The sequence below is a fragment of the Panulirus ornatus genome, chromosome 51 (genome assembly GCF_036320965.1).
Source record: "Panulirus ornatus isolate Po-2019 chromosome 51, ASM3632096v1, whole genome shotgun sequence".
Lineage (NCBI taxonomy): Eukaryota > Metazoa > Arthropoda > Malacostraca > Decapoda > Palinuridae > Panulirus > Panulirus ornatus.
Window position 1 is genome coordinate 10,930,978 of NC_092274.1, and position 144,179 is coordinate 11,075,156.

The following is a 144,179-nucleotide window of genomic DNA, read 5'->3' on the forward strand; positions in this document are numbered from 1 at the left end:
AGTTTCATGATGGTAGTCAAGTGGGTCATAGAATCTATGCAACTCCTATTGACAGGTGACACTGTTCTGAAGTGGTGCTAAAGAGTTCTGTGATTACTTTATTGCCATCCATTAAAGTTTGCAAATTAAGAAAAAATAGAAAAAGAGATAAGGATGTGTGTAAGCTATTTAAAGCATGGTGTTTGTTAAAAAAGTGTTTGAGATTGGGGCTGATTCCAGCAACCTACAGGTGGTTGAGGCAAGGGGAAAAGACAGAAATCTGGGCCTGGAAGAGGGAATATAATTAGTGCTGCAGTGCTAGCTCACTTTGCTGCAGCCACTAGATACTAGATTGCCTGAAAGAAGGAATATAATTAGTGCTGCAGTGCTAGCTCACTGCACTGCAGCCACTAGATACTAGATTGCCTGGAAGAAGGAATATAATTAGTGCTGCAGTGCTAGCTCACTGCACTGCAGCCACTAGATACTAGATTGCCTGGAAGAAGGAATATAATTAGTGCTGCAGTGCTAGCTCACTGCGCTGCAGCCACTGTCCCTCCTGAAACCCAGATGGTAGTACTTCTCGGGTCACTGGTTGCCCACCACTCACTACTACTGCAGAATAGCAGCAACACTGAGTGTCAGCTTCTACACACTACATGATTTCTTCTTTCATTAGGTTTATCATATATAATGTTCTCAATATTTATGTGAGTATATGTGTGAAGATAAGATCCAGCAATGATATAGTATCAATCCTGCTTACCATGATGTGCTCCTTGACATGCTGGTATAGGAAATTTTCCAGTATACATTCTAAAAACCTTTGTCTCCATGACTCTGCACCATGAGAATCGAAATTCTGCTAGTCTGTATCTTTGTGATAGAAATCCTTAATTATCAGTAATTTACTATCTCCAAGAAGTGAATGTTTCACTGGTTTATATACCGTCCTATTTGTTCCTTCATTGTTTTTGTTGTGTTTGTGTTCTAGATCATTGCAGTTGTTTAGAAGATAATATCATTTTGCCACTATGCTTTTCTTCCATACATTTACTCTTCTCATAATGTATTGTATGAATGGGCCCTCTCTACCATTTCATGAAACTTTAGTCTAGCTTTTATTTAGAAGGCTCATTCTCTCCCTCCTTTCCATTTTCTCTCCTTACTTGCTGTCATGTACCCCAGTGGGCAGAACAAGTGAGAATATATCTTTTTGTTAAGTTTAGTCTCAACAACATGAACAACATCAGGTTCTTCTTTCACTTACACGATCCTTTAATTCCTGCTTTCTTTTTTTCTTTTTTTTTACATTGGAAGCTCCACTGATGGGTAAAAGTCCACATTAAGGCCAAGCCTTAATTGAATTATAGAGAGGATAATGAAATGGAAAAAAAGGGGCAGGAAAGTATCTACAAATTTTGGAGGAAGTGAAAAACCTGTCTTTTAAGATGTGCCAGGTCATAGTTATTGGGAAAGAAATGAGAAGGTAGAGAGTTTCCAAAGCTTCAAGGTACAGGGAAAGAAACATTTATCAAAATGGCCCACCTTTGAGTTGCCAACAGCCACTCAGTAATAGCATTGCATGTTCTACCACTAACTAATAATCACTTAAAATTTTGGACACATTACTTCCAGTCTGACACCACTGTCTCCTAACTCCCCTGCCCTCTTTCCAGTTCTAGTGGGGCTACTCCATCCCCTTGCCACATGTAATGTCTTGAGTTTTATGTCTTTTGACATAAAACTTTACTTTTCCCCCTTTCTTCCTTTGGTTTATTATGTTTGATGAATATCCCACTGAATTCCACCTTGCCTTTAAGATTCTTAGCTTTTCTAAGTACTTCCTGGCTTGATGGTTTCAAGTCAAAGATAGCCATAACTGGCCTTCCCATTACATCTTGGTCATGCCCACTAATTCTTCTTCTTTCTTTAGTCATGGAAATCACATCTAGCATTCTCAGCTTCCAATAACCTTTTGATATGCATTTCCTCCCTCCTTCCCCTTTCTTCACTCTCTGGTGTATGATTTCCCAAGCAAAATATACTTGGTAATTTACATCTATCAACCTGCTCCTGTACCAATCTTTCTAATTTTGGTGCTGCCCTCTTTTTAGCTAGTTCCCTTAGTGTGAAAGTGTCAACCTTTCTCTGTAATTATTCTTTGAGCAAGCAAGTTCTGATTGTGTATACTCTTTATTTTTTTTAAACCATTCATGAACTATTCCATAAAATTCCTTGATTGCTTCATCTCTACCTGTGCTTATTATTCTTTCAACCACTTCACTTAATTTCCTGTATACCTCTGTTTGTGCCACCCTGGGTCTGCATTCCTCTCCATCACTCTTCATGATCTGTGTCTGTTGATCTGTTACCAAAATTGCTCTTTCTAAATTTCCCTGCCCTCTACTGTTGACACTCTTTGTGTGTGTTTATGTGTTGGTCCTTTTCTCTAACTGAACAGCTTTCAATACTGATTCAATAGACTTTGTATATGCTTTTGTCCTTTCCTCAATCTGAATGGCTGTTGACATTGTTTCTGCAGTTTCCTGCCAAATATATTGTTCGTTAAAGATTTTTATTGCATTTTATCCTTTCTTCTGACTGAACAGCTTCTAGTACATACAGAGAAGACCCACCAGACTTTGCTTTTTGATATCTTCACCTTCTTTCCTGGTTTAATATCTCCTGAATCTCCTCCACTAAGCTGTATTTTTTATCAAGCTCATAGATAGATTATGTTTCTTAGATTTCTTGATTCCTCTCTAGTCTCATGACTCTTCATGATTTATGAAATTCTTCATCAGTTTTTCAACCCTTGATCAAGTTTGTTAATCTCTGACCATTCTCTTTAACATGTTCTTTCGTTTTCTTGTGTTTTCATTTCTATTGCCCGTTTTGCTTTCATGTGTAGTTTCCTTTTAGCAGATCTGGTTTTAACTGATTGTTGTATGTGACAGTAAGTGAATGGCTTGTTTATGAGCTTGCTACCCAGAGTATAGAATGAGAAGCAACTTAGAAGAGTCATATTGAATCAAACATCTGTGAGTCAGTTAGAGATGATTATTGCTTGAAAAATGCAATTGATGAATAAGAATTTTAAGTAGTACTGTCTATGATGCAGTTGGCTCCTTTCCCTTAACTCACATGGATCCCTTGGATCCCTTTGTAAAATACTTGAAGCATTGCTGTCATTTTTTTAATATTGGGTTTATAAAGTTAGTGGAGTGTGTTAGGAGAAGACTGTACTTGCATGCAGCTTAATGGACTCCAACTGCTTGGGGTTACACCATGAGTAAAAAGTCACCTTCAGCAAGATTGTATTATTGTCATTGGATGAAAAAGAGTACAGTCTCAGCAAGGAACTTTTCACTCCAAAGGAGTCCATCATTTCCTTGCTACTGAGTGTTGTGTAGTCTTGAAGCTGCAGGGGCCCCATAAAGGGGTCCTGGGGTTTTATGATAATAATGAACACAGGAGATATCAAACATGACACATAATAGTAAACTGTTCATTAAAAAACTTAATAGATGTGTGAAAATTTTGGCTCAGCTACAGACATGCATTGTGCAAGAGTGCCCCTGGCTTCATTAAAGAAAAAAGAAAAATACACCTTTAAATTCATTTTCTAGGGAGGTTACCCAGACAGTCAAGTGAATGGGTTGAATAATCCACGGTGTAATGGATTTATCAGGAGCCGAGAGCAACTGCAGCCTGGTTATCATGGTGAAGCTCAGGTATGAAGCATTTCTGGGTAAATATAAAATATTCCAGAAGCTAAAATTACACCATAATGTAGAAGAAAAAATGATGGTACAAAATATTCATGAAAATTCATGTTACATTCATAATAATTTATTGTTTTGTTTCTCACAGGGTGGATCAGAGGAAGAAAATGAACAGCTAGTATTTGGTGCTAGCAGCAGTAATGGTGCCACGAGCAGGAACCAGTCCCATCAAAACCACCGACAAGAACTTGGGGAGACAGTTGGAAGGAGAGACCAGCCTAGCAATTTTCTAGATGGCGCTCAGCCCCCATCACCAGAACACCAACACCCATCACCAGCACACCAACACAACCACAGTGGAGCCTCACATGAAGGGCTCACCAACCTTACGAGCCTCACAACTTTGAGTGCTACTGACAGTGAAGTAGGAATGGAGCTGGACAAAGCAGTGGTGGGAGGTACAGGGCAGCAGCATGTAAACAGTCCACACCAATCCAACCACCATCATTACAACTCTGGTGCAACAAGAGCGTCATCCCCACAACCTCCACTGACAACAGTGCAGTAGCTGCAATGGTTCCTGGGTTTCAGTCCCAGCTACCCTCCCTCGCAGGCCCCAGTCACCAAGAGTTTCCTCTGGTCTGATGCGGGTATTCATACGTATACAAGGCCTGGCCCAGCTGCTGCGGTGGTATGTGGCAGCTGTGCCCATCCAACCCACAGTGGACTTGATGCGTGTGCCTTGACCCAAGTGTACAAATGTTGTCAGTGTGGGTACTTGAGATCATCAAATGAGCGGGGCTGGGTCAGGCACCCCACTGTAGCCACTAACAGCTAGTTGTTGTTTGGTGTTTACACTGTAAGCATTGTGGATATGGCTCTCAGTCACACAGTTTGGGCTTGATGTTCCCTGACAGAAAAGTCATGGTAGTTTTCTCACCAATGCTGAATGAAAGGAGTACAAAATGATGATTTTCCTTGTCTTTTTATCTGTAAAATGTGACTCAAGAGCTGTGTCCAGGGTGCTCCCTCATTTCTCTGACAACAAGGTATCAGGGATTATCCTGGCAAATAACGGCATGCCTGCCCCCCCTTAACCACCACCACCACAACAGCCCCAAAGATCCCTCTCATGTCTTCATAACCTCAGCGTTTCGCCATATTTGTATCAGGGATGGTAATCTCTACTCACCTCTTTTGATAAGACTGTAATACAACTTTGATTCTGACACATATGATTTGTCTGCTGTTTCATATAACATACAGTAGTACAAGAGTAATGGGTTATTAATATTTATGTATAAAACAGTTTTTAGGCAGCAGTCACGTTATTTAACATTTCTGTGTTTTTTTACTGTTAAATAATTGCAGTCTGAAATCAGGGAGATTCATACCAAGAGCATCTAAATAGAGTACAGGATGTACTTTCTATACAGAAAGATCACATGCAGTGCTTACTTCATTGCAGAAGCTACCTGAACATTTTACAGGTTATCAGCCCCTCTCATAGTGGGTGAAGGATCTAGCTTTCTTTGATCAGGAAAAATAGCTCTGGAAACCATTTGTAACCTACCACATATTCAGCTGTAAATGGTTTATCTAAGGATATAATAATTCTGAGTGTCTTTTATTTGATTAATGAATTACTGTGATATATAATGAATATGCAGAAGCTAATTCAAGATTATTGAAAGAATGTAATGAATAGGTGTCTTGCGCAAACTGAAATGTATACAGTGCTAACTTTGAATAACATCTTTTGAGGCCCACATTCTAGAGATATACTTAAGTGATACATTTATGATATTACTACCAAAATTCAAAATGCCATTTTCTTTTACAGTATGTCAGCACTCACTATTTATGAGCAGGCACTTTCTAAAATTGCAAATGTCTATATATATATATATATATATATATATATATATATATATATATATATATATATATATATATATATATATATATATATATTATAATATATATATATATATGTGTATATATATATATATATATATATATATATATATATATATATATATATATATATATATATATATATATATATATATATATTATGATATATATATTATATATATTATAATATATATAATATATATATATATATATATATATATATATATATATATATATATATATATATATATATATATATATATATATATATATATTTAGTGATTGTGAATAGAATGAGGGTGAAACTTGGAAAATTATCAAGAACATCAGTTACAGTATTAAATCACATGTCCCTTTTAACTCAAATGCATATACTGCATATGGTCTCCTGTAGTGTGATGTGGTTTAACCCACCATTCTAAGTTTTGTGATGAGTTGTCAAGTGAATCATTCTGATCCTTCACCCACATTTCACATTGCATTCCATACAGACTTCTGATAAGTGGTGCTGTGGTACTTATCAAAATTGCTACCAATTAGTTCTTAAAATGTATTACGAAAAGTTGGTAATAGACAGTAGCAGATGATAAATGACTTGCTTATTCCTGAATGTGAAGTGGCTGTTGCTACAGGATAATGTATGGTCACTGTGGATGTGCAAGATAATTGGCAGCATCATCTGTATGTTGTTTTTGTTAGCAAATTTGCTATTGCTGACTGTCACTTAAGTTTTTGACTGACTGGCAGCAATTTTGAATAGTACATGTGTCATCTGCCTCACAGTGAAGAGCCCAGGCTAACCTCTCTTCCCAGTGTGTTGCCACTTGTCCACTCAAGGCCAGGTATATAAGCCCTGATTATCTGTTGTAATTTTAGTACCAGAAAAGTGTGGATAATGTAACTTTAGAACAACTTGTAACTTGCTAGTTCTGCATACTGGTAACTGTTCCCAGATACTGATTATCCCATCTACTATTTTGCCTTATTGTGAAATTGTTCAAACATTCAGGGCAAAAGGTATTTGTTTACAAAGATAGGTCCTGGCATTGATGTGGCACCATTGGTGAAATACTGGAGCCTTCCTGTAGAGTCAAGGCAGGGGTTCAGCCTGGTCACTCTCCTGCGTGCGTGACGTAGCTGACTGTCTGAGATGGGAGTTTCATACATAAGACTTATTTTAATATTTAGTACAAATCATATTCCATTTACTAACTATATACACTGGTTAACTCAACCCCTAGTAGGACTATTGAAACAATCTCAGTGCTTTTCTCAATCTGCAGTTGTACAGATTGTAATAAGTCAACCATGCAACACTCTGTGCAGTCAGACCACTGCTCTCAGCTGTACTAAAAATCCCCATGGCTTTGTATCAAAGCCTTGGACTAGGAGTGGGATGTGGCAAAACAGTGGCTTTGATGAGCAGAAGATTGGCTGTGCAGAGTGATGCGAACCCCCTTCCTCCCAAGTAAGAAACATAGCTCAGGCTTTTACCTCAGTTACTGTGTGGAGCTCCAGTTAATGACAGCGTGCGGAGATACCCAATATACGTATTTGTTGCCCACTGATGAATATTGTCTTTATTATTATGAACTTATGTTTATCTCGCTGCTAAGTTAGTTTTGTTAGCAGAAAGGGTGCCAACATTAGCGGCTCAGGTGAGGGATACTTTGCACTTTTCTTCCAGCCACCCAGGAATAATGGCCCACAACTGCTCACAGTACACAACTATGCTAAAAAGTATGATTCAGAAGTTTTATTATACATGTATATATACCTCACCTTATCAAAATGTCTGATGTACATATGACCTTTTGCCAGAAATTTATATGTATGAGTTTTTATGATTGTTCAGTATAGAATTATAATAGTAATTGAGTGGACCAGGGTGCAGCTGGATGGACTGTGCAGAGGAAGAGCCCTGCTTCATGCACATGTTTTCTACCTCATAGAAGGCGCAGGTCAGGCGGGGCAGGGACCTGCTGTTTACTCTCCATTGTTGAGGGGACAGGTGGGCAGGCTCTTTGGGTTTGTTTCTCAGGGAGCTCAATGTACAAACACTACACACCATAGTGTCTGCCTACTTGGCCCCTTATCCCATCCTACCCTTTACCATTCCATCATCCTTCAGCCCTCCCAAACCCTGATCCTTCCCCATAATCAGTCACCATACATGATAAACCCTACGTACCATAGTGTCAAAGCAGTTCCTGTCACTACCTCCAGACAGCGCACATACATCCCACCCAGCCACTATAAATGAAAAAGCTTCTGTTATATCTCTCTGTCTTTGCTCTTTGTATTTTTGTATGCAGCCCCCATAGATTTCCTTTGTAAGTGATAGATATGAATTATGTTATTGTTTCCATACTCTTTGTGTATCCATGAATTTTTATTTTCCTAATATCATGCTACCTCGTTCTTTTATATGATGAGTGAACATTTAGCATCGCATCTCCCCGTGCTGCATGTGTATGATAGCTCAAGAAATAGATAAAACCGCTCCTCTGCCACTCCCTCGTCCTCAGCCAAGAGCGCATTAACACAGCTACTTCATGATAACCAGTCATTATTTTGTCAATAGGATGTATCTTGTATATCATGTTTTTATTATGATCCGATTACAAACTGGTAGGCATTGCAGGCTGCCCTTAGCTGCCTCTGCATTTTCCTCCATAAAAGTATGCCATTGGTTACTCTGAAGAGCAGTAGTTTGTTCATGGCTAGGGCAGCCTCCCATGCCTTGAGTAGGGTAATGTAACAGAATTGGGGATTTTCAATAAGACTCATATTCTATTACAATATAGGATATGAGCCTTTTTAGAAATTCAGAATATTGTGAATTACTCCAGCCAGTTGGTGTGGGATCCCTTATCCTACAATGCCCCTTCATTTATTGTAGTTTTAAGGTATCGTACAAGTTAACATGTACACAGGGTTGGAATACATTTTGTACAATAATTTAATGTATTGAGAAATGTCTTGTGCTCATTTCTATTTGTAAATATTGTAGTGACACTACTTAACATGTACAAGGTAGTGGAAGTTATTGGCTTAGGTAGAAGTGAGCTAAAGTTATGCCTGTTATTTGCATACTACTGGTTGCTTATGGTATGGCTAAAGCACAAGGTGATAGTTTCCAGCACCGTCTTGGTAATGGAGATGCCCGCAACAAGTATGTAATGCTCATCTTTTCACAGTGCCAGTAATACTTCAGTATCATTCCTCATCATCAGTCATGATGCTTATAAAATGGAGCATACTGAAATCTTATTGGTATGATGAAAGTTGGTTGAGTAAGCTACAGATGTTGGGTAAAAAAGCAGAAACCTCTGCCACTCATCTCAAGATGGAATCAGCCTCTGAGCCAGCAGACCCGGCAACTAAACATAGATGAAAGACAAACCTGGAACAATACTCCTTTACCTGGAGTATCTCTCACATGAGATACTTTCTGCCAATGTCAATTTAATTATCACAATGTACAAATTTATTCGGAGGTGCTACAGTCAAGTGCTCAGTAGGTAGGCCTATTTCAGGTAGCCTAGTCTGTCCTCCACCTGGTCCACCTCCATTGGTTCTTTGGTCCACCTTTTATTGACTTGGTTTTTCTGTAGTTATTTAAAGACTGGTAAATCATTTGGCCCAGTGTTGGATATATGGTCTGCTATTAGTCAGATGGTCCTCCCTGTCATCTTTTGGGTCTCCATTTGATTATATGGTTCTTCATGTAATCACTTGGGTCCCATGTGGTCATTTAACTTCTCATGTGGACATATGGTTGAAGTAATTTTTAGGTCCACTCATGTGGTTACTTGGCTCTCCATGTGACTATTTTGCTTGATACCTGATTTCCTGGACCTACATGTGACCATTTGGTCTTTTGTGAGGTCACTTTTTTGAAACCCGATCATTTGGACCTTCACCTGGCCTTTGGGTCCAACACCTGATCACAGGTCCTACCACCCTTTTCATTACCAAGCCACTTGCAAGATTCAATGTAACTTCTATAAATTCATATGATCCTCAATCTTGTTTTATTATCAGGGCATATATGGGTCAGTGCATAACATGCTGAGCCAAGATTGCCATTGCCATAAAGTAAAATGTGGTATAAGGTGATTATTTAGTGATCATATCTTTTTTGTTATACAGTAAAAACCACCGTGTCCCCAGTGTTCACCCACTTCTTTAGCTATGAAAGGCTGATACAGTATTTTAAAAAGCAAAAATCCTGCAATACCCAACACAACTTGGCCATTCTGTCCATCAACGCATGAAATGAGCACACTGGGAAAAAATAAGCTATTGTAACTTTTGTGTGGTATAGTAGCTTATGTATTTAAGCTAGCCTGTGGTGTAAGAATCTATGGACTGTGTATGCAAGCTCTTTAACATGTTATAGTAGACAAAGATGGGCTTGAATTCCAGGAATGGTCTTCTGTATCATAGTTAATATTGAGCATAAGGAAGATAGTTCAGCTATTGCAGAAAGTTTAGTAGTTTTCTCCGTATTTAACCTGGAAAGACTGACCTCCTTTAACTTACCTAAGATAGCTGAATGTCAAGACTTGTATGTACCAGGTCCACTCCTGAAGCTTAAGATTCAAACACTAAAGGTAAATATTTTAAGAGATCTGATGTTATGTGTTTGGCACTTAGATGTTTGTGACAAGATCAACGGTGACAGGCTAATTAGAAGACTTGTTTAGGCAATTAGGCCTGTATTTTGATAGGATTATTACATAATTGGACTGAGATGCTGAAAATCTGTGATCTTGTGATAAACTAGTGTCAGTCTAAAACTAATGTATAATATTTAACCGCATAGCTCAGGTTGTCAGTGTTGTGGTTTTCATCAACAAGTTTTGCTGAATGGTACCAACAATCACTACTAAGAATAAGGAATATGAGAGGTTTCATCAAGAACAACAACTGACTAGGATTTTGATTGCTCATGTAGACAAGCTCGTCAGTAGTGACTAGGGTAATGAAAGATGGGTGGGGCAGGACAACGTGCTAGTCACCAAATTCATGGAAGTTGAGTCTCCAGATGTCAAGGCAAGTGGTGTTAACCCAATTAGTTTGTCTGTTGGCACATCCTGTCCCTACATCATGTCCAGTTCATTTTTTTTTTTGTGGGGGGGAGGGGAAAAGAGGGAGGGATGGGATTTTATCATCAGGTTTATATCTCAGTTGCTGACCTACATGATGAGCCTAATTTGACTTCCACTGAACTGTTGAATAACTATAGATATAACAAATCAGTTTTCCATAAAAAGCAGGGGACAAATTGCAGCAGCTAATTTTAATTGTATACCTTACCCTACCTCGTAGGTGATGTCTTGACTTGCGACCTCAGTAAACATTTTTTTTTCACATTATTATTTGTGTGAGTGTTGGTATAAAAATGACCCTATATAGTAATGGCAATAATGAAAGGTTAATGTTGAATGGAACAGCAGTTGTAGCTGTGGATATTTTATTAACGTATCCCATGTGCATGCAAGCATGATTAAAGGTTTGAAGCTGATCACCACCTGTATGATTGTTACTGACCTTGCTGGTAAGGACATCACAGTATTTGATATTTTTTTCATAGCTATACAAGTCAAATAAATTAGTCTTTTAGTAAGAATTGGAGTATGCTAGATACAAGGCGGTGTCGGAGCAACAAAGTTTTTATTAGCACCAACCAACACCTCCTGAGCATCTAACTTCATTATAGAATACATATATCAGGTTATTTTTGTACCAGAAAACTATAGCCTCCTCACTCATTCTATTCTGATTTGTTTTTTCTTTTTACATTATTATCAAGGCTTTCAAATTTTTTAGTAGTACACTTTCAATAGTTCCTGCCCCTCTTTTGAATGTATAATGAGGCGCAGCAAAGCAGTACCTGCAACCAAATAGGTATATATATATATATATACATACATACATGCATACATACATATATATTTATTTATATATATATACTCCTAAACCAGTGAAACTCCATTCCGGTGATACTTTATTTGTTCCTAATGATGGTCGTCCCAGTAATGCTCATTCTTGGAAAGTGTGAGGAGGCTGAGGCATCTTGCACATGGAGATACAGCCTAGCTACGTTATTCCCATACTGAACACTGGTCACTTGTGTTATAACCAACAAATTCTCTTAACGTAAAGGCAGTCAAATATTAGAATTAACAAGGATTAAAAAGTTTAATGTCACTGGGATTAACGAGTATAGTCTGTAAAGAAAATAGGTATAAAACAAGTCCTTGGTTATGATGCAGACCTTGGCTAAGGCTTCCAGGCAACAACAGCAATGGTGACTCCTTAGTACGTGGCCTCAGTATAGCATCGTTTCCATCAGAACACAAATTATTTGTAATGTGTTATATAATGAATCATTAAATAGACTCTTTCAGACTGTTCCCAAAAAAGATGATGAAAATAAAATACAGTTAAATATGTAGCAAATGGTTATTATCCTTAATATTCTTGGAAATGTTTGGACTCTAACTGATGAAAATGAAATCACATGCTTTAGAATTTGTACACATAGTGGTCTTTTTCTTAGCCAGAAATTGGTGTTGCAGTCACTTCAGTTTTATTATTCATGTTATTCCTGTTTGGTCTTGAGTACATGGGTTACTCAACTAAAGTTCTGGTTTCTCTTTTTTCTGAGCCCGACAGTAAGGCAAGGATATGCTTTTTAAAGACTGTCATTCAGGCATTTTTTAAACATCATTTTATACAAAAAAGCATAGTATAATGGCTCCATTCACTTTATGGGTAAATATTATTGGTTGTTAGGGATAAACAGACAACATAAACAATTCCATGTTGATTAGGCCACCATTAGATGGCCCTTCTTGTTCAGGAGGAAACAGATTACTTTTGCTCAGGCTGCAATAAACATAAATGCAGAGCATATTCATTCAGACATTCAAAAGGTGAAAGTGCCTTGTTGACGTGCTATTTCTCTCCCCTGCAGTTTCTCTCTTCAGTATAACCCTTCCAACCTTCATAATTCAGGAGAAGAGGCACTAGCCTTTACTTAAATGATCCTAGGATCATTACAGCTGCTCACATGTTATTTGGGACAACCCTTGGCCAATCAGCGACCTCCTCTAGACTCATGTTATCGTCCCACTTCCAGTTGATAAGAACTCAGTTTCCCAGGGATCACTTGTTCATGAATCAATTTCTTTTATTTATGCAGCTTACACTAGTGCAAGAGATGAAAAAGAGGGCAAATGAGAGTTGGGGTGAGAGAGTATCATTAAATCTTAGAGAGAATAAAAAGATGTTTTGAAAGGAGGTAAATAAAGTGTGTAAGACAAGAGAACAAATGGGAACATCGGTGAAGGGGGCTAATGGGGAGGTAATAACAAGTAGTGGTGATGTGAGAAGGAGATGGAGTGAGTATTTTGAAGGTTTGTTGAATGTGTTAGATGATAAGAGTGGCATATATAGGGTGTTTTGGTCGAGGTGGTGTGTGAAGTGAGAGGGTTAGGGAGAATGATTTGGTAAAGAGGAGAGGTAGTAAAAGCTTTGAGAAAGATGAAAGCCGGCAAGGCAGCAGGTTTGGATGGTATTGCAGTGGAATTTATTAAAAAAGGGGGTGACTGTGTTGTTGACTGGTTGGTAAGGTTATTTAATGTACGTATGACTCATGGTGAGATGCCTGAGGATTGGCAGAATGCATGCATAGTGCCATTGTACAATGGCAAAGGGGATAACAGTGAGTGCTCAAATTACAGATGTATAAGTTTGTTGAGTATTCCTGGTAAATTATATGGGAGGGTATTGATTGAGATGGTGAAGGCATGTACAGAGCATCAGATTAGGGAAGAGCAGTGTGGTTTCAGAAGTGGTAGAGGATGTGTGGATCAGGTGTTTGCTTTGAAGAATTTTTTTTTTTTTTTTTTTTATACTTTGTCGCTGTCTCCCGCGTTTGCGAGGTAGCGCAAGGAAACAGACGAAAGAAATGGCCCAACCCCCCCCCCCATACACATGTATATACATACGTCCACACACGCAAATATACATACCTACACAGCTTTCCATGGTTTACCCCAGACGCTTCACATGCCTTGATTCAATATACTGACAGCACGTCAACCCCGGTATACCACATCGCTCCAATTCACTCTATTCCTTGCCCTCCTTTCACCCTCCTGCATGTTCAGGCCCCGATCACACAAAATCTTTTTCACTCCATCTTTCCACCTCCAATTTGGTCTCCCTCTTCTCCTCGTTCCCTCCACCTCCGACACATATATCCTCTTGGTCAATCTTTCCTCACTCATTCTCTCCATGTGCCCAAACCACTTCAAAACACCCTCTTCTGCTCTCTCAACCATGCTCTTTTTATTTCCACACATCTCTCTTACCCTTACGTTACTCACTCGATCAAACCACCTCACACCACACATTGTCCTCAAACATCTCATTCTTTGAAGAATATATGTGAGAAATACTTAGAAAAGCAAATGGATTTGTATGTAGCATTTATGGATCTGGAGAAGGCATATGATAGACTTGATAAAGATGCTCTGTGGAAGGTATTAAGAATATATGGTGTGGGGATTGGTTCTCAGTGAATGTAAGTTTGTGACAGGGGTGCATTATGTCTCCATGGTTGTTAGGGAGGTGAATGCTCGAGTTTTGGAGAGAGAGGCAAGTATGCAGACTGTTGTGGATGAGAGGGCTTGGGAAGTGAGTCAGTTATTGTTCGCTGATGATACACTGCTGGTAGCTGATTTGGATGAGATACTGCAGAAGCTGGTGACTGAGTTTGGTAAAGTGTGTGAAAGAAGAAAGCTGAGAGTAAATGTGAATAAGAGCAAGGTTATTAGGTAAGGTAGGGTTGAAGGACAAGTCAACTGGGAGGTAAGTTTGAATGGAGAAAAACTGGAGGAAGTGAAATGTTTTAGATATCTGGGAGTGGATTTGGCGCAGTGGATGGAACCATGGAAGCGGAAGTGAGTCACAGGGTGGGGGAGGGGGCGAAAGTTCTGGGAGCATTGAAGAATGTGTGGAAGGCGAGAACATTATTTCGGAAAGCAGAAATGGGTATGTTTGAAGGAATAGTGGTTCCAACAATGTTATATGGTTGTGAGGCATGGGCTATAGATAGAGTTGTGTGGAGGAAGGTGGATGTGTTGGAAATGATCAAGTAAGTAATGAAAGGGTGAGAGAGATGTGTGGTAATAAAAAGAGTGTGATTGAGAGAGCAGAAGAGGGTGTTTTGAAATGGCTTGATCACTTGGAGAGAATGAGTAAGGAAAGATTGACAAAGAGGATATATGTGTCAGAGGTGGAGAGAATGAGAAGTGGAAGACCAAATTGGAGTGCAAGGATGGAGTGAAAAAGATTTTGAGCGATTGGGGCCTGAACATGCAGGAGGGTGAAAGGCATGCAAGGAATAGAGTGAATTGGAATGATGTGGTATACCGGGGTCGACGTGTTGTCAGTGGTTTGAACCAGGGCATGGGAAGCGTCTGGGGTAAACCATGGAAAGTTTTGTGGGGCCTGGATGTCGAAAGGGAGGTGTGGTTTCAGTGCATTATACATTACAGCTAGAGACTGAATGTGAACGAATGTGGCCTTTGTTGTCTTTTCCTAGCGCTACCTCGCACACATGGGGGGGGATAGTGTTGTCATTTCGTGTGGCAGGGTAGAGACGGGAATGAATAAAGGCAACAAGTATGAATTATGTACATATGTATATATGTATATGTCAGTGTATGAATATATATGTATACATTGAAATGGATAGGTATGTATATGTGTGTATGTGGACCAGACCTGACTGCTGGGTGTGTCCTTATTATGGACCAGACTTGACTACTGGATCTTTCCTTATTGTGGACCAGACCTGACTGCTGGGTGTGTCCTTATTGTGGACCAGACCTTGCTGCTGGGTGTATCTGTGCATGGACCAGACGTGACTGCTAAGTGTATCATTATTGTGGACCAGACCTGACATGGATGTGTCCTTATTGTGGACCAGACCAGACTGATGGGTATATTCTTACTGTGGACCAAACTTGACTGCTGGATGTATCCTTATTGTGGACCAGACCTGACTGCTGGGTGTGTACTTATTGTGGACTAGACCTGACTGCTGGGTGCGTCCTTAGTGTGGACCAGACCTGACTGCTGGGTGTGTCCTTATTGTAGACCAGACCTTACTGCTGGGTGTGTCCTTATTGTGGGCCAGACCTGACTGCTGGGTGTATCCTTATTATGGACCAAACCTGACTGCGGGGTGTGTCCTTATTGTGAACCAGACCTGACTGAAGTGTGTGTTCTTATTGTGGAACATACTTTACTGCTGCGTGTATCCTTATTGTGGACCAGACCTGACTGCTGGGTATGTCCTTAATATGGACCAGACCTGACTGCTGGGTGTGTCCTTACTGTGACCAGACCTAACTGTTGTGTGTGTCCTTATTGTTCACCAGACCTGAGTGCTGGGTGTGTCCTTATTGTGGCTCAGACGTGACTGCTGGGTGTGTCCTTATTGTGGACCAGACCTGACTGTTGGGTGTGTCCCTATTGTGGAGCAGACCTGACTGCTGGGTGTACCTTATTGTGGAGCAGACCTGACTGCTGGGTGTGTCCTTATTGTGGACCAGACCTGACTGTTGGATGTGTTCTTATAGTGGACCAGACCTGACTTCTGGGTGTGTCATTGTGGACGAGACCTGACTGCTGGGTGTGTCCTTATTGTTGACCAGACCTGACTGCTGGGTGTGTTCTTATTGTAGACCAGACCTGACTGCTGGGATGGTCCTTATTGTAGACTAGACCTGACTACTGGATGTATCCTTATTTTGGACCAGACCTGACTGCTGGATGTGTCCTTATTGTTGGACCAGACCTGACTGCTGGTGTATCCTTATTGTGGACCAAACTGACTGTGGGTGTGTCCTTATTGAGACAGACCTTACTTGCTGTGTATACCTTATTGTGGACAGACCTGACTTGGGTGTGTCCTTATTGTGACCAGACACTGACTAGCTGTGATCCTTATTGTGGACCAATCTGATGCTGGTGTATCCTTATTGTGGACCAGACTGACTGCTGGTGTGTCTTATTGTGGACCAGACCTGACTTCTGGTGTGCCTTATTGTGGACTGACTAACTGTGTGTTCTTATTGGACCAGACCTGACTGCTGGGTGTATCCTTATTGTATACCAGACCTGACTGCTGGGTGTCCTTATTGTAGACCAGACTTGACTGCTGGGTGTATCCTTATTGTGGACCAGACTTGACTGCTGCGTGTATCCTTGTTGTGGACTAGACTTGGTTGCTAGGTGTGTCATTATTGTGGACGAGACTTGACTGCTGGGTGTATCCTTATTGTGGACCAGGCCTGACTGCTGTGTGTATCCGTACTGTGGACCAGTCCTGACTGCTGTGTGAATCTTTATTGTGGACCAGATCTGACTTCTATGTGTGTCCTTATTGTGGAACAGACATGACTGCTAGCTGTATCCTTATTGTGGACCAGACCTGTCTACTGGGTGTATCCTTATTGTGGACCAGATCTGGCCGCTGGGTGTGTCTATTGTGGACCAGAACTGACTGCTGGGTTTATCCTTATTGTGGACCAGACCTGACCTCTAGGTGTGTATTGTGGACCAGACCTGACTGCTGGGTGTTTCCTCATTGTGGACCAGAACTGACTGCTGTGTGTGTTCTTATTGTGGACCAGAACTGACTGCTGGGTGTGTCCTTATTGTGGAACGGACCTGACTGCTGGGTGTATTCTTATTGTGGACCAGACCTGACTGCTGGGATGTGTCCTTATTGTGACTGAACCTGACCTGATGGTGTGTCCTTATTGTGGACGAGACCTGACTGCTGGGTCTGTCCTTATTGTGACCAGACTGACTGCTGGGTGTATCCTTATTGTGGATAGACCTGACTGATGGGTGTGTCCTTATTGTGGACCAGACCTTGACTTCTGGGTGTATCCTTAATGTGGACCAGACCTGTCTGCTGGGTTTATCCTTACTGTGGACCAGACCTGACTGCAGGGTGTATAGTTATTGTGGAGCAGACCTGACTTCTGGATGTGTCCTTATTGTGGAACAGACCTGACTGCTGTGTATCCTTATTGTGGACCAGACCTGACTGCTGGGTGTATCCTTATTGTGGACCAGATATGACTGCTGGGTGTGGCTTTATTTTGGACCAGACCTGAATGCTGAGTGTATCCTTATTGTGGACCAGCCTGATTGCTGGATGTATCGTTATTGTGGACAAGACCTGACTGCTTGGTGTGTCCTTATTGTGGACCAGACCTGACTACTGGGTATGTCCTTATTGTGGAACAGATCTACCTGCTAAGCGAGTCCTTTTTTTAGACTAGACCTGATTGCTAGGTGGGTCTCTATTTTGGACTAGACCTGACTGCTGGGTGTGTCATTATTTTGGACCAGACTTGACTGATGGGTGTATCCTTATTGTGGACCAGACCTGACCGCTTGGTTTATTCTTACTGTGGACCAGACCTGACTGCTGGGTGTATCCTTATTGTGGACCAGACTTGACTTCTGGGTGTGTCCTTATTGTTGAACAGACTTGACTGCTAGCTGTATCCTTATTGTGGACCAGACCTGACTGCTGGGTGTACCCTTATTGTGGACCAGATATGACTGCTGGGTGAATCCTTATTGTGGACCAGACCTGATTGCTGGTTGTATTCCTATTGTGGAACTAGACCTGACTGCTGGGTGTGTCCTTATTGTGGACCAGACCTAACTGCTAGGAGTATCCCTATTGTAGACGAGACCTGCCAGCTGGGTGTGTCCTTATTGTTGACCAGATCTGATTGCTGAGTGTGTCCTTATTGTTAACCAGACCCGACTTCAGAGTGTATCCTCATTGTGGACTAGATCTGACTGCTAGGTGTATTCTTATTGTGGACCAGACCTGGCAGCTGGGTGTGTCCTTATTGTGGACCAGACCTGATTGCTGGGTGTGTCCTTATTGTGGACCAGAACCTGACTGCTGGTTGTATCCATATGGTGGACCAGACCTGACTGCTGGGTGTGTCCTTATTGTGGACCAGACCTGACTGCTGGGTATGTCCTTACTGTGACGAGACCTGACTACTGGGTGTGTCCTTATTGTGGACTAGACCTGACATCTGGGTGTATCCTTATTGTGAACCAGACCTAATTGCTGGGTGGGGCCTTATTTTGGACTAGACCTGACTGCTGGCTGTATCCTATCCCTATGTTGGACCAAAACTGACTGCTGGGTTTGTCCTTATTGTGGACCAGATCTGACTGCTGGGTGGAACCTTATTGTGGATCAGACCTGACTACTGAGTGTGTCCTTATTGTGGACCAGACCCGACTGCTAGGTGTGTCCTTATTGTGGACCAGACCTGACTGCTGGATTTGTCCTTATTGTAGACCAGACCTGACTGCTGGTTGTTTCCTTATTGTGGACAAGACCTGACTGCTAGGTGTGTTCTTTTCGTGGACCAGAACTAACTGCTGGGTGTGTTGTTACTGTGGACCATACCTGACTGTTGGGTGTGTCCTCATTGTGGCCCAGACCTGACTGCTGGGTATATCCTTATTGTGGACCAGACCTAACTGCTGGGTGTGTCCTTACTGTGACCAGACGTGACTGCTGGGTGTGTTCTTATTGTGTACGAGACCTGACTGCCTGGTGTGTCCTTATTGTGGACCAGACCTAACTGCTGGGTGTGTCCTTACTGTGACCAGACGTGACTGCTGGGTGTGTTCTTATTGTGTACGAGACCTGACTGCCTGGTGTGTCCTTATTGTGGACCAGACCTGACTGCTGGGTTTGTCCTTATTCTGGACCAGACCTGACTGCCGGGGGTGTCCTTATTGTGGACCAGACCTGACTGCTCGGTGAGTCCTTCTTGTGGACTAGACCTGACTACTGGATGGGTTTGTATTTTGGACTACACCTGACTGCTGGGTGTGCCCATATTGTGGACTAGACCTGACTGCTAGGTTTGTCCTTATTGTGGACCAGACCTAACTACTGGGTGTGTCCTTATTGTGAACCAAACCTGACTGCTGGGTGTTTCCTTATTGTTGACCAGTCCTGACTGCTGGGCGTGTCCTCATTATGGACCAGACTTTACTGCTGGGTGTATCCATATTGTGGACCAGACTTGACTGCTGGGTGTATCTTTACATGGACCAGACGTGACTGCTCGGTGTATCATTATTGTGCACCAGACCTGACTGCTGGGTGTATTCTTATTGTGGACCAGACTTGACTGCTGGATGTATCCATATTGTGGACCAGACCTGACTGCTGGGTGTGTCCTTATTTACAGCTGGAACATAGCCACACCAGGAGTCTCTTTTGGCTTGTCGTATTGTTCTTCTTGCCTGATTGCTCGCTTGTTTATAGCAATAAAGTTGTTGTCTGAGGCCCATTGTCAACCATCCTATATCTCCTATTGCGCTCAAGCACTGCATTTCGGTAATCTTTTGTCCACCAAGAAACTCTAAACTTTGTGTATATTGTAAGGATCTTAGGAATAGAGGCCTCAGCAGCCCTGAGGATGGTATTGTTTACATTATTTGCCTTTGTGTCAGTGTCATCGGATATGTCTAGGATGGTTTGTTTTGAGAATGATCCTCAATCTGCTTTCTTATAATTCAATCTAAACGGAGACGGTCTGATAATATTGTCGCATGTATAAGAAAGACAGATTGGGAAGTGGTCACTTCCCAAGGAGTGGTCATAAGTATCCCAGGTGATGTTATTTAGTATATCCGGGATAACAAAGATAGCTCGATGGTTGAGATGTTGTTTCCTGTTCGATCATCTATACGATTGCCCCTTACCATCGTTCAGAAGAACGAAATTAGAATTGATAATGCAATTTACCATTTGTTTCCCACGAGAGTCTGCCCGTATACCTCCCCACTAATGATGATGATGAGCGTTGAAGTCTTCAAGAATTAGTTTTGTGAATTAATTGACTAAAAAGCAAAGTGAACTCATCATCATTAAGTACATTGGAACCGGGACAGTAAATTGAACAAATGGCCAGGTACGTGTTATTAAATTTGACTCTACATGCGATAGCTTCTAGAGTAGAATTTAAAGTAACTCCTGTATGGGGTAAGGTTTGGTGTACATGAATGGCTACTCCATTATCTTCATCTCTTCTATATGGATGATAGCTATAGCCTAAACTTCTGTTTAGATTGGTCCCTTGCAGTCCAATTTTGGATGGCCAAAATAATGCAAGCAATAGTGATAGTTGTGCTTGAACCTACGACCTCTGGAATTCCACTGATCGATATTGAACGCGTTGGTTTAAGATTTCTTTAGCCGACCAGCTTTGTCAGCCCTCTTTTGGACTTGGGCGAGTCCAAGGGGGAACGGGAACGGCTCCTGATTCATTGATTCCACCGACAAAGTTTATCATCATCGAGGAAGACCTCCTCACTGGAGCCACAGGAACGACCAACTACCACACAGTTTCCTTTGAGTTTTACCCAATTTGTCTTGTTCTCTTTCACATTTTTGGGTCTAACAGAGCAGGTGACTTTTGAGTACAAGTCTTTGTGGGTATTATCGTCAGAGTCAGTGTCGGTTTGATTCATCATGGGTTCGTCTGGAGTGGTGGGTCGTGGTTCAGTAGTTCACATTGTCTACGTGGCAATTGTGACCATGACCACCTTACATGCCAATGCCATAGCATAAGACTCATTGCGTTTAGGAGTCTGGTGAGTCTCCTTCAACCTCTTCCTTGCTTCACCATATGAAATGTTCTCCTTTGCCTTAACTGCGCAGACTTCCTTCTCGATCTTGTATCAAGGACATTCTCGGTACGATCTTGGCTGCTTGCTTCCCCCCACAACATGGCACACTCTCCACATTGAGATGAAAGAGTACAAGAATTTTCACTGTGGCCAAACCTTTGGTGTTTACAACATAGTAATGGGTTTGGTATGTAAGGTTTCACAGCTACCTTAACCTAACCTACGGCAAAATCGTTTAGCAATTTGGACTTACCGAATGTTAGAATGATCAGGGGGTTGTACGTCGCTCGCCCTCAATAATTTTCGTAATAGATCGAGCAGCGATCACTTCCTCGTGTGTAAGTTCCTTCACTGTGTCATCCTCACATCAGGTCATAAGATGACTCCTCTGGTCTCCGGAATGGAAGCCACAGCTTCATATGGACGGAACTTTCTCAGCTTAAGTAAGTCTACAACTTGGTTTGATAATCAACTTTAACAAGAAGGTCACCACCACTAGTTGTACCATTTCCACATCACCAACCCGGCTGGTGAGGAAGGGTTGAACCGGTCGCATGTATCATGATTACGTAGTGAGTGCTGGTCCCACTATGTATCATGATTACGTAGTGAGTGCTGGTCCCACTATGTATCATGATTACCTAGTGAGTGCTGGTCCCACTATGTATCATGATTACCTAGTGAGTGCTGGTCCCACTATGTATCATGATTACCTAGTGAGTGCTGGTCCCACTATGTATCATGATTACCTAGTGAGTGCTGGTCCCACTATGTATCATGATTACGTAGTGAGTGCTGGTCCCACTATGTATCATGATTACGTAGTGAGTGCTGGTCCCACTATGTATCATGATTACGTAGTGAGTGCTGGTCCCACTATGTATCATGATTACGTAGTGAGTGCTGGTCCCACTATGTATCATGATTACGTAGTGAGTGCTGGTCCCACTATGTATCATGATTACGTAGTGAGTGTTGGTCCCACTATGTATCATGATTACGTAGTGAGTGCTGGTCCCACTACGTATCATGATTACGTAGTGAGTGCTGGTCCCACTATGTATCATGATTACGTAGTGAGTGCTGGTCCCAGTATGTATCATGATTACGTAGTGAGTGCTGGTCCCACTATGTATCATGATTACGTAGTGAGTGCTGGTCCCACTATGTATCATGATTACGTAGTGAGTGCTGGTCCCACTATGTATCATGATTACGTAGTGAGTGCTGGTCCCACTATGTATCATGATTACCTAGTGAGTGCTGGTCCCACTATGTATCATGATTACCTAGTGAGTGCTGGTCCCACTATGTATCATGATTACGTAGTGAGTGCTGGTCCCAGTATGTATCATGATTACGTAGTGAGTGCTGGTCCTACTATGTATCATGATTACGTAGTGAGTGCTGGTCCCACTATGTATCATGATTACGTAGTGAGTGCTGGTCCCACTATGTATCATGATTACCTAGTGAGTGCTGGTCCCACTATGTATCATGATTACCTAGTGAGTGCTGGTCCCACTATGTATCATGATTACCTAGTGAGTGCTGGTCCCACTATGTATCATGATTACGTAGTGAGTGCTGGTCCCACTATGTATCATGATTATGTAGTGAGTTCTGGTCCCACTATGTATCATGATTACGTAGTGAGTGCTGGTCCCACTATGTATCATGATTACGTAGTGAGTGCTGGTCCCACTATGTATCATGATTACGTAGTGAGTGCTGGTCCCACTACGTATCATGATTACGTAGTGAGTGCTGGTCCCACTATGTATCATGATTACGTAGTGAGTGCTGGTCCCACTATGTATCATGATTACGTAGTGAGTGCTGGTCCCACTACGTATCATGATTACGTAGTGAGTGCTGGTCCCACTATGTATCATGATTACGTAGTGAGTGCTGGTCCCACTATGTATCATGATTACGTAGTGAGTGCTGGTCCCACTACGTATCATGATTACGTAGTGAGTGCTGGTCCCACTATGTATCATGATTACGTAGTGAGTGCTGGTCCCACTATGTATCATGATTACGTAGTGAGTGCTGGTCCCACTATGTATCATGATTACGTAGTGAGTGCTGGTCCCACTATGTATCATGATTACGTAGTGAGTGCTGGTCCCACTACGTATCATGATTACGTAGTGAGTGCTGGTCCCACTATGTATCATGATTACGTAGTGAGTGCTGGTCCCACTATGTATCATGATTACGTAGTGAGTGCTGGTCCCACTATGTATCATGATTACGTAGTGAGTGCTGGTCCCACTATGTATCATGATTACGTAGTGAGTGCTGGTCCCACTATGTATCATGATTACGTAGTGAGTGCTGGTCCCACTATGTATCATGATTACGTAGTGAGTGCTGGTCCCACTATGTATCATGATTACGTAGTGAGTGCTGGTCCCACTATGTATCATGATTACGTAGTGAGTGCTGGTCCCACTATGTATCATGATTACGTAGTGAGTGCTGGTCCCACTATGTATCATGATTACCTAGTGAGTGCTGGTCCCACTATGTATCATGATTACGTAGTGAGTGCTGGTCCCACTATGTATCATGATTACGTAGTGAGTGCTGGTCCCACTATGTATCATGATTACGTAGTGAGTGCTGGTCCCACTATGTATCATGATTACGTAGTGAGTTCTGGTCCCACTATGTATCATGATTACGTAGTGAGTGCTGGTCCCACTATGTATCATGATTACGTAGTGAGTGCTGGTCCCACTATGTATCATGATTACGTAGTGAGTGCTGGTCCCACTATGTATCATGATTACGTAGTGAGTGCTGGTCCCACTATGTATCATGATTACGTAGTGAGTGCTGGTCCCACTATGTATCATGATTACGTAGTGAGTGCTGGTCCCACTATGTATCATGATTACGTAGTGAGTGCTGGTCCCACTATGTATCATGATTACGTAGTGAGTGCTGGTCCCACTATGTATCATGATTACGTAGCGAGTGCTGGTCCCACTATGTATCATGATTACGTAGTGAGTGCTGGTCCCACTATGTATCATGATTACGTAGTGAGTGCTGGTCCCACTATGTATCATGATTACGTAGTGAGTGCTGGTCCCAGTATTTTAATACATTTCATTTGACTTGTTTGGAACCTTTGGTATTTGATCCGTGTAATGTATGTGTAGTGAGCTACATCACACATGTAGGAGGAGGTTTGTGTGTATTAAAGATTATCTTCATACCACACACTCTGGCGGTCGCTGTAAGTAACTTGGTTATAAGTCGTCAGAAGCTCCTGCTCGTAGTGAAGCTTTAATAAGATCAGTTGAGCCAGCCATTGTAGTTGTAGTTAGGGATTCTAAATTAGATTTTGAAGAAGTACAAAATGTATTATTTGAATTAGCGAATCTGATCAATTGTTATGAAACTAAGTGATGATGTTGAGATGATCTCTTGATAGATAAGGCTAATAACAGTGCCGATAGCTTCAGTAAAGGTGCAGTGGAATAATTGCAAAGATTGACTCAAGTTTATGGATCGAATTGTCAATAGTTTTTGGAAGAAATGGCAGCGAGATTATCTTCATATCTTAACTGTAAGACAAAAATGGCGGGTTGGTAGAAGGAATGTCTGTGTTGGTGACAATTTTTCTGCAGAACAAGGATGTAGTTAGATTACAATGGAAACTTGCTCAAGTGATGTCCGTAGAGACGAGTACAAAGTGAAGAGAGAGAGACGTCCCTATACGTTATCAAGTTCAACGGTCAAGAAGTCCTTTGCGTAGTAAGATGTGTGAAGAACTTGATTGTGCTGCTGCCATCACAAGATAGTGTTCAAGTTAGGCTTGGGAGTTGTATCGTCAGAGACGACAATGTGCAATTTCAAATTTGGCGGGAGTTTGATTGGTGCAGTATACTGCGGGAGGTTCTTTTTTCATTTGGTAATACTATATGTGTTCATCAAAATTGTATATCATAAACCCTGTGTTAATCTGTATTTGATTCAAACTTGTATTACTGATGGACATGTTGTAATATTAACAAATTATATCTGGGGAACTGGCGGGTATGTTGTTATTGTTATGGTTGGTGATGACTCTTACCTCACTGGTGTAGCAACCGTTACTGCTACCTGACCACCTGCACCTTGTACACTGAACACAGGTACGTAGCAACCGTTACTGCTACCTGACCACCTGCACCTTGTACACTGAACACAGGTACGTAGCAACCGTTACTGCTACCTGACCACCTGCACCTTGTACACTGAACACAGGTACGTAGCAACCGTTACTGCTACCTGACCACCTGCACCTTGTACACTGAACACAGGTACGTAGCAACCGTTACTGCTACCTGACCACCTGCACCTTGTACACTGAACACAGGTACGTAGCAACCGTTACTGCTACCTGACCACCTGCACCTTGTACACTGAACACAGGTACGTAGCAACCGTTACTGCTACCTGACCACCTGCACCTTGTACACTGAACACAGGTACGTAGCAACCGTTACTGCTACCTGACCACCTGCACCTTGTACACTGAACACAGGTACGTAGCAACCGTTACTGCTACCTGACCACCTGCACCTTGTACACTGAACACAGGTACGTAGCAACCGTTACTGCTACCTGACCACCTGCACCTTGTACACTGAACACAGGTACGTAGCAACCGTTACTGCTACCTGACCACCTGCACCTTCTACACTGAACACAGGTACGTAGCAACCGTTACTGCTACCTGACCACCTGCACCTTGTACACTGAACACAGGTACGTAGCAACCGTTACTGCTACCTGACCACCTGCACCTTCTACACTGAACACAGGTACGTAGCAACCGTTACTGCTACCTGACCACCTGCACCTTGTACACTGAACACAGGTACGTAGCAACCGTTACTGCTACCTGACCACCTGCACCTTGTACACTGAACACAGGTACGTAGCAACCGTTACTGCTACCTGACCACCTGCACCTTGTACACTGAACACAGGTACGTAGCAACCGTTACTGCTACCTGACCACCTGCACCTTGTACACTGAACACAGGTACGTAGCAACCGTTACTGCTACCTGACCACCTGCACCTTGTACACTGAACACAGGTACGTAGCAACCGTTACTGCTACCTGACCACCTGCACCTTCTACACTGAACACAGGTACGTAGCAACCGTTACTGCTACCTGACCACCTGCACCTTGTACACTGAACACAGGTATGTTGAATTATAATGTTTTGATCCTATAGTAATTACTGCTGTCAATATTACGAGTATAAGCTGAGTTAAGTGTGCCGGTCACCTGGTCATCATCGTGGTACCAGGTCTGGTCACCTGGTCATCATCGTGGTATCAGGTCTGGTCACCAGGTCATCGTCGTGGTACCAGGTCTGGTCACCTGATCATCATCGTGGTACAAGATCTGGTCACCTGGTCATCATCATTTTATCGTCATCGTGGCACTAGACCAGGTCAACTGATCATCATCGTGGTACCAGGTTTGGTCACCTGGTCGTCGTCGTGGTACCAGGCCTGGTCACCTAGTCAGCATCGTGGTACCAGGCCTGGTCACCTAGTCATCATCGTGGTACCAGTCTTGGTCACCTGGTCATCATCGTGGTACCAGGTCTGGTCACCTGGTCGTCATCGTGGTACCAGGTTTGGTCACCTGGTCGTCATCGAGATACTAAGTCTGGTCACCTGGTCATCATCATGGTACCAGGCCTGGTCACCTGATCGTCATCGTGGTACTAGGCTTGATCATCATCATGGTACAAGGTCTGTTCACCTAAGCGTAATCATGGTACCAGGTCTGGTCACCTGGTCGTCATCGTGGTACCAGGTCTGGTCACCTGGTCGTCATCGTGGAACCAGGTCTGGTCACCTGGTCGTCATCGTGGGACCAGGTCTGGTCACCTGGTCGTCATCGTGGAACCAGGTCTGGTCACCTGGTCGTCATCGTGGGACCAGGTCTGGTTATCTGATCATCATCGTGGTACTAGGTCTGGTCATCAGGTCGTCATCGTGGTACCAGGTCTGGTCACCTGGTCGTCATCGTGGAACCAGGTCTGGTCACCTGGTCGTCATCGTGGGACCAGGTCTGGTCACCTGGTCGTCATCGTGGAACCAGGTCTGGTCACCTGGTCGTCATCGTGGGACCAGGTCTGGTTATCTGATCATCATCGTGGTACTAGGTCTGGTCATCAGGTCGTCATCGTGGTACCAGGTCTGGATAGCATTTGCACTGTGATCATTTGTCTATGTGTGATGTGCTACATGACTACATGTTATGTACTGTGATGTGCTACATGACTACATGTTATGTACTGTGATGTGCTACATGACTACATGTTATGTACTGTGATGTGCTGTATGATTACATGTTATGTACTGTGATGTGCTACATGACTACATGTTATGTACTGTGATGTGCTACATGACTACATGTTATGTACTGTGATGTGCTGTATGATTACATGTTATGTACTGTGATGTGCTACATGACTACATGTTATGTACTGTGATGTGCTACATGACTACATGTTATGTACTGTGATGTGCTACATGACTACATGTTATGTACTGTGATGTGCTACATGACTACATGTTATGTACTGTGATGTGCTGTATGATTACATGTTATGTACTGTGATGTGCTACATGACTACATGTTATGTACTGTGATGTGCTACATGATTACATGTTATGTACTGTGATGTGCTACATGACTACATGTTATGTACTGTGATGTGCTACATGACTACATGTTATGTACTGTGATGTGCTGTATGATTACATGTTATGTACTGTGATGTGCTACATGACTACATGTTATGTACTGTGATGTGCTACATGATTACATGTTATGTACTGTGATGTGCTACATGACTACATGTTATGTACTAGTGATGTGCTGTATGATTACATGTTATGTACTGTGATGTGCTACATGACTACATGTTATGTACTGTGATGTGCTACATGACTAATGTTATGTACTGTGATGTGCTACATGACTACATGTTATGTACTGTGATGTGCTACATGACTACATGTTATGTACTGTGATGTGCTACATGACTACATGTTATGTACTGTGATGTGCTGTAAGATTACATGTTATGTACTGTGATGTGCTACATGACTACATGTTATGTACTGTGATGTCTGTATGATTACATGTTATGTACTGTGATGTTCTACATGACTACATGTTATGTACTGTGATGTGCTACATGACTACATGTTATGTACTGTGATGTGCTGTATGATTACATGTTATGTACTGTGATGTGCTACATGATTACATGTTATGTACTGTGATGTGCTACATGACTACATGTTATGTACTGTGATGTGCTGTATGATTACATGTTATGTACTGTGATGTGCTACATGACTACATGTTATGTACTGTGATGTGCTACATGATTACATGTTATGTACTGTGATGTGCTACATGACTACATGTTATGTACTGTGATGTGCTACATGATTACATGTTATGTACTGTGATGTGCTACATGACTACATGTTATGTACTGTGATGTGCTGTATGATTACATGTTATGTACTGTGATGTGCTACATGACTACATGTTATGTACTGTGATGTGCTGTATGATTACATGTTATGTACTGTGATGTGCTACATGACTACATGTTATGTACTGTGATGTGCTGTATGATTACATGTTATGTACTGTGATGTGCTACATGACTACATGTTATGTACTGTGATGTGCTGTATGATTACATGTTATGTACTGTGATGTGCTACATGACTACATGTTATGTACTGTGATGTGCTACATGATTACATGTTATGTACTGTGATGTGCTACATGACTACATGTTATGTACTGTGATGTGCTACATGATTACATGTTATGTACTGTGATGTGCTACATGACTACATGTTATGTACTGTGATGTGCTGTATGATTACATGTTATGTACTGTGATGTGCTACATGACTACATGTTATGTACTGTGATGTGCTACATGACTACATGTTATGTACTGTGATGTGCTACATGACTACATGTTATGTACTGTGATGTGCTGTATGATTACATGTTATGTACTGTGATGTGCTACATGATTACATGTTATGTACTGTGATGTGCTACATGACTACATGTTATGTACTGTGATGTGCTACATGATTACATGTTATGTACTGTGATGTGCTACATGACTACATGTTATGTACTGTGATGTGCTACATGATTACATGTTATGTACTGTGATGTGCTACATGACTACATGTTATGTACTGTGATGTGCTACATGACTACATGTTATGTACTGTGATGTGCTGTATGATTACATGTTATGTACTGTGATGTGCTACATGATTACATGTTATGTACTGTGATGTGCTACATGACTACATGATTCGTACTGTGATGTGCTACATGATTACATGTATGTACTGTGATGTGCTACATGACTACATGTTATGTACTGTGATGTGCTACATGATTACATGTTATGTACTGTGATGTGCTACATGACTACATGTTATGTACTGTGATGTGCTACATGATTACATGTTATGTACTGTGATGTGCTACATGACTACATGTTATGTACTGTGATGTGCTACATGACTACATGTTATGTACTGTGATGTGCTACATGACTACGTATTATGTATTGTGATGTGATCCATCCCATCTTGTCATCTGGCACATCTTACCCTCTCTTTCTGGCTTATCCTACCCTTGCCGTCAGGCCCAGCCCACCCTCGTCTTCAGGCCCAGCCCACTCTTGCCATATCGCCCAGCTCACCCTCGCCTTCACTCCCAGCCCACCCTCGATTTCAATTCCATCCCAACCTCGCTTTCTGGCCCATCCCACCCTCGCCCTCAGGCCAAACACCCTTGACTTCTGGCCCATTCCACTTTTGCTTTCAGACCCATCCCACCATCGCCTGGCTCATCCCACCCTCGCCTTCAGGCCCATCCCACCTTCTAATTTTGACCCATCCCAGCCTCGCTTTCAATCCCAGCATACCCTCGCCTTCACATCCATTCCACACACCTTCAGGAGCATTCCACCTTCTCCTTCAGGCCCATTCCACCCTCGGCTTCAGGCCCAGCTCACCCTCGCCTTCAGGCTCATCCCATGCTCGCTTTCAGGTCCAGCTCACCATAGCCTTGTGGCCCATCCCGCCATCACCTTCAGGCCCATCCTACCATCGTCTTCTGAGCCATTCCACCCTCAGCTTCATACCCAGCCCAACTTCGCGGTCGAGCCCACCCACCCTCGCCTTCAAGCCCATCCCACCATAATTTTCTGCTCCATCCCACCCTCACCTTCACGCCCAACCCACCTTGACCTTAAGGCCCTTCCTACTCTCGCCTTCCAGTCCAGCCCACCATCGTCTTTAGGCCAACCCATCCTCACCTTTTGGCCCATCTCACTCTCCCCTTCAGGCCTATTATACCCTCGCCTTCAAGCCCAGCTCACCCTCGCCTTCAGGCCCAGCCTAGCCTCAGCATTTGGATGAGCCCACCCTCGCCTTCAGGTCCCTCCCACCTTCGATTTCAAGCCCAACTCAACCTCGCCTTCTGGTCCATCCCATCCTCGCCTTCAAACCTAGCTCACCCTTCCATTCTGGCCTATCCCACTTTCGCCTTCAGACGCATCCCTACATTACCTTTTTGCCCATCCCACCCTTGCCTTCAGACACATCCTCTTTTCTAATTCTGGCTGTCTCAGCCATTCTTTCTGGCCCAGCTCACCTTCGACTTCAGGACCATCCCATCCTCTACTTCTGGCCCATCCCACGCTCGATATCAAGCCCAACTCACACTTGCCTTCTGGCCCATACCACCCTCGCCTTCAAGCCCATCCCACCATAATTTTCTGCTCCATCCCACCCTCACCTTCACGCCCAACCCACCTTGACCTTAAGGCCCTTCCTACTCTCGCCTTCCAGTCCAGCCCACCATCGTCTTTAGGCCAACCCATCCTCACCTTTTGGCCCATCTCACTCTCCCCTTCAGGCCTATTATACCCTCGCCTTCAAGCCCAGCTCACCCTCGCCTTCAGGCCCAGCCTAGCCTCAGCATTTGGATGAGCCCACCCTCGCCTTCAGGTCCCTCCCACCTTCGATTTCAAGCCCAACTCAACCTCGCCTTCTGGTCCATCCCATCCTCGCCTTCAAACCTAGCTCACCCTTCCATTCTGGCCTATCCCACTTTCGCCTTCAGACGCATCCCTACATTACCTTTTTGCCCATCCCACCCTTGCCTTCAGACACATCCTCTTTTCTAATTCTGGCTGTCTCAGCCATTCTTTCTGGCCCAGCTCACCTTCGACTTCAGGACCATCCCATCCTCTACTTCTGGCCCATCCCACGCTCGATATCAAGCCCAACTCACACTTGCCTTCTGGCCCATACCACCCTCGCCTTCACGCCCTTCCCGTCATCGCCTTCAAGCCCATCATACCCTTGCTTTATGGCCCATCATACCTTCGCCTTCAGGCCCATCTCATGTTCGATTTTAGGCCCAGGTCACCCTTGCCTTCCGTCCCATCCTACCCTCACCTTCAGACCCATCCTACCATCGCCTTCAGGCCCAGCCCGCCCTCGCCGTCAAGCCCATCCCACCTTCTTCAGGCCTCTCCCATCATCATCACCTGCCCCATACCACCCTCTCCTTCAAACCTATCCCATCTTTAACTTTAGGCCAATTCCACTCACATTTTGGCCCATCTTGCCCTCGCCTTCAGGCCCATCCCACCCTCACCTTCAGGCCCATCCCACCCCCGCCTTCAGGCCCATCCCACCCTCACCTTCAGGCTCATTCCACCCTCGCCTTCAGGCGCGTTCCACCCTTGTTTTCAGGCCCAGCATAACCTCGACTTCTGAGCCATCCCACCCTTGCCTTCGGACTCAGGTCATCCTAACCTTTTGGCCCATGCAACCCTGGCCTTTAGGCCCATCCTAACCTTGCCTTCTGGCCCAACCCACCTTAGCCTTCAGGCCAAGCTCACACTCGCCTTCTAGCCCAGCCCACTTTCGCCTTCAAACCAATCTTTCCATCACCTTCTGGCACATACCACCCCCGCCTTCAGGCCCATCTCACTTTTTACTTCTAGCCCATCCCAGCCTCGCCTTTAGGCCAATTCCACCGCTCGATTACAGGCCCAAATCAACCTCGCATTCTGGCCTGTACCACTCTCGCCTTCACGCCCTTCTCACCATTACCTTCTGGCCCATCCTACCCTTGCCTTATGGCCCAGCATACCGACGCTTTCAGGCCCAGACCACCCATGCCTTCACGCCCATTACCCCAGCAGTCTTTTGATCTACTCCACACTCAGGTCCAGCTCACTCTCTCCTTCAGGCCCGTTACACCTTCGCCTTCAAGCCCAGCTCACCCTCACCTTCAGCCCCATTCCATGCTTATTTTCAGGCCCATTCTGCCCTTACCGCCAAGCCCAATCCATCATCGCCTTTTGGCACATCCCACCATCGCCTTCAAGCCCAGCCCACCCTCACCTTGAGGCCCATTCCACCCTCGTCTTCAAGCCCATCCCACCCTTGCCTTCAGGTCAAGCTCACCCTTGCCCTGTGGCCCATCCCACTATCGCCTTCTGGCCCAGTCCAATTTCGCCTTCAGATCCATCCCAACATCGCCTTCTTGCCCATCTTACCCTCGCCCCCCCCAGGCCCATCCCAGCCTCGCCTTCAATCCCAGCTCACTTTCGCCTTCAGGCCCATTCCACCCTCTCCTTCAGGCCCATTCCATCCTCTCCTTTAGGCCCATTCAACCTTCGCCTTCAGCCCCATTCCACCCTCGCCTTCAGGCCCAGCTCACCCTCTCCTTCAGGCCCAGCTCACCCTCGCCTTCATGTCCAATGCATCCTCACCTTCAGGCCTAGCTGACCCTCGCCCTCAGGCCCATCCCACACTCGATTTCAGGCCCAACTCACCCTCGCCTTCTGGCCCATCCCTCCTGCCATCGCCTTCTGGCCGACCCCACCCTTGTCATATAGCCCATCATACCCACGCTTTCAAGCTCAGATCACTCCCCTCTTCACTGCCATTCCAACAAGCGACTTCTGGCCCATCCCATCCTCACAACCCCATCCTACCATCGCTTTCTGACCAATCCCACCCTCGCCTTCAAGCTCTTTCCACTATAACCTTCTGCCCCGTATCACCCTCACCTTTACGGCCAGCCTACCCTCACAATTAGGCCCATCTCACCCTCGCCCTCAAGTCCATCTCACCATCATCTTCAGGCCAATCCCGCCCAGACCTTTTGGCCCATCCCACCCTTGCCTTCAGGCCCAGAACTCCCTTGCCTTCAAGCCCACCTCACCCTCGCTCTCAAGCCTAGCCCACCCTCGCCGTCTGGCACAGCCCACCTTCGCTTCAGGCCCAGCCCACCATCGATTTCAAGCCCATCCCAACCTCGCCTTTTGGGCCATCCCCCCTTCGCCTTCAGACACAGTTTACCCTCCCATTCTGGCCCATTCCAGCTTCGCCTTCAGACACATCACATCATCTCCTCCTGGCCCATCCCACCCGTGCCTTCAGGACCATCCCTCTCTCTACTTTTTTCCCATCCCACGCATTATTTCAGGCCAAGTTCACCCTCGCCTTCTGGCCCATATCTCCCTCGCCTTTCCCGCCATCGCCTTCTGGCCCATTTATCCCTTGCCGTATGGCCCATGATACCTTCGCTTTCAGGCCCAGCCCACCCTCACCTTCACACCCATTCCACCAGCGCCTTCTGGCCCGTTCCGCTCTTGCCCTCAGGTTCAGCTCACTCTCGCTTTCAGGCCCAGCTCACCATCGCTTTTAGGCTCAGCTCACCCTCGCTTTCAGGCCCAGCTCACCCTCGCCTTCAGTCCCATCCTACCATCGCAGTCTGGCCCACCCCACCCAGGCCTTCAGACCCAGCCCACTTTCGCCTTCAGACCCAGGCCACTTTCGCCTTTGAGCCCATCCGAACTACTCCTTTAAGCCCATTCCACCATCACCATCTGGCCCAACCCACTCTTGCCTTCACGCCCATTCCACCTTCACCTTCAGGCCCATTCCCTCCCCCCCCCTGCATCCAAGCCTAGCCCAACCTCTTCTTCAGGCTTATCCCACCCTCACATTTGGCACATCCTAACTTCGCCTTCAGGCCCATTCCAACCTCGCCCTTGTCTTCAGGCACAGCACACCCTTGCCTTCTTGGCCCATCCCACCCTCGCATTCAGACCTAGCTTATCCTCGTTTTTTGACCCATCCAACCCCGGCCTTCAGGCCCTTCTCACACTCGCCTTCTGGCCCATCCCACCTTCATTTTTCAGGCCAAGCTCACTCTCGCCTTCTAATCCAGCCCACCGTCGCCTTCATACCCATCCCTCCATCACCTGTCCCATCCCACCCAAACCTTCAGGCCTATCCCACCCTCTGCTTCTGGCCCATCCCAGCTTCGCAATTAGACCCAGAACACCTTCGAATTCAGGCCCATTCAACATTCAGCTTCAGGTCCATTCCACCTTATACTTCTGGCCGATCCCATGCTCGATTTCAGGCCCATCTCAACCTCGCACTCTGGCTCATACTATCCTCGCCTTCACGCTCTTCCCACCATCACCTTTTCGCCCATCCGCTCTTGCCTTATGGCTCATCATACTCTCGCTTTCAGGCCAGGCCACCCATGCTTTCATGCTCATTCCACCAGCTTCTTCTAGCGTATTCCACCCTCGTCTTCAAGTCCTGCTCACCCTCGCCTTCAGGCCTAGCTCACCCTCGCCTTTTGCCCCATCCCACCTTCACCTTCAGTCCCATCCCAACACCACCTTCTGACCCCCTGCCACCCTCGCATTCAGGCCCAGCCCAAACTCGCAAACAAGCCCATTTCCACCCTCACCTTCGAGCCCATCACACCAAAACAATCTGCCCCAGCCCACCCCACCTTCACGCCCAGTCGAACCTCACCTTCAATACCATGACACCATAGCCTTCTACCCAGGTCCACCCTCACCTTCACGTCCAGCTGACCCTCACCTTCAGGCTGATCCCACCCTCACCTTCAAGTCCGGTCCACTATCGTCTTCAGGCCTATCCCACCCATACCTTTAGGCCCATCTCACCCTTGCCTTCAAGCCCAGCTCACCCTCGCCTTTAGGCCCATCTCACCCTTGCCCTCAAGCCCAACTCACCCTCGCCTTCAGGCCCAGCCCACCCTCGCCATCTGGTACTGCCCACCTTCGCATTAGGCCCAGCCCACCCTAGAATTCAAGCCCATCCCAACCTCGCCTTCTGGCCCACCCCATCCTCGCTTTCAAACCCAGTTCACCCTCCCATTCTGGCCCATCCCACCTTCGCCTTCAGACGCATCCCATCATTTCTTTCTGGCATGTTCCGCCCTTGCCTTCAGGCCCATCCCACTCTCTACCTCTGGCCCATCCCACGCACGATTTCAGGCCCAACTCACCCTCGCCTTTTGGCCCATAACACCCTAGCATTAACGCCCTCTCCAAAATCGCCTTATGGCCCATCAAACCCTTGTCTTATGGCCCATCATACCCTCACTTTCAGGCCCAGCCCACCCTCACCTTCACACCCATTCCACCATCGCTTCTGGCTTGTTCGACCCTTGCCCTCAGGCCAAGCTCACTCTCGCTTTCACGTCCATTCCACCCTCGCTTTCAGACCCAGCTTATCCTCACCTTTTGGCCCATCCAACCCTGCCCTAGAGGCCCATCCCACACTGGCCTTCTAGCTCATCCCACCTTCATTTTTAGGCCAAGCTCACCCTCGCCTTCTAACCCAGCCCACTTTCGCTTTCTTACCCAAACCCTACATCACCTTCTGGACCATACCACCCTCTACTTCTGGCCAATCACACGCTCGGTTTTTGGCCCATCTCAGCCTCGCATTCTGGCCCACGCCTCGCCTTTACGCTCTTCCCACCATCACCTTTTAGCCTATCCCTTCCTGCCTTACGGCACATCATACCCTCGCTTTCAGGCCCAGGTCACCCATGCCTCCACGCCCATTCCACTAGCACCTTCTGGGGTGTTCCACCCTCTCTTTCAGGCCCAGGTCACCCTCGCAGTCAAGCCCATCCCGCTCTTGCCTTCCAAACCATTCCAACCTAACATTTAAGCCCATCCCACTAAAACCTGCACCAACCCAACGTCACCCTCACGCCCAGCCCACCTTCACCTTCAAGTCCAGGGAACCATCGTCTTCAGGCCAATCCTACCCACAACTTTTGGCCCATCCCAACCTCGCCTTGTGGCCTATCCCATCCTCGCCTTGAAACTTAGTTCACCCCATTCTGGCCCATCCCACCTTCGCCATCAGACGCATCCCTACATCTCTTTCTGGCCTATCAAACCTTCGTCTTCAGGCCCATCCCACTCTGTACTTCCGGCTTATCCCAGCCATGCCTTCAGGCTCAGCTCACCCCCGCTTTCAGGCCCATTCAACGTTCATTTCTAACCCATCCCCCGCACCATTTCAGGCCCATACCACCCTCACCTTCACACCTTTCCCACCATCGCCTTATGGCCCATCCAACCCTTGCCTTATGGCCTATCATACCCTCGTTTTCAGGCCCAGCCCACCCTCACCTTCACACCCATTCCACCATCGCCTTCTGGCCTGTTCGACCCTTGCCCTCAGGCCGAACTCACTCTCACTTTCACGTCCATTCCACCCTCGCTTTCAGGCCCAGCTCATCCTCACCTTCAGGCCCATCCCATGCTCACTTTCAGACCCAGCTCACCCTCACCTGCAAGCCCGTCCCACCATCACCTTCAGACCAATCCTACCATTCTATTCTGGCAAATGCCACCCTTGCCCTCGGGCCCAGCCCACTCTCGCCGGCAAGCCAATCTCACCTCGCCTTCAAGATTCTCCAAACATCTCCCTCTGGCCCATGCCACGTTCGCCTTCAGGCCCAGCCCACCCTTTCCTTCAGGCCCATTTCTCCATCACCTGGCGCATCCCACCCTTGCCTTTAATCCCAGCTTACCCTCGCCTTCAGGCCCATCCCACTCACGCATTCAGGCACAGCGTTCCCTTGACTTCTGGCACATCCCACCCTCGCACTCAGTACAAGCTCTCCCTCGCATTACAACCCATCTCACCCTCGCCTTCAGGCCCAGCTCATCCTCGTCTTCTGACCCATCTTACCCTTGCATACAGACCTATCTAACTATCGCCTTTTGGGTCATCCCACCCTGGCTTTCAGGTCTAGCACACACTCTCCTTCAAGACCAGCTCATCCTCGCCTTCAGGCCCCAACCTACTCGCCTTCAGGCCAATTCCACCCTCGTCAACAAGCCCGTCCCACATTTGCTTTCAGACCCGGCCAACCGTCGGCTTCATACCTAGCTCTATATCGCCTTCTGGTCCAGCCCCTAATCGAATGAAAGCCCAGCCCATCTTCGTCTTCAGGCACATCCCACCATCGCCATTAGGCCAACGCCAGCTTCGTCGTCAAACCCATCCCACTCTTGCCTTCAAACCCATCCTGCCATCGCCTTCTGGCCTATTCCAACCTCGCCTTTAGGCCCAGCACACCCTCGCCTTCAGGCCCTTCCCATTCTCGCCTTTATGCCTATTCCAACCTCACCTTCAGATCCAACTCACTCTTGGCTTTTGGCCCATCCCAGCCCTGCCTTCAGGCCCAGCTCATCCACACCTTCAGTCACAGTTTAACCTCGCCTTCTGGCCCAGCTTACCCTCGCCTTCTAGCCATCCCACCCTCGCCTTTTGGCACATCCCAACATTGCCTTCAAGCGTGGCTCACTCTTGCCTTCAGGGCTCGCCCAACCTCGTTGTCTGACCCAGCCCTACCTCACAGTGATACCCATCTCACTCTCTCCTTCAAGCTCATTTCACCCTTGCCTTCCGACCCATCCCACTTTCGCATTCTGGCCCTTCCCACTTTCGGCTTAGGCCCATCCCACCTTCACCCTGTAGCCCATCCCACCCTTGCCTTCAGGCCCATCTCACCCCCGCCTTTGGGCCCAGCCCACCCTCGCCTTCAAGCCCAGCCCTTCCTCGCCTTCAGGCCAAGGTCACCCTCGCCTTCAGGCCCAGCTCACCCTCGCCTTCAGGCCCAGCTCACCCTCGCCTTTAGGCCCAGCCCACCCTCGCCTGTAGGCCCAGCCCACCCTCGCCTGTAGGCCCAGCCCACCCTCGCCTGTAGGCCCAGCCCACCCTCGCCTTCAGGCCCAGCCCACCCTCGCCTTCAACCCCAGCTCACCCTCGCCTTCAGGCCCAGCTCACCCTCGCCTTCAGGCCCAGCTCACCCTCGCCTTCAGGCCCAGCCCACCCTCGTCTTCAGGCCCAGCCCATCCTCGCCTTCAGGCCCAGCCCACCCTCTCCTTCTGGACCCGCCTATCCTCCCCTTAAATCCCAGCACATCCTCGCCTTCAGGCCCAGCCAACCGTCGCCTTCAGGCACGGCCCATCATCGCCTTCTGGCCCAGCCCCTCCTCGTCCTTACGCACATCCCACCATCGCTAACCCCACCTTCATCGTTAAGCCCATCCCACTCTTGCCTTCAAACCGATCCCAACATCGCCTTCTGGCCCATCCCAACCTCGCCATTTGGTCCATCACAACCCTGCTTTTAGGCCCAGCTCATCCTCAACTTCACTCCCAGCTCACTTTCTCCTGGTCCAGCTTACCCTCGCCCTCTGGTCCATCCTACCCTCTCCTTTTGGCACATCCCACCATTGCCTTCAGGCATAGCTCTCCCTCGCCTTCGGGTCTAGCCCAACCTCGCTCTATGACCCAGCCCAACCTCACTTTGATGCCCAGCCCACTCTCTCTTTCAAACCCATCCCACCCTCGCCTTCCGATCTATCCCACTTTCAGCTTCAGACCCATCCTACCCTCGCCTTCAGGCCGGTTCTACACTCACCTTCAATCCCATCCCACCTTCGTCTTCTGGCCCATCCCACATCTCGCCTTCAGGCCCAGCCCACCCTTTGCCTTAAGGTCCAGCCCACCGTTGCCTTCAAGCCCATCTCGCTCTTGGCTTCAAGCCCATTCCACCATCGCCAACCATCATCTTTCAGGCCTATTCCACCCTCGCCTTCAAGCCCAGCCCACCGTCGACATCAGGCCCATCCCAACCTCGCGATTTGGCCTATCTCACCTTCGCCTTCGAGCCCAGCCCACCCTTGCCTTCAGACCCAGCGCCCCCTCCCCATCTAACCCATCACCCTCACCTTCGGTTCCATCTCACCATCGCATTCTGACCCATTCCACCCTCGCCTTCACGCCCATCCTACCTTCATCTTAAGGCCAAGCTCACCCTCGCCCTCTAGCCCAGCCCACCTTCGCCTTCCCATCCCACCCTCACCTTCAGGCCCATTCCCCCCTCGACTTCAGGCTCATCCCACCCTCTACTTCTGGCCGATCTCACTCTCGATTTCAGGCCCAACTCGCATTCTGGCCCATACCACCCTCGCCTTCACGCTTTTCCCGCCATTCACTTCTGGCCCATCCCACCCTTACAATATGGCCCATCATAACCAAACTTTCAGGCCCAGCTCCTCATCGCATTAAAGCCCAGCCCCACCCTCGTCCTCAGGCTTATCCCACCATCGCCATCAGGCCAACCCCACCCTCGTCGTCAAACCCATCCCACTCTTGCCTTCAGACCCATCCTGCCATCGCCTTCTGGCCCATCCCAACCTCGCCTTTAGGCCCAGCACACCCTCGCCTTCAGGTCCTTCCCATTGCCTTCTGATGCATTCCACTCTCGCCTTATGGCCCTTCCCCACCCTCACCTTTAGACACATCCCACACTCGCCTTCAGGCCAACCCAAAGTCAACTTCACACACAACTTATCCTGTACGTCAGACTGATCCAACCCTCGCCTTCTGGCCCATCCCACTTTTGAATTCAAGCCCAGTTCATCTTCGCCTTCAGGTCCATCCTACTCTCGCCTTCAGGCTAATTTCACTTTCGCCATCAGGCCCATCCCACCTTCACCTTCAGGCTCAGCCAAACGTCGCCTCCAGGCTCAGCCAACCAGCACAGCCCACCGTCACCTTGTGGCCCAGCAACTCCTCGCTTTAAGGTCCAACTCCTCCTCGTCTTCAGGCACATTCCACCATCGCCATCAAGCCAACCCCACCCTCGTCGTCAAACCCTTGCCTTCAAACCCGTCCATATATCTCATGCCGTTCACCCTCGCCTCTGTCTCAGCACCTCCTTGGCGCATCCTTGTCTTTAGCAGCTCTTACTAGCTTACCCTTGGCCATCTCATCTTTGTTTTAGCATTCCTCTTCTCGCTTTTATACCTAGCTTACCCTGGCCATCTGACTTATTCCACCGTCGCCTTATGGCCCTTCTCACCATCACCTTCACACTCATCCCATCCTCGCCTTCATGCCTAACTTGCCTTCGACCTCTAACCCATTCCACACTCTCCTTATGGCCCTTCTCACCCTCACCTTTAAGCACATCCCACCTTTCCCTTCAGGCGTAGCTCAACCTTGCCTTCTGGGCTAGCCTACTATCGCTCTGGCCAACCGAACCTCACCTTCATGTCCCGCCCATCCTCTCCTTCACGCTCATCCAGCCCTTGCCTTCTGACCCATTCCACTTTGGCCTTCAAGCCCAGTTCACCCTAACTTTCAGGCCCGTCCCACTCTCGCTTTCGGGCCAATTCCACCCTCACCATCAAGCCCATCCCACCTTCGCCTTCTGTCCCAGTCAACTGTTGGCTTCAGGCCCAGATTATCATCGCCTTCTGGGCCATCCCAAATTCGCCTTAAGAACCAGCACACCCTCGCCTTCAGGCAATTCAAATTCTCGTACTCATGCCCAATCCACTCTCGCATTCAGGTAAAGCTCAACCTCCCCTTTTGACCCAAGCCAACCCTATCTTCAGGCCCAATCAATCCTTTTCTCATACCTCGTATATCCTCGACTTCTGACCCATTCTACGCTCGCCTTACGGCCATTCCCACCCGCGCCTTTTGGCCCATCCCAACCTTGCCTTCAGCCTCAATTCATCCTCAACTTAAGTTCCAGCTCACCCTCGCCTTCTGTTCCAGCTTACCCTCGCCTTCTGATCCATCCCACCCTCTCCTTTTGGCACATCCCACCATTGCCCTGAAGCGTAGCTCGCCCTCGCCTTCAGGTCTAGCCCAACCTCGCTCTCTGACCCAGCCCAACCTCACCTTGATGCCCAGCCCACTCTCTCTTTCAAACCCATCCCACCTTAGCCTTCCGATCCATCCCACTTTCGCATTCTGGCTCATCCCACTTTCAGCTTCAGGCCCATCCCACCCTCGCCTTCAGGCCAATTCCACCCTCGACTTCAGGCCAATTCCTCCCTCGCCTTCAATCCCATCCCACATTCGCCTTCTGGCCCATCCCACCCTCGACCTCAGGCCCATCCCATCCTCGCCTTCTGGCCCAGTTCATCCTCGCCTTCAGGGTCATCCCACCCTCACCCTGAGGCCCATCCCACCCTCGCCTTCAGGTCCAGCCTACCCTCGCCTTCAGGCCCAGCCCATCCTCGCCTGAAGTCCTAGCAAATCCTCGCCTCCAAGCACCTCCCACCATCGCCTTCGGGCCTATCACACTCTTGCTTTCAAACCTAGCACAACCTCCCCTTCAGGTCCATCCCACCCTTGCCTTCCGATCCATTCCATCTTTGATGTCTGGCACAGCCCACCCACCAATTTCAGGTCCAGCCCACCCATGCCAACAATTGCCTTCAGGCCTAGTACACCCTTGCCTTTAGACCCAGCCCACCCTCGACTTCAGGCATATTCCAACCTCACCTTCAGGCAGAGCTCACCCTCGCCCTTCTGCTAAGCTCAACCTCGCTTTTAGGCCTTTCTCACCCATGCCTTCTGGCCCTTTTCATCGTGTCAGACCCAACTCGCCCTCTCGTGCAGCGCAAGCTCACCCTCCCCATCGGTCCATCCCACACTTGTTATCAGGCCCAACTCACCTTCGCCCCTTGGCCCATCCCACCTTCGCCTTTATGCCCATCCCAACACAGCCTTCTGGCCCATGTTAGCCTCGCCGAAAGGAAATGCTTATCCTCTCCTTTACGCCCAGCTCAACCTTCAGGACCATCCCACCCTTGCCCATCTGCCCATTCCATCTTTGACTTTTGGCACAGCCCACAAAATCATTTCAGGCCCAGCGCACCGCGCCTTCAGGCCAAGCTCAATCTCACTTTTAGGCATTTATCACCATTGCTTTCGGGACCATTTCATCCTAACTGTCGGGCCCAGTTCACCCTCTCCTACAGCCCAAGCTCACCCTCGCTATCAGGCCCATCTCACCCTCGCCTCCCAACAAAGCCTTGCCTTCAGGCCCAACCCCTCCTCACCTTCATGCCTAGCTTACCCTCGTCTTCTTACCCATTCCACCCTCACCTTATGGCCCTTCCCATCCTCACCTATAGGCCCACCCCACTCTCGCCTTCAGGCGTATCTCACCTTCGCCTTCAGGCCTAGTCTACCCTCGCTCTTTAGCCAACTCATCCTCTCCTTCATACCCAGCCCATTCTTTCCTTCAAGTTCATCCAACCCTCGCCTTCTGGCCTATACCACTTACGCTTTCAAACCTAGCTCACCCTCGCCTTCAGGCCAATTCCACCTTCCCCGTCAAGCCCATCTAACCTTTGTCTTCAGGCCCAGCCCACCGTCGCCTTCAGGCCCAGCCCACCGTCGCCTCATGGCGCAGCTCATCCTCGCATTAAGACCCAGCCAGCCCAACCTCGTGTTCAGATATCCCACCATCGCCATCAGCCAACCACACACCTGTCGTCAAGCCCATCCCACTCTTGCCTTCAAACCCATCCTACGATCGCCTTCTGGCCCATCCCACCCTTTCCCTCAGGCCCAACTGAATGTCGCATTCAGACCCAAGTTATTCTTCCCTTCAGGCCCTTCCCGCCATTGCCGACTGGCCCTTCCCAACTTCGACTTTAGACCCCGTCTACCCTCGCCTTCAGGCGCATCTCACCCTCGCCTTCAGGCCGTGCTCACTCTCGTCTACAAGCCCATCCCACCTTCGCCTTTAGGCCCAACTTACACTCGCCTTCTGTCCCAGCCTACCCTTTCCTTCAAACCTAGCTGACCCTCGCCTACAAGCCCAGCTCAAACTCTCCTTCAGGCTACCTCACCCTTGCTTTCACGCCCATCCCACCCACGCCTTGTGAATCAACCTACACTTGCCTTCCACCCTAGCTCAGTCTTGCTTTTAGCCCCAGCTCACCCTCGCCTTCAGGCCCAGCACACCTTCGCCTTTTGGAACATCACACCGTTGCCTTCAGGCCTATCCCACCCTTGCTCTTAGGCCCAGCTCATTTTGGCCTTTTGGCCCATCTAACCCTTACCTTCAAGCCAAGCTCACCCTCACCTTCGAACCTTGGTCACCCTTGTCTTGAGGCCCAGCCCACCCTCGCTTTCAGGCCCATGCCAACCTCGTCTTCAGCCCATCCCTGCTTCTTTTTCACGCCCAGCTCACCCTTTACGCCCAGCTCACCCTCGTCTTCAGGCCCTGCTCACCCTCGCCTACATGCCAATCCCTCCCTCGCATTCAGGCCCAGCCGACCCTAACCTTCACGTCCAACTCACCCTTCCCTTCCCGCTAAGCACATCTTCGCAGTCAGGCCCGCCCTACGCTCCCTTTTGGCCCATCCCACCCCTATCTTCAGGCCCTGCCCACCCTCGCCTCCAGGAGCAGCACACCCTCACCTTTAGGCCCATCCCACTCTCGCCTTCTGGCCCAGCCTACCCATACCTTCAGGCCCGGTCTACCCTCGCCTCGCCCATCCCCCAGTCTACCTTTGCCTTGAAGCCTACGTAATCCTTGCCTTTAAGCCCAGCTTACCCTCGTCTTCAAGCCCAGCTCACCCTCGATTACAGCCCTATCCCACCCTCGTCCTCTTTCTCAGCCTACCCTTCCCTTCCATCCCAGCTCACCATTGTTTTTAGGCCCAGCCCACCTTCACCTTAAGCCTCATCCCATCCTCGCCTTTTGGCCCAGCCTACCCTTGCCTTCAGGCCAAGCTCGCCTTCGCCTACAGGCTCAGCTCATCCATGCATTCAGGTCCAGCTCACCCTCGTCTACAAGCCCATCCCTCCTTCGCCTTCAGGTCAGTACCACCATCGCCTTGTGGCCCATCCCTCAATTACCTTCTGGCCCAGTTTACCCTTCACTTCAAGTCTAATTTACTTTCGTTTTCGAGCCCACCCCACGCCTAACTAAATATCGCCCTCGGGCCCAGCTTATCCTCGCCTTCCGCTCCAGCTCACTTTGACCTTCTGGCCCATCTAACCCTTCCCTTCAAGCCAGGCTTGTTCTTGCCTTCACGCCCAGCTCACCCTCACCTTTTGAAACATTACACCGTTGCCTTCAGGTCCATCCCACACTCGCTTTCAGACCCTCGTCATCCGGCCCAGCACACCCTCGCTTTCAAGCCCATCTCGCTATCGCCTTCTGGCCCATCCTTCCCTTACCCTCAGCCCTAACTGACCTTCGTTTGTAGGCCTAGCTCACCCTTGCCTTCTAGCGCAGCCTACCCTTGCCTTCAAGCATGGATAATCCTCGCTTTTAAGCCCAGCTTACCCTCATCTTCAGGCCAAGCTCACCCTCGCCTACAGGCCCAACTCATCCTCGCCTACAGGCCATCCCTCCTTTGCCTTCAGGCCAGCCCCACCATCACCTTTTTGTCCATCCCTCCCTTACCCTCAGGCCCACCTCATCCTCGCACACCTAGCACACCCTCGCTTTTAAGCCCATCCCATTATCACCTTTTTTCCCATCGTACCCTTATCCTCAGGCCGAACTAACAATCCCCCGGGGGCCCAGCTTACCCTAGCATTCAGGCCCATCCCACATTCTTTTCTTGCTCAGTCTACCCTTTCCTTCAGGCTAAGCGCACCCTCGCCTGACGACCTTCCCGCCGCCGTCTTCTGGCCCATCTAACCATCGCCTTCCGGCGCATCCCACTCTCACGTTATGGATCAACCCACCCTCGTATTCAAACCCATCCCACCCTCGCCTTCAGGCCAGCCACCCTTGCCTTCAGGCTTAACCCAACCTTGCTTTCAGGCCCATCCCATCCTCATCTTCAGGTCCATCTCTGCTTCACCTGTCCCTCATGCCCATCCCACCCTCTCATTCATTCCCAGCCGAACCTCTCCTTCAGGTCCATCCCGCCCTTCCCTTTACGCCCGCCTCACATTCGCATTTCAGGCCCAGTCCACCCTCACCTTCTTCTCCTTCAAACCACGCCTTCTCGGCCACTCCAACCTTGCCTTCAGGCCCAGCTCAACCTCGCCTTCAAGCCCATCCCACCCTTAGCCTTCTGGCCCATCCATCCCTCGTCTTCAGGACCATCCCACACTGTCCTTCATTCTCAGTCCACTTTCACCTTCAAGCCCATCCCGCCCTCCCCTTCAGGCCCATCCCACCCTCGCCTTTATTCCATCCCACTTTCGCCTTCTAGCCCAGCCTACCCTTGCATTAAGGCCCAGCTCACTTTCGTCTTCAGTCCCATCCCACCCAAGCTCACATTCGCATTCAGGCCCCTCCCACCAACGCCTTCTGGCGCATCCCACTCTTCTCTTCAGGCCCAGGCCGCCATCGTCTTGTTGCCCATCCCACCCTTGTCTTCAGGCTCAGACCACCCTCATCTTTAGGCCAATTGTACCCCCAACTTCTAACCCTTAGCTTCAGATCCTGCCCACCCTCGCCTTCAGGCCCATCCCATCCTCGCCTTCTGGCCTTTCCCACTCTCGTCGTCTGACCCATCTCACTCTTGCCTTCAGGCCAAGTATACCCTCAACTTCAAGCCCTTCCCACCGTCGCCTTTATGCCCATCCTATCCTCACCACCATGTCAATCCCACACCTGCCCTCTGGCACAACCTACACTTACATTAAGACCCAACCATCCCTCGTCTTCTGGACCATCCAACACTTACCTTCATGCTCATCCCACCCTCGCCTTCAGGCCCACCCCACCCTCGCCTTCAGGCCTACCCCACCCTCGCATTCTCGCCAGTACCACCTTTATCTTCTGACTTAGCCCACCCTCGCCTTCAGGCCCACCCCACCCTTGCCTTCTGGCCAAGCCTACCCTTACATTAAGACCCAGCCCACCCCTGCCTTTTAGCCCATCCAGTCCATGCCTTCAGGCCTTTCTCACCTTCGCCTTCAGGCCCATCTCTCCTGAGCTTTATGCGCAGCCCACCCTCGCCTTCTGCCCCATGCCACCCTCACCTTCTGGCCCATCTCCAACTTGCCTTCAGCACCAACCCCCCCCCCCCCCCCCCGCACATGTCTACAGGCCCATCCCACACTCGTCTTTCACCCATCCCACCTTCTCTTCAGATCCAGCCCACACTAGCCTTCAGCCCCAGCTCACCTTGGCCTTCTGGCCCATCCAGCCCTTGCCTTGATGTCCACCTCATTATTGCCTTCTAGCCCATCTAACTCTCGCTTACAGGTCCATCTCACCGTCGCCTTTATACTCGGTCCATCCTCACCTTCAGGCCCATCCTACACTTGACTTCTGGCACAACCAACCCTTGCATTAAGACCCAGCCCTACTTTGCCTTCAGGTTCAGCCCACCCTCACCTTCAGGCCCATCCCACCATCGCCTTCAGGCCCATCCCACCCTCACCTTCAGGCTCATCCTACCCTCGCATTCTTGCCGGTACCACCCTTATCTTCTGGCCTAGCCCACCCTCGCCTTCAAGCCCACCCCACACTGGCTTTCTTAACCTTCTCACCTTCTCCTCAGGTCCAGCCCACCCTCGGCTTCAGTCCCAGTTCACCTTGGCCCTGTGGCCTATCCAACCCTTGCCTTCATGCCCACGTCATTATTGCCTTCTACCCCATCTAACTCTCGCTTTCAGGCCCATCTTACCGTCGCCTATATGCTCAGCCCATCCTCACCTTCAGGCCCATCCAACAACTACCCTCTGGCACAGCCAACACTTGCCTTCAATTCCATCCCACCCTCGCCTTCAGGCCTATTCCCCTTCAGTTTCAGACCCAGCAAACAACCGCCTTTTGGCCTAATCCATCTTAGCCTCTTGGACCATCCCAACCTTGCCTTAAGGCCCAGCCCACCCTTGCCTTCAGGCCCATGCTACCCTTATTTTCTGGCCTAGCGCACCCTCGTCTTCAAGCCCATCCCACCCTTGCCTTCTGGCCAAGCCTACCCTTACGTCAAGACCCAGCCCATCCCCGCCTTTTAGCCCATCCATCCTTGCCTTCAGGCCCTTCCCACCTTCGCCTTCAAGCTCATCTCTCCTCAGCTTCAGGCACAGCCCATCCTCGTCATCTGGCCCATCCCACTCTCATTTTCTGGCCCATCCCAAGCTTTCCTTCAGCACAACCCCCCCCCCCCCCCCCCCCCCCCGCCTGTCCATGCCTTCAGGCCTATCCCACACTCGTCTTTATTGCCCATCCCATTTTGTCTTCAGGTCCAGCCCACAATCACTTTCAAACCCAGCTCACCTTGGCCTTGCGGTCCGGTCCACCCTCGCCTTCTGACCTATCCCATTCTCTTTCTGGCCCATCACACACATTAATTCCGCCCCAGCCCACCCTCGCCTTGAGGCCCAGCTCACCCCCGCCTTTTGGCCCTTCTCACAACTTCCTTCTGGACCCTCGCCTTTTGGCCCCTCTCACCACCGCCTTCTGGACCAGCCCTCCCTCGCCTTCAGGCCCAGCCCACACTCGCCTTCAGGCCCATCCCACCTTCGCATTCTTTCCGGTATCACCCTTATCTTCTGGGATAGCCCAAATTCGCCTTCAGGCCCACCCTACCCTTTCCTTCTGGCCTAGCCTACCCTTACATCAAGACCCAGCCCACCCCCGCCTTTTAGACCATCCAATCCTTGCTTACAGGCCCTTTTCATCTCAAGGCCCATCCCTCCTGAGCTTCAGGCACAGCCCATCCTCACCTTTAGGCCCATCCCACTCTCGCCATCAGGCCCATTCAACCCTCATCTTTTAGCCAATCCCACTCTTGCCTTCAGGCTCAGCCCACCCTCGCCTTCAGGCCCATCCCACCCCGACCTTCCAAATCATCCCTAGTCCATTCAACCCTCGCCTTTATACCCAGCTTATCCTCGCCTTCATGCCAAGCTCAGTTTCGCCTCCACGCCCTGCTCACCCTCTACTTCAGGCCCTTCCCATCATCGGTTTCCGGCCCGTCCGACCATCTTCTGGGCCATTCCACCCTGGCATTTAGAATCAGCCCACCCTCGCATTCCAGCCCATACCACCCTCGCTTTCAGGCCCATCCAACCCTCGTCCTCAGGCCCATCCCACCCTCGGCTTCAGGGCCAGCCCACCATCACCTCCCCTTCTTGCCCATCCCCTATTGCCGTCAGGCCTAGGTCAACCTCGCTTTCAGGCTTATCCCACCCTCGACTTTATGGCCAACCCAACCTCGAATTCAGACCTATCCCACCTTCACCTTCAGGCCCTTACTTCCTCAGATTCATACCCATCCCACCTTCGCCATCTGGTCCATCCAACCCTAGCCTTCTGGCCCTTTCCACCCTCGCCTTCTGGCCCAGCCCACCCTCGCCGTTTAGCCCATCCCAACCTTGCCTTTAGTCCCCAGCCCACTCACGCCTTCAGGCCCATCCCAGTCTTGCATTCTGGCCCAGCCTACCCACACATTAAGACCCAGCCCATCCCAGCCTTGTAGCCCATCTAATCCTTATCTTCAGGCCCTTCCCACCTTCGCCTTCAGGACCATCCTTCCTGAGCTTCAGGCAAAGCCCACCCTCGCCTTCTGGCCCCTGCCACCCTCTTCTTCTGGCTCATCTCAAACTTCCCTTCAGCACCAGAACCCCCGCCCATGCCTTCAGGCCCTTCCAACACTCGCCTTCTTACTCATCCCACCCTCTCTTCAGGTCCAGCTACCCTCGCCTTCAGGCCCATCCCACCTTTGCCTTCTAGCCCAGCCTACCCTTATATTACGACCCAGCCCACCCCCTCCATTTAGCCCATCCAATCCTTGACTTCAAGCCCTTCCCACCTTCACCTTCAGGCCCATCCCTCCTTAGCCCACCCTTGCCTTCTGGCCCATCACACCCTCACCTTCAGGCTCATCCTACCCTCGCATTCTTGCCGGTACCACCCTTATCATCGGGCCTAGCCCACCCTCGCCCTCAGGCCCACCCCACACTGGCCTTCGTAATCTTCCCATTTTCTCTTCAGGTCCAGCCCACCTTCGGCTTCAGTCCCAGCTCACCTTGGCCCTCTGGCCCATCCAACCCTTGCCTTCATGCCCACGTCATTATAGCCTTCAACCCCATCTAACTCTCGCCTTCAGGCCCATCTTACCGTAGCCTTTATGCTCAGCCCATCCTCACCTTCAGGCCCAGCCCTCCCTCACTTTCAGGACCATCTCACTCTCCTTTTCCTGCTCTTCCCATTCTTGTCTTCAGACTCAGCCCATCGTCGCCTTTAGGCCTATCCCACCCTCATCTTCAGGCCCATCCCACCTTCACATTCAGGCCCATCACAGATTTACTTTCAGGACCAGTATACCCTCTCCTTCATGCCCATTTCACCATCGCCTTTAGGTCCAGCCGACCCTCACCTTCAGGCCCATCCTACCCTTGACTTCAGGCACAGCCCACCGTCGACTTCAGGCCCGGCCAACCCTCTCCTTCAGACCCATCTCGCCCATGAATTCACGTCCAGCCCCCCACTCTTGCCTTCTGGCCAAGCCTACTTTTGCATTAAGAACCAGTCCACCCTCGCCTTCTGACCCATCCAAACCATCCTCCCAGGCCCAGCCCACCCTCGCATTCAGACCCATTCCATCCTTGCATTCAGACCCATTCCATCCTTGCCTTCTTGTCTGTCTCACCCTTTTTTTCAGGTTAATCCCACTCCTTCTTATAGGCCCATCCCACCCTTGCATGAAAACCCAGCCCACTCCCGCCTTCTGGCGCATCCATCCTTGCCTTCAGGCCCAGCCCACCGTCGCCTTCTTGCCCGTCCCACTCTTGTCCTCAGGCACAGCCACTCTCGCCTTAACGCACAGCCCATCTCCACCTTCAGGCCCATCCCACCCTTGCATTCTGGCCTAGCCTACCCCTGCATTAAGACCCACCCAACTCTCGCCTTCTGGCCCATCCCACCCTCGCCTTCTGGCCCATCACGACCTTGCCTTCAGGCACAGCCCACCCTCACCCTCAGACCCATCACCCTTGACTTCTTTCCCATCCCACCCTTGTCTTCCGGTCCAGACTACCCTCGCCTTCAGGCCCATCCCACCCTCGTCTTCTTGCTCTTCCCAACCATGTCTTCAGGCTTAGCTCACTCTCTCCTTTAGGCTCACAAAACTCTCATCTTCAGGCCTATCCCACCCTTGCCTTCTGGGCCAGCCTGCCCTTGCAATAAGACCCCGCTCACCCTCGCCTTCTGGCCCATCCTAGCCTTGCCTTCAGGTCTAGCCTACCCTTGCCTTCAGACTCATCCGACACTTGCCTTTTGCCCATCCCACCCTTGTTTACAGGTCTAGACCACTCTCACTTTCAGGTCCGTCCCACCTTTGCCTTCTGGCCCAGCTTACCTTTGCATTAAGACCGAGCTCACCCTCGCCTTCTGGCCTATCCCACCCTTTTCTGGCCCATCCCAACATTGCCTTTATGTTCAGCCCTCCCTTGCCTTCAAGCCCATCCCACACTTGCCTTTTGCCTATCCCACTCCTGTCTTCACGTCCAGACCACCCTTGCCTTCAGGACCAACCCACCCTCGCCTTCTGGTCTATCCCACCAACTCCCTCGGCTTCAGACCCAGCTCACCATCGCCTTCAGGCCCATCCCACTCTCGCCTTCTTGCCCGTCCCACTCTTGTCTTCAGGCCCAGCCCACCCCGCCTTTAGTCCAAGCCTGTCCTCACCTTAAGACCCATCCCACCCTTGCCTTCTCGCTTAGCCTACCATTTGCATCAAGACCTAGCCCACCCTCGTCTTCAGGCCCAGCTCACCTTGGCCTTCGGGCCCTTACAACCCTTGCCTTCAGACCCAATTCATTATCGCCTTCAGGTCCAGCTCAACCTCGCTCTCAGGCCTAGCTCACCCTCGTCTTCAGGGCCAGCTCACCCTCACCTTTAGGCACTTTACACAATTTCCTTCTGGACCATCCGACCATCGCCTTTCTGCCTATCCCGCTGTCGCCTTCAGGCTCACCCCACCCTCGCATTCAAGCCCAGCATATCCTCGCCTTCAGGTCCAGCTCACCCTCACCTTCAGACCCATCCCAACCTAACTATGAGGCCCATCCCATCTTCACCTTCAGGACCAGCTCACCCTCTCCTTCATGCCCATCCCATCCTAACCTTCTGGCCCAGACGACCCACACCACCCTTACCTTCACACCCAGCCCACCTTCGCATTCAGGCCCATCCCACATTCCCTTTCTGTCTCAGCCCACCCTCACCTTCTGGCCTATCTCACCCGCGCTTTCTGGCCCATCCCACCGTTACATTAATTTTCAGCCCACCCTCGTCTTCAGGCCAATCCCATCCTCATCTTCTTGACCATCACACCCTCACTAATAGACCCAGCCCACCCTCACCTTAAGGCCCATACCACCCTTGCCTTGTGGTCCAGCCTACCCTTGCATTAAGACCCAGCCCACCCTTGCATTGAAGCCCATCCAACCCTTGCCTTTAGGCCCATCAAATCCTCGCCTTCAGGCCCGTCCCTCCTCAGCTTCAGGCTCAGCCAACCCAGCCTTTCCTGGCCCTCAGGCCCAGCCCACCGTCGCCTTCAGGACAAGCTCACCCTCGCCTTCAGACCTATCCCACTATCACCCTCTGGCCCATCCGACCATCACCTTCTGGCCCTTCCCAACCTCTCACTCAGGCTTATCCCACCCTGGCTTACAAGCCCGGCACACCCTCATCCTCAGACCCAGCTCCTCATGTTACAGTCATCTCCCCTATTTACCCATAAATGTTAAAGTTACCCATTATACCTTATTCAGTTTTCTTTGAGAAATTGTATAGAAACTGGAGGATGACCAAGGTCAAATCTCTCTCTCAGGAATGGCCATAAGAGGAAGGACGTGATACAAAGCTGTTAGTGAATGTATACTGTGATCTGTACACATCTCAGTCATTTCAAACCCTTATGTTATATAATTAAGGCCAGAGAATTTGCCAGAGTGATGTTAAGTGTATTATGTATGTTATGAGAGAGGCATGTTTATCTTGCTATTATGAATATATTCTTATAGATTCTTATGTTATCCCTGGGGATAGGGGATTAAGAATACTTCCCACGTATTCCCTGCGTGTCGTAGAAGGCGACTAAAAGGGGAGGGAGCGGGGGGCTGGAAATCCTCCCCTCTCATTTTTTTTTTTTTTAATTTTCCAAAAGAAGGAACAGAGGGGGCCAGGTGAGGTTTATTCCAAAAAAGGCCCAGTCCTCTGTTCTTAACGCTACCTCGCTAACGCGGGAAATGGCAAATAGTTTAAAAGAAAAAAAAAAGATTCTTATGTGTGTTTGGTATTTTACCAACTTGAGAATAAGGGAAAAGTAGGTATATCATTACGGCCGTCAGATGTTAGCCGGGTGTTAAGGGAATTTGTGTCTAGCCCTTCCCTTGCCTTTAGGCTCATACGACCCTCACCTTCAGGCCCATCCCACCCATGCCTTCTGGCCCAGCTTATCCTTGCATTAACACTCAGCCCACCCTAGCCTACAGGCCCAGCCCACCTTGGCCTTCTGGCCTATCCAACCCTTGCCATCAAGCACAGCTCAACCTTACCTTAAGGCTCAGCCCATTCTTGCCCTTCATGCCCAATCAACCCTCGCTCTCAGACCCAGACCACCCTCGCCTTAGGTCATTCTCGCCCTCTCCTTAGGTCCATCTCGCCCTCTCCTTCTTGCCCTTCCACCCTTGTCTTAAGGCCCAGCCCACCCTGGTCTTTAGTCTATCTCACCGCCTTCAAGCCAAGGTCATCCTTGCCTTAAGTTCCAGCCTACCCTCGCCTTCAAGCCCAGACCAGCCTTGCCTTCTGGCCCATCCCACCCTCGCCTTCAGACCCATCCCACCCTCTCGTTGTGGTCTATCTTACCTTTGTCTTCAGGCCCATCCATCCTCAGCTTCCTGCCCAGCTCACCCTCGCCTTCTGGCTCATCCCAACCTTGCCCTCAGGCCCAGCCCACCTTTGCCTTTAGGCCCATCTCTCCATCACTTTCAGGCCCATCCCAACCTCACCTTCTGGCCCATCCCACCATTATCTTCACAACCAGCCCACCCTCACTTTCAGGCCCATCTCACCCTCGCTTTCAACCCCCTCTCAGATTCACTTTCAGAAGCAACTCATGCCCATCCTATCCTCACCTTTAGATCCAGTCGACCCTTACGTTCAGTCCCATTCCACCCTCCCTTTCTGGCACAATCCACCCTCGCCGCCAGGCCTATCCCACCCTCGCCTTCTGGTCCGTCCCACCCTTGCCTTCAGACTCAGCCCATCCTCGCCTTCAGGCCCATCCCACTTTCGCCTTTATGCCCAGCCTAACCTCACCTTCAGCCCATCCCACCTTTGCCTTCTAGCCTACCCTACCCTTCCATTAAGACACAGCCCACCCTTGCTTTCTCGACCATCCAACCCTTGCCTTCAGGCCCATCACTCATCAGCTTCAGGCCCAACCAACCCTCGCCTTCTGGCCCAGCCCACTTTCGCCTTCAGGCCTATCCGATACTAAACTTCTTGCCCATCCCAACATCGTCTTCAGGTCCAGCCCACCCTCCCCTGCAGGCCCATCTCACATTCGCCTTTATGCCCATACCAACCTAACCTTAGGCCCATCCTACCCTTGCCTTCTGGCCCAGTATACTCCTTGCACTATGACCCAGTCCACCCCCGCCTTCTGTCTCATCCAACCCTTGCCTTCAAGCCCATCCCTCCCCAGCTTTAGGCCCAGCTCACCCTCTCCTTCTGGAACATCCCACCCTCTCCTTTTAGCCCATCCCAACCTTGGCCTTCAGGTCCAGCCCACACTTCCCTTCAGGCCTATCCCACACTTGCCTTCCTGATCGTCCCACATATGTCTTCAGGCATAGACCACCCTCGCCTTTAGGCCCAGACAACCCTCATCTTCAGACCTATCCCATCCTTGCTCTCTGGCCCAGCCTACGTTTGCATTAAATGCCAGCCTAACCCCGCCTTCTGGCCCATGTAACCCTTGCCTTCAGGCCCATCTCTGTTAAGCTTCAGTCCCACACTAACCTCGCCTTTTAGCACATGCCAACCTAGCCTTTTGCTCATCCCAACTTTGCCTTCAAGTCCAGCCCAACCTTCCCTTCAGACCTAACCCACACTCGCTTTCTTACCCATCCCATCCTAGTCTTCAGGTTCATCCCACCGTCTTCAGGTCCATCCCACCCTCGCCTTCTTGCTTGTTCCACATCTGTCTTCAGGCCTAGCCCACCATTGCCTTTAGGCTCATACCATCATCACCTTCAGGCCCATTGCACCCTTGCCTTCTAGCCCAGATTACCATTGCATTAAGAACCCGCCCAATCTTGCCTTCAGTCCGTCTCACCATCGCTCTCAGGCTAAGCTCAGCCTTGCCTTAAGGTCCAGCCCACCATCGCCTTCAGGCCCAGCTCACCCTCACCTTTAGGCCAAGCTCACCTTCGCCCTTAGGCCCTTCCCACCATCGTCTTCTGGCCCATCCGACCATCGCCATTTGGCCTATACCACCCTCGCCTTCAGGTTCAGCCAACTCTCTCATTCAAGCCCAGCACACCTTCGCCTTCAAGCCCAGCCCAGCCCAGCCTTGCCCTCTGGCCCATCCTACCCTCGACTTCAGGCCCATCCCAACCCCGCCTTCTGTCCCATCTCATCCAAGCCTTGTAACCTAACCCACCTTCGCCTCCTGGCCCATATTACCCTTCTTTATAGACCCAACCCACCCTCTGGCCCAATGCTCTCTCGCCTTTTGGTCTATCCCACCCTCGTCTTTAAGATCATCCCACCCTCGCATTCAAGTCCAGCACACCCTCGCCTTCAGCCCCAGCCTACGCTTACCTTCAGGTCCATCCCACCATCGCTTTCAGGCCAATCCCAGCCTCGCCTTCTGGCCCAGCCTACCCTGGCTTTCAGACCCAGCCCACCCTCACCTTCAGGCCAAGCTCACCCTCGCCTTCAGACATCCCACCTTCGCCTTCTGGCCCATCCGACCATCACCTGATCTTCTCAACCTCGCTTTCAAGCCCAGTATACCCTCACCTTGAAACCTAACCTAGCCTTCTGCCCAATCCTACCCTTGCCTTGAAGCTCAGCCCACCCTCGCATTGAAGCCCAGAAAACCCTCGCCTTCAGCTCCAGCCCACCCTTGCCTTTATGCCCATTCCAACATCGCCTTCTAACCCAGCCTACCCTGGCCTTCAAACTCAACCCCACCTCGCCGTCAGGCCAAGCTCACCCTCGTCTTCAGACCCATCCCACCATCGCCTTCTGGCCCATCCGACCATCACTTTCTGGACCTTCCCAACCTCGCACTCGGGCTCAACAAACCCTCGCTTTCAAGCCCAGCACACCCTCATCTTCAGACCCAGTCCCCCCCCCCCCCCCTTTGCCTTCTGGCCCATTCCACTCTCGCCTTCAGGCCCACCCGAACACCCGCTTCAGGTCCATCCCACCCATCCCTTTAGACCCAGCCCTCACTCGTCTTCAAGCCCATCTAACATACGCCATCTTGCCCGTCCCACCCTCTTCTTCAGACCCAGTCCACCCTCGCCTTTAAGCCCAGCCCACCCTCGCCTTCAGGCCCATCTCGTCATCGCTTTCAGGCCCCTCCTACCTTCACTTTCAAAGCCAATTCACCCTCTCCTTCATCCCAATCCCATCCACGCCTATAGGTCCAGCTGAACCTTATATTCAGTCCCATCCCACCCTTAACTTCAAGCCCAGCCCAGCCCATTCAGGTCCACCCCACCCTCCCTCTCTGGCTCAGCCCACCCTCGCCTTCTGGCCCATTCCACCCTTGCCTTCCGGCCGAGCCTATCCTACATTTAAGACCTAGCCCACCCTCGCCTTTAAGCCACCTCACCCTTGCCTTCAGGCCAAGCTAATCCTTACCTAAAGGTTCAGCCCACCCCGCCTTCAGGCCCAGATCACCATCGCCTTCAGGCCAAGCTAATCCTTACCTTAAGGTCCAGCCCACCCCGCCTTCAGGCCCAGATCACCATCGCCATCAGGCCAAGCTAATCCTTACCTAAAGGTCCAGCCCACCCCGCCTTCAGGCCCAGATCACCATCGCCTTCAGGCCAAGTTCACCCTCGCCTTTATGTCCTTCCCACCATCGTCTTCTGGGCCATTCGACCATCCCCATTTGGCCTATACCACACTCGCCTTCAGGTTCAGCCAACTCTCTCATTCCAGCCCAGCACACCCTCGCCATCTGGCCCGGCCCACCTTTGTCTTCTAGCCCATCCCATCCACGCTTTTAGGTCCAGCACACCCTTCTTTACAGGCCCACCTTCGCCTTCAAGAGCTACCCATTCTCACCTTCAGGCCCATCCCTCTCTTGCCTTTTGGCCTATCACACCCTCACCTTCAAGCTCAGCCCACCCTCGCATTCAAGCTCAGCACACCCTCGCCTTTAGTCCCATCCCACGCTTGCCTCCACGCCCAGCCCACCTTCGCATTCAGGCCCATCCTACCATTGTATTCTGGCATATCCTACCCTTGTCTTCAGGCCCAGCCCATCCTCGACTTCTGGCCCAACCCACTTTCACTTTCTGGCCCATCCCACCATCGCCTTTTGGACCATCCATCCCTCACCTTTAGGCCATGCTCACTCTCGCATTAGGCCTCTCTCCATCATCGCCTTCATGCCAATCCCACCCTCAACTTCCGACCGAGCACACCCTCACCTTCAGGCCCATCCCACCATCGCCTATAACACCACCATTGCCAATAATACCGCCCTCGCCTTCTGGCCCATATTGCCCTTCTTTATAGACCCAACCCACCCTGAGGCCCAATCCTCCCTCGCCTTTTGGTCTATCCCACCTTCAGGCCTGGATCACCTTTGCCTTCAGGCCCAGCTTACCCTCGCCTACAAGCTTTACCTTTACCTTTAGGCCCATCCCAACATCGCCTGGCGCATCCCACCCTTACACTGAGACCTAACTGACCCTCACCTTCAGGCCCAGCTTACCCTCGCCTTATGGCCCAGCTTACCATGGCCTTATGGCCCAGCCTAGCCCACCCTCGCCTTCAGGCTCATCCCACCCTCGCCTTCTAGCCCAGCCTACCCTTGCTTTTCAGCCCAGCTCGCCCTAACCTTCTGGCCCATCTGATTCTTGCCTTCAAGCCCAGCTCACCCTCGCCTTCACACCAAGCTCTTCCTTTCCTTCAAGTCCAGCTACCCATCGCCTTTGGCCCATCCCACCCTCGCATTCAGGTCCATCCCTCCTCAGCTTCAGGCCCAGCCCAACCTCGCCTTCTAACCCAGCCCACCCTCGCCTTCTGGCTCATCCCACACTCAGCCCACACCCAGCCCACCTTCGCTTTTAGGCTCATCCCACACTCGCCTTCTTGACTGACCCACCCTTGACTTCAGGTCCAGCCCACACTCGCTTTCAGGCCCATCCCACCCATGCCTTCTTCCCCGTCTTTCCTTTGTTTACAGGCCTAGCCCACCCTAGCCTTTAGGCCCAGACCACCCTCACTTTCAGACCCATTCCATCCTTGCCTTCTGTCAAAACCTACCCTTTCATTAAGACAGCCCTTCCCCCCGCCGCCTTCTGGCCCATCTAACCCCTTCCTTCAAACCTTTCCCACCCTTTCCCACTCCTCAACTTCAGGTCCAAGCCACCCTCGCCTTCTAGTCCATCACACCTTTGCCTTCTTTTCATCCCAACCTTACCTTCAAGCCCATCCCACCCTCGCCTTCAGGCGCATCCCACACTCGCCATCTTCCCCATCCCACGTTTGTCTTCAGGTCCAGCCCACCTTCAAGCCCATCCCACCCGCGCCTTCTTGCCCATCCCTTCTTTGTCTTCAGGCAACGCCCACCCCTTCTTTCACATCCCTTCCTTGTCATCAGGCAACGCCCACCCTCGCCTTCTCTCCCATCCCATCCATTCCCTCTAGCTCATCCTAACCTTGCCTTCAGGTCCAGTCCACCCGCTCCTTCAGGCCCATCTCACACTCACCTTCTTGCCCAACCCACCCTTGTCGTCAGGTCCAGCCCATATTCGCCTTTAGGAACAGACCACCCTTACATTCTAGCCCATCCCACCCTCGCCTTCTGGCCCATCCCACACTCCCCTTTTTGCCCAGCCCACCTTTGTCTTCAGGTCCAGCCCACCCTCGCCTTCTGGCCCATTCAACCCTTCTATCAAGCCCTTCCCACTCTTGCCTTCAGGCCCATCACTCTTCAGCCTAAGCCCAGCCCACCTACGCTTTCAGGCCCATCCCATAATCGCCTTCTTGCCCATCCCACCCTTGTCGTCAGGTCCATCAGACTTTCGCCTTTAGGCTCAGACCACCCTCACCTTCAGGCCCATCCAACCCTTGCCTTCTGACCCTTCCCACCCCTGCCTTCAGGCCTAGCCCACCTTCGCGTTCAGGCTCATCCCACCCTTGCCTTCTTGGCCGTCCCACCCTTGCCTTACGGACCAGCCCACCCTCACCTTCAGGACTATCCCACCCTTGACGTCTGGCCCAGCCTATCCTTGCATAACGGCCTACCCACCCTCGCCTTCAAGTCCAGCTCACCTCGCCTTCAGGCACGTTCATTGCCTTTAGGTCCAGCTCACCTTCGCCATCAAGCACAGCTCACCCTCGCCTTCAAGCCCAGCTCACTCTCGTCTTCTTGCTCTCCCACCCTTGTCTTAAGGCCCAGCCCAGCATAGCCTTTAGTCCAAGCCTACCCTCGCCTTCAGTCCCATCCCACCCTTGCCTTCTGGCCAAGCCTATCCTTGCATTAAAACATAGCCAACCCTCGCTTTTAGTCAGCTTACCCTTCCTTTCAGGCCAAACTCATCCTTAAATTAAGTTCCAGCCCACCTTCGCCTTCAGGAAAAGATCACCCTTGCCTTCAGGCCAAGCTCACCCTCGCCTTTAGGCCCTTCCCACCATCGCCTTTTGGGCCATCCGACCATCGCCGTTTGGCCTATACCACCTTCGCCTTCAGGTTCAGCCCAACCTTGCTTTCTGGCCCATCTCACAAACGCCTTCAGGTCCAGCACACCCTCCCCTTCAGATCCATCCCACCTTTCACTTCACGCTTAGCTCACATTCGAATACAAGCCCATCCCACCCTCCCTTTCTTGCCCATCCCACCCTTGTCTTCAGGCATGCCCACCCTCGCCCTCCGGCCCATCCCACCCTTCTTTACAGGCCCAGCCCACCTTCGCCTTCAGGAGATACCCCACCCTCACCCTCAAGCTCAGCCCACCCTCGCATTTAAGCCCGGTACAACCTCTCCCTTAGTCCCATCCCACGCTTGCCTTCACGCCCAGCCCACCTTCGCATTCAGGCCCATCCTACCATTGCCTTCTGGCACATCCCACTCTTGTCTTCAGGCCCAGCCCATCCTCGCCTTCTGGCCCAACCCAACCTCACCTTCTGGCCCATCCCACCATCGTCTTTTGGACCATCTAACCTTCACCTTCAGGCCAAGCTCGCAATCGCATTAGGCCCCTTCCCATCATCGCCTTCTTGCCAATCCCACCCTCCCCTTCCGGCCCAGCACACCCTCACCTTCAGACCCAATACACCCTCGCTTTCAGGCCCACCCCACTCTCGCCTTTTACCCAATCCTACCCATGTTTCAAGCCTAACCCACCTTCGCCTTCAGGCCCAGCTCAACCTCTCCTACAAGCCCATCCCACGTTTGCCTTCAGGCCCATCCCACCGTCGCCCTCTGGCGCATTCCACCCTTACCCTCAGGCCTCACTCACCTTCGCCTTCAGGCCTAGATTACCCTCGCTTTATAGCCCAGCCCACCTTCACCTTCAGGATCATCCCACCCTCACCTTCTGGTCCAGCCTACTCTTGCCTTTCAGTTCAACTCACCCAAGCCTTTGGGCCCATTCAATTCTTGCCCTCAAACCAAGCTCACCCTTTCCCCCAGGTCCAGCTCACTATTGCATTCAGGCCTATCCCACCCCCGCCATCAAGCCCATTTCTCCTCAGCTTCAGGCCCAGCCCATCCTCACCCTTCAGCCCATCCCACCCTTGCCTTCTGGCTTATCCCAACCTTGCCTTCAAGTCCAGCCCACCTTCGCTTCTAGGCTCATCCCACACTCGCCTTCTTGACCAACCCACCCTTGTCTTCTGATCCAGCCCACACTCGCCTTCAGGCCCATTCCGCCCTTGCCTTCTGGCACAGCCTACCTTTTCATTAACACAGCCCGCCCCTGCCTTCTGGTCCAACCAACCCCTCCCTACCCTTGCCTTGTGTCCTATCACTCCTCATCTTCAGGCCCAACCCATCGTCGCCCTCTTGTCCGTCCTTCCCTTGTTTTCAGACCTAGTTTTTAGGCCCAGACCACCCTCACCTTCAGGCCAATCCCACCCTTGCCTTCTAGTTCAAACTACCTTTGTGTTAAGACCCAACCCACCCTCGCCTTCAGGCTAAGCTCATGGGCATTCTGGCCCATCCAACCCTTGTCGTCAAGTCCAGCTCACCCTTAGCTTTTGGCCCATCTCACCCTTGCCTTCAGGCCTAGCCCACCTTCGCGTTCTGGCCCATCCCACCCTTTCCTTGAAGCCTAGCACATCCTCGCCTTCAGGCCCATCCCACCGTCGTCTTCATGCCTAGCCCAACCTCACCTTCAGGCCCATCGCAAACTTGCTTTTTGGCCCAGCATACTACCGCCTTTTAGCCCATCCAACCCATGCCTTCAGTCCCATCCCACTTTCTTCTTCAGACCCATCCCTTCTCAGCTTTAGGCCCAGCCCACCTTCGCCTTCAGGCCCCCTTTTAACCCCAGCCCCCTTGGGCCCCTCCACCCTTGGGGCCCTTTAGGCCTAAGCTCACCCTCGCCTTCATACCAAACCCACCCTTTCATTTAGGTTCACCTCAACCTCACCTCCACACTACGATAACCCTTCCCTTCAGGCCGTTTGCATCTTCGCCCATCCCAGCCTCGCCTTCAGGCTCAGCCCACTCTCGCATTCAAGCCCATCCCACCCTTACCTTCAGGCCCAGCCCATCCTCTCATTGAGACACATCCTGCCCTCGCTTTTAGGCCCATCAGGATCAGCTTCATGCTTCATGCTCAGCCCAACCTCGCCTTTAGGCCGAACCGACCTTTGCCTACGGGCCCATCCCACCCTTGCATTCATAACCAGTCCATCTTCACACTCAGGAACACCCCAACCTCCCTTTTTGGCCTTGACCACCTTCGCTCTCTGGCTTATCCCATCCTTATCTTCTGGTCCATCCCACCCTCGCACTCAGGCCCAACCGACTCATCTTCAGACCCAACCCACCCTTGCCTTCAGGCCCAGTCCACCTTTGCCTTCAAGCCCAGGCCATCCTCGCCTTTAGGCCCGCCCCACCCTCACCTTCTTTCTCGTCCAACCTATGCCTTCACTCCCAGCTCACCCTCGCCTTCAGACTCATCCCTTTTCAGCTTTAGGCCTAGCCCAACCTCGCCTTCTGGCACATCCAACCCTTGCCTTCTGGCACATCCAACCCTTGCCTTCTGGTGCATCCAACCCACGCCTTCAGGTCCAGCCAACCCTCGTCCTAAGACCCATCCCTCCTCAACTTGAGACCTAGCCCACACTCGCTTTCTGGCCCATCCTACCCTTGCCTTCTGCCCATCCCAACATTGCCTTCAGGCACAGCCCACCCTCATCTTCAAACTCATCCAACGCTCACCCTTTTGCCAATCCCACCCTTGTCTTCAGGCCTAGCCCACCCTTGCCTTTAGGCCCATCCGACCCTAATCTTCAGCCCCATTTCACCGGTGCCTTCTGGCCCAGCCTACCCACGTATTAAGACCCAGCCCATCCAATCCTTGCCTTCAGGCCCATTACACCCTCGCCTTCAATTCCAACCCTCCTCCGCTGAAAGCCCAGCAACTCTCACCTTCTGGCTCCCCAAACTTGCCTTCTGGCCCAGCCCACCTTTGCAATAAGGCCCATCCCTCACTCGCATACTTGCCCATCCCATTCTTGTCTTTAGGTCTAGACCACCTTCTTCTTCAGGCCCATCCCACCCTCCCATTCTCGCCCGTCCAACCCTTGTCCTTAGGACCAGCCCATCCTCGCATTGAGGTCCAGGCCACCCTCATCTTCAGGCCCATTTCAACCTTGCCTTCTGGCCCGCCCCCCTTGCTTCCCCCCCCAAAGCCCCCAACCTTTGGCCCCCCAATAAGGCCCACCCTCCCCCCTCGGCCCCCCAAAATGCCCCATCCCACTTTCCCCTTTGGCCTTTGACCCCCCTTCCCCCTTTTAAAGGGCCCCCTCCCAAAACCCCCATTCCCCCCCGCCCCCCGGTTTTTCCCCCCCAACCCCTTGGGTCCCCCTTAGGACCACCCCCTCCCCTTCGGGGATTGGGTCCACCACCCTCCATTTTGGCCCATTCCCCCGCCCCCCGGGCCCCCCCTCCCCGGGCCCTTTTAAAGCCCAGCCCATCCATCCTTGCCTCCCGCCCCATCAACCTTGCCCGGCCCCCCCACCTTGGGTTTGGCCCCCACCCACCCTTACCTTTCGGCCCACCACCTTGTTAAAAGGGCCTACCCTTCCCCCCCTTCTGCCATCCACCTCGCCCTTTTTTTCACCCTTCTTCAGCCCAGCCCACCCTCGCCTTCACCCCCCCACCCTTTTCCTTCGGGGCCCGCCCACTTTTTTTTTTCCCCGGCCCTTCCGCCCAAAGCCACCCCTTCAGGTTTCCCCCCCCTTTTTCCCCCACCCTGGGTTCCGCATTCCATTTCGGCCCATCCCCCCCTTAGGCCCATCCCCCCTTGCCTTCAGCCCCGCCCACCTCCCTTCGGCCCATCGGCTTTTTCCCTTCTGGGCCCCTCCCACCCCTTTCCCCTTTCCAGCCCCCCCCCTCAAAAACCCCCCTTGTTTTTTTTGCCCGCCCCCCCTCGCCTTTTTGGCCCGCCCCCCCCCTTAAGCCCCTCAAAACCCCGGCCTTTTGGCCCCGCCACCCTTTCCCAAAAACCCAGCCCACCCTCGCCCTCGCGCCTATCCAACCCTTGCCTTCAGGCCAATTCTTCCTCGGCTTCATGCCTAGCTCACCCTCACCTTCTAGTCCATTCCAACCTCTACTCTGGCCAAACCCAACTTTGCATTAAGGCCCAGCCCACCATCACCTTCAGGCCCAGTTCACCTTAGCCTTCTGGCCCATCAAACCGTTGCCTTCAAAGCCCAGCTCACCCTCGCCTTCATACTAAACCCACCATTTCCTTTAGGTTCACCTTAACCTCGCCTTCAGACCAAGATCACCCTTCCCTTCAGGCCCTTCCCACCTTCGCCTTCTGGCCAATCCGATTATCGCCTTCTGGTCCATCCCACCTTCGCCTTCAGGCTCAGCCCACTTTCGCATTCAAGACCATCCCACTCTTATCTTTAGGCCCAGCACACCCTTTCCTTCAGACCCATCCCACCCTCGCTTTCAGGCTCATCCCACCCTCGTCTCCATACACATCTCAGCTTCACTCTCAGGATCTGCTTCATACTTCATGCCCAGCCCAACCTCGCCTTTGGGCCGAGCCGACCTTCACCTACGGGCCCATCCTACCCTTGCATTCACAACCAGTCCATCTTTTTGTTCAGGAACACCCCAACCTCCCTTTTTGGCCCTGCCCACCTTCGCTCTCTGGCTTATCCCATCCTCGCCTTCTGGCCTACTCCACCCTCGCCCTCAGGCCCAACCGACCCTCATCCTCAGACCCATCCCACCCTTGTCTTCAGGCGCAGCCCACCCTCACCTTCTCTCCTATCCCACACTTGCCTTTAAGCCCAGCCCACCCTTGCCTTCAAGCCCAGCCCACCCTCGCATTTTAGCCCGTCCCACCCTCGCCTTCTTTCTCGTCCAACCCTTGCCTTCAAGCCCAACTCAACCTCGCCCTCAGGCTCAGCCCACCCTCGGCTTCTGGCCTATTCCATTATCGCCCTCTGACCTACCCCACCCTTGACTTCAGGCCCATCCCACCGTAGTCTTTCTACCCAGCCCAGCCTCACCTTCAGGCATGTCTGACCCTTGCCTTCCTGCCCAGCCTGATCATACCTTCAACCCCATCCCACACTCGCCTTCAGGCCCATCCCTCCTCAGCATTAGGCCCAGCCCAAACTCGCCTTCCGGCCCATCCCAACCTTGCCTTCTGGCCCATCCCAACCCATACCAATCTCACCTTCGCCTTCAGGAACATCCCTCCCCTCCTTCAGGCTCCTTCTGGCCCATCCTACCATATCCTTCAGACCCACCCGACCATTCCCTTCAGGTCCATCCTACCCTTCTCTTCGCTCTAAGCTCACATTCGCATTCTGGACCATCCTAGGCTCCCTTTCTGGTCCATCTTACCCATGTCTTCAGACCCCGCCCACTCTGGCCTTCCGACCCACGCCTTCTAGCCCATCCCAACCTTGCCTCCAGGCATAGCTTACACTTGCCTTCAGATTCAGCCCACCCTCGCCTTGTTGCCTATCCTACCCTCGCCTTCTTGCCCATCCCACCCTCAACTTCAAGCCCAGCTCACCTTCTCCTTTAGGCCCCTCCCACCATCGCCTTCTGCCCCATCCGACCATCGCCTTTTTGCCAATTCCACCCTCGCCGTCAGGCCCAGACCACCCTTGCCTTCTTGCCCACCCCAACATTGCCTTCTCTCCCTGACCACCCTCGCCTTCAGGCCGATCCCACCCTCGCCTTCTTGCCCGTCCCATCTTTTTCTTTAAGCCCACCCCATCCTCACCTTTAGGCCCAGCCAACCCTGAATCTTCAGGCACATCCCACCCTTCCTTTCTGGCCTAGCCCACCCTCGCTTTCTGACCAGTCCCAACCTGTCCGTCTGACCCATTCCACCCTTGCCTTCAGTCCCAATCCGCTCTCGCTTTCAGGCCAATCCCAACCTCCTCTTCCTGCCTGTCCCACCCTTGTCTTCAGGTCAAGCCCACCCTTCCCCTGAACCATCCAACCCTTGCCTTCAGGCGCGGCTCACCCTCGCTTTCAGGACCAGCCCACACTCGCTTTCAGGCCCATACCATTCTCGCCTTCTTACCCGTTCCACCCTTGCCTCCAGGTCCAGCTCACCCTCCTCTTCAGACACAGCTCACCCTGGCCTTCTGTGTCTCTTTGCACAGCTCACACTTGCCTTCTCTCTTAGCCCACTCTCGCCTTCTCGTCCGTCCCATCTTTGTCTTCAGGACCACCCCATCCTAGCCTTTAGGCCCAGCCCACCCTCATCTTCAAGCCCATCCCACCCCTCCTTTCTAGCACAGCCTAACCTCGCTCTCTGGCCTATCCCATCCTCGCCGTCTGACCCATCCCTCCCTTGCCTTCAGTCCCGGCCGACTCTCGCCTTCAGGCCCATCCAAACCTCGCCTTCGTGCCTATCCCACCCTTGTCTTCAGGCCAAGCCCACCCTCGCCATCAAGCCCAGCTCAACTTGGCCTTCTGGCTCATCCAACCCTTCCCTTCAAGCCCAGCTCACCCTCGGCTTCAGGCTCAGCCCACCCTCTCTTTCAGGCCCATCCCACACTCACCTTCTTGCCCGCCCCATCCTTGTCTTCAAGCCTAGCCAACCCTCGTCTTCAGGCCTAACCAACTCTTGCCTTTAGACCCAGCCCACCCTTACCTTATCGCCCATCGCCTTCTAGCCCATCTACCCTTCCATTAAGACCCAGCCCACCCTTACCTTCTGGCCCATCCAACCCTTGATTCAGGCCCATCCTACCCTCGCCTTCAAGCCCATCCCACCCTCACCTTCAAGCAGATTCCTCATTAGCTTCACGCCCATCCCACCCTCGCCTTCTGGCCAAACCCAACCTTGTATTCAAACCCAGCCCACCCTCGCCTTCTGGCTAAACCCAACCTTGTTTTCATGCCCACCCCACCCTTGCCTTTAGGCCCAGTTCACCCTAACCTTCTAGCTTATCCAACCCTTGCCTTCAGTCCCAGTTCACCCTCGCCCTCAGACCAAACTCACCCTTTCCTTTAGGTTCCCGTCACCCTCGCCTTCAGACCAAGCTCACCCTTTCCTTTAAGCCTTTCCCACCATCGCCCTCTGGCCCATACCACCCTAGAATTGAGGCCCACCCGACCATCTGCTTCAGGTCCATTCCACCCTTCCCTTCACATTCGCTTTCCTGTCCATCCTTCCTTCCCTTTTTGGCCCATCAAACCCTTGCCTTTAGGCCTTCTAATCCATCCGACTCACGCCTTCTAGCCCATCCCACCCTTGCCTCAAGGCATAGCTCACTTCTGCCTTCAGACCCATTCCACAATCGCCTATTCGCCTATCCCACCCTTACCCTCTTGCCCATCCCAACCTTGCCTCCAAGCGTAGCCTACCCTCGCCTTTAGGCCGATCCCACCCTTGCCTTTAGGCCGATCCCACCCTCGCCTTCTTGCCCGTCCCATCTCTGTCTTCAGGACCTGCCCATCCTTGCCTTTAGGCCCAGCCTACCCTTCCAATCAGGCCCAGCCCACCCTCGCATTCAGACCTATTCTAACCTTGCCTTCGTGCCTGTCCTTCCCTTGTCTTCAGGCCGTGCCCACCCTCGCCTCCAAGCCCAACTTAACCTGTCCTTCAAGCCCCACTCGCTCTTGTCTTCAGGCCCAGCCCACCCTCGCTTTCAGGCCAAACCCACACTCTCCTTTTTGCCCTCCCCACCCTTGTCTTCAGGCCTAGCTAACAATTGCCTTTAGACACAGCTCACCCTTCACCACGTCCATCAAACCTTTGGCCTTCTGGTCCAGTCTACCCTTGCATTAAGACCCACCCCACCCTCCCCTTCTGCCCATCCAACCCTTGATTCAGGGCCATCCTACACTTGCCTTCAAGCCCATCCCTCAGCTTCACGCCCATCCCAACCTCGCCTTCTGACTCACCCCACCCTCACTTTTTGGTCAAAACCAACTTTGCATTCAGGCCCAGCCCACCACCACCTTTTGTCATCTGTCCCATCCAACCCTTGCCTTCAGGCCAAGCTCAGCCTCATCTTCAGACCAAACTCACCCTTTCCTTCAGGTTCACCTCATCCTCGCCTTTAGACCAAGCTCACCCATTCCCTCAGGCTCACCTTAACCTCACCTTAAGACCAAACACACCCTTTACTTCAGGCCCTTCCCACCAATCGCCTTCTGGCCCTTCCCACCATCGGCTTCTGGCCCATCCGACTATTGCCTTCTGGCCCATCCCACCTTCGCCTTTAGACTCAGCCAACTCTTGCATTCAGGCCCATCCCACCCTCGCTATCAGAACCAACCTACCCTCTCCTAAAGATCCATCCCACCCTCGCGTTCAGGCCAATCCAAACCTCGTTTTCAAGCTCATCCCAGCTTCAATTTTATGCCCATATCCTTCATGCCCATATCAACTTCACCTTAAGGCTGAGTCGACCCTCACTTTCATGCCCATCCCACTCTTGCCTTCACGCTCAGCCTGCCCCACCTTCCCTTTCTGGAACGGCCCACTCTCTCTTTCTTGCCTATCCCACACTCGACCTCTGGCCCATCCCACCCTAGCCTTCTCGCTCATCCTACCCTTGCATGAATTTCCAGCCCACCCTCACCTTCATGCCCAGCTCATCCTCGCCTTCAGGCCCAGCCCACCCTCGCCTCCAGGCTCATCTTAACCTCGTTTTCCTACCCGTCCCATCATTGTCTTCAAGCCCAGTTCACCCTCGCCTTCAGGCGCAGCCCACCCTCGCTTTCCCGCCCAACCCTTGTCTTCAGGCCTACCCTTTACACCCAGCTCACCCTCACCTTAACGGCCATCAAACCTTTAGATTTCTGGCCCAGTCTAGCCTTGCATTAAGACCCAGCCCATCCTCGCCTTCTGCCCATCCAACTCTTTATTCAGGCCCATCTCACCCTCACCATCAATCCCATCCTTGCCTTCTGCCCCATCCCATCATCGCCTTCTTGTCAAAACCAGCGTTGCATTCAGGCCCACCCAACCCTCGCCTTCAGGCCCAGCTTATCTTAGCCTTCAGAACAAACTCGCCTTCAGACAAAGTTCACCCTTTCCTTTAGGTCCTTCTGACCATCACCTTCTGCCCCATCCGATTATTGCCTATCCTATCCCACCCTCTCCTTCAGGCTCAACCCAGTCTCGAAATCTGGCCCATCCCACCCTTGCCTTCGGGCCCAGCCCACCCTTTTCTTCAGACCCATCCACCCTCGCTTTCAGGATCAGTTAAGCCTCCCCTTCATGCCTATCCCAACCTCGCTTTTCGGTCGAGCCGACCCTCACCTTCAGGTTGATCCCTCCTTTGCATTCATAACCAGCCCACCTTTGCATTCAGGCCAACCCCACCCTCCCTATCTGGCCCAGACCACCCTTGCTTTCTGCCCCACCCTACCCGCGCTTTCTGCCCCACCCAACCCTTTTCTCAAGTCCCAGCCCATTCTCGTCTTTTGGCTCATACCAACCTTGCCTTATGGCCCATCTCAACCTTACTTTCAGACCCAACCCACCCTTGCCTTTAGGCCTATCCCACACTCTCCTTCCTACCCATCTGACCCTTGCCTTCAGGTCCACTGTACCCTTTCCTTTAGCCCCAGCACACCTTCACCTTCAGTTCCATCCCATCCTTGCCTTCTGTCCCAGCCTACCCTTGCATTAAGTTCCAGCCCACCCTCGTTTTCGAGCCCAGCTCACCTTGGCCTTCTGGCCCATCCAACCTTTGCCTTCAGGCCAGCTCACCCTTGCCTTCAGGCTCAGCCAATCCTCGCCTTCAGGCTCATCCCATCTTTGCCTTCTTGCCCGCCCCACCCTTGTCTTAAGGCCTATCCCACCCTTGCCTTTAGACCCAGCCCACTCACCCTCACTCTTAGGCCCATTAAACCTTTGGCCTTCTGGCTAAGCCTATCCTTGCATTAAGACCCGGCTCACCCTAGTTTTCTGGCCCATCCAACCCTTGCCCGTCCCACCTTCTCTTTTAAGCCCATCCTTCATCAGCCTCACGCACACCCCAGCCTCGCCTTCTGGCCCAGGCCACCCTCGCCCTCAGGCCAAGCCCACCATTGCCTTTAGGCCCAGCCCATTCTCACCCTCAGGGCCATACCACCCTTGCCTTCTGGCCCAACCCACCCTCGCTTTCAAGCCCACTTCGCCTTGGCCTGCTGGCCCATCCAACCCTTGCCTTCATAACCAGTCCACCCTCGCCTTTAGGCCCAGCCCATCCTCTCCTTGTATGGATGGCTTTGGGAAAATGAGTGGGTATGAAACCTACATGATATATATGTTTCTTAAAAGGGGGCTCTGACGCCACGAGATATAACAAACCATTAGGAAAATGAGTGGGTTTAAGACCTGTTTGAGAGTAGACTTAAATGTACCAATCACAGGTGGATTTGACACAAAATGCAATAAATATACCTTCAGCGGGAGTGGCTTTGACACAAAATGCAATGAGTATACTTTCAGCGAGGGTGGCTTTGACACCTTTTGAAATAAAACCATCGTCTACCGAAGGTGACTTTGACACAAAATCCTTTCAATGCAGTGTTTCTTCCATCCTGGTTGTTCCTTCAGTGCAAGAGTTTCTTCCATCCTGGTGTTATTTCCACCATAGTGTTCCTTCCATCCTGTCGAGTCTTCCATCCTGATGTTCCTTTAATGTAAGTATTTCTTCCGTTCTGGTGTTTCCTTCTTAACTGATGTTCCTTCCATCTTCCAGTTACTTTCACCCTGGTGCTCTTCCCACACTGATGCTTCTTGCACCATGGTGTTTCTCCTATCCTCATTCTCCTTCCACCATGTTGATAATTTCATCATCGTTTTTTCTTCCATCTTATCGTTCCATATACCCTAGTTTTCCTTCTATCCTGGCTCGTTATCCCTCCAAATTTTTCTTCCATCCTGGTGTTCCTTAAAGTCGTGGTGTTCCACCCATCCTGGTGCACCTTCAATGCGTGTGTTTCTTCCAGTGCAAGAGTTTCTTCCATCCTTGTTTTCTTTCCATCTGGGTGATCCTTCAATTTGGATTTTCCTTCTATCCTAATGATCCTTTTTGCTTCGTATTCCTCCGCTATAGTATTCCTTCTATCTTGTTTTTTTTCCATCTTGGTGTTCCTTTTATTCATGTGTTCATTTCATCCTAGTGTTCAATCGAAAAGGGTATTCAATCCATCCTGGTGTTCCCTCAGTTATGTTTCTCCTTCCATCCTGGGTGTCCTTACATCTTGTTTCTTGCATCCTGGCGTGTCATCAGTCCTTTTTTCCCCAGTCCTTGCTTGCCTTCCATCCTGCTTTCCTCACATCATAGTGTTACTTCCATCCTCATGTTCCTCGCATCTTGGGGTCCCTCCATTTTTGAGTCCATCCATCCTGGTGTTCCTTCAGTGCAAGTTTCTTCCATCCTGGTGTTCCTACCTTTCCTTCCATCCTGGTGTTCCTACCTTTCCTTCCATCCTGGTGTTTCTTACATATTGATATTCCATCCATCCCAAAACTTCCATCCTGGTCTTCCATCACTGTAGGTATGTTTTCCTTCCTGATGTTTCCTCTTTCCTGATGCTCCTTCCATCTAGCTGTTCCTTTCACCCTGCTGTTTCTCCCATATTGATGCTCCTTGCACCATGGTGTTCATCCCATCCTACTGTTCCTTCTACCATGGTGTTAATTCCATTCTTCCACCCTAGTGTTTCTTCTTTTGTGGCGTGTCATCACTCGAAATTTTTTTTCCATCCTGTTGTTCCTTCCATTCTGATGTCGTAGTGTCTACTCGTCTTTTCGGTAAGTCAGACTATCCAGCGCTATGGCAATATTTCTCTGCATTTTTTCTTGAGCTTTTGTTCTGCGTATAGATACGGAGGAAGGATGACACTTCTAGCTTGGAAGCCATTTTGGTTTCGTTTAGAATGCCATGATAAAATCTCTTCTTTCAGCTTTCCTATCTTCATTTAACCTTGACTGCTTTCTTTGGATTATTCACATTAAAATGGGTGGAACACCATGAATATGTGTTTCATCATGGCTTGTGTCACCTCCTGGTGTTCCTGCAATCAGTGTATTTCTTCCCACTTGGTGTCCTACCACCATGGCGTCCATGGTATTCCATCTTGCTGTTGCTTCCACCCTGGTGTTCCTTTTCATCTTGCTTTTCCTTCCTTCCCGGTGTTCTTATCATCGTATATTTTCTTCTGTCCTGGTGTTCCTCTTCGTGTTTCTTTCCATTTTCCTGTTCCTTCAACACAGATCTTTCTCAACTACTGATGTTCTATGCACCCTGGTGTTCCTACCATTATGATTCTCTTCTCATCCAGTTGTTCCTTCTATCCAGATGTTCCTTCCACCATAGTGTTCCTTCCATCCAGGTTATCCTTTCATCCTGATGTGTCTTCCATCCAGATATTCTTTCCATCCTAGTGTTCCGCCAAATCTGGTGTTACTTTAGTCATGGTATTTCACCCATCCTAGTGTGCCATCATGGTAAGTTTCCCATCCTGATCATGTTCCTTCCCTCCTGGTGTCCTCTCATCCTGGTTTTTCATCAATGTTGGAGTTTCATCCATCTTGATGTTCCTTTCAGCCCGGCGTTTTTTCCTCATGGTGCTCTTCTATCCTGATTTTTCTTCCATCCAGGTCTTCCTTCCATCCTGGTGTTCCTTCCATCCTGGTGTTCCTTCCGCCCTTCTTTTCTTTCCTTCCTGGTGTTCCTTCCATCCTTCCGGCTTCGTGTTCATATGTTTCTTCCACCATGGTATTCCTTCTATCCTGCTGTCATTTCCGTCTTGATTTTCCTTTTATTTGGTGTTCATATCAAGAAGGTCTTCTTTAAATCGTGGTCTTCTTCCTATACTGGTGTTTCATCCATCCTGATACTCTTTCTAAATTGGCGTGCCTTTCATCGTGGTTTTCGCTTTCCATCCTGGTGTGCCATCTTGGTGTTGAATCAATGCTGTTGTTTCCTCCATCCCAGCTTGCCATCTATCCTTTTGTTCCATCTTGCTTTTCCTCACATCTTGGTGCTACGTCATGGTCCTCACACCATGGGATCCTTCCATCTTTTTGTCCGTCCATCCTGGTCTACTTTCAATGCAGTGTTTCTTCCATCCTCAGTGCAAGAGTTTCTTCTATCCTGTGTTCTTTCCACCCTAGTGTTCCTTCCATCCCAGAGTTCATTCCATCCTTGCGTGTCTTCCATCCTGGCGTTCCTTCCCACCTGATATTCCTTCCATTTTCCTGTTCCTTTCACCTTGATGTTCTTCCCATATTGGAGCTTCTTGCACCATCCTAATGCTCCTTCCACCATGGTGTTAACTCCATCATTCCTTCTATCCTAGAGTCCCTTCTATCCTGGCGTGTCATCCCTCCAAATTTATGTTCCATCCTTGTGTTCCTTCCATACTGGTGATGCATCACCTCCCGGTGTTCCAGCTATCATCATAATTCTTTCCACCTGGTGTCCTTCCACTCTAGTGTTTAGTTCAATACTGGTTTTCCAAACTATCCTCGTGTTCCTTCCATCCTAGTGTACCTTCTAACATGCTGTTGTTTCCAACCTAATGTTCCTTCCATTTGCTGTTCCTTCAACACAGGTGTTCCTCATATGCTGATGCTCCTTGCCCCCTGGTCTTCCTCCCATCATAATGGTCTCTTCACCCGGTTGTTCCACATGTTCCTTCTACCCTGGTATTCCTTCCATCCTGGTGTTCCGCTCATACTGGTGTTCCTTCAGTCGTGGTGTTCCACCCATCCTGGTATTCCATCAGGGCAAGTCTCCCATCCTGGTATTCCATCAGGGCAAGTCTCCCATCCTGGTGTTCCATCAGGGCAAGTCTCCCATCCTGGTGTTCCATCAGGGCAAGTCTCCCATCCTGGTGTTCCATCAGGGCAAGTCTCCCATCCTGGTGTTCCATCAGTCGTCGTGTTCCCTCCTTCCTGGTGTCCTTCTGTCCAGGTGTTTCTTCAGTACTGGAGTTTCTTCCATCGTGGATTCTGGTCTGAAGCAGCGTTCACGGACATGTGTGTATCCATATGTGTTTCACAATCTAAGATCGTAAGTGGCATGTGGTTCTTACTTAAATTGTTTCAAAATCAATGTTGGCAACGTTTCATTTATTCCTTAACTGCCAGTCAGACAGTATACTGTCTGACTGGCAGTTAATCTATGTTTACTTCAATCTGTGCTTTATACTATCAATTACATATCGTTTATATTGTTTTCCATTGCTACGGCAAAACATAACATTTATACCACACAAAGTAGAACAAAAAACTCTATTCCCTGCAAATATTATGGCACATTTGAATATCTAAGTTTCCCGTTTTCTGATAGATGGCGTTGCTGGAAGCATCACATATTTATATTTATATTTATATTTATATTTATATTTAGTCTTGTATGTGTCGTCTCCGAAGACGGATGTGTTCTTACGCTCTGTATTACAAGTCTGTCTCTTCTGATGTTGTAGTGTCTTTTCGGTAAGTCAGACTTTATCCAGCGCTATGGCAATGTTTCTGTGTATTTTTCCTAGACAAGTGGGCTTCCTTGAGCTTTTGTTCCGCGTATAGATACGGAGGAAGGATTACACTTCTAGCTTGGAAGCCATTTTGGTTTCGTTTAGAATGCTGATAAACTCTCTTCTATCAGCTTTCCTATATTCATTTAACCTTGACTGCTTTCTTTGGATTATTTACATATATTTCATTTTGGTGTAAGTTTATTAGTGTTAAATATATGTGAGGTGGTGCTTCTGGTAGCCTTAAAAGTTTATTGTCTTCTAACTGTAGAGCAGTGTTTATAGGGGTGTTTTTCACACGGTGAAGTGTTTACTAAGGAAGTGTTTTTTAAATCTAATGCAATACTTTATTATTTGTCTGAATGCACAAGTCAGGGATAAACATAATGATAGACGCCAAGTTAGTCAAGCCACCACTGCTCCCTAGCAGAGGTAGCCATAACTACATGCGCAGTGACATTGCGCAAGGCAAGGCAATGGTAGTTAGCTTGTTAATCAATTATCTTATCGTAAAGTAGTTTCCAGAGAAACAAGGCAGGGATCAGGATATATGGGCAGACGCCATTAAGGAACAAATTGTTAATATGATCAAACCCAACTTCACTCTTCTGAACAATGGTAGTGGAAATCGTGATGACCGGACTGCCAATAACTCTGCAGTTGGTGTATTCTCGTCATCGCCGTATATACTTGATCAATTTATTACAAGAAAAACGTCTTTTTAGTTAGATTACTTACCATTGAACTTGGTCGACAGAGACTTTTCATGCTGGAACATTTAACCGGCCATATACGTTATTACAGTTCACATGGTTTTATTAAATTGATGATTTAGCTTATTTGAAAGACAGTTTTTTGTTTTGTCTTGAAAGTTTATTGTCTACTAACTATAAATCAGTGTCTGTAGGAGTGATTTTCACTCAGTGGAAGTTTTTTTTACTTTAAATTCATTGCGATACTTTATTATTTGTCTGTATGCACAAGACAGGGATCAGGATAAACATAATAATAGACGCCAATTTAGTCAAGCGGAGGTAGCCATAACTAGATGCGCAGTGACATTGCGCAAGGTAAGGCAATGGTAGTTGGCTTGTTAATTAATTATCTCATCTTAAAGTAGTTTCCGGAGACTTAAATGTTCATTATCAATGAATAAATATAAGGGCAGACGCCAGTAGGGAACAAATGGTTGATATCATGATCAAATGCAACATTAATCGCTCTTCTGAACAATGTTATTTGAAATCATGATGACCGAACTGCCAATAACTCGGCAAATGATGTATCCTCGTCATCGCCGGATTCATTTGATCAATTTATTACAAGAGAAACATCTTTTTAGTTAGATGTACTTAGTGTATAGACCACAACCAGAAACGGTAGACAGAGATTTGGATGTATATTACTATTCACTCAGGCTACAGCTTATGATTGTTCATCCTGGAACGTTTAACAAGCCATATACGATATTACAGTTCACTTGGTTTTACTAAAGATTGATGATTTAGCTCATTTGTGTAACGTTTTTTGTTTTGTGTGCATTATACAAACAGGAACAGACCACCGGGTACTTTTAAAATTTCATTTTGACAGTGAAAGCTGACAGCAGTTAATGAATGATGTGTAGAGAATGTACAATTTCATTTACATAATTATGTACAATTTCATTGTACATTATGTAAATGATTGATAATTGAAATTGAAATTTTCAATTTAGGCAAATGAATGTCCATTCATTGTAAAGATAGTTTTGTTTTATTGTTGACAGAGAGAACATGAGCGGCAGAGGCAACGTGAAGGGCAATTGGCAGATTTTGCACGAGAAAAGGAACACACCAGCTAGGAAGGAACGCCGAAGTGAGACTTTAATTCTGGTTTGTAGCAGTGTTCAAAAAGGAGGTATGTTTTTTACTATTTAAAATCGTAAATGGAGTGGGTCTTGAACTGTTTCAATATCAATTTTGTTTCATTTTATTGCTTGTTTTCATTTTCAACGAGTATGACAAGACTTGCATGTCAGGTTGTTAAGTTTTAAAAGATTTATTCTGAAAAGACTTGCTCATTATTTTACATCCTTTTTACATTCTTTAAAGACATGTGACTCCTTGTGAATGTCAGTATGCATGTTTGTCAAACTGTCTACTATAAGATGAAAACAAAATGTCTTGATCATTTTGCACCAAATGAATATCACACGATCATTTGTTTCCTTTTATCACATCATATAGAAATGAAGTGAAATGTAAGAGTATTAGGAAAATCTAAATTACGATAAACGACCTAACGAAAATGAAATAGATATATGGTCGTTGAACCATGAAGAAAATTCTGTCATTGAACAAAATGTCGTTTATATTGTTTTCCATTGCTAAAGCAAAAGATAACATTTATACCACACAAATTAGAACAAAGGACTATTCCCTGCAAATATCATCACACATTTGAATAGCAAAGAATTATCTTAAAATTTCCCGTTTTCTTTGATGGATAAGATATTTCCCGTTTTCTAATAGTTTTGAATCGCTCTTCCAGATAGCGTTACTGCAAGCATCACAAATTCTTTTAATTGCGCACCTTTGTATTTGTTTCTCTTGAGCACAGCCGCCATTTGTATTTAGTCTTGTATGTGTCGTCTCCGAAGACGGAAGTGTTCTTACGTTCTTCTAATGTTGTAGTGTCTACTCGTCTTTTCGGTAAGTCAGACTATTCAGCGATATTTTAATGTTTATTTCCCTTTTTCCTAGAGAAGTGGGCTAGGAAGGATTACACTTCTAGCTTAGATGTCATTTTGGTTTCCTTTAGAATGCCATGGTAAACTCTTCTTTCAGTTTTCATTTAACTTTTATATAATTAATTTTACTGTACGTTTATCAGTGTTAAGTATGTTAAGTACTGTTTCTGGTAGCCTTGAAAGTTTATTACCTACCAACTATAAAGCAGTGTTTGTAGGAATGTTTTTCACTCAAATTGGAAGTAATTTTTTAAATCTAATGCAATACTTTATGATTTGTCTGAATGCACAATAGACGCCCAGTTAGTGAAGCCACCACTGCTCCCTAGCAGAGGTAGCCATAACTACATGCGCAGTGACATTGCGCAAGGCAAGGCAATGGTAGTTAGCTTGTTAATCAATTATCTCATCGTAAAGTAGTTTCCAGAGAAACAAGGCAGGGATCAGGATATATGGGCAGACGCCATTAAGGAACAAATTGTTAATATGATCAAACCCAACTTCACTCTTCTGAACAATGGTAGTGGAAATCGTGATGACCGGACTGCCAATAACTCTGCAGTTGGTGTATTCTCGTCATCGCCGTATATACTTGATCAATTTATTACAAGAAAAACGTCTTTTTAGTTAGATTACTTACCATTGAACTTGGTCGACAGAGACTTTTCATGCTGGAACATTTAACCGGCCATATACGTTATTACAGTTCACATGGTTTTATTAAATTGATGATTTAGCTTATTTGAAAGACAGTTTTTTGTTTTGTCTTGAAAGTTTATTGTCTACTAACTATAAATCAGTGTCTGTAGGAGTGATTTTCACTCAGTGGAAGTTTTTTTTACTTTAAATTCATTGCGATACTTTATTATTTGTCTGTATGCACAAGACAGGGATCAGGATAAACATAATAATAGACGCCAATTTAGTCAAGCGGAGGTAGCCATAACTAGATGCGCAGTGACATTGCGCAAGGTAAGGCAATGGTAGTTGGCTTGTTAATTAATTATCTCATCTTAAAGTAGTTTCCGGAGACTTAAATGTTCATTATCAATGAATAAATATAAGGGCAGACGCCAGTAGGGAACAAATGGTTGATATCATGATCAAATGCAACATTAATCGCTCTTCTGAACAATGTTATTTGAAATCATGATGACCGAACTGCCAATAACTCGGCAAATGATGTATCCTCATCATCGCCGGATTCATTTGATCAATTTATTACAAGAGAAACATCTTTTTAGTTAGATGTACTTAGTGTATAGACCACAACCAGAAACGGTAGACAGAGATTTGGATGTATATTACTATTCACTCAGGCTACAGCTTATGATTGTTCATCCTGGAACGTTTAACAAGCCATATACGATATTACAGTTCACTTGGTTTTACTAAAGATTGATGATTTAGCTCATTTGTGTAACGTTTTTTGTTTTGTGTGCATTATACAAACAGGAACAGACCACCGGGTACTTTTAAAATTTCATTTTGACAGTGAAAGCTGACAGCAGTTAATGAATGATGTGTAGAGAATGTACAATTTCATTTACATAATTATGTACAATTTCATTGTACATTATGTAAATGATTGATAATTGAAATTGAAATTTTCAATTTAGGCAAATGAATGTCCATTCATTGTAAAGATAGTTTTGTTTTATTGTTGACAGAGAGAACATGAGCGGCAGAGGCAACGTGAAGGGCAATTGGCAGATTTTGCACGAGAAAAGGAACACACCAGCTAGGAAGGAACGCCGAAGTGAGACTTTAATTCTGGTTTGTAGCAGTGTTCAAAAAGGAGGTATGTTTTTTACTATTTAAAATCGTAAATGGAGTGGGTCTTGAACTGTTTCAATATCAATTTTGTTTCATTTTATTGCTTGTTTTCATTTTCAACGAGTATGACAAGACTTGCATGTCAGGTTGTTAAGTTTTAAAAGATTTATTCTGAAAAGACTTGCTCATTATTTTACATCCTTTTTACATTCTTTAAAGACATGTGACTCCTTGTGAATGTCAGTATGCATGTTTGTCAAACTGTCTACTATAAGATGAAAACAAAATGTCTTGATCATTTTGCACCAAATGAATATCACACGATCATTTGTTTCCTTTTATCACATCATATAGAAATGAAGTGAAATGTAAGAGTATTAGGAAAATCTAAATTACGATAAACGACCTAACGAAAATGAAATAGATATATGGTCGTTGAACCATGAAGAAAATTCTGTCATTGAACAAAATGTCGTTTATATTGTTTTCCATTGCTAAAGCAAAAGATAACATTTATACCACACAAATTAGAACAAAGGACTATTCCCTGCAAATATCATCACACATTTGAATAGCAAAGAATTATCTTAAAATTTCCCGTTTTCTTTGATGGATAAGATATTTCCCGTTTTCTAATAGTTTTGAATCGCTCTTCCAGATAGCGTTACTGCAAGCATCACAAATTCTTTTAATTGCGCACCTTTGTATTTGTTTCTCTTGAGCACAGCCGCCATTTGTATTTAGTCTTGTATGTGTCGTCTCCGAAGACGGAAGTGTTCTTACGTTCTTCTAATGTTGTAGTGTCTACTCGTCTTTTCGGTAAGTCAGACTATTCAGCGATATTTTAATGTTTATTTCCCTTTTTCCTAGAGAAGTGGGCTAGGAAGGATTACACTTCTAGCTTAGATGTCATTTTGGTTTCCTTTAGAATGCCATGGTAAACTCTTCTTTCAGTTTTCATTTAACTTTTATATAATTAATTTTACTGTACGTTTATCAGTGTTAAGTATGTTAAGTACTGTTTCTGGTAGCCTTGAAAGTTTATTACCTACCAACTATAAAGCAGTGTTTGTAGGAATGTTTTTCACTCAAATTGGAAGTAATTTTTTAAATCTAATGCAATACTTTATGATTTGTCTGAATGCACAATAGACGCCCAGTTAGTGAAGCCACCACTGCTCCCTAGCAGAGGTAGCCATAACTACATGCGCAGTGACATTGCGCAAGGCAAGGCAATGGTAGTTAGCTTGTTAATCAATTATCTCATCGTAAAGTAGTTTCCAGAGAAACAAGGCAGGGATCAGGATATATGGGCAGACGCCATTAAGGAACAAATTGTTAATATGATCAAACCCAACTTCACTCTTCTGAACAATGGTAGTGGAAATCGTGATGACCGGACTGCCAATAACTCTGCAGTTGGTGTATTCTCGTCATCGCCGTATATACTTGATCAATTTATTACAAGAAAAACGTCTTTTTAGTTAGATTACTTACCATTGAACTTGGTCGACAGAGACTTTTCATGCTGGAACATTTAACCGGCCATATACGTTATTACAGTTCACATGGTTTTATTAAATTGATGATTTAGCTTATTTGAAAGACAGTTTTTTGTTTTGTCTTGAAAGTTTATTGTCTACTAACTATAAATCAGTGTCTGTAGGAGTGATTTTCACTCAGTGGAAGTTTTTTTTACTTTAAATTCATTGCGATACTTTATTATTTGTCTGTATGCACAAGACAGGGATCAGGATAAACATAATAATAGACGCCAATTTAGTCAAGCGGAGGTAGCCATAACTAGATGCGCAGTGACATTGCGCAAGGTAAGGCAATGGTAGTTGGCTTGTTAATTAATTATCTCATCTTAAAGTAGTTTCCGGAGACTTAAATGTTCATTATCAATGAATAAATATAAGGGCAGACGCCAGTAGGGAACAAATGGTTGATATCATGATCAAATGCAACATTAATCGCTCTTCTGAACAATGTTATTTGAAATCATGATGACCGAACTGCCAATAACTCGGCAAATGATGTATCCTCGTCATCGCCGGATTCATTTGATCAATTTATTACAAGAGAAACATCTTTTTAGTTAGATGTACTTAGTGTATAGACCACAACCAGAAACGGTAGACAGAGATTTGGATGTATATTACTATTCACTCAGGCTACAGCTTATGATTGTTCATCCTGGAACGTTTAACAAGCCATATACGATATTACAGTTCACTTGGTTTTACTAAAGATTGATGATTTAGCTCATTTGTGTAACGTTTTTTGTTTTGTGTGCATTATACAAACAGGAACAGACCACCGGGTACTTTTAAAATTTCATTTTGACAGTGAAAGCTGACAGCAGTTAATGAATGATGTGTAGAGAATGTACAATTTCATTTACATAATTATGTACAATTTCATTGTACATTATGTAAATGATTGATAATTGAAATTGAAATTTTCAATTTAGGCAAATGAATGTCCATTCATTGTAAAGATAGTTTTGTTTTATTGTTGACAGAGAGAACATGAGCGGCAGAGGCAACGTGAAGGGCAATTGGCAGATTTTGCACGAGAAAAGGAACACACCAGCTAGGAAGGAACGCCGAAGTGAGACTTTAATTCTGGTTTGTAGCAGTGTTCAAAAAGGAGGTATGTTTTTTACTATTTAAAATCGTAAATGGAGTGGGTCTTGAACTGTTTCAATATCAATTTTGTTTCATTTTATTGCTTGTTTTCATTTTCAACGAGTATGACAAGACTTGCATGTCAGGTTGTTAAGTTTTAAAAGATTTATTCTGAAAAGACTTGCTCATTATTTTACATCCTTTTTACATTCTTTAAAGACATGTGACTCCTTGTGAATGTCAGTATGCATGTTTGTCAAACTGTCTACTATAAGATGAAAACAAAATGTCTTGATCATTTTGCACCAAATGAATATCACACGATCATTTGTTTCCTTTTATCACATCATATAGAAATGAAGTGAAATGTAAGAGTATTAGGAAAATCTAAATTACGATAAACGACCTAACGAAAATGAAATAGATATATGGTCGTTGAACCATGAAGAAAATTCTGTCATTGAACAAAATGTCGTTTATATTGTTTTCCATTGCTAAAGCAAAAGATAACATTTATACCACACAAATTAGAACAAAGGACTATTCCCTGCAAATATCATCACACATTTGAATAGCAAAGAATTATCTTAAAATTTCCCGTTTTCTTTGATGGATAAGATATTTCCCGTTTTCTAATAGTTTTGAATCGCTCTTCCAGATAGCGTTACTGCAAGCATCACAAATTCTTTTAATTGCGCACCTTTGTATTTGTTTCTCTTGAGCACAGCCGCCATTTGTATTTAGTCTTGTATGTGTCGTCTCCGAAGACGGAAGTGTTCTTACGTTCTTCTAATGTTGTAGTGTCTACTCGTCTTTTCGGTAAGTCAGACTATTCAGCGATATTTTAATGTTTATTTCCCTTTTTCCTAGAGAAGTGGGCTAGGAAGGATTACACTTCTAGCTTAGATGTCATTTTGGTTTCCTTTAGAATGCCATGGTAAACTCTTCTTTCAGTTTTCATTTAACTTTTATATAATTAATTTTACTGTACGTTTATCAGTGTTAAGTATGTTAAGTACTGTTTCTGGTAGCCTTGAAAGTTTATTACCTACCAACTATAAAGCAGTGTTTGTAGGAATGTTTTTCACTCAAATTGGAAGTAATTTTTTAAATCTAATGCAATACTTTATGATTTGTCTGAATGCACAATAGACGCCCAGTTAGTGAAGCCACCACTGCTCCCTAGCAGAGGTAGCCATAACTACATGCGCAGTGACATTGCGCAAGGCAAGGCAATGGTAGTTAGCTTGTTAATCAATTATCTCATCGTAAAGTAGTTTCCAGAGAAACAAGGCAGGGATCAGGATATATGGGCAGACGCCATTAAGGAACAAATTGTTAATATGATCAAACCCAACTTCACTCTTCTGAACAATGGTAGTGGAAATCGTGATGACCGGACTGCCAATAACTCTGCAGTTGGTGTATTCTCGTCATCGCCGTATATACTTGATCAATTTATTACAAGAAAAACGTCTTTTTAGTTAGATTACTTACCATTGAACTTGGTCGACAGAGACTTTTCATGCTGGAACATTTAACCGGCCATATACGTTATTACAGTTCACATGGTTTTATTAAATTGATGATTTAGCTTATTTGAAAGACAGTTTTTTGTTTTGTCTTGAAAGTTTATTGTCTACTAACTATAAATCAGTGTCTGTAGGAGTGATTTTCACTCAGTGGAAGTTTTTTTTACTTTAAATTCATTGCGATACTTTATTATTTGTCTGTATGCACAAGACAGGGATCAGGATAAACATAATAATAGACGCCAATTTAGTCAAGCGGAGGTAGCCATAACTAGATGCGCAGTGACATTGCGCAAGGTAAGGCAATGGTAGTTGGCTTGTTAATTAATTATCTCATCTTAAAGTAGTTTCCGGAGACTTAAATGTTCATTATCAATGAATAAATATAAGGGCAGACGCCAGTAGGGAACAAATGGTTGATATCATGATCAAATGCAACATTAATCGCTCTTCTGAACAATGTTATTTGAAATCATGATGACCGAACTGCCAATAACTCGGCAAATGATGTATCCTCGTCATCGCCGGATTCATTTGATCAATTTATTACAAGAGAAACATCTTTTTAGTTAGATGTACTTAGTGTATAGACCACAACCAGAAACGGTAGACAGAGATTTGGATGTATATTACTATTCACTCAGGCTACAGCTTATGATTGTTCATCCTGGAACGTTTAACAAGCCATATACGATATTACAGTTCACTTGGTTTTACTAAAGATTGATGATTTAGCTCATTTGTGTAACGTTTTTTGTTTTGTGTGCATTATACAAACAGGAACAGACCACCGGGTACTTTTAAAATTTCATTTTGACAGTGAAAGCTGACAGCAGTTAATGAATGATGTGTAGAGAATGTACAATTTCATTTACATAATTATGTACAATTTCATTGTACATTATGTAAATGATTGATAATTGAAATTGAAATTTTCAATTTAGGCAAATGAATGTCCATTCATTGTAAAGATAGTTTTGTTTTATTGTTGACAGAGAGAACATGAGCGGCAGAGGCAACGTGAAGGGCAATTGGCAGATTTTGCACGAGAAAAGGAACACACCAGCTAGGAAGGAACGCCGAAGTGAGACTTTAATTCTGGTTTGTAGCAGTGTTCAAAAAGGAGGTATGTTTTTTACTATTTAAAATCGTAAATGGAGTGGGTCTTGAACTGTTTCAATATCAATTTTGTTTCATTTTATTGCTTGTTTTCATTTTCAACGAGTATGACAAGACTTGCATGTCAGGTTGTTAAGTTTTAAAAGATTTATTCTGAAAAGACTTGCTCATTATTTTACATCCTTTTTACATTCTTTAAAGACATGTGACTCCTTGTGAATGTCAGTATGCATGTTTGTCAAACTGTCTACTATAAGATGAAAACAAAATGTCTTGATCATTTTGCACCAAATGAATATCACACGATCATTTGTTTCCTTTTATCACATCATATAGAAATGAAGTGAAATGTAAGAGTATTAGGAAAATCTAAATTACGATAAACGACCTAACGAAAATGAAATAGATATATGGTCGTTGAACCATGAAGAAAATTCTGTCATTGAACAAAATGTCGTTTATATTGTTTTCCATTGCTAAAGCAAAAGATAACATTTATACCACACAAATTAGAACAAAGGACTATTCCCTGCAAATATCATCACACATTTGAATAGCAAAGAATTATCTTAAAATTTCCCGTTTTCTTTGATGGATAAGATATTTCCCGTTTTCTAATAGTTTTGAATCGCTCTTCCAGATAGCGTTACTGCAAGCATCACAAATTCTTTTAATTGCGCACCTTTGTATTTGTTTCTCTTGAGCACAGCCGCCATTTGTATTTAGTCTTGAAAGTTTATTACCTACCAACTATAAAGCAGTGTTTGTAGGAATGTTTTTCACTCAAATTGGAAGTAATTTTTTAAATCTAATGCAATACTTTATGATTTGTCTGAATGCACAATAGACGCCCAGTTAGTGAAGCCACCACTGCTCCCTAGCAGAGGTAGCCATAACTACATGCGCAGTGACATTGCGCAAGGCAAGGCAATGGTAGTTAGCTTGTTAATCAATTATCTCATCGTAAAGTAGTTTCCAGAGAAACAAGGCAGGGATCAGGATATATGGGCAGACGCCATTAAGGAACAAATTGTTAATATCATGTTAATATCTCATCGTAAAATAGTTTCCAGAGAAACAAGGCAGGGATCAGGATATATGGGCAGACGCCATTAAGGAATTAATTGTTAATATGATCAAACCCAACTTCACTCTTCTGAACAATGGTAGTGGAAATCGTGATGACCGGACTGCCAATAACTCTGCAGTTGGTGTATTCTCGTCATCGCCGTATATACTTGATCAATTTATTACAAGAAAAACGTCTTTTTAGTTAGATTACTTACCATTGAACTTGGTCGACAGAGACTTTTCATGCTGGAACATTTAACCGGCCATATACGTTATTACAGTTCACATGGTTTTATTAAATTGATGATTTAGCTTATTTGAAAGACAGTTTTTTGTTTTGTCTTGAAAGTTTATTGTCTACTAACTATAAATCAGTGTCTGTAGGAGTGATTTTCACTCAGTGGAAGTTTTTTTTACTTTAAATTCATTGCGATACTTTATTATTTGTCTGTATGCACAAGACAGGGATCAGGATAAACATAATAATAGACGCCAATTTAGTCAAGCGGAGGTAGCCATAACTAGATGCGCAGTGACATTGCGCAAGGTAAGGCAATGGTAGTTGGCTTGTTAATTAATTATCTCATCTTAAAGTAGTTTCCGGAGACTTAAATGTTCATTATCAATGAATAAATATAAGGGCAGACGCCAGTAGGGAACAAATGGTTGATATCATGATCAAATGCAACATTAATCGCTCTTCTGAACAATGTTATTTGAAATCATGATGACCGAACTGCCAATAACTCGGCAAATGATGTATCCTCGTCATCGCCGGATTCATTTGATCAATTTATTACGAGAAACATCTTTTTAGTTAGATGTACTTAGTGTATAGACCACAACCAGAAACGGTAGACAGAGATTTGGATGTATATTACTATTCACTCAGGCTACAGCTTATGATTGTTCATCCTGGAACGTTTAACAAGCCATATACGATATTACAGTTCACTTGGTTTTACTAAAGATTGATGATTTAGCTCATTTGTGTAACGTTTTTTGTTTTGTGTGCATTATACAAACAGGAACAGACCACCGGGTACTTTTAAAATTTCATTTTGACAGTGAAAGCTGACAGCAGTTAATGAATGATGTGTAGAGAATGTACAATTTCATTTACATAATTATGTACAATTTCATTGTACATTATGTAAATGATTGATAATTGAAATTGAAATTTTCAATTTAGGCAAATGAATGTCCATTCATTGTAAAGATAGTTTTGTTTTATTGTTGACAGAGAGAACATGAGCGGCAGAGGCAACGTGAAGGGCAATTGGCAGATTTTGCACGAGAAAAGGAACACACCAGCTAGGAAGGAACGCCGAAGTGAGACTTTAATTCTGGTTTGTAGCAGTGTTCAAAAAGGAGGTATGTTTTTTACTATTTAAAATCGTAAATGGAGTGGGTCTTGAACTGTTTCAATATCAATTTTGTTTCATTTTATTGCTTGTTTTCATTTTCAACGAGTATGACAAGACTTGCATATCAGGTTGTTAAGTTTTAAAAGATTTATTCTGAAAAGACTTGCTCATTATTTTACATCCTTTTTACATTCTTTAAAGACATGTGACTCCTTGTGAATGTCAGTATGCATGTTTGTCAAACTGTCTACTATAAGATGAAAACAAAATGTCTTGATCATTTTGCACCAAATGAATATCACACGATCATTTGTTTCCTTTTATCACATCATATAGAAATGAAGTGAAATGTATGAGTAATTACGATAAACGACCTAACAACGAAAATAAAATACATATGATTGTTGAACCATGAAGAAAGTTGTCATTAAACAAAATTAATTTTATATTGTTTTCCATCGCTAAAGCAAAAGATAACATTTATACCACACAAAGTAGAACAAAGAACTTTATTCCCTACAAATATCATGACACATTGGAGTAACAAAGAATTACCTTAAAATTTCTCGTTTTCTTTGATGGATAAGATATTTCCCGTTTTCTAATAGTTTTAATCGCTCTTCCAGATGGCGTTACTGCAAAAATCACAAATTGTTTTAATTGCGCTTCTTTGTATTTGTTTCTCTTGAGCAAAGCCGCCATTTGTATTTAGTCTTGTATGTGTCGTCTTCGAAGTATTACAAGTCTGTCTCTTCTGTAAATTTATTTCCCTTTTTCATAGAGAAGTGGGCTAAGAAGGATTACAATTCTAGCTTGAATGTCATTTTGGTTTCATTTTAGTTTTCATTTAACTTTTATTCATATATGATTTATTTTTGTGTATGTTTATGAGTGTTAAATATGTTAAGTGCTGTTTCTGATAGACTTGAAAGTTTATTACCTACTGACTATAAAGGATTGTTTGTAGGAGTTTTTTACTGATATTGGAAGTGTTTTGTTTTCACATTTAATGTAATACTTTATTATTTGTCTGTAACTGTAAGCACAAGGCAGGGATGAGGATAAATATAATAATAGACACCCAGTTAGTTAGGCCACATCTGCTCCCTATCGGTGACATTACGCAAGGCAAGGCAATGGTAGTTGGCTTGTTAATCATCGTAGAGTAGTTTTCGGAGACATATGTTCATTATCAATGAATAAATATATGGGCAGACGCCAATAAGGAACAAATGGTTATCATGATCAAATCCAACTTCACTCTTCTGAACAATGGTAGTGGAAATCGTGATGACCGGACTGCCAATAACTCTGCAGTTGGTGTATTCTCGTCATCGCCGTATATACTTGATCAATTTATTACAAGAAAAACGTCTTTTTAGTTAGATTACTTACCATTGAACTTGGTCGACAAAGACTTTTCATGCTGGAACATTTAACCGGCCATATACGTTATTACAGTTCATATGGTTTTATTAAATTGATGATTTAGCTTATTTGAGACAGTTTTTTTTTGTCTACTAACTATAAATCAGTGTCTGTGGGAGTGATTTTCAATCAGTGGAAGTTTTTTTTAAATTCATTGCGATACGCTATTTGTCTGTACGCACAAGGCGGGGATCAGGATAAACGTAATGATAGACTCCGTTATTCAAGCCACCACTACTCCCTAACGTAGGTCGCCATAACTACATTCGCAGTGACATTGCGCAAGGCGAGGCAATGGTAGTTGGCTTGTTAATCAATTATCTCTTGGTAAAGTAGTTTCCGGAGACAAATGTTCATTATCAATAATAAATATATGGGCAGACGCCAGTAGGTTGATATCATGATCAAATGCAACACTTCTGAACAATGTTAGTTGAAATCATGATTACCGAATTGCCAATAACTCCTCGTCATCGCCAGATACATTTGATCAGTTGAGAAACATCTTTTTAGTTAGATGAACTTAGTGTAAAGACCACAACCAGAAACGTAGGGAATCATTGAACTCAGTAGACAGAGATTTGGATGTATATTACTATTCACTGTTACAGCTTATGATTGTTCATCCTGGAACGTTTAACAGGCCATATTAAGTTATTATGTTACTTGGTTTTACTAAATTGATGATTTAGCTCATTTGAGTAATGTTTTTTGTATTGTGTGCTTTCATTTTGACAGTGAAAGCTGATAGCAGTTAATAAATGATGTGCAAAGAATGTACAATTTCATTTACATAATTATGTACACTTTCATTGTACATTATGTAAATGATTGATAATTGAAATCGAAATTTTCAATTTAGGCAAATGAATGTCCATTAAAGATGGATTTCTTCTATTGTTGGCAGAGAGAACATGAGTGGCAGAGGCAACGTGGACATAAAACGTCTCTCCGCTGGGCAACAGGCGAATTTTGCACGAGAAAAGGAACACACCAGCTAGGTAACCATGTAGCATAGTGACTGTGCAAAGCACAAGTTGGCTTGTTATTCAATTGTCTCAACGTAAAGTAGTTTCTGGAGACTTAAATGTTCATTATCAATATGGCCAAACGCCAGTAAGGAACAAATGGTTAGTATCATGATCAAATCCAAGCTCACTCTTCTGAACAATGGTAGTGTAAATCGTGATGACCGGACTGCCGCAACTTGATCAATTCATTACTAGAAAAACATCCTTTTAGTTAAACTCGGTCGACGGAGACTTTTCATCCTGGAATATTTAACCGGGTGTACATGTTATTAAAGTTCATTTGAAAGCTTTTCGTTTTTTTCTTGAAAGTTTATTGTCTACTAACTATAAATCAGTGTCTGTAGGAATGTTTTTCACTCAGTGGAAGTGATTTTTCTTTAAATTCATTGCGATACTTTATTATTTGTCTGTATGCTAAGGCAGGGATCAGGATAAACATAATAATAGACGCCAGTGACATTGCGCAGGGCAAGGCAATGGTAGTTGGCTTGTTAATTAATCATCACATCGTAAGGTAGTTTCCGGATACTTAAATGTTCATTATCAATGAATAAATATATGGGCAGACGCCAGTAGGGAACAAATGGTTTATATTATGATCAAATGCAACATTAATCGCTCTTCTGAACAATGTTAGTTCAACTAACATTGTTCAGAAGAGCGATTAATGTTGCCAATAACTCGGCAAATGGTGTATCCTCGTCATCGCCGGATAAGCTGAAAACGTAGGGAATCATTGAACTCAATAGACAGAGATTTGGATTTAATATGTCATTCACTCGAGTTACAGCGTAAATACAGTTCACTTGATTTTACTAAAAATTGATGATTTCACTCATTTGAGTAACGTTTTTTGTTTTAAGTGTGCAATGTACAAACAGGAAAAGACCACCGGTTCTTTTTAAAATTTCATTTTGACAGTGAAAGCTGACAGCAGTTAATGAATGATGTATAATGTACAATTTCATTTACATAATTATGTACAATTTCAATGTACATTATGTAAATGATTGATAATTGAAATTGAAATTTTTAATTTAGGCAAATTAATGTCCATTCATTGTAAAGATGGTTTTGTTTTATTGTTGGCAGAGAGAACATGAGCAGCAGAGGCAACGTGAAGGGCATAAAACGTCTCTCCGCTGGGCAATGGGCAAATTTTGCACGAGAAAAGGAACACACCAGCTAGGAATGAACGCCGAAGTGAGACTTTAATTCTGGTCTGCAGCAGTTCAAAGAAATATGTTTTTTACAACTTAAAATCGTAAACGGCGTGGGTCTTGAATTGTTTCAATATCAATTTTGGCAATGTTTCAGATATTATTGATAGGCGTCTTCCCTGTTTCATTTTATTACTTGTTTTCATTTTCAACAAGACTTGCATGTCAGATTAAGTTTTAAAAGATTTATTCTGAAAAGACTTGCTTTTTGCATTCTTTAAAGACATGTGACACCTTGTAAATGTTTGTCAAACTGTCTAGTATAAGATGACAAAATGCACCAAATAAATATCACACGATCCTTTGTTTCCTTTTATCACATCTATAGAAATGAAGTGATATGTAGGAATATTATGAAAATCTGATTACGATAAACGACCAAACAATGAAAATAAATAAACCATTGAAAAAATTCTGTCAATGAACAAAATGTCAAGTTTGTATTGTTTTCCACTGCTAAAGCAAAAGATAACATACCCCACACAGATTAGAACAAATATCATGACACATTTGAATGGCAAAGAATTATTTTAAAATTTTGCATTTTCTTTGATGAATGATATTTCCCGTTTTCTAATAGTTTTTAATCGCTCCTCCATTTAACTTTTATTCATGTATGACTAATTTTGGTGTATGTTTATTAGTGTTAAATAAGTTAAGTGCTGTTTCTGGTAGCCTTGACTAACTTGGCTTTTTTTATTATTATCTTATGTGTATACAGACAAATAATAAAGTATTGCATTAGATTTAAAAAATTACTTCCAATTTGAGTGGAGAACATTCCTATAAACACTGCTTAATAGTAAGTAGGTAATAAACCTACTAACTATTAAGCAATCATGATTGATGATTTAGCTCATTTGAAAGTTTTTCGTTTTGCCTTGAGTTTATTGTCTACTAACTATAAATCAGTGTCTGTAAGAGTGTTTTTTACTCAGTAGATGTCTTTTTTTTAAATTCATTGCGATAAAAATGGATAAAATCATGATCAAATTAACCTTCACTCTTCTGAGCAATGTTAATTGAAATCGTGATGACCGAACTGCCAAAAACTCTGCAAATGGTATGTCCTGGTCATCGCCGGATACATTTGATCAATTCATTACAAGAGAAACATTTCTTTACACTAGTAAAGACCACCAGAAACGTAGGGAATCATTAAACTCGGTAGACAGAGATTTAGATGTATATTACTATTCACTCAGGTTGAAGCTTATGATTTCTTCATCCTAGTACTTGGCTTTACTAAATTGATGATTTAGCTCATTTGATTAACGTTTTTTGTTTTAAGTGCAATATACAAACAGGAACAGACCACGGGTCCTTTTAAAATTTCATTTTGACAGTGAAAGCCGACAGCTGATGTGTAGAGAATGTACAATTTCATTTACATAATTATGTACAATTTCATTGTACATTATGTAAATGATTGATAATTGAAACTGAAATTTTCAATTTAGGCAAATGAATGTTTTCTTTTATTGTTGACAGAGAGAACATGAGCGGCAGAGGTAACGAGAAGGGCATAAAACGTCTCTCCGCTGGACGGAGGCGAATTTTGTATGAGAAAAGGAACACACTATCTATGAATGAACGCCGAAGTGTCAGGTTAAGTTTTAAGATTCATTCTGAAAAGACTTGCTCATTATTTAACATCCTTTTTACATTCTTTAAAGACATGTGACTCTTTGTGAATGTCAGAATGCATGTTTATCAAACTGTCTACTATAAGATGAAAACAAAATGTTCTGACCATTTTGCACCAAATAAATATCACACGATCATTTGTTTCCTTTTATCACATCATTTAGAGATGAAGTGAAAGAATATTAGGAAAATCTAAATTGCAATAAACGATCTAACAATGAAAATAAAATAGATATATGGTCTCTGAAACCAAAAAACATTTATATCACACAAATTAGATCTGCAAATATCTTTGATGGATAAGATATTTCCCATTTTCTGATAGTTTTGAATCGCTCTTCCAGATGGCGTTACTGCAAGCATCACAAATTCTTTTAAATGCGTTTCTTTGTTTCTCTTGAGCACGGCCGCCATTGGTATTTAGTCTTGTATGTGTCGTCTCCGAAGACGGATATGTATTTACGCTCTGTATTACAAGTCTGTCTCTTCTGATGTTCTAGTGTCTACTCGTCTTTTCGGCGATATTTTAAGGTTTTCCTGTATAAAATGGGCTAGGAAGGATTACACCTCTAGCTTAGATGTCATTTGGTTTCCTTTAGAATGCCATGGAAAACTTTCTTCTTTCAGTTTTCATTTAACTTTTATTCTTGTATTTTGGTGTATGTTTATCAGTGTTAAACATGTTAAGTGCTGTTTCTGGTAGTCTTGAAAGTTTATTACCTACTAATTTTATAGTGTGTTTGTAGGAATGTTTTCCACTCAAATTAGAAGTAATTTTTTAAATCTAATGCAATATTTTCTTATTTGTCTGTATGCACAAGGCAGTGATCATGAAAAACAATAATAAAACAAGTTAGTCAAGCCACCACTGCTCTCTGGCGGAGGTAGCCATAAGTACATGCATAGTAACATGTCTCATCGTAAAGTAGTTTCCGCAGCGCCGATAAGGATCAAATGGTTGATATCATGATCAAATCCAAGCTCACTCAGTGGAAATCGTGATGACCGGAATGCCAATAACGATCAATTTATTACAAGAAAAACATCTTTTTAGTTAGAATACTTACCATTGAACTCGTTCGAAGGGACTTTTCATCCTGGAACATTTAACTGGGTATACACTAACGTGTATGCCCAGTTCACATGATTGATGAATTAGCTAATTTGAAAGTTTTCCGTTTTGTCTTGAAAGTTTATTGTCTACTAACTATAAAGCAGTGGTTTTTCTTTTTAAATTGCGATACAAATGTATCAAATCAAATGTTCAAATCAAACCTCACTTCCGAACAATGTTAAAATCGTGATGACCGAACTGCTAATAACTCGGCAAATGGGATGTCCTCATTACCAGATACATTTGATCAATTTATTACAAAAGAAACATCTTTTTAGTTCGATGTATTTAGTGTAAAGACCACAACCAGAAACGTAGGGAATCATTAAACTCGGTAGACAGAGTTTTGGATGCATATTATTATTTACATAGGTAACAGCTTATGAACGTTTAATAGGCCATATATGTTATTACAGTTCACTTGGTTTTACTAAATTGATTATTTAGCTCATTTGAGGAACGTTTTTTAAGTGTGCAATATACAAACAGGAATAAACCACCGGTTCCTTTTTAAATTTTATTTTGATAATTTAGATAATTGAAATTTTTAGTTCGATGTATTTAGTGTAAAGACCACAACCAGAAACGTTTAGTTTTATTGTTGACAGAGACAACATGAGCGGCAGAGGCAACGTGAAGGGCATACAACGTCTCTCCGCTGGGCAACAGGCGAATTTTGCACGAGAAAAGGAACACACCAGCTTGGAATGAACGCCGAAATGTGTGTACAATTTAAAATCGTAAATGGCTTGGGTACGGCCACCAATTGCATTTAGTCTTCTGTGTCGTCTCCGAAGACGCTCTGTATTGCAAGTCTGTCTCTTCTGATGTTGTAGTGTCTACTCGCCTTTTCGGCGATATTTTAGTGTTTATCTCCCTTTTTCCTAGATAAATGGGCTAGGAAGGATTACAGTTCTAGCTTAGATGTCATTTTGGTTTCCTTTAGAATGCCAGAAACTTATTCTGGTAGCCTTGAAAGTTTATTACCTACTGACTATAAAGCAGTTTGTAGAAGTGTTTTTTCAATCGAATTAGGTCATTTTTAAAATTCATTGCGCAGTGACATTGCGCAAGGGAATGCAATGGTAGTTGGCTTGTTAATCAATTATCTCATCGTAAAGTAGTTTCCAGAGACAAATGTTCATTATCAATGAATAAATATAAGGGCAGACGCCAGTAGGGAACAAATGGTTGATAACATGATCAAATCCAACATTAATCACAGAAGAGTGATTAATGTTGGATTTGAACATTGTTATTTGAAATCATGAAAACCGAATGCCAATAACTCGGCATACTCCTGTCGACTGTCTTGGAGACAGTGTGCTGGGGACAGTACTGAGGAATGGGTGTGGATAATCCTTGGAATTGTGCTGGGAAAGTTCTGCGAATAGTGTGTAGGGAGTCGTGGTGATAGCCTTTGGACATTCCTGTGACATGACGTGTGAACAGTCATAAGGATAGCGTGTGGAGTCCTAGGGATAGCGTGTGGACAGTTCATTGGATAGCGTGTGCATAGTCCTAGGATTTTCGTGTAGAGAGACCGGGGGATAGTGTGTGGACAGTCTTGGGGATAGCATGTGGACAGTCCTGGGGATAACGTGTGGACAGTCCTGGGGATAGTGTGTGGACAGTCCTGGGGATATCGTGTGGACAGTCCTGGGGATAGCGTGTGGAGAGTCCTGGGGATAGCGTGTGGACAGCCCTGTGGATAGTGTGTGGACAATCCTGGGGATATCGTGTGGACAATCCTGGGGATAGCGTTTGGAGAGTTCTGGGGATAGCGTGTGGACACTCCTGGGGATAGAGTGTGGACAGTCCAGGGGATAGCATGTGGGATAGCGTGTGGACACTCCTAGGGATAGTGTGTGGACAGTCCTGGGGATAGCATGTGGACAGTCCTGGGGAAAGCGTGTGGAGAGTCCGGGGGATAGTGTGTGGACAGTCCTGGGGATAGCATGTGGACAGTCCTGGTGATAACGTGCGGACAGTCCTGGGGATAGTGTGTGGACAGTCCTGGGGATAGTGTGTGGACAGTCCTGGGGATAGCGTGTGGACAGTCCTGTGGATAGTGTGTGGACAATCTTGGGGATATCGTGTGGACAGTCCTGGCGATAGCGTGTGGAGTCCTGGGGATAGCGTGTGGACACTCCTGGGGATAGTGTGTGGACAGTCCTGGGGATATCGTGTGCACAGTCCTAGGGATAATGTGTGGACAGACCCGGGGATAGTGTGTGGACACTCCTGGGGATAGTGTGTGGACAGTCCTGGGGATAGCATATGGACAGTCCTGGGGATAGAGTGTGGACAGACCTGGGGATAGTGTGTGAACAGTCCTAGGGATAGTGTGTGCACACTCCTGGGGATAGTGTGTGGACACTCCCGGGGACAGTGTGTGGACAGTCCTAGAGATAGCGTGTGGACACTCCTAGGGATAGCATGGGGACAGTCCTGGGGATAGTGTGTGAATAGTCCTAGGGATAGCGTGTGGACAGTCCTGGGGATAGTGTGTGGACAGTCCTGGGGTTAGCATGTGGACAGTCCTGGGGATAGCGTGTGGACACTCCTGGGATAGTGTGTGGACAGTCCTGGGGATAGTGTGTGAACAGTCCTCGGGATAGCGTGTGGTCAGTCCTTGGGATAGCATATGGACAGTCCTGGGGATAGTGTATGGACACCCCCGGGATAGTGTGTGGACAGTCCTGGGGATTACGTGTGGACAGTCCTGGGGATAGTGTAAGGACAGTCCTGGGGGATAGTGTGTGGACACTCCTGGCGATAGTGTGTGCACAGTCCTGGGGATAGTGTGTGCATAGTCCTGGGGATAGTTTGCGGAAAGTCCTGGGAATAGTGTGTAGACACTCTTAGAGATATAGTGCTATGGATAGTGTGTGACAGTCCTGGATATAGCATATGGATAGTCCTGGGGATAGCGTGTAGACAGTCTTGGTGATGGTGTATGGACAATTCTGGTTATAGTGTGTGGAAAGTCTTGGGGATAGCGTGTGGATTGTCCTGGGGATAGCGTGTAGACAGTCTTGGTGATAGTGTGTGGAAAGTCCTGGGGATAGCGTGTGGATAGTCCTGGGGATAGTGTGTGGACAATCCTGGGTATAGTGTGGGGACAGTCCTAGGATTGCCATATAATAATAGTTTGACAAACATGCATACTGACATTCACAAGGAGTCACATATCTTTAAAGAATGTAAAAAGGATGTAAAATGATGAGCAAGTCTTTTCAGAATAAATCTTTTAAAACTTAACAACCTGACATGCAAGTCTTGTCATACTCGTTGAAAATGAAAACAAGCAATAAAATGAAACAAAATTGATATTGAAACAGTTCAAGACCCACGCCATTTACGATTTTAAATAGTAAAAAACATATCTCCTCTTTGAACACTGCTACAAACCAGAATTAAAGTCTCACTTCGGCGTTCATTCCTAGCTGGTGTGTTCCTTTTCTCGTGCAAAATCTGCCAATTGCCCAGCGGAGAGACGTTTTATGCCCTTCACGTTGCCTCTGACGATCATGTTCTCTCTGTCAACAATAAAACAAAACTATCTTTACAATGAATGGACATTTATTTGCCGAAATTGAAAATTTCAATTTCAATTATCAATCATTTACATAATGTACAATGAAATTGTACATAATTATGTAAAATGAAATTGTACATTCTCTACACATCATTCATTAACTGTCAGCTTTCACTGTCAAAATGAAATTTTAAAAGGACCCGGTTGTCTGTTCCTGTTTATATATTGCACACTTAAAACAAAAAACGTTACACAAATGAGCTAAATCATCAATTTAGTAAAACCAAGTGAACTGTAATATTGTAACTTGAGTAAATAGTAATATACATCCAAATCTCCGTCTACCGAGTTTAATGATTCCCTACGTTTCTGGTTCTGGTCTTTACACTAAGTACATCTAACTAAAAAGATGTTTCTCTTGTAATAAATTGATCAAATGTCCACACGCATTCCTCAATAATGTCCACACACTATCCCCAGGACTGTCCACACACTATCCCAAGCACTGTCCACACACTATCCCCAGCACTGTCCACACGCTATCCACAGCACTGTCCACACACTATCTCCAGGACTGTCCACCGACACAATATCCCCAGCACTGTCCATACACTATCCCCAGCACTGTCCACACACTATCCCCAGCACTGTCCACACACTATCCCCAGCACTGTCCACACACTATCCCCAGCACTGTCCACACATTATCCCCAGCACTGTCCACACACTATCCCCAGCACTGTCCACACTATCCAAAGGACTGTCCACACGCCATCCCCAGCACTGTCCACACACTATCCCCAGGACTGTCTGCACACTATCCCTAGGACTGTCCACACGCTATACCCAGGACTGTCCACAAACTGTCCGCAGGACTGTCCACACACTATGCCCAGGACGGTCCACACGCTATCCCCAAGACTGTCCACACGCTATCGATAGGACTGTCCAAACACTATCCCCAGCACTGTCCAGACACTATACCCAGCACTGTCCACACACTATCCGCAGCACTGTCCACACACTATCGCTGGCACTGTTCGCACACTATCCCCAGCACTGTCCACACACTATACCAAGAACTGTCGACACGTTATCCCCATCACTGTCCAAACACTATCCCCAGCACTGTCCACACACTATACCCAGCACTGTCCACACACTATCCCAGCACTGTCCACACACTATCCCTAGCACTGTTCGCACACTATCCCCAGCACTGTCCACACACTATACCAAGAACTGTCCACACACTATCCCCAGCACTGTCCACACGCTATCCCCAGCACTGGCCACACACTATCTCCAGGACTGTACATAAACTATCCCCAGCACTGTCCACACGCTATTCCCAAGACTGTCCACACGCAATCGATAGGACTGTCCACACACTATCCCCAGCACTGTCCACACACTATCATCAGCACTGTCCACTCACTATCCCCAGCACTGTCCACACACTATCCCCAGCACTGTTCACACACTATCCCAAGCACTGTCCACACACTATCCCCAGGACTGTCCACACGCTATGCCCAGCACTGTCCACACACTATTTCCAGGACTGTCCACACACTATCCCCAGCAATGTCCACACACTATCCGCAGCACTGTCCACACACTATCGCTAGCACTGTTCGCACACTATCCCCAGCACTGTCCACACACTATACCAAGAACTGTCGACACGTTATCCCCATCACTGTCCACACACTATCCCCAGCACTGTCCACACACTATCCCCAGCACTGTCCACACACTATCCCCAGCACTGTCCACACACTATCCCCAGCACTGTCCACACACTATCCCCAGCACTGTCCACACACTATCCCCAGCACTGTCCACACTATCCAAAGGACTGTCCACACGCCATCCCCAGCACTGTCCACACACTATCCCCAGGACTGTCTGCACACTATCCCTAGGACTGTCCACACGCTATACCCAGGACTGTCCACAAACTGTCCGCAGGACTGTCCACACACTATGCCCAGGACGGTCCACACGCTATCCCCAAGACTGTCCACACGCTATCGATAGGACTGTCCAAACACTATCCCCAGCACTGTCCAGACACTATACCCAGCACTGTCCACACACTATCCGCAGCACTGTCCACACACTATCGCTGGCACTGTTCGCACACTATCCCCAGCACTGTCCACACACTATACCAAGAACTGTCGACACGTTATCCCCATCACTGTCCAAACACTATCCCCAGCACTGTCCACACACTATACCCAGCACTGTCCACACACTATCCCAGCACTGTCCACACACTATCCCTAGCACTGTTCGCACACTATCCCCAGTACTGTCCACACACTATAACAAGAACTGTCCACACACTATCCCCAGCACTGTCCACACGCTATCCCCAGCACTGGCCACACACTATCTCCAGGACTGTACATAAACTATCCCCAGCACTGTCCACACGCTATTCCCAAGACTGTCCACACGCAATCGATAGGACTGTCCACACACTATCCCCAGCACTGTCCACACACTATCATCAGCACTGTCCACTCACTATCCCCAGCACTGTCCACACACTATCCCCAGCACTGTTCACACACTATCCCAAGCACTGTCCACACACTATCCCCAGGACTGTCCACACGCTATGCCCAGCACTGTCCACACACTATTTCCAGGACTGTCCACACACTATCCCCAGCAATGTCCACACACTATCCGCAGCACTGTCCACACACTATCGCTAGCACTGTTCGCACACTATCCCCAGCACTGTCCACACACTATACCAAGAACTGTCGACACGTTATCCCCATCACTGTCCACACACTATCCCCAGCACTGTCCACACACTATCCCCAGCATTGTCCACACACTATCCCTAGCACTGTTCGCACACTATCCCCAGCACTGTCCACACACTATAACAAGAACTGTCCACACACTATCCCCAGCACTGTCCACACGCTATCCCCAGCACTGGCCACACACTATCTCCAGGACTGTACATAAACTATCCCCAGCACTGTCCACATGTTATCCCCATCACTGTCCACACACTATCCCCAGCAATGTCCACACACTATCCCAAGCACTGTCCACACACTATCCCCGGGACTGTCCACACGCTATGCCCATCACTGTCCACACACTATTTCCAGGACTGTCCACACACTATCCCCAAGCTGTGTGGATAGTCCACACACTATCCCCAGCACTGTCCACACACTATCCCCAGCACTGTCCACACACTATCCCAGCACTGTCCACTCGCTATCTCCAGGACTGTCCACACACTATCCCCAGCAATGTCCACACACTATCCCCAGCACTGTCCACACACTATCCCCAGCACTGTCCACACACTATCCCAGCACTGTCCACTCGCTATCCCTAGGACTGTCCACACACTATCCCCAGCCCTAACCACAAACTATCCCCAGCACTGTCCGCACACTATCGCCAGCACTGTCCACACACTATCCCAAGCACTGTCCACATACTATCCCCAGGACTGTCCACACGCTATCTCCAGCACTGTCCACACACTATTTCCAGGACTGTCCACACACTATCCCCAGCAATGTCCACACACTATCCCCAGCACTGTCCACATACTATCCCCAGCACTGTCCACACACTATCCCCAGCACTGTCCACATACTATCCCCAGCACTGTCCACACACTATCCCAGCACTGTCCACTCGCTATCCCCAGCACTGGCCACACACTATCTCCAGGACTGTACCTAAACTATCCCCAGCACTGTCCACATGTTATCCCCATCACTGTCCACACACTATCCCCAGCAATGTCCACACACTATCCCAAGCACTGTCCACACACTATCCCCGGGACTGTCCACACGCTATGCCCAGCACTGTCCACACACTATTTCCAGGACTGTCCACACACTATCCCCAGCAATGTCCACACACTATCCCCAGCACTGTCCACACACTATCCCCAGCACTGTCCACACACTATCCCAGCACTGTCCACTCGCTATCTCCAGGACTGTCCACACACTATCCCCAGCAATGTCCACACACTATCCCCAGCACTGTCCACACACTATCCCCAGCACTGTCCACACACTATCCCAGCACTGTCCACTCGCTATCCCCAGGACTGTCCACACACTGTCCCCAGCCCTAACCACAAACTATCCCCAGCACTGTCCGCACACTATCGCCAGCACTGTCCACACACTATCCCAAGCACTGTCCACATACTATCCCCAGGACTGTCCACACGCTATCTCCAGCACTGTCCACACACTATTTCCAGGACTGTCCACACACTATCCCCAGCAATGTCCACACACTATCCCCAGCACTGTCCACATACTATCCCCAGCACTGTCCACACACTATCCCAGCACTGTCCACTCGCTATCCCCAGGACTGTCCACACACTATCCCCAGCCCTAACCACCAACTATCCCCAGCATTGTCCACACACTATCCCCAGGACTGTCCACACGCTATCCCCAGCACTGTCCACACACTATTTCCAGCAATGTCCACACACTATCCCCAGCATTGTCCACACACTATCCCCAGCACTGTCCACACACTATCCCCAGCACTGCCCACACACTATCCCAGCACTGTCCACTCGCTATCCCCAGGACTGTCCACACACTATCCCCAGCCCTAACCACCAACTATCCCCAGCACTGTCCACACACTATCGCCAGCACTGTCCACACACTATCCCAAGCACTGTCCACATACTATCCCAAGCACTGTCCACACGCTATTCCCAAGACTGTCCACACGCTATCGATAGGACTGTCCACACACTATCCCCAGCACTGTCCACACACTATCCTCAGCACTGTCCACACACTATCAACAGCATTATCCACACACTATTGGGGATAGTGTGTGGACAATGTCAGCATACTACCCACAGGACAGTCCTTACGGTATCCCAAGGACAGACAACTTCCTATCCCCAGGAAGGTCCAGATACTATCCCCAGGACTGACCACACGTTATCCAGAGGACTGTCCACACGCTATCCCCAAGACTGTGCACACAGTATCCCCAGGACTGTACACGCTCTCGGTAAGACTGTCCACAAACTATCCCCAAGACTGTCCACACGCTATCGATAGGACTGGCCACACACTATCCCCAGCACTGTCCACACTCTATCCCCAGCACTGTCCACACACTATCCGAAGCACTGTCCACACACTATCCCCAACACTGTCCACACGCTATCCCCAGCACTGTCCACACACTATCTCCAGGACTGTCCACACACTATCCCCAGCACTGACCACACACTATCCCCAGCACTCTCCACACACTATCCCTAGCAGTCCAAACACTATCCCCAGCACTGTCCTCACACTATCCCCAGCACTGTCCACACACTATCCCTAGCACTGTCCACACACTATCCTCAGCATAGTCCACACATTATCCCCAGCACTGTCCACACACTATCCCAAGCACTGTCTACACTATCCAAAGGACTGTCCAAACGCCATCCCAAGGACGGTCTGCACACTATCCCCAGGACTGTTCACACGCTATCCCAGAACTGTCCACACTATCCCAAGCACTGTGCATACATAGTGTATGCACAGTGCTTGGGATAGTGTGGACACTGTCGACACGCTATCCTCAGCATTGTCCACACACTATCTCCAGGAAAGTCTACAATCTCCCCAGCACTGACCACACTATCCTCAGCATTGTCCACACACTATCACAGCACCGTCCACACACTATCGCCAGCACTCAGAAGAGTGATTAATGTTGGATTTGAACAATGTTATTAGAAATCATGAAAACCGAACTGCCAATAACTTGGCATAGTCCTGTCGACTGTGGACAGTGCTTAGGAATGTATGAGGAATGTTCTGCGAAAAGTCGTGGTGATAGCCTTTGGACATTCCGTGTAAACAGTCATAGGGATAGCGTGTGGAGTTCTAGGGATAGCGTGTGGACAGTTCATTGGATAGCTTGTGGATAGTCCTAGGATTAGCTTGTGGAGAGTTCTGGGGATAGTATGAGAGTCCTGGGCATAGTGTGATAGTGAGCGGACAGTCCCGGTGATAATGTGTGGATAGTCCTAGGGATAGTGTGAGGACAGTCCCGGGAATAGTGTGTAGACAGTCATAGGGATAGTTTGTGGACAGTCCCGGGGATAGCATGTGGGCAATCCTAGGGATAGTGTGTAAACAGTCCTGGGGATGGCGTGTAGACAGTCCTGGGGATAGCATGTGGACAGTCCTGGGGATAGCGTGTGGAGAGTCCGGGGGATAGTGTGTGGACAGTCTTGGGGATAGCATGTGGACAGTCCTGGGGATAACGTGTGGACAGTCCTGGGGATAGTGTGTGGACACTCCTGGGGATATCGTGTCGACAGTCCTGGGGATAACGTGTGGAGAGTCCTGGGGATAGCGTGTGGACAGTCCTGTGGATAGTGTGAGGACAATCCTGGGGATATCGTGTGGACAGTCCTGGGGATAGCGTGTGGAGAGTCCGGGGGATAATGTGTGGACAGTCCTGGGGATAGCATGTGGACAGTCCTGGGGATAACGTGTGGACAGTCCTGGGGATAGTGTGTGGACACTCCTGGGGATATCGTGTGGACAGTCCTGGGGATAACATGTGGAGAGTCCTATGGATAGCGTGTGGACAGTCCTGTGGATAGTGTGTGGACAATCTTAGGGATATCGTGTGGACAGTCCTGGGGATAGCGCGTGGAGAGTCCTGGGGATAGCGTGTGGACACTCCTAGGGATAGTGTGTGGACAGTCCTTGGGATAGCGTGTGGACACTCCTGGCGATAGTGTGTGGACAGTCCTGGGGATAGCGTGTAGAGAGTCCTGGGGATAGCGTGTGGACAGTCCTGGGGATTGCATATGGACAGTACTGGGGACAGTGTGCGAACGGTCCTGGGGATAGTGTGTGGACAGTCCTTGAGATAGTGTGTGGACAGTCCTGGGGATAGCATATGGACAGTCCTGGGGATAGAGTGTGGACAGACCTTGGGATAGTGTGTGAACAGAACAGTCCTGGGGATAGTGTGCACACTCTTGGGGATAGTGTGTGGACACTCCCAGGATAGTGTGTGGACAGTCCTAGGGATAGCGTGTGGACACTCCTAGGGATAGCATGTGGACAATCCTGGGGATAGTGTGTGGACAGTCCTGGGGATAGTGTGTGAACAGTCCTGGGGATAGCGTGTGGACAGTCCTTGGGATAGTGTGTGGACAGTCTTGGGGTTAGCATGTGGACAGTCCTGGGGATAGCGTGTGGACACTCCTGGGATAGTGTGTGGACAGTCCTGGGGATAGTGTGTGAACAGTCCTGGGGATAGCGTGTGGACAGTCCTTGGGATAGCATATGGACAGTCCTGGGGATAGTGTATGGACACCCCCGGGATAGTGTATGGACAGTCCTGGGGATAGTGTGGACAGTCCTAGGGATAGTGTATGGACATTCCTGGGGGATAGTGTGTGGACACTCCTGGGGATAATGTGTGGACAGTCCTGGCGATAGTGTGTGCACAGTCCTGGTGATAGTTTGCGGAAAGTCCTGGGGATAGTTTGCGGAAAGTCCTGGGAATAGTGTGTAGACACTCGTAGATATAGTGCTATGGATAGTGTGTGACAGTCCTGGATATAGCATATGGATAGTCCTGGGGATAGCGTGTAGACAGTCTTGGTGATGGTGTGTGGAAAGTCCTGGGGATAGCGTGTGGATAGTCCTGGGGATAGTGTGTAGACAGTCTTGGTGATGGTGTGTGGACAATTCTGGTTATAGTGTGTGTAAAGTCTTGGGGATAGCGTGTGGATAGTCCTGGGGATAGTGTGTGGACAATCCTGGGTATAGTGTGTGGACAGTCCTAGGACTGCCATATAATAATAGTTTGACAAACATGCATACTGACATTCACAATGAGTCACATATCTTTAAAGAATGTAAAAAGGATGTAAAATGATGAGCAAGTCTTTTCAGAATAAATCTTTTAAAACTTAACAACCTGACATGCAAGTCTTGTCATACTCGTTGAAAATGAAAACAAGCAATAAAATGAAACAAAATTGATATTGAAACAGTTCAAGACCCACGCCATTTACGATTTTAAATAGTAAAAAGCATATCTCCTCTTTGAACACTGCTACAAACCAGAATTAAAGTCTCACTTCGGCGTTCATTCCTAGCTGATGTGTTCCTTTTCTCGTGCAAAATTTGCCAATTGCCCAGCGGAGAGACGTTTTATGCCCTTCACGTTGCCTCTGACGATCATGTTCTCTCTGTCAACAATAAAACAAAACTATCTTTACAATGAATGGACATCTATTTGCCGAAATTGAAAATTTCAATTTCAATTATACATAATTATGTAAAATGAAATTGTACATTCTCTACACATCATTCATTAACTATCAGCTTTCACTGTTTAAATGAAATTTTAAAAGGACCCGGTTGTCTGTTCCTGTTTATATATTGCACACTTAAAACAAAAAACGTTAATCAAATGAGCTAAATCATCAATTTAGTAAAACCAAGTGAACTGTAATAACATATATGACCTGTTAAACGTTCCAGGATTAACAATCATAAGCTGTAACTTGAGTAAATAGTAATATACATCCAAATCTCCGTCTACCGAGTTTAATGATTCCCTACGTTTCTGGTTCTGGTCTTTACACTAAGTACATCTAACTAAAAAGATGTTTCTCTTGTAATAAATTGATCAAATGTCCACACGCATTCCTCAATAATGTCCACACACTATCCCCAGGACTGTCCACACACTATCCCAAGCACTGTCCACACACTATCCCCAGCACTGTCCACACGCTATCCACAGCACTGTCCACACACTATCTCCAGGACTGTCCACCGACACAATATCCCCAGCACTGTCCATACACTATCCCCAGCACTGTCCACACACTATCCCCAGCACTGTCCACACACTATCCCCAGCACTGTCCACACACTATCCCCAGCACTGTCCACACATTATCCCCAGCACTGTCCACACACTATCCCCAGCACTGTCCACACTATCCAAAGGACTGTCCACACGCCATCCCCAGCACTGTCCACACACTATCCCCAGGACTGTCTGCACACTATCCCCAGGACTGTCCACACGCTATACCCAGGACTGTCCACAAACTGTCCCCAGGACTGTCCACACACTATCCCCAGGACGGTCCACACGCTATCCCCAAGACTGTCCACACGCTATCGATAGGACTGTCCAAACACTATCCCCAGCACTGTCCAGACACTATACCCAGCACTGTCCACACACTATCCGCAGCACTGTCCACACACTATCGCTAGCACTGTTCGCACACTATCCCCAGCACTGTCCACACACTATACCAAGAACTGTCGACACGTTATCCCCATCACTGTCCAAACACTATCCCCAGCACTGTCCACACACTATACCCAGCACTGTCCACACACTATCCCAGCACTGTCCACACACTATCCCTAGCACTGTTCGCACACTATCCCCAGTACTGTCCACACACTATAACAAGAACTGTCCACACACTATCCCCAGCACTGTCCACACGCTATCCCCAGCACTGGCCACACACTATCTCCAGGACTGTACATAAACTATCCCCAGCACTGTCGACATGTTATCCCCATCACTGTCCACACACTATCCCCAGCAATGTCCACACACTATCCCAGCACTGTTTACACACTATCCCCGGGACTGTCCACACACTATCCCCAGCACTGTCCACACTATCCCAAAGAGTGTCCACACGCCATCCCCAGGACTGTCCACACGCCATCCCCAGGACTGTCCACACGCTATCCCCAGCTCTGTCCACACGCCATCCCCAGGACTGTCCACACACTATCTCTAGCACTGTCCTAGGACTGTCTGCACACTATCCCCAGGACTGTCTACACGCTATCCCCAGGACTGTCCACACACTATCCCCAGGACTGTCCACACACTATCCCCAGGACTGTCCACAAACTATCCCCAGCACTGTCCACACGCTATTCCCAAGACTGTCCACACGCAATCGATAGGACTGTCCACACACTATCCCCAGCACTGTCCACACACTATCATCAGCACTGTCCACTCACTATCCCCAGCACTGTCCACACACTATCCCCAGCACTGTCCACACACTATCCCAAGCACTGTCCACACACTATCCCCAGGACTGTCCACACGCTATGCCCAGCACTGTCCACACACTATTTCCAGGACTGTCCACACACTATCCCCAGCAATGTCCACACACTATCCGCAGCACTGTCCACACACTATCGCTAGCACTGTTCGCACACTATCCCCAGCACTGTCCACACACTATACCAAGAACTGTCGACACGTTATCCCCATCACTGTCCACACACTATCCCCAGCACTGTCCACACACTATACCCAGCACTGTCCACACACTATCCCCAGCATTGTCCACACACTATCCCTAGCACTGTTCGCACACTATCCCCAGCACTGTCCACACACTATAACAAGAACTGTCCACACACTATCCCCAGCACTGTCCACACGCTATCCCCAGCACTGGCCACACACTATCTCCAGGACTGTACATAAACTATCCCCAGCACTGTCCACATGTTATCCCCATCACTGTCCACACACTATCCCCAGCAATGTCCACACACTATCCCAAGCACTGTCCACACACTATCCCCGGGACTGTCCACACGCTATGCCCAGCACTGTCCACACACTATTTCCAGGACTGTCCACACACTATCCCCAGCAATGTCCACACACTATCCCCAGCACTGTCCACACACTATCCCCAGCACTGTCCACACACTATCCCAGCACTGTCCACTCGCTATCTCCAGGACTGTCCACACACTATCCCCAGCAATGTCCACACACTATCCCAGCACTGTCCACACACTATCCCCAGCACTGTCCACACACTATCCCAGCACTGTCCACTCGCTATCCCCAGGACTGTCCACACACTGTCCCCAGCCCTAACCACAAACTATCCCCAGCACTGTCCGCACACTATCGCCAGCACTGTCCACACACTATCCCAAGCACTGTCCACATACTATCCCCAGGACTGTCCACACGCTATCTCCAGCACTGTCCACACACTATTTCCAGGACTGTCCACACACTATCCCCAGCAATGTCCACACACTATCCCAAGCACTGTCCACATACTATCCCAAGCACTGTCCACACGCTATTCCCAAGACTGTCCACACGCTATCGATAGGACTGTCCACACACTATCCCCAGCACTGTCCACACACTATCCTCAGCACTGTCCACACACTATCAACAGCATTATCCACACACTATTGGGGATAGTGTGTGGACAATGTCAGCATACTACCCACAGGTATCCCAAGGACAGACAACTTCCTATCCCCAGGAAGGTCCAGATACTATCCCCAGGACTGACCACACGTTATCCAGAGGACTGTCCACACGCTATCCCCAAGACTGTGCACACACTATCCCCAGGACTGTACACGCTCTCGGTAAGACTGTCCACAAACTATCCCCAAGACTGTCCACACGCTATCGATAGGACTGGCCACACACTATCCCCAGCACTGTCCACACTCTATCCCCAACACTGTCCACACACTATCCCCAGCATTGTCCACGCACTATCCCCAGCACTGTCCACACACTATCCGAAGCACTGTCCACACACTATCCCCAACACTGTCCACACGCTATCCCCAGCACTGTCCACACACTATCTCCAGGACTGTCCACACACTATCCCCAGCACTGACCACACACTATCCCCAGCACTCTCCACACACTATCCCTAGCAGTCCAAACACTATCCCCAGCACTGTCCTCACACTATCCCCAGCACTGTCCACACACTATCCCTAGCACTGTCCACACACTATCCTCAGCATAGTCCACACATTATCCCCAGCACTGTCCACACACTATCCCAAGCACTGTCTACACTATCCAAAGGACTGTCCAAACGCCATCCCAAGGACGGTCTGCACACTATCCCCAGGACTGTTCACACGCTATCCCAGAACTGTCCACACTATCCCAAGCACTGTGCATACATAGTGTATGCACAGTGCTTGGGATAGTGTGGACACTGTCGACACGCTATCCTCAGCATTGTCCACACACTATCTCCAGGAAAGTCTACAATCTCCCCAGCACTGACCTCAGCATTGTCCACACACTATCACAGCACCGTCCACACACTATCGCCAGCACTCAGAAGAGTGATTAATGTTGGATTTGAACAATGTTATTAGAAATCATGAAAACCGAACTGCCAATAACTTGGCATAGTCCTGTCGACTGTGGACAGTACTTAGGAATGTATGGGGAATGTTCTGCGAAAAGTCGTGGTGATAGCCTTTGGACATTCCGTGTAAACAGTCATAGGGATAGCGTGTGGAGTTCTAGGGATAGCGTGTGGACAGTTCATTGGATAGCTTGTGGATAGTCCTAGGATTAGCTTGTGGAGAGTTCTGGGGATAGTATGAGAGTCCTGGGCATAGTGTGATAGTGAGCGGACAGTCCCGGTGATAATGTGTGGATAGTCCTAGGGATAGTGTGAGGACAGTCCCGGGAATAGTGTGTAGACAGTCATAGGGATAGTTTGTGGACAGTCCCGGGGATAGCATGTGGGCAATCCTAGGGATAGTGTGTAAACAGTCCTGGGGATGGCGTGTAGACAGTCCTGGGGATAGCATGTGGACAGTCCTGGGGATAGCGTGTGGAGAGTCCGGGGGATAGTGTGTGGACAGTCTTGGGGATAGCATGTGGACAGTCCTGGGGATAACGTGTGGACAGTCCTGGGGATAGTGTGTGGACACTCCTGGGGATATCGTGTCGACAGTCCTGGGGATAACGTGTGGAGAGTCCTGGGGATAGCGTGTGGACAGTCCTGTGGATAGTGTGAGGACAATCCTGGGGATATCGTGTGGACAGTCCTGGGGATAGCGTGTGGAGAGTCCGGGGGATAATGTGTGGACAGTCCTGGGGATAGCATGTGGACAGTCCTGGGGATAACGTGTGGACAGTCCTGGGGATAGTGTGTGGACACTTCTGGGGATATCGTGTGGACAGTCCTGGGGATAACATGTGGAGAGTCCTATGGATAGCGTGTGGACAGTCCTGGGGATAGCGCGTGGAGAGTCCTGGGGATAGCGTGTGGACACTCCTAGGGATAGTGTGTGGACAGTCCTTGGGATAGCGTGTGGACACTCCTGGCGATAGTGTGTGGACAGTCCTGGGGATAGCGTGTAGAGAGTCCTGGGGATAGCGTGTGGACAGTCCTGGGGATTGCATATGGACAGTACTGGGGACAGTGTGCGAACGGTCCTGGGGATAGTGTGTGGACAGTCCTTGAGATAGTGTGTGGACAGTCCTGGGGATAGCATATGGACAGTCCTGGGGATAGAGTGTGGACAGACCTTGGGATAGTGTGTGAACAGAACAGTCCTGGGGATAGTGTGCACACTCTTGGGGATAGTGTGTGGACACTCCCAGGATAGTGTGTGGACAGTCCTAGGGATAGCGTGTGGACACTCCTAGGGATAGCATGTGGACAATCCTGGGGATAGTGTGTGGACAGTCCTGGGGATAGTGTGTGAACAGTCCTGGGGATAGCGTGTGGACAGTCCTTGGGATAGTGTGTGGACAGTCTTGGGGTTAGCATGTGGACAGTCCTGGGGATAGCGTGTGGACACTCCTGGGATAGTGTGTGGACAGTCCTGGGGATAGTGTGTGAACAGTCCTGGGGATAGCGTGTGGACAGTCCTTGGGATAGCATATGGACAGTCCTGGGGATAGTGTATGGACACCCCCGGGATAGTGTATGGACAGTCCTGGGGATAGTGTGGACAGTCCTAGGGATAGTGTATGGACATTCCTTGGGGATAGTGTGTGGACACTCCTGGGGATAATGTGTGGACAGTCCTGGCGATAGTGTGTGCACAGTCCTGGTGATAGTTTGCGGAAAGTCCTGGGGATAGTTTGCGGAAAGTCCTGGGAATAGTGTGTAGACACTCGTAGATATAGTGCTATGGATAGTGTGTGACAGTCCTGGATATAGCATATGGATAGTCCTGGGGATAGCGTGTAGACAGTCTTGGTGATGGTGTGTGGAAAGTCCTGGGGATAGCGTGTGGATAGTCCTGGGGATAGTGTGTAGACAGTCTTGGTGATGGTGTGTGGACAATTCTGGTTATAGTGTGTGTAAAGTCTTGGGGATAGCGTGTGGATAGTCCTGGGGATAGTGTGTGGACAATCCTGGGTATAGTGTGTGGACAGTCCTAGGACTGCCATATAATAATAGTTTGACAAACATGCATACTGACATTCACAAGGAGTCACATATCTTTAAAGAATGTAAAAAGGATGTAAAATGATGAGCAAGTCTTTTCAGAATAAATCTTTTAAAACTTAACAACCTGACATGCAAGTCTTGTCATACTCGTTGAAAATGAAAACAAGCAATAAAATGAAACAAAATTGATATTGAAACAGTTCAAGACCCACGCCATTTACGATTTTAAATAGTAAAAAGCATATCTCCTCTTTGAACACTGCTACAAACCAGAATTAAAGTCTCACTTCGGCGTTCATTCCTAGCTGATGTGTTCCTTTTCTCGTGCAAAATTTGCCAATTGCCCAGCGGAGAGACGTTTTATGCCCTTCACGTTGCCTCTGACGATCATGTTCTCTCTGTCAACAATAAAACAAAACTATCTTTACAATGAATGGACATCTATTTGCCGAAATTGAAAATTTCAATTTCAATTATACATAATTATGTAAAATGAAATTGTACATTCTCTACACATCATTCATTAACTATCAGCTTTCACTGTTTAAATGAAATTTTAAAAGGACCCGGTTGTCTGTTCCTGTTTATATATTGCACACTTAAAACAAAAAACGTTAATCAAATGAGCTAAATCATCAATTTAGTAAAACCAAGTGAACTGTAATAACATATATGACCTGTTAAACGTTCCAGGATTAACAATCATAAGCTGTAACTTGAGTAAATAGTAATATACATCCAAATCTCCGTCTACCGAGTTTAATGATTCCCTACGTTTCTGGTTCTGGTCTTTACACTAAGTACATCTAACTAAAAAGATGTTTCTCTTGTAATAAATTGATCAAATGTCCACACGCATTCCTCAATAATGTCCACACACTATCCCCAGGACTGTCCACACACTATCCCAAGCACTGTCCACACACTATCCCCAGCACTGTCCACACGCTATCCACAGCACTGTCCACACACTATCTCCAGGACTGTCCACCGACACAATATCCCCAGCACTGTCCATACACTATCCCCAGCACTGTCCACACACTATCCCCAGCACTGTCCACACACTATCCCCAGCACTGTCCACACACTATCCCCAGCACTGTCCAAACATTATCCCCAGCACTGTCCACACACTATCCCCAGCACTGTCCACACTATCCAAAGGACTGTCCACACGCCATCCCCAGCACTGTCCACAAACTATCCCCAGGACTGTCTGCACACTATCCCCAGGACTGTCCACACGCTATACCCAGGACTGTCCACAAACTGTCCCCAGGACTGTCCACACACTATCCCCAGGACGGTCCACACGCTATCCCCAAGACTGTCCACACGCTATCGATAGGACTGTCCAAACACTATCCCCAGCACTGTCCAGACACTATACCCAGCACTGTCCACACACTATCCGCAGCACTGTCCACACACTATCGCTAGCACTGTTCGCACACTATCCCCAGCACTGTCCACACACTATACCAAGAACTGTCGACACGTTATCCCCATCACTGTCCAAACACTATCCCCAGCACTGTCCACACACTATACCCAGCACTGTCCACACACTATCCCAGCACTGTCCACACACTATCCCTAGCACTGTTCGCACACTATCCCCAGTACTGTCCACACACTATAACAAGAACTGTCCACACACTATCCCCAGCACTGTCCACACACTATCCCCAGCACTGTCCACACACTATCCCAGCACTGTCCACACACTATCCCCAAGGACTGTCCACCTGTATCCCTAGCACTGTCCACACACTATCCCCAGCATGTCCACACACTATCCCAGCACTTTCACACGTATCCCCAGACTGTCCACACACTATCCCCAGCACTGTCACACTATCCCAAAGACTGTCCACACACTATCCCAGACTGTCCACACACCTATCCCAGACTGTCCACACGCTATCCCCAGCTCTGTCCACACCCATCCCAGACTGTCCACACACACTTCCCCTGCACTGTCCACACCTATCCCCAGACTGTCCACACGCTATCCCTAGGACTGTCCACACACTATCCCCAGCACTGTCCAAGCCCTATCCCACTGTCACACACTATCCCCAGCACTGTCACACCTATCCCCAGCACTGTCCACACTATCCCAGGACTGTCCACACACTATCCCAGCACTGTCCACACACTATCTCCAGACTGTCCACACTATCCCCAGACAGACCACAACTATCCCAGACTTCCACACTATCCCTAGCAGTCCAACACTATCCCCAGCACTGTCCAACACTATCCCAGCACTGTCACAACTATCCCAGCACTGTCCACACTATCCCAGACTGTCACACTATCCCAGGACTGTCCACACTATCCCAGGACTGTCCACACTATCCAAGGACTGTCCACACGCCATCCCCAAGGACTGTCCACACCTATCCCAGCATGTCACAACTATCCAGGACTGTCCTTACACTATCCCAGCACTGTCCACACGCTATCCACAGCATTGTCCACACACTATCCACACACTATCCACACACTGTCCACACGCCATCCCCAGGACTGTCCACACGATATACCCAGCACTGTCCACACGCCATCCCCAGCACTGACCACACTATCCTCAGCACTGTCCACACACTATCCCAGCACTGTCCACACCTATCCCAGCACTGTCCACACACTATCCCAGCACTGTCCACACACTATCCCAGCACTGTCCACACACTATCCCCAGCACTGTCCACACACTATCCCCAGCACTGTCCACACACTATCCCCAGCACTGTCCACACTATCCCAGCACTGTCCACTCGCTATCTCCAGGACTGTCCCCACCTATCCCCAGCAATGTCCACACACTATCCCAGCACTGTCCACACACTATCCCCAGCACTGTCCACACACTATCCCAGCACTGTCCACTCGCTATCCCCAGTGACTGTCCACACCACCAGTACCCAGCCCTAACCACAAACTAATCCCCAGCACTGTCCGCACACTATCGCCAGCACTGTCCACACAACATATCCCAAGCACTGTCCACATACTATCCCCAGGACTGTCCACACGCTATCTCCAGCACTGTCCACACACTATTTCCAGGACTGTCCACACACTATCCCCAGCAATGTCCACACCACTACCCACACTGTCCCACATTACTATCCCAGCACTGTCACCACACTATCCAAGCACTGTCCACACGCTCATCCCCCGACTGTCCATCGCTATCTCCAGGACTGTCCACAACTATCCCCAGCACTGTCCACACACTATCCCCACACTGTCCACCACACTATCCCCAGAGTCCACACACTAATCCCAGCACACCTATCCCCAGCACCCACACTATCCCCAGCACTGTCCACACACTCTCCATAGACTGTCCACACACTATCCCCAGACTGTCCACACGCTATCCCAGCACTGTCCACACACTATCCTCAGACTGTCCACACACTATCCCCAGACTGTCCACATCCCAAGCACTGTCACCACACTGTCCACAACACTATCCCAGACTGTCCACACACTATCCCAGCACTGTCCACACGCTATCCCCAGACTGTCCACACACTATCCAGCACTGCCACACACTATCCCCAGCACTGTCCACACACTATCCCAGGCACTGTCCACACACTATCCCCAGCGACTGTCACACACTAATCTCCATGCACTGTCCACACACTATCCTCCAGCAATGTCCCCACACTATCTCCAGGACTGTCCACACACTATCCCCAGCACTGTCCACACACTATCTCCAGGACTGTCCACACACTATCCCCAGCAATGTCCACACACTATCTCCAGGACTGTCCACACACTATCCCCAGCAATGTCCATACACTATCTTCAGGACTGTCCACACACTATCCCCAGCACTGTCCACACACTATCTCCAGGACTGTCCACACACTATCCCCAGCAATGTCCACACACTATCTCCAGCACTGTCCACACACTATCCCCAGCACTGTCCACACACTATCTCCAGCACTGTCCACACACTATCCCAAGCACTGTCCACACACTATCTCCAGGACTGTCCACACACTATCCCCAGCACTGTCCACACACTATCTCCAGGACTGTCCACACACTATCCCCAGCAATGTCCACACACTATCTCCAGGACTGTCCACACACTATCCCCAGCAATGTCCATACACTATCTTCAGGACTGTCCACACACTATCCCCAGCAATGTCCATACACTATCTCCAGGACTGTCCACACACTATCCCCAGCAATGTCCATACACTATCTCCAGGACTGTCCACACACTATCCCCAGCAATGTCCACACACTATCTCCAGGACTGTCCACACACTATCACCAGCAATGTCCACACACTAACCCCAGCACTGTCCACACACTATCCCCAGCACTGTCCATACACTATCTTCAGGACTGTCCACACGCTATCCTGAGGATTCTATGCACGCTATCCTTAGGACTTCAATTTTATAGCGTTTGAGAAGCTATTTCAATGTTAATAGCTTGACTATTGAATGAAAATGCAAATATTTGTAGGACCATTCACAGACTTATAGTGTGCCAAACCTTGATTCAAAATCGTCATTCAAAATTCGTACATCAAACCGTACAGCAAGTGCTCTGAAATCTTCCGTTTTGTTTTTTTATGATTTATCCATTAATGTGATCTAGCTTAGTGTTCATTCATAGCGATGAACAGTTAATGCGATGAACAGTTGTTCCTGTCCAGTTCTTGTCCTGGCATCCATGAACATGTTTACCCCTTCAAAAGCGTCATAAATCTTTCCAATTGTTTTCCTTTATTTAGCCATTGCACTTCGCAGTGATATATGACGTGGTATCCCCAGGATCACTCCTGGGGTACAAGTTTCTTGGTAAATAATGTAATACGAGACACCTGTCGTGAGTGGAACATGATGTGGTATCTTGAACCTGGGGTACAAGTTTCTTGGTAAGTATTGCAGCAGCATCTTTACGAAACACAACCAGAACTGGAGCTCCATCTGTTGTAATACCAAGTTTCTCTAACTTTAAAAGCTATTCTGTAAATGTATTCATCGCTTCATTGAATGTTTTCACCTGCCTTTAGTTGCATGTTCATTTGCTTCCAAATTTGAAGATCTGCCACATACAGTTTAATGTATCACTTCCTCATTTACATTCATATCATGTACAAAAATGACATTTTAAGCAACGTCACCAATATCTTTAGATTCATCCATACATATAATATTTTCCTTCATTGTGTTCATTGTTTGCTTCTAATTGTCTGCCATGTCATTAATCCTCTGCATAATTGTTTGCTGTGAGGCTAATATTGAACAATAACTCATTTCGACACAATAGTTCTGTTAAAGTTATGATTTTTTTTCTTTACCAACTCCCCATCTGGATGTAACGTGAGTCATTTAGCATTTGTATCATCTTTGATGAATAATTCATTTTGTTCATTGTGCTACCTTTTCGTAGATATTTCATTTCGTCACTGTAACTTCATGTTTTGATTTACAGAAGCGGTGATTATTGAATCCTTTCATCACTATGATACATTCTGAATATACCAAGAATACTAGACTGGCTTTGAAACATAAAAGTAGTGTTGTCTAATCATTATTAGACAATTCACTCATTATTAACTTTATCCTTCTTTGTGTCTAAAAGTGCACAGCCACTTGCCTGCCTTATCCAAAATGCTTGGGGAAATGGCAATTTCAGATGACAAAAGTTCGAGTGGTTTGAATTTCTTTCTCTACATAATAGGTAAATCAGAAATTACCCATTCCTTGCTTTTTGCAGGTTTACGTTCTTTGAAAACCTCACACAAAGAGAAATGGCATTGGTGGTAATGTGAGAGGGAGATGGCGTGTGTTTTGAAGGTTTGTTGAATGTGATAGAGTGGCAGGTATAGGGTGGTGTGCAAAGTGTTAGGGAAAATGATTTGGTAAAGTATTAAAGCTTTGCGGAAGATGAAAGCTGGCAAGGCTGCGGCTTTGGATGGTATTGCTGTGAAATTTATCAAAAAAGGGATATTTAATTTATGCATGACTCATGGTGAGGTGCCTGAGGATTGGCGAAATGCATGCATTGTGCAAAGGCAAAATTATATGGGACGATATTGATTGAAAGGGTGAAAGCATGTACAGAGCATCAGATTGGGGAAGAGCAGTGTGGTTTCAGATGTGGTAGAGGATGTGTGGATCAGGTGTTTGCTTTGAAGAATGTATGTGAGAAATACTTAGAAAAGAAAATGGATTTGTATGTAACATTTATGGATCTGGAGAAGGCATATGATAGAGTTAATAGAGATACTCTGTGGAAGGCAAGTTGCTAGAAGCAGTGAAAAGTTTTTATCGAGGATGTTAGGCATGTCTATGAGTAGGAAGAGAGGAAAGTGATTGGTTCTGAGTGGGTGTTACTTTGCGGCAGGGGTGCGTGATGTCTCCAAGGTTGTTTAATTCGTTTATGGATGGGGTTATTAGGGAGGTGAATGCAAGGGTTTTTGAGAAAGAAGGGCAAGTATGCAGTCTGTTGTGGATGAGAGGGCTTGGGAAGTGAGTAGTTGTTGTTCGCTGATGAGACAGCGTTAGTGGTTGATTCTTGTGAGAAACTGCAGAAGCTGGTGACTGAGTTTGTCAAAGTGAGTGAAAGAAAGCTGAGAGTAAATGTGAATAAGAACAAGGTTATTAGGTGTAGTAGAGTTGAGGGACAAATCAATTAGGAGGTAAGTTTGAATGGAAAAAGGCAGGAGGAAGTGAAGTGTTTTAGACACATAGGAGTGGATTTGGCAGCGGATGGAACCATGGTATTGGAAGGGAGTCACAGGGTGGGGAAGGTGGTGAAAGTTCTGAGTGTTGAAAAATGTGTGGAAGGAATAGTGGTTCCAACAATGATATATGGTTGCGAGGCGTGTTGTGTGGAGGAGGGTGGATGTATTGGAAATGAGATGTTTGACGACAATATGTGGTGTGAAGTGGTTTGATCGAGTAAGAGAGATGTGTGGTAATAAAAAGAGTGTGGTTGAGAGAGCAGAGGAAGGTGTTTTGAAACGGTTTGGTGACATGGAGAGAATGAGCGAGGGAAGATTGTGCCAGAGGTGGAGTGATCGAGATGTGGGAGACCAAGAGGTTGTGAGAGCAGAAGAGGATGTTTTGAAATGGTTTGGTCACATGGAGAGAATGAGTGAGGAAAGATTGACCAAGAGGATACATGTGTCAAAGGTGGAGGGAACGAGAAGTGGGAGGTCAAATTGGAAGTGGAAAGATGGAGTGAAAAAGATTTTGAGCGATCGGGGCCTGAACATGCAGGAGGGTGAAAGGTGTGCAAGGAATTGGAACGAAGTGGTATGCCGGGTTGACGTGCTGTCACTGGATTGAATTAGGGCATGTGAAGCGTCTGGAGAGTTTTATGGGGCCTGGATGTGGAAAGGAAGCTGTGTTTTCAGTGATTTACATGACAGCTAGAGACTGAGCGTGAACGAATGTGGCCTTTGTTGTCTTTCCTAGCGATATCTCGCGCGAATGCGGGGGTAGGTGGTTGTCTTTTCATGGGTGGCGACGAGAATGAATAAAGGCAGCAAGTATGAATTATGTACATGTGTATATATGTATATGTATACGTTGAAATGTATATGTGCGTGCGTGGACGCACGCATGTGCATGTGCTACCTCGCTAATGCGGGAGACAGCGACAGAGTATAATGATAATATAAAATCATCCTGAAATAATTCAGGTGCTTTTCATCCCCACATGATAAGATGTTATACAACTTAACAGTATTACTCACATAGTTAGAGAAGAGTTATGCATGTTGATTTTTCTGTCTTGCTTGTGATATAACTGTTTCGTAATTGCCCGAGGAAAACGGTTTCAAAAGTTATATTATATTCATTTTATTATACTTTGTCGTTGTCTCCTGCGTTAACGAGGTAGCACAAATAAACAGACGAAAGAATGGCCCAACCCACCCACATGCACATGTAAATGTCCACACAAACGCTTATACATACCTATACATTTTAAAAATAAACATACACAGACAATCGCTCAAAATCATTTTCACTCCATCTTTCCACTTCCAATTTGACCTCCCACTTCTCGTTCCCTCCACCTTTGACACATGTATCCTCTTGGTCAATCTTTCCTCACTCATTCTCTCCATGTGACCAAACCATTTCAAAACACCCTCTTCTGCTCTCACAACCTCATTCTTTTTATTACCACACTTACCCTTACTTGATCAAACCACCTCACACCACACATTGTCCTCAAATATCTCATTTCCAACACATCCACCGTCCTCCGCACAACTCTATCTGTAGCCAATGCCTCGCAACCATATAACATTCTTGGAACCACTATTCCTTCAAACATACTCATTTTTGCTTTCCGAGATAATGTTCTCGCCTTCCACACATTTTTCAACGCTCCCAGAACTTTAGCCCCTTCCCCCACCCTGCAATTCACTTCCGCTTCCATGGTTCCATCCACTTCCAGATATCTAAAACGCTTTACTTCTAGTTTTTCTCCATTCAAACTTACCTCCCAATTGACTTGTCCCTCAACCATACTGTACCTAATAATTACCTTGCAAAGTTTTTGGGAGCGATGAAGAATGTATGGAAAGAGAGATTGTTATCTCAGAGAGGAATATTATATTTTTGTACGGCATGGATAAAGATAGGGTTGTGCGGAGAAAGGTGGATTTATTGGAAATGAAATGTTTGTGGACAGTATGTGATGCGAGATTGTTTGATTTAGTAAGTTATAAATGGGTAATAAAAATAGTGTGGTTGAGAGAGCAGAATAGGGTGTGTTCAAATGGTTTGAGCATATGAAACGAATGAGTGAGGAAAGGTTGGCAAAGAGGATATATGTGGAAGGATGGAGTGAAAAACATTTTGAGCAAGCGGGGCCTGAACATGCAGGCGCGCATGGAATAGTGAATTGGAATAGGTTCGATTTGCAGTCAGCGGACTGAACCAGGACATGTGAACCATGGAAAACTGTGATTTCATGACAGCTAGAGACTGTGGCGCTACCTCGCTGAAGCAGGGAATAGCAATGCTATTTTCTTGTGGTGTGTGATAGCAACAGAAATGGATGAAGGCAAGCAAGTATGCATATGCATATGTGTATATATGTAATGTCTGTGTATGTGTATGTATATGTTAATATGTATGTATTTGTGTGTATATGGGTGTTTATGAGTAGATGGACTATTCTTTGTCTGTTTTCTGGTGCTACCTCGCTGACGCGGGAAACAGCAATTATGCATAATAAATGATATAAGTAAGATATGTATATTATATTATTATTTTCATTATACTTTGTCGCTGTCTTCCGCGTTAGCGAGGTAGCGAAACGAAACAGATGAAAGAATGGCTTAACCCACCCTCATACACATCCACACACGACATATATATACCTATACATTTCAACGTATACATATTGATACATACACAGACATACACATATATACACATGTACATAATTCATACTTGCTGCCATCATTCATTCCGTCGCCACCCCGCCACACATGAAATGACACCACCTCCCCCGCACGCACGCCAGGCAGCGCTAGGAAAAGACAACAAAGGCCACATTCGTTCACAACTCAGTGTCTAGCTGTCATGTATAATGCACCGAAACCGAGGCCCCACAAAACTTTCCCTTGTTTACCCCAGACGCTTCACATGCCCTGTTTCAATCCATTGACTGCACGTCGACCCCGATATACCACATCGTTCCAATTCACTCTATTCCTTGCATGCCTTTCACCCTCCATGTTAAGGCCCCGCTTGCTCAAAATCTTTTTCACTCCTTCCTCCCACCTTCAATTTGGTTTCCCATTTCTCCTCGTTCCCTCCACCTCTGATACATATATCCTCTTTGTCAATCTTCCCTCACTCATTCTCTTCATGTGACCAAACAACACTCTTTATTACCACACATCTCTCTTACCTTTCATTGCTTACTTGATCAAACTACCTCACACCACATATTGTGCTCAAACATCTAATTTCCAACACATCCACCCTCCTCCGCACAACCCTATCTATAGCCCGCACCTGGTTTCCATATGATAATGTTGGAACCACTATTCCTTCAAACACCCATTTTTGCTTTCCGAGATAATGTTCTCGCCTTTCACACATTCTTCAGCGCTCCCAGAACTTTCCTCCCCTCCCCACCCTGTGACTTACTTCCGCTTCCATGGTTCCATCCGCTGCCAAATCCACTCCCGGAAATTTAAAACACTTTACTTCCTCCATTCAAACTTCCCTTCCAATTGGTTTGTCCCTCAACCCTTATTGTGCTCTTATTCACATTTACTCTCAACTTTCTTCTTTCACACACTTTATCAAACTCAGTCACCAGCTTCTGCAGTTTCTCACATGAATCAGCCATCAGCGATGTATCATCAATGAACAACAACTGACTCACTTCCCAAGCCCTCACATCCACAATAGACTGCATACTTGACCCCCTCTCCAAAACTCTTGATTCACTCTGTAACAACCCCATCCATAAACAAATTAAACAACCGTGGAGACATCACACACCCCTGTCGAAAACCGACATTCACTGAGAACCAGTCACTTTCCTCTCTTCCTACTCATACACATGCCTTACATCCACGATAAAACCTTTTCACCGCTTCTAGCAACTTGCCTCCCACACCATATATACTTAATACCTTCCACAGAGCATCTCTATTAACTATATCATATGCCTTCTCCAGATCCATAAATGCTACATACAAATCCATTTGCTTTTCTAAGTATTTCTCAGATACATTCTTCAAAGTAAACACCTGATCCACACAACCTCTACCACTTCTGAAACCACACTGCTCTTCCCAAGTCTGATGCTCTGTACATGCCTTCACCCTCTCAATCAATACACTCCCATATAATTTCCCAGGAATACTGTAATTTGAACACTAATCTTTATCCCCTTTGAATTGTACAACGGCAGTATAAATGCATTCCGCCAATCATCAGGCACTTCAGCTTGAGCCATACATACATTGAATATCCTCACCAACCTGTCAACGTCACCCCCTTTTTCGATAAATTTCACTGCAATACCATCCAAACCTGCTGCCTTTCTGGCTTTCATCATCTGCAAAGCTTTTACTACCTCTTCTCTGTTTACCAAACCATTCTCCCCGACCCTCTCACTTCGCACACCAACTCGACCAAAACACCCTATATCTACCACAAATGGGAACATCGGTGAAGGTGATAACAAAACAGTTTTGATGTAGAAGGAGATGGAGTGAATATTTTGTGGGGGCGGTTTAAAGTGTTGATGATTTTTGTGGCAGATTTTTAAAGGGGGTTTTGGTCGAGGTGGGGGCGCGAAGGTTTAGAGGGTTAGGGAAAAAGATTTGGTAAATATTAAAACCCTTTTAAGTTAAATAAAGGCTGCGGCTTTAAAAGGTTTGGCTTTAAATTTTTAAAAAATATTTAAATTTTGTTTAAAGGTATTAAGGTTAAAGTTTGTAAACAAAAATTTAGGGAGTTTGATTTAAAGGGGGAAAGTGTAAGAGTAATTAAGAAAAGTGGAGTGATCGAGATGTGGGAGACCAAGAGGTGTGAGAGCAGAAGAGGATGTTTTGAAATGGTTTGGTCACATGGAGAGAATGAGTGAGGAAAGATTGACCAAGAGGATACATGTGTCAAAGGTGGAGGGAACGAGAAGTGGGAGGTCAAATTGGAAGTGGAAAGATGGAGTGAAAAAGATTTTGAGCGATCGGGGCCTGAACATGCAGGAGGGTGAAAGGTGTGCAAGGAATTGGAACGAAGTGGTATGCCGGGTTGACGTGCTGTCACTGGATTGAATTAGGGCATGTGAAGCGTCTGGAGAGTTTTATGGGGCTGGATGTGGAAAGGAAGCTGTGTTTTCAGTGATTTACATGACAGCTAGAGACTGAGCGTGAACGAATGTGGCCTTTGTTGTCTTTCCTAGCGATATCTCGCGCGAATGCGGGGGTAGGTGGTTGTCTTTTCATGGGTGGCGACGAGATGAATAAAGGCAGCAAGTATGAATTATGTACATGTGTATATATGTATATGTATACGTTGAAATGTATATGTGCGTGCGTGGACGCACGCATGTGCATGTGCTACCTCGCTAATGCGGGAGACAGCGACAGAGTATAATGATAATATAAAATCATCCTGAAATAATTCAGGTGCTTTTCATCCCCACATGATAAGATGTTATACAACTTAACAGTATTACTCACATAGTTAGAGAAGAGTTATGCATGTTGATTTTTCTGTCTTGCTTGTGATATAACTGTTTCGTAATTGCCCGAGGAAAACGGTTCAAAAGTTATATTATATTCATTTTATTATACTTTGTCGTTGTCTCTGCGTTAACGAGGTAGCACAAATAAACAGACGAAAGAATGGCCCAACCCACCCACATGCACATGTAAATGTCCACACAAACGCTTATACATACCTATACATTTTAAAAATAAACATACACAGACAATCGCTCAAAATCATTTTCACTCCATCTTTCCACTTCCAATTTGACCTCCCACTTCTCGTTCCCTCCACCTTTGACACATGTATCCTCTTGGTCAATCTTTCCTCACTCATTCTCTCCATGTGACCAAACCATTTCAAAACACCCTCTTCTGCTCTCACAACCTCATTCTTTTTATTACCACACTTACCCTTACTTGATCAAACCACCTCACACCACACATTGTCCTCAAATATCTCATTTCCAACACATCCACCGTCCTCCGCACAACTCTATCTGTAGCCAATGCCTCGCAACCATATAACATTCTTGGAACCACTATTCCTTCAAACATACTCATTTTTGCTTTCCGAGATAATGTTCTCGCCTTCCACACATTTTTCAACGCTCCCAGAACTTTAGCCCCTTCCCCCACCCTGCAATTCACTTCGCTTCCATGGTTCCATCCACTTCCAGATATCTAAAACGCTTTACTTCTAGTTTTTCTCCATTCAAACTTACCTCCCAATTGACTTGTCCCTCAACCATACTGTACCTAATAATTACCTTGCAAAGTTTTGGGAGCGATGAAGAATGTATGGAAAGAGAGATTGTTATCTCAGAGAGGAATATTATATTTTTGTACGGCATGGATAAAGATAGGGTTGTGCGGAGAAAGGTGGATTTATTGGAAATGAAATGTTTGTGGACAGTATGTGATGCGAGATTGTTTGATTTAGTAAGTTATAAATGGGTAATAAAAATAGTGTGGTTGAGAGAGCAGAATAGGGTGTGTTCAAATGGTTTGAGCATATGAAACGAATGAGTGAGGAAAGGTTGGCAAAGAGGATATATGTGGAAGGATGGAGTGAAAAACATTTTGAGCAAGCGGGGCCTGAACATGCAGGCGCGCATGGAATAGTGAATTGGAATAGGTTCGATTTGCAGTCAGCGGACTGAACCAGGACATGTGAACCATGGAAAACTGTGATTTCATGACAGCTAGAGACTGTGGCGCTACCTCGCTGAAGCAGGGAATAGCAATGCTATTTTCTTGTGGTGTGTGATAGCAACAGAAATGGATGAAGGCAAGCAAGTATGCATATGCATATGTGTATAATGTAATGTCTGTGTATGTGTATGTATATGTTAATATGTATGTATTTGTGTGTATATGGGTGTTTATGAGTAGATGGACTATTCTTTGTCTGTTTTCTGGTGCTACCTCGCTGACGCGGGAAACAGCAATTATGCATAATAAATGATATAAGTAAGATATGTATATTATATTATTATTTTCATTATACTTTGTCGCTGTCTTCCGCGTTAGCGAGGTAGCGAAACGAAACAGATGAAAGAATGGCTTAACCCACCCTCATACACATCCACACACGACATATATATACCTATACATTTCAACGTATACATATTGATACATACACAGACATACACATATATACACATGTACATAATTCATACTTGCTGCCATCATTCTTCCGTCGCCACCCCGCCACACATGAAATGACACCACCTCCCCCGCACGCACGCCAGGCAGCGCTAGGAAAAGACAACAAAGGCCACATTCGTTCACAACTCAGTGTCTAGCTGTCATGTATAATGCACCGAAACCGAGGCCCCACAAAACTTTCCCTTGTTTACCCCAGACGCTTCACATGCCCTGTTTCAATCCATTGACTGCACGTCGACCCCGATATACCACATCGTTCCAATTCACTCTATTCCTTGCATGCCTTTCACCCTCCATGTTAAGGCCCCGCTTGCTCAAAATCTTTTTCACTCCTTCCTCCCACCTTCAATTTGGTTCCCATTTCTCCTCGTTCCCTCCACCTCTGATACATATATCCTCTTTGTCAATCTTCCCTCACTCATTCTCTTCATGTGACCAAACAACACTCTTTATTACCACACATCTCTCTTACCTTTCATTGCTTACTTGATCAAACCACCTCACACCACACATTGTCCTCAAATATCTCATTTCCAACACATCCACCCTCCTCCGCACAACCCTATCTATAGCCCGCACCTGGTTTCCATATGATAATGTTGGAACCACTATTCCTTCAAACACCCATTTTTGCTTTCCGAGATAATGTTCTCGCCTTTCACACATTCTTCAGCGCTCCCAGAACTTTCCTCCCCTCCCCACCCTGTGACTTACTTCCGCTTCCATGGTTCCATCCGCTGCCAAATCCACTCCCGGAAATTTAAAACACTTTACTTCCTCCATTCAAACTTCCCTTCCAATTGGTTTGTCCCTCAACCCTTATTGTGCTCTTATTCACATTTACTCTCAACTTTCTTCTTTCACACACTTTATCAAACTCAGTCACCAGCTTCTGCAGTTTCTCACATGAATCAGCCATCAGCGATGTATCATCAATGAACAACAACTGACTCACTTCCCAAGCCCTCACATCCACAATAGACTGCATACTTGACCCCCTCTCCAAAACTCTTGATTCACTCTGTAACAACCCCATCCATAAACAAATTAAACAACCGTGGAGACATCACACACCCCTGTCGAAAACCGACATTCACTGAGAACCAGTCACTTTCCTCTCTTCCTACTCATACACATGCCTTACATCCACGATAAAACCTTTTCACCGCTTCTAGCAACTTGCCTCCCACACCATATATACTTAATACCTTCCACAGAGCATCTCTATTAACTATATCATATGCCTTCTCCAGATCCATAAATGCTACATACAAATCCATTTGCTTTTCTAAGTATTTCTCAGATACATTCTTCAAAGTAAACACCTGATCCACACAACCTCTACCACTTCTGAAACCACACTGCTCTTCCCAAGTCTGATGCTCTGTACATGCCTTCACCTCTCAATCAATACACTCCCATATAATTTCCCAGGAATACTGTAATTTGAACACTAATCTTTATCCCCTTTGAATTGTACAACGGCAGTATAAATGCATTCCGCCAATCATCAGGCACTTCAGCTTGAGCCATACATACATTGAATATCCTCACCAACCTGTCAACGTCACCCCCTTTTTCGATAAATTTCACTGCAATACCATCCAAACCTGCTGCCTTTCTGGCTTTCATCATCTGCAAAGCTTTTACTACCTCTTCTCTGTTTACCAAACCATTCTCCCCGACCCTCTCACTTCGCACACCAACTCGACCAAAACACCCTATATCTACCACAAATGGGAACATCGGTGAAGGTGATAACAAGCAGTTGTGATGTAGAAGGAGATGGAGTGAGTATTTTGTGGGTCTGTTGAATGTTCTGATGATTTAGTGGCAGATATAGGGTGTTTTGGTCGAGGTGGTGCGCGAAGTGAGAGGGTTAGGGAAAATGATTTGGTAAACAGAGAAGAGGTAGTAAAAGCTTTACGGAAGATGAAAGCCGGCAAGGCAGCGGTTTGGATGGTATTGCAGTGGAATTTATTAAAAAAGGGGTGACTGTATTGTTGACAGGCTGGGAAGAATATTTCATGTGTGGCCTGAACATGCAGAAAGGCGAAAGGCGTGCAAGAAAGAGAGTGAATTGGAACGATTGGAACGAACCAGGGCATGCGAAGTGTCATGGAAAGTTTTGTTGGGCCTGGATGTGGAAAGGGAGCTGTGACAGCTAGAGACTGAGTGCAAACGAATGTGGCCTTTGTTGTCTTTTCCTAGCACTGTAGGGGGATGGGGTTGTCATTTCATGTGTGGCGGGGTGGCGACGGAAATGAATGGAGGCAGCAAGTATGATTATGTACATGTGTATATATCTGTGTATGTATATATATGTATACGTTGAAATGTATAGGTATGTGCAAGTGTGGACGTGTTTGTACATACATGTGTATGTGGGTGGGTTTGGCCATTCTTTCGTCTGTTTCCTTGCGCTACCTCGCTAACGCGGGAGATAGCAACAAAGTATAATATAACAGAATATATATATTTAGATATATATAACCTTTGTGTATATGAGTGGATCCATCTTTCTTAATCTGTTTCGTGGTGCTACCTCTGACATGGGAAATGGCGATCAAGTATAATGATATGAATTAAATAGTATGTGTGCTGATGTACATATATATATATGTGTGCATATGAGTGGATAGGGCTTTCTTTATCTCATTAATGCTTGAAACTGCAATCAAGTATAATATAACAATGATGAAATGATATATACATACATATATGCATACTTATACATATGTACACATGTACATATTCATACTTGATATCCATTTCCGACGCCATCCTGCTTCACAGAAAACAGCACAATTGCATGAAAGAAAAGAATAGAATAACATACATTCTTCTCCCTACACCTGGTCACCATCCCCTGCATCACTGAGGTAGTGCCAGGAAACTGATGAAGAAAGGCCACATCCATGCATGAGCTGTCATGTTGAATAGACCAAAACCACAGTTCTCAGGACCCAGAGACCTTTCCATGGTTTACCCTGGATGATTTTATGCCCTATTTCAGTACATTGACAGTTCGTTGACCCCAGTATACCACTTCATTCCAAATCACTCTATTCCATGGACGCCATTCACCCATTGCAAGTTCAGGCCTTGATTGCTCAAAATCTTTTTCACTCCTTCCTCCCACCTTCAATTTGGTTTCCCATTTCTCCTCGTTCCCTCCACCTCTGATACATATATCCTCTTTGTCAATCTTCCCTCACTCATTCTCTTCATGTGACCAAACAACACTCTTTATTACCACACATCTCTCTTACCTTTCATTGCTTACTTGATCAAACTACCTCACACCACATATTGTGCTCAAACATCTAATTTCCAACACATCCACCCTCCTCCGCACAACCCTATCTATAGCCCGCACCTGGTTTCCATATGATAATGTTGGAACCACTATTCCTTCAAACACCCATTTTTGCTTTCCGAGATAATGTTCTCGCCTTTCACACATTCTTCAGCGCTCCCAGAACTTTCCTCCCCTCCCCACCCTGTGACTTACTTCCGCTTCCATGGTTCCATCCGCTGCCAAATCCACTCCCGGAAATTTAAAACACTTTACTTCCTCCATTCAAACTTCCCTTCCAATTGGTTTGTCCCTCAACCCTTATTGTGCTCTTATTCACATTTACTCTCAACTTTCTTCTTTCACACACTTTATCAAACTCAGTCACCAGCTTCTGCAGTTTCTCACATGAATCAGCCATCAGCGATGTATCATCAATGAACAACAACTGACTCACTTCCCAAGCCCTCACATCCACAATAGACTGCATACTTGACCCCCTCTCCAAAACTCTTGATTCACTCTGTAACAACCCCATCCATAAACAAATTAAACAACCGTGGAGACATCACACACCCCTGTCGAAAACCGACATTCACTGAGAACCAGTCACTTTCCTCTCTTCCTACTCATACACATGCCTTACATCCACGATAAAACCTTTTCACCGCTTCTAGCAACTTGCCTCCCACACCATATATACTTAATACCTTCCACAGAGCATCTCTATTAACTATATCATATGCCTTCTCCAGATCCATAAATGCTACATACAAATCCATTTGCTTTTCTAAGTATTTCTCAGATACATTCTTCAAAGTAAACACCTGATCCACACAACCTCTACCACTTCTGAAACCACACTGCTCTTCCCAAGTCTGATGCTCTGTACATGCCTTCACCCTCTCAATCAATACACTCCCATATAATTTCCCAGGAATACTGTAATTTGAACACTAATCTTTATCCCCTTTGAATTGTACAACGGCAGTATAAATGCATTCCGCCAATCATCAGGCACTTCAGCTTGAGCCATACATACATTGAATATCCTCACCAACCTGTCAACGTCACCCCCTTTTTCGATAAATTTCACTGCAATACCATCCAAACCTGCTGCCTTTCTGGCTTTCATCATCTGCAAAGCTTTTACTACCTCTTCTCTGTTTACCAAACCATTCTCCCCGACCCTCTCACTTCGCACACCAACTCGACCAAAACACCCTATATCTACCACAAATGGGAACATCGGTGAAGGTGATAACAAGCAGTTGTGATGTAGAAGGAGATGGAGTGAGTATTTTGTGGGTCTGTTGAATGTGTCTGATGATATAGTGGCAGATATAGGGTGTTTTGGTCGAGGTGGTGCGCGAAGTGAGAGGGTTAGGGAAAATGATTTGGTAAACAGAGAAGAGGTAGTAAAAGCTTTACGGAAGATGAAAGCCGGCAAGGCAGCGGGTTTGGATGGTATTGCAGTGGAATTTATTAAAAAAGGGGTGACTGTATTGTTGACAGGCTGGGAAGAATATTTCATGTGTGGCCTGAACATGCAGAAAGGCGAAAGGCGTGCAAGAAAGAGAGTGAATTGGAACGATTGGAACGAACCAGGGCATGCGAAGTGTCATGGAAAGTTTTGTTGGGCCTGGATGTGGAAAGGGAGCTGTGACAGCTAGAGACTGAGTGCAAACGAATGTGGCCTTTGTTGTCTTTTCCTAGCACTGTAGGGGGATGGGGTTGTCATTTCATGTGTGGCGGGGTGGCGACGGAAATGAATGGAGGCAGCAAGTATGATTATGTACATGTGTATATATCTGTGTATGTATATATATGTATACGTTGAAATGTATAGGTATGTGCAAGTGTGGACGTGTTTGTACATACATGTGTATGTGGGTGGGTTTGGCCATTCTTTCGTCTGTTTCCTTGCGCTACCTCGCTAACGCGGGAGATAGCAACAAAGTATAATATAACAGAATATATATATTTAGATATATATAACCTTTGTGTATATGAGTGGATCCATCTTTCTTAATCTGTTTCGTGGTGCTACCTCTGACATGGGAAATGGCGATCAAGTATAATGATATGAATTAAATAGTATGTGTGCTGATGTACATATATATATATGTGTGCATATGAGTGGATAGGGCTTTCTTTATCTCATTAATGCTTGAAACTGCAATCAAGTATAATATAACAATGATGAAATGATATATACATACATATATGCATACTTATACATATGTACACATGTACATATTCATACTTGATATCCATTTCCGACGCCATCCTGCTTCACAGAAAACAGCACAATTGCATGAAAGAAAAGAATAGAATAACATACATTCTTCTCCCTACACCTGGTCACCATCCCCTGCATCACTGAGGTAGTGCCAGGAAACTGATGAAGAAAGGCCACATCCATGCATGAGCTGTCATGTTGAATAGACCAAAACCACAGTTCTCAGGACCCAGAGACCTTTCCATGGTTTACCCTGGATGATTTTATGCCCTATTTCAGTACATTGACAGTTCGTTGACCCCAGTATACCACTTCATTCCAAATCACTCTATTCCATGGACGCCATTCACCCATTGCAAGTTCAGGCCTTGATTGCTCAAAATCTTTTTCACTCGATCCTTCCATCTCCAAAGTGGTCTCCCCGTTCTCCTTGTTCCCTTCACTTTAAACACGTATATCTTAGTCAACCTTTACTCAGTCATTCTCTCCATGTGTCCAAACCATTTCAGCACGCCTGTTCCTCCCACATAAGTCCCATAGGAGGAGAAACCGGTGAAAAATAACTGGCGAGGCGGAGCAACACATGGCGGGGGGGTATCAAACAGGTCGAGTCTCGTGGTGTACTGACTTGATTTACTTCCCTGAGTAAATATGATCTCTTCCGGCCAGTAAACAACAACGGGATCTTATACATTCAATAAGGCATCTTACAGACTGACAATGGGATCTTATACATTCAATAAGGCATCTTAGGATCTTATACATTCAATAAGGCATCTTACAGACTGACGTGTCCACAATGAATTAAATGCCAAACTTTTATGCGCCATGTACAACTCAGGTAAACAAAACCCATACGTCAACATCATTCCAAGCCCTAGCGCCAACAACGCACGCCCTCTTCTTTTCATTCTACCACACTTTTGCTACCACACATCTCTCTTACCTTTTTATTACTTGATCAAACCACCTCACATCACATATTGTCCTCAGACATTTCATTTGAAACACATCCACCCTCCTTGACACAACCCTGTCTACTTCCTATGTCTCACGACTATTTGATATTGTTGAAACTACTCTTCCTTCAAACATAACCATTTATGCCCATTCAGATAACATTGTCTCTTTTCACACATTCTTTATCGCCTCCAGAACCTTGCCCCCCCCCCCCCTCTCTCTCTCTCTCACCCTATAACTCACTTCCACTTTCATGGTTCCCTTAGCTGCCAAGTCCGCTTCCAGATATATAAAGTTTGCACTTCTCTTCCAAATTTTCTCCATTAAATTTACAACCCCGGTAACTTGTCTCTCAACCTTACTGAACCTAATAACCTTGCTTTTATTCACTTTCAACTTTATCCTTTTACATACTTTTTCCAAATTCAGTCACCATTTCTGCAGTTTCTCACTCAAATCAGCAAACAACAACTGACTCACTTCTCAGGCGCTCTTATTCCCCACAGACTGCGAGCTCGCCTCTCTCTCCAAAACTCTTCATTTACCTCAATCACCACCCCGTCCATAAACAAATTAGATAACCATGGTGATATCACATACCCCTGTTGTAATATGTGCCTTGTCAAGATGGCTTTATGGTGAAGAAGGCAGAGGGATTGAGAGAAATAGCATTTCCACAAGTGGCATAAAGCTCTTCTTATTATTCCAGTCATACAGAATCGCATCTTCATCCCGTACATCATGACAAGTCTTTTTAAAAGAAATATGATTGCATGCTACAAAAGCAGCAAATGATACAAATACATCATATAATGAAAATATAATTCCATAATGACTGAAATAATTATCATTACATCTTTCCCAAAAACAAAACAAGAAAAATGAAATAAAATAGAATGAGATAACACCAAATAAACTACACAACATTACTCATAGATATGGAAAGTAAAAAGAGTAGTTCTACGTCATACATTTTTAGATGTAAGGGAGTTGTACTAGTCTACCTCTAGATTTTCTAACCTCACTGGAATCATGCTTTCTTCTCTTTGGTATACCTTTCCCCTTTTGTGTCCACTGCCCTTGAGTCACTTCCTCTGGTTCAGCTCATATTCTGTTGATTCCTAGTCACAGAACCTTCTCCTTCATGACATACATCATTTAGTTCATCATAACCACTGGCATGTATTAGAGAATTTGGGCTTTCTGCCGTCTTAAGCAGTTTCTGCCTATATCTCATGTATATCTGACCATTACTATTCTCAACCAAATATGATCTAGGAGCAACCACTATACCCTTTTTTAACTCTTTATTTGTGCTGTCTTTGATTCTAACCACATTTCTCTCTTCCAGTTCAGGCAATAGCTCAGAGCTTTTATCATGATAAAGTTTCTATCTTGTGAGTCTTGAAGGAGGTGTCTGATAGTCATTCGGTCTTGTGTGTCTGGTCGTAACAAGGCTTCAACAGTGGGGAGTGTGGTTCGTGTTCTACCAAACAGTAAGTGACTGGGGCTTGCTGTCCCCACAACAGAGGTATTTCTATTTCTATAATCCTGCACACCTATATGAGGATCCTTACCCTCTTTGGCTGCCTTCTTCATTAGCCTCTTTACTGTGTAAACTTTTTTCTGCCAGTCCATTACTTTTTGGATAATAGGGGATGAAGTTGTGTGGTATATTCCATATGACTTACAGAGTTCTTTAAATTCTACTGCTGTGAACTGTGGGCCATTGTCACGGTGAATAGTCTGAGATATTCCATGCCTAGCAAAATAATACTTACAGTATTTCACATTAGTACTGGAATGAGTATTTTCTAACCAGTCATACTCAAAATATTTACTGTAATAATCAACAGGCAACAGGTACCTCTTCTCTTTCAACTCAAGTAAATCAGCTCCAAGTTTTTGCCAAGGAAGTTTACAAGTGTCACAAGCACTAATCAGATCCTTAAGTTCAGCCCCCATTCTAGGCCAGTACACAAGATCTCTTGCTATCCTTAAAGACTTTTTTATATCTCAATGAGATTTATGAATGTGTTTGAGGACCTTACTTCTTAATTCCTGCATTTTATGCAGTATCCCATCTACATAACTTACCTCAGTAATTCCAAAAGGCATGGATTTCTACTGGAGTGTCTCTCTTACAATCAGGCAATCCCTCTAATGTGAATTCTTTAAGAGCCTGTAATACTCTATCTTCCTTATACCTGCAGTGTCTAATTGTTCATGAGTTACTAGATTTGCTTGAACTTTTTTGTCATCATTTTGCACCTCTTCAGCCCAGCTGACTCAACTCAGAACATCAGCTATATGCATGTCTTTCCCGTATAATGTACCTCTTAAGGAATATTTCTGGAGTCTATGAAGCATTTTCTGTAACTTAGGAGCAGATGACAAGGACTTCTTAAAAATACTCTCTAAGGGTTTATGATTAGTCTCTACAACTACTTTACTTCTCCCATACAAATAAGAATGAAATTTCTCAGCTCCAAAATCAATGGCCAACAGCTCCTTTTCAATCTGAGCATAGGCTTGGCAGCATAGGCAACAGGGTGATCTTCCTGAAGAATACAAGCCCCTACAGCTTACCCTGTCAAGGTTACAGGCTTAGATACATCATAATACCTCAAAACTGATGCTTCACACACCATTTGCTTAAGTTTCAGAAAACACTTCTCCTGTGGTTCATCCCATTTAAATTCAGTATCCTCCAGTAACCTTCTTTAGAAGTTCATTTATTTCAGGCATCTTGGTAACAAATTTTCCCAAGTAGTTGACCATTCCTAGGAATCTATGTGACTCTTGCTTATCCGTAGGAGCTGGAAAATTATAGTATCTACCTTCTTAGGGTTTGGTCTTAACTCTCCTGGCCAATGCATTCTACTGCTCAGTTTTAAGCTCAAGTTTGGCACAGTTCAACTTCATATTTCTTTTCTGGCATCTCTTAAGGACTTTCTCTAGTCTCTCATAATGTTGTGCTTCAGAACAACCGTAAACTAAATGTTATCCATTATAATTTCCACTTCTACCTCTGGTAGATTTCTAAAGCTGGATTTATACCAACTGGGAGACTTAAGTACCTATATCTACCGAAATAAGTGTTAAATACAGGCAGTTTGGAAAACTCTTCATTTAGTTTAATTTGTCAAAACCACTTGGTGGCATCTAACACAGACAACACCTTAGCATCTGCTAACCTGGTTGATATTTTCTCAATGGTAGGTAGTGGATAGTGTTGCCTCTTCAAGGCCTTATATATCCTGGCATATTCTTCTTTTGCTTCCCCTATCCACAATAACTTTAACCCAATCTGTGGGATTACTTTCTCTGGTGATGACACCTTTGTTTTCCATGTCCTGATTCACATTATAATCTGTCTGTCAGAGCAACAGGGTGGATGAGCTACTGGGCTAATCTCTGAGTCAACCCCTAGATGCAGTTCACCTTCTTGGCATCCCAATCCATCACTTACATCTTTATATTTCTGCAATACTTTATCAGTGGTTGTGTCTAAGTTGGTCTCTAACTTTGCCTGATTCATGAACTTGACTAACCAATTTACAGACATTCTAACTCAACAGTGACACACAATTTACATCAACAGTTAAGAAAGTGAGCTGACATTTTCCAGGGTTATGTAAACATATCTGACACTTACCAAAGGGTTTAACTTTGCTTCAGTGAAAGCTACCAATACAGTCTTTATGCGTTTCAACTCTGGTTTTCCGTGTGGCTTGTCATAGATTCTTTTAGGCAATACACTGACCTCAGCTCCTGTATCCTTTTGGAAAGACACTGGTTGATCTTGAAGGAGAAGAGTGAACTGGTCCTCTTGATCTGGTCCTGTTAAGTGGTTGGAGATTACCTTAGACACTGCTTTTGCTGACATCTTCAGGATATATAAACCTCCCACTGGCTTCTCGTAACACCCTTTGGAGTCCGATGACGAACCACCTTTGCCAGCATGATGTACACTCTTGCCTTTTCCTGGACTGGTGAAATTGTCACCCCTACTCTTGAAATGTCCAGTCCTGCTCCACTCCATACACTGCTGCTATCTGGGCAGTTTATCCTTCCAAAGACTTGCTTGAAGCCATGGAACTTACAGGTTCTTTTGGATGTGTTGCAAGGTATTGAGGGCTGATACTCACTTTTCTTTGACTTCACACTATGAACATTCAGACTGCTTACATTGCACCAAACTTCATCTTTTCTTCACTTGCCTCATGAGCCCAGCAATGTAGTTTGATTTCATCAAGGGTCACGTCGCCTTTCTTCATCAGCCGTCCATGTAGCTTGTCATCTTTGATGCCACATATGATTCTGTCTCTGATCATTTCATCCTTCAAGGCACCAAACTCACAGTTTATAGCTTTCTTTCTTAGGTCAATAACAACACTATCAGCCTGTAGCACTCTACTATTAAAAATGTCTCATAAGTGACATTTTTCTTTGGCTCCAAACATCCTTGTAAATTCTCCATAAGAGTTTTGTATTTCATTTTATCAGCTTCCTTTACAGGAAAAGAGTTATATATATATCTAGAATTCTCTTCCACCACCTTCCTTTCATCATTCTCTGAACTCAGTGAATATATTTGATATTCATGGCGGAATCTTTTCTACAACAATGGCACAGGGAGACTGCCACCTCACAGCACCTCAGTTCTTGCTACCAACCTTCTTCCCTCTCATGCAAGTAGCTTCCCTTTATAGCCAGAAGCACATGAGGCCTTGGCACACTTGACACCATGTAATGTGTGCCATGTCAAGATGGCTTTAAAGTGAAGAAGGCAGAGGGATTGAAAGAAACACCATTTCTATAAGTGGTGCCAAGCTCGTGTTATTGTTTCAGCAATACAGAATTGCATCTTAATTCCTTGCACCATGATAAATCCTTTTAAAAGAAATGAAATATAATTGCCTTCTACAAAAACAACAAACAATACAAATATAATGTCATATAATGAGAATAAAATTTCCATGTAAAATGAAATAATCATTACAGTGTCATGTACAAAAATGGCAAGATAAGCAGTCACCAATACTGTAGATTCATCCATACATAATAGAATGAAATCTAGATTTATTCATTGTGTCCATTGTTTGTTTCTTTTAGTTGTCTGCCATGTAATCAGTCCTCTGTATGATTGCTTCCTGGATACAAAAGCTCTGCTGCAGTCACAACTTTTTTTTTTTCTTCAAACTTCAAACTTGAGTCATTAGGAAATAGTTCACTGACAATATGACTTACTTTTGTACTACCTTCAGCATTTGCATTAACTTTTGTGAATAATTCCTTTTATCTACAGTTTTATATTGTAAAGCTGAAGTGATTTCTATTTGGTCTTTGCACTGAGGTGTACTTTCACTAGGTTCATGTTAGTCTTATTTGCTTTGTTTCTACTTTTTATCAATGTCTCTCTCTTATATACCTTTTTCTACTACTACCCTAAGCTGATACATACAGAATCATCCTGAAACACTTCAGGTGCTTTTTATCCCCATATGTTCGGATGTCATACAACAACAGTATTACTCAAACATTAGTGAAGAATTCTTTATGTTGATTTTGCTGTTTCTTAATTGCACGAGGAAAACAGTTTCAAAGAAAAAGATAATAACAGAGGCCAAAGGAATGGATTTGCAATAATTTAAGGACAATGGAGTTTGAGTGTGTGCTGCATAACATCAGATGTGCCATGTTTTGAATGTGGCCTAAGAAAAGATCCATTAGTGGGGAAAAAGGACAAGGTCTGTTTCTCCCTTCTTAATGATTTTTGATAGTCAAGTAGAAGTTGATGTTCTTAGATTGGTGATAGATTGCACCCTACTTCCTCTTGACATGCAGACTGACCTTACCCTTTTTGTCACCAGGGAAATTGCCCTCATGATTAGATGTCAGACTGTGAAAATATATAGTCAGCTGTCTGTGCAACCATTTCATACCAGTATATCAGATCTAATGCTTAGTTTTGAATTGCAGGGAAATATGAAAAATATATTCATATTTACAAGTATTGATAGCTTTATTCTGGATCGTGCAAAGGAACTGGCATTGAAAATTAAGCAATGCGAAAAAAATGCAGATATTAGTACCGTTTGGAACCATGATCACAGGCACTGACCAAGCACTTACTCATGCAAAGACCACAGGCCACGGTATGTTTGAAGTGCATCAACACTAATGGTATTACTTGCCTTAGCTCTTTCATACTTTCATTTTTTGAGAATGATCTGTGAATGTTAGCTTTAAGTTTTAACTGAATAAGCTTGTGAATGTTCATAGTAATCCTCGAGAATACCACGTAGACATAAGATGTCAGAGGGGTTTATTAGCATTTAATAGTGATCATGCGTGAAGGACTCTGTTGTTACGTCTCGGAACTCATTATCATTAGCAGAAGAACAGTGGAACATGCTGTGGTCAGTAATGAGAAATTCTATAGAATGCTGGTACTTTATTAACTCAATTTCTTTTTAATCATTTTCTACTCACTGAACTGCAGAAAGACTAAAAAATTTTGCTTATTAATTCTAAACATTTTGGAAACAAAAGGTAGTATGATATATATTGTAAGGATGTACTAATGAAATTCAGTATTGTGTAGAATATTAGGCTCAGCCTAATGTTATTAGGCTTGAGGGACATGTTAGTTGGGATGTAAGTGTGAATGGAGAAAAATTGGAGAAAATGAAGTGTTTTAGATATCTGGGAGTGGATTTGGCAGCAAATGGAACCATGGAAGTGGAAGTGATCCATAGGGTGGGGGAAAGGACAAAAGTTCTTAGAGTGATGAAGAATGTATGGAAAGAATGTTACCTCAGAGAGCAAAAATGGGTATGTTTGAAGGAATAGTGGTTCCAACAATGTTATATGGTTGTGAGGCGTGGGCTATAGATAGGAGTAGGGTTGATGCGTTGGTAATGAAATGTTTGAGGACAACATATTGTGTGTGATGGAATGATCAAGTAAGTAATGAAAGGGTAAGAGAGATGTGTGGTGATAAAAAGAGTGTGGTTGAGAGAGCAGAAGAGAGTGTGTTGAAATGGTTTGGACATATGGAATAATGAGTGAGGATAGGTTGACAAAAAGGATATACGTGTCAGAAATCTGATATTAATACAAACATATATCATATGCATTTTATGGTAATCTGATGGTAATACAGACATAAGTCATATACTTGCAATGAAAATCTGATAGTAATACAAACATATATCATATACAGTATAGAGTAATCTGTTGATAGTAATAGAAACTTGTATCATATACATTGTATGGTAACCTGATACTAGTGCAAACATGTATTATGTACACTCTATGATAATCTGATAATAATAGAAACTTATATCATACACATTGTTTGGTAATCTGATAGTAATACAAACATGTATCATACACATTCTATGGTAATTTGATAGCAATGGAATCATTATCATATTCATTTCATGGTATTCTGATAGTAATACAAATATGTATGATATACATTTTATGCAAACATGCATTATATAAATTCTAAGGTGATATGTTAGTAACACAAATATGAATTATATACATTGTGTGGTTATATAGTAGCAATACAAACAAGTGAACTAATTGTGATAGTAATGCAAACGTATACCATATATATTGTACAGTAATAAAATATAAATAGAAACATGTATCATATACATTCTATGGTAATAATATAGCAATACAAACAAGGATCACATATATTATATGGGAAGATATGCATGATATGCATTCTATGGTAATATGATAGTAATACAAACATGTATTATATACATTCTGTGGTAATCTGATAGAAATACAAACATGGATCTTATACATTCTATGGCAATCTGATAGAAATACAGACATGCATCATATACGTTCTATGGTAATCTGATAGTAATACAAACATGTATCATATACATTCTATGGTAATCTAATAGTAATGGAAACATGTATCATATACATTCTATGGTAGTCTGATAGTAACACTAACAGGTATCATACATATTCCATGGTAATCTGATACTAATACAAGCATGTATCAAATACGTTCTATGGGAATTTGATAGGAATAACAACATATATCTTATACATTCTATGGTAATCTTATAGCAATACAAACATGTATCGTATACATTCTATGGTAATCTGATAGTAATAGAAACGTGTATCGTGCACATTCTATCATAATCCGGTAGCAATACAAATACCTATAACATACATTCTATGGTAATCTGATGGTAATACAATCATGTATCATATACATTCTATGGTTATCTGATATTAACACAAACATGTTTCATATACATTACAAGGTCATCTGATAACAATACAAAGATTTATCATATACATTCTATGGGAATCTGATAGTTTTACCAACATGTATCATATACATTCTAAGGTAATCTAATACTAATACAAACATGAGTCATGCACATTCTGTGTTAATCTGATCATAATAAAAACAAATTTCTTATACATTTTATGGCAATCTGATAGTAATAAAAACATGTATCAAATACATCCCATAGTAATGTGATAGTAATGAGATAGCAATACAAATATGTATTTTATATTTTCTATGGAAATTTGATAGTAATGGAAACATGCATTATGTACATTGTATTGTAATCTGATAGTAATACAAACATGTATCATATAAAATCAAGTGTATTGTCATGTACATACAATCATGAATCATATAAACTCTATGTTGATATTATAGTAATACCAACATATATCATATATATTGTACAGTAATCAGACAGTAATACAAACATGTATCATATACATTCCGAGGTAATCTGATTGTAATACATACATGTATCATATACATTTTATGGGAATCTGAGAGTAATATCCTCATGTATCATAAATATTCTATCATAATCTGATAGTAATGCAAACATGTATCATATTTATTCGATGGTTATGTGATAGTTATGCAAATATGTATCATACAAATTCTATGGAAATCTGATAGCAATGTAAACATGTATCATATACATTGTATGGTAATCTGATAGTGAAGAAAATATGTATCATATAAATTCTATGGTAACCTGATAGCAATACAAACATGTATCATACCCATTCTCTGGTAATCTGATAGTAATACAAACATGTAATATATACATTGTTTTGAAATCTGAGAGTAATGAAACATGTATCATATGAATTCTATGGTAAGCTGATAGTAATGGAAACATGCATCATGTACAATGTATCATATAAACTATGATGATCTGATAGTAATACAAAAATGAATCATATATATCTTATGGTTATCTGATAGTAATACAAATATGTTTCTTATACATTCTATAGTTAGCTGATAATAATACAAATATATATCACATACACTGTATGGTAATCCGATAGTAATACAAATATATATCATATACATTGTATTGTAATATGATAGTAATAGAAACATGTATCAATACATTGTATGGTAATCTTAGAAATGAAAAATATATTTTATACTTTGCATGGTAATCTAATAGTAATACAAACATGTATCATATGCATTCTATAGCAATCTGATAGTAATACAAACCTGAATCATATACATTGTATGGCAATATGATTGTAATACAAACACATATCATATACATTTGTAACATGAGCTGAGAGAAATACAAACATGCATCATATACATTATATGGGAATCTGATATGATAATCGAGTAGTAATAAAAACATGTATCATGTACATTCTATGGTAATCTGATAGTAAAAGAAATATTTATTTATTTGGTCGAGGTGGTGTGCAAAGTGAGAGGGTTAGGGAGGATGATTTGGTAAACAGAGAAGAGGTAGTAAAAGCTTTGCAAAAGATGAAAGCCTTCAAGGCAGTGGGTTTGGATGGCATTGCAGTGGAATTTATTAAAAAGGGGTGACTGTATTGTTGACTGGTTGGTAAGGTTATTTAAAGTATGTATGATTCATGGAGAGGTGCCTGAGGATTGGCGGAATGCTTGCATAGTGCCAGTGTACAAAGGCAAAGGGGATAAGAGTGAGGGGACAAAGGTGGGTGCTCAAATTACAGAGGTATAAGTCTGTTGATATTCCTGGTAAATTATATGGGAGGATACTGATTGAGAGGGTGAAGGCATGTACAGAGCATCAGATTGGGGAAGAGCAGTGTGGTTTCAGATGTGGTAGAGGATGTGTGGATCAGGTGTTTGCTTTGAAAAATGTATGTGAAAAATACTTAGAAAAGCAAATGGATTTGTATGTAGCATTTATGGATCTGGAGAAGGCATATGATAGAGTTGATAGAGATGCTCTGTGGAAGGTATTAAGAATATATGGTGTGGGAGGTAAGTTGTTAGAAGCAGTGAAAAGTTTTAATCGAGGATGTAAGGCATGTGTACGTGTAGGAAGAGAGGAGTGTGATTGGTTCTCAGTAAATGTAGGTTTGCGGCAGGGGTGTGTGATGTCTCCATGGTTGTTTAATGTGTTTATGGATGGGGTTGTTAGGGAGGTGAATGCAAGAGTTTTGGAAAGAGGGGCAAGTTTGCAGTCTGTGGAGGATGAAAGAGCTTGGGAAGTGAGTCAGTTGTTGTTCGCTGATGATACAGCGCTGATGGCTGATTCATGTGAGAAACTGCAGAAGCTGGTGACTGAGTTTGGTAAAGTGTGTGAAAGAAGAAAGTTGAGAGTAAATGTGAGTAAGAGGAAGGTTATTAGGTACAGTAGGGTTGAGGGTCAAATCAATTGGGAGGCAAGTTTGAATGGAGAAAAACTGGAGGAAGTGAAGTGTTTTAGATATCTGGGAGTGGATTTGGCAGCGGATGGAACCATGGAAGCAGAAGTGAATCATAGGGTGGGGTAGGGGGCGAAAATTCTGGGAGCCTTGAAGAATGTGTAGAAGTCGAGAACATTATCTCGGAAAGCAAAAATGGGTATGTTTAAAGGAATAGTGGTTCCAACGATGCTGTATGGTTGCGAGGCGTGGACTATGGATAGAGTTGTGCAGAGGAGGGTGGATGTGCTGGAAATGAGATGTTTGAGGACAATATGTGGTGTGAGGTGGTTTGATCGAGTAAGTAATAATAGGGTAAGAGAGGTGTGTGGTAATAAAGAGTGTGGTTGAGAGAGCAGAAGAGGGTGTTTTAAAATGGTTTGGTCACATGAAGAGAATGAGTGAGGAAAGATTGACAAAGAGGATATATGTGTCTGAGGTGGAGGGAACGAGGAGAAGTGGGAGACCTAATTGGAGGTGGAAGATGGAGTGAAAAAGATTTTGAGTGATCGAGGCCTGAACATGCAGGAGGGTGAAAGGCGTGCAAGGAATAGAGTGAATTGGAATGATGTGGTATACCGGGGTCGACGTGCTGTCAATGGATTGATCCAGGGCATGTGAAGTGTCTGGGGTAAACCATGGAAAGTTCTGTGGGACCTGGATGTGGAAAGGGAGCTGTGGTTTTGGTGCATCATTACATGTCAGCTAGAGACTGAGTGTGAACGAATGGAGCCTTTGTTGTCTTCCTAGCGCTACCTCGCGCACATGAGGGGGGAGGGGGTTGTTATTTCATGTGTGGCAGGGTGGCAATGGGAATGAATAAAGGCAGACTATGAATTATGTACATGTGTATATGTGTATATGTCTGTGTGTGTATATATATATGTATACGGTGAGATGTATAGGTATGTACATTTGCATGTGTGGATGTGTATGTATATACATGTGTATGTGGGTGGGTTGGGCCATTCTTTCGTCTGTTTCCTTGCGCTACCTTGCTAACGCGGGAGACAGTGACAAAGCAAAATGAATAAGTAATAGAAATATGTATCATATATTTTTCTTTTTTCTTTCATACTATTCACCATTTCCCATGTTAGCAAGGTAGCGTTAAGAACAGAGGTCTGGGCCTTTGAGGGAATATCCTCACCTGGCCCCCTTCTCTGTTCCTTCTTTTGGAAAATTAATAAAAAAAATGAGAGGGGAGGATTTCCAGCCCCCCTGCTCCCTCCCCCTTCTACAACTCCCTTATCTCAAGGGATAGACGTATCATATATATTGTATCATATATATCGTATGGTAATTTGATAGTAATACAACAATGCATCATATACAGAGTTTGGTAATCTGATAGTAATACAAACATGTTTTATATACATTGTATGGTAATGAAATATTAATAAAAACATGTATGATATATATTGTATGGTAATTTTATAGTAATGCAAACTTGTATTATATACATTCTCAGGTAATGTGATAGCAATACAAACATGTATCATATACAGTCTACGGTAAACTTATATTAATGGAAACATGTATCATATACATTTTTTGGTGAACCTTTATCAGTATAAACATGTACATTATACATTCAATGATAACCTGATAGTAATAAAAACATGTATCATACATATTGTTTTGTAATCTGATAGAAATAAAAATATGTATCATTCACATTATATGGTAATCTGATAGTAATAAAAACATGTATAATGTAAACTGTGATGTAATCTGATGATAGCAATACAAACAAATATTATATATATTTCTGGTAATCTGACAGTAATACTAACATGTATCATATACATTCTATGGCAATCTTATACTGATACAAACATGGGCAATATACATTCTATGGTAATCTTATACTAATACAAACATGTACAATATACATTCTATGGTAACTTCATAGTAATATAAACATGTGTCATATACATTCTATGGTAACCTGATAGTAATACAAACATGTATTACTATACATTCCATGGTAATCTGATGGTAATACAAACATGTATCATATACATGCTATGGATATCTGATGGTAACACAAACATATATACATTCTATGGTAATCTGATAGTAATGAAAATATGTGTCATTTACATTATATGGTAATCTGACAGTAATACAAACATGTATAATGTAAATGTATCATATACATGTATAATGTAAATGTTTATTATATTTATTTATTTTGCTTTGTCGCTGTCTCCAGCGTTAGCAAGGTAGCGCAAGGAAACAGATGAAAGAATGGCCCAACCCACCCACATACACATGTATATACATACACATCCACACACACAAATATACATACCTATACATCTTAACGTATACATATGTATGTACACACGCAGACATATACATATATACACATGTACATAATTCATACTCTCTGCTTTTATTCATTCCCATCGCCACCCCACCACACATGA

At 45.8% G+C, this 144,179-nt stretch overlaps 1 protein-coding gene and 1 long non-coding RNA gene across 28 annotated transcripts in view; both read left to right on the top strand.

Moving 5' to 3' along the window:
• The window catches only part of LOC139764751 (protogenin-like), a 1,310,239-nt gene extending 1,304,642 nt beyond the window's left edge, over positions 1 to 5,597 (top strand). The window contains exons 26-27 of the mRNA XM_071691615.1: positions 3,612 to 3,716; positions 3,856 to 5,597. Of these exons, the coding sequence (XP_071547716.1) occupies positions 3,612 to 3,716; positions 3,856 to 4,275 (525 nt within the window). The 3' untranslated portion in view covers positions 4,276 to 5,597. The remainder of the gene's footprint in view (positions 1 to 3,611; positions 3,717 to 3,855) is intronic.
• A 19,866-nt stretch (positions 5,598 to 25,463) lies between these two features.
• On the top strand, positions 25,464 to 91,737 carry LOC139764929 (uncharacterized). 27 transcript variants are annotated; one of them, XR_011716521.1, is made up of 5 exons: positions 26,348 to 26,628; positions 75,822 to 75,910; positions 78,435 to 86,289; positions 88,618 to 88,711; positions 89,834 to 90,261. It is a non-coding gene; the product is annotated as an uncharacterized lncRNA (long non-coding RNA). The 27 variants fall into 27 exon arrangements; XR_011716522.1 differs by lacking the exon at positions 26,348 to 26,628 and having other exon boundaries at positions 74,370 to 82,012; positions 83,721 to 83,809; positions 86,139 to 86,289; XR_011716498.1 differs by lacking the exon at positions 26,348 to 26,628 and adding an exon at positions 25,464 to 25,564 and having other exon boundaries at positions 75,822 to 86,289.
• Positions 91,738 to 144,179: the final 52,442 nt, after the last annotated feature.